The following is a 131090-nucleotide window of genomic DNA, read 5'->3' on the forward strand; positions in this document are numbered from 1 at the left end:
AAGAAAAGCCCAAAGCATCCATTCAACTCGGCGCATACACACACAGCTTGTGCCCAAACACAAACAAATCAACAAACAAACAGACAGATGTGACTCCTCACATTGGACACATTAGTAATCCAAAACCCTTGCACACATTCTCGGTTATTGTAACAATTATACCCAGTTTCAACATAAATGATCTGTCTTTGCTGGGTTACAGTTGCCTGCTTATTAAAAACAGTGAATGCTAAATAAGAAATTCCATTAAGAAGTAAAAATGTGTTCAATGCATAGTTTCCATTTTTTCCTTCCTTCCTTCCTCTTTTTATGCTTCAAACATGAAAGTTGCAGATTGGAGAGAATGCTCATTAGGATGATATCTCTGCCTCTCAACAAAGGAGTTCACCACATAAACCTTGACCTTTGCTCCCTCCAAGAATAAATCATCTGAGCCACTGACTTCAACAGAACAATACATTTTCAACACAAAAGCAGCTGAAAATGTAGTCCCAGCAGGTTAGAGAACATCATTGCAGCACACCGAAAAAACACCTTACTGTGAATTAGGATTTGCCACGATCATGTGACGCATTTCTTTCTTTCTTGAGCACATGCTGCCACGCCATCCCAAAGCGCTCCCCCTACTCTTTTTTCCCTCCTCTAACTGATGTGCTATCATTTTATTTCCCCCCCTCTCAATGAGCGCCTCTGCCGCTGGTGGATGTGGTCCTCGCCCTGGCCTGACGCATTTTTAAAATGCGTGACATTGCCTCTGTGGGAGCATGAGAACGGAGCTTCCTCAATAGTAGGGTCCCCATACCCGGCCCGTAACCATGGAAGCAGATGCCTGCCCTCCCGGCCCTCCTTACCTCCTGTCGATCGCGGGCTGTGAGCTGCTTCGGCAGTGAAAAGAGGCTATGCCTGCCTTTCTCCTCGCTCTGACCGAACTTGCCCCGCTCCTCAAAAGGAGCCATTGAACAGGTCACTGGTCTAGACTTGTTTGCACGGTCCAGGGAGCAGCCTTGATGTAACCCTTGCTCTCCACTCTCTCTCTTTCTCTCTCTGCCTGCCACACCAGCCGCCCAGCGACTGCAGACTGTGGAGGGGTGGCGGGGGGGACATTGGAGACGTGGATTTGAAAAGGGGCCCGTCCGATTTTGCCATTGTGCCTTTTCATTCATCGATCGAATGAATATCGAACCTTCTGTCCCTGCGTGTGTGAAACAGATAGCTTAGCAAGCATTTTTTTTCCTCTCTCTTCTCAGGTCTGTTGTGGGCCCAAAGCTGTGATTTCTTTTCTCACTACTTGTAAGAATGACAAGTTTATTTTTTATTATAAACACATTTTCCTCTTTAAGAATATAATAATTATATTTTTATAAGTGAAGAAACAAGATAAGGTATTTATAAATTTAGTTTAAAATGCATTTACTACACTGTTAAAATGAATCTAAAGTCTTTAAAAACCTAAAAAATTAAATGATTTAACAAAATTGATCTAATCTTCAAAGTGTCAAAGTGGAGCAGGATTTTTGACAGCTGCTGCTAAATGTGATAAAAAATTCTTATTTTCCTATGGAATATTTGATCATTTTTACACACACAAATTGAAAAAGAATGCATTACTTATTGTATTATCCGATCTAAAATAGTATTTTTCATACACACAAACTGCTTTAATTATGTCAAAAGGCATGGCAATTTCAGCTACTTAAATCTAATCATTATTTCAAAGCACCTGAAATGGCATCTGTGTGTGTGTATATATATATATATATATATATATATAAGTATAGAGAGAGAGAGAGAGTGAGAGAGAGAGATATTACTATATTAGAATACTATCTAATATTATGTGTGTGTGTGTGTGTGTGTGTGTGTGTGTGTTTGTTTAAATATTGACCTTGTTCAGTAAACAGTTATGGGTGAATATAGGTGCATTTGACAAGACGAGAGAGAAGGCAGGCGAGAGCTTTGATGGCAGCTTTAGTAAAAGGTGAGACGATCAATGTCAGTATATCAATCCTGTTCAAAGACGGACGAGGCCTCGGAAAAGACGAGTTCAATCTATTTCATAAAACAAAACCCAATTTATTGTTTAACTGACACTTGAATTTATTAGATGTTGCCAAAATGTCTCACTTAAACATCTTTTGAAAACTGGTAAAAAGAAAATAGAAAATTCATTATTTATTATACATATTAAAATGTTGAAAGTACAGATTTGACTTCTACATTATTTTCATATTTTTTATGACAAAACTATTAAATAAATCTAATGCAATATAAGAGCCAGAGATAAGTAAATATATTTTAAATGTGTAGTTGCGCTGCATAATTAAAGAAAAAATAAAGCAAACAATTGAGTGAGGTGAAAAACTAATTCTAAAGGTTGTAAATCAAATTTAAAAAGCAAAGCCAGCAGCTCTAACGTCCACGCTCTATATGACAAGTTTCAAGCAGAGGCCAATCAAAGGGGGCAGAGAGGGGAACAAAACAGGGCAGAAAAAGAGCAAATTCAAAAGCAGAGGAAGAGAAGCAAAGGAATCAGTCAAGTAAGAAGGCAAAGGCATTGTGTTCGCTCAACAATCAAGGCTGCTCCCACAGTGAGTACCAGGCCTGCCTCAAAAAATACTGCTATGACCACAACCCACATCCAAACAGCACAAACCCAAAGGCCTGCGGCAGGAGGTCTGCTCCTGGTTCAAGAGAATTCAGCAGAATGCATCATTTATTTATTTTAAAACAAATGCTGTAACTAAACAAACGGAAAAGCAAATTCGCCAACAAATGGAAAAAACTCTTTGGCAACAACTGTCTGAACATTAGCATTTATTAATTTAGCATTTTATGAGATTCAAATTTTATAAGATTCTAAAGTGAAAAATAATTTTAGATCTAATTAATACTAATAACTGCTGAGTACTTATGTGGTAGCACAATTATGCAACATACATTCTGAGTAATAAAATCAGCAAATTCATAAATGTTTCAAAAATTTATTTTATTTACCATTTTCCATGTTAGTGTGGAAAATTGTAGATAAGAATAAAAAATGTTTTCATTATGTAAGAGTATTTAACATTAATAAACTTTTATGGCAATATCTTCTCCTATAAAGAAAATATCTCAGAATGGCTGCAAAATACGTAAAACTAAACAGGCCTGTGATATAATAACAACACAAGTCTCATGGTAAAAGTCGAGCTGGCTGATTTAAACAGGAACAATGGCAGAGATAGACGGTCGTGGTAGGGGTGGGGGATCTTGACTGAACCAACATACAACTCACTGACAGGGACAGGCTGGCCAAATGTACCACTGTGACATGTTCGACATTCCTGTCTCATATTACACACTTCCACAGGCCTTTTTTAAAAAATACAAGATTCAATATAAAAGATAAGATAAAATGATGCTTTGTGTGCACACTATGAAATAAAACAAATAATCAATCATTCAGCTACAATCATTTTCATACTCTTTAAACCAACTCCAAATTGTGCTTTAATGTGTCTTGAAATTAGCATGGTAAAATAAATACAGAAATATAATTTTGTTTTTTCATTATCCCACAATATCCATGCAGAGGAGGGATTAGGTTAGACTCACACAGTTGTGTTCATAGTGGCAAAAATCACTTTTTTGTTTTTGTATTTTTTGTATCTAAATGACAAGCAGGGCATTATAAGACAACAAAGACCTCTGCACCACTTACTTGTCTGTACCGCATACACACAGACACACACAAACAAAGACTTGGCAGAATTTCTCTGGGATATAGGAGTAAAACCATGTCCCATCATCACCATCATTCTGCCTGGAAACAGTGGCAGCACCACTGTGTCTCTTCCAGCTGCCGCTAAGATACGACCCCGTGTGAGCAGCACAGACACACACACAAACACACACACATATCATTACAAGGCAGTGAAGCTAACCAAATGCAAGGGGAGAGTTTGCAAGGGATGAAAAGATCCAGCTCCCATTGTATGATTTCACATGTTTTTTCTCTCCCCTCATCTTTGAACTGATCCTGTCCCGCTTTCCTGAACGCAGACTGAGCAGCCAGCAATCCGTGTGACTACAGCTTACATACGACATGTCTGAACAGCTACTGTTCATTTGAATGTAAGCTGAGCATAGGGGAAGACAGCCACTGCTGTTAGACTTTTGCTGATATGAGAACAACAATTTACTTAATTTACACTAAAGTCAGCTATTTCATTTCTGTCAATATATAATGTCTTACATATAAAAACCAAATATATATATATATATATATATATATATATATATATATATATATATATATATATATATATATATATATATATATATATATATATACACATACATACATACATAGGTTTAGCATTAAATTATACTATAACATTTACATTTACATTTACATTTTAACAGCCCCTGAAATCCAAGCTGATGAAATTCTTTTGGGGTTGTCAGGGTGATGGACCTCAGAAATCCAAAATAAAAGTCCTTGGAGTTAATGTACCTTTAAATAAAGAATTACTTTGCATAATTAATAATTAAACAAAAGTTAAAAAAAAAACAAACAAAAAAGGTAAGAAAAAAGTCACATGTTATTTCACCCTTTACAATGTTTTTATGTAGCTACGGTCAAAAAGGAAAAGACAGGTTAAAAAAATGTTTTTAATAAAAAGACAATTATCATCCCAGTCTGTCACGACACCAACAGACTGGCCCAACACTGACACTAGCTTCTTTGACACAGACACACACAGAACTCTGACTTGAACTAACTTCGAAGCCATTACTCACAATCTGTTGTCCTATCTCAAGGCCACAAAGGCATGTGTGTCTCCCTCCCTCAGGTCAAACCCATAGGCTGCTGCACAAAGCACAGAGGGCATCATAATCTCCTAAACCCCCTGGAGTCAGCCCTGCTCAAAACCCACGATGCTAAGTAGATCCAAAACATCTTTACTATATTATCTACCTTCTATCCTTTCATTACAGGTGGATTCAGCATAAAAAGGTTCTAGCATTTTAATCATATCTCCTTATTAAAACAGACTTTTTGAGAAATGAAAACTAAAAATAATTAAATAGGTCAGTTCTGATAATGACTGAAGGATCATCCTAAGAAAACACTCTCCTGCACGCAGATGTAACACAACACTGAACGCCTCTCCATATCACAAACAGTGTGAAGAGCTATGATCATTGTGTCTGAAAGGCAGCTCCTGTATTATAACAGTGAGGCTGAGGTTTTCAGGCATGCACTATCACTGTCACCAAAGTCAAACATTAAGCTTTCGAAGGTGCTTTAGAAGGTGACCTGGAACAAAGGGCCTCTTCACCATAACCACTACTCAAAGCACTGTTTAATTAGGTGTAGAGCAACAAATCCTCCCTATTCAGTGGTTGGACACTTGTGGTGTTGGAGTGGAGTGTATCGTTGGTGAAAGACTCCCATCATAACACCAGAGGAGTGTCCCCTCCCTCACAAAGACACACACTGATTCACTAATGCCTGTGTGTTAACAAGCCCATCGTCTGCTTCTCTAACTCATTGTCTCTTGAATGGGCACTAATGGAGAGACAAAACAGCACACACACAGACTGAGGCCCTCCTACAATGCGCTGCTCTTTTTATAGACTGAGACTGGACACTTGTGTTTAGATGCTTCAGCTCGTCGTGTCATACAAAGTGAGTGATTTTCAGGTGGAGATATGAATATGTAACAAAGCGGAAAACAGAAAAATAGCAAAACTGTGAATAAAATGAAAGACAATTAAAATAATTCTAAAAAGGCAGTTTGTCAAAAAAAAGATTCTGTCAAATTCAATGCCTAATATCATAAAATAAAGCCAACAGTAACTAAATCTAAAACATACTAGTATAAAAATAATGTTATCTGTTCATGTAAAATTAAATACTGCAAAATATTATTTGTGTTGTAATTTATAAATAGCATTGTCATATTTATTTTCAACTTAGTAAGTGTGCTTTTTTAAACCTGCACAATTTATATTCATATTTTGTATTTTTGAATATACAAAATACAAAAAATATTCATCGCAGAAATCATTATAAAAACCTTGAAAACAACCAAAAAGAAAAAAAAAAACAAAATGACTTTTTTGTTATAAAAGTAACTGAAACTCTACAGGCACATTTTTTGAAAACTGTCTACGTGAATAAAAGAAAAAGTAACTCAGACTAGAGTTGAATATGGGTGGTGAGCTCTAATCCTGAAGGACAAAACCAGCATATCCACCGAGACAAATCTTGTTTGATGGTTCCCTGCTGCTAGATCCAACCACAGCAGTCCAGTCTGGGAGGCCCATTGTATCAGAGGTGCTCGAGAAGGAAACACACTCAACATTTATTAGAAACGGGGCTCCTCAAATACAATATTAATTCACAGACAGCATAGTAAAAGCAAATTATCTTAATCCTACCGAAGCCCTTGTATTCTCTCAGTGGGAATGCAAAATTTTAATATTCTTGTTACAGTATTTATCTGCTCACACTAAACCACAACAGGCTAAAATCTTAGTCAATATTATTTTGATATATTTTTGCGTTTCTCATAATGTTTATAATTTTTGTTTTATACTAAATTGTATAATTCTGCTTTTATTGCAGCTATTCTAGTAAAATATATAAATTCATGGCATAACACATGCAAACCAAAAACAGACAAATCCATTTAAATTAAATTGTTAAATGTAATTTAAAAGCAAATATTTGAACTCAATTCAAATAAAAGCCTGCCACTGAGTGTTCGTTATTTGAAGTTACATCATATTTTGGCCTGTTAAACAATAAAAATACTTAAAAAAGAATTCATTAAATCTAAAAAGGTCAAATTATCTTCTAGTTATGGTGACAGGCAAAATAGGATAGTGAGGGTTAATAAAACACGGAAAAGATTTGGAAAAAAAACAGAGCATATTGCAACACTGGCGTCGCCCTGGGAGTTATCATGGCTGTCTGTGTATTCGTACCACAGAGATGGTGACAGAGAATGAGCCGACACACAATGTTTCCAAGTGCTCAAGTGTATCTAATTGTGTGAGTGCAATTATGAGCATCTGCTTTTTATCTTTAGTGTAAGCACATGTATGTCAGGACATACACACAAGCGTCTTATAGCTTGAAAATGTGGCACGGCTCTGTTGTCTGAGGGCAGAGGCTGGGCAGTGCCTTTAAAGCCTGCTCTGGGTCAGTCCAAACACTGGCAGCTATTCATGACCAGATCAAGTTGATGTGAGATTCTGTCCCTCCTCTGCTTCTGGAAATGTCCCTCCTCTGCCCCCCATTTCCATATGAATGTGGAATATGCAAAAAAAAAAAAAAAAAAAAAAAGGCAAGATCCTTGTCCCAGTAAGCCATTGCAGGGTGAGAAAACACGCATTTGCAAACAGACTTCTACATCCTCCCTCACAGCAAATAACAGAAATATTGGTATCATAAGCACTTTTAGATAGAATAACAGAAAAAGAGAGAGACTCTTTCACTGTCTCCTTTCCACATGCATTCAAACTGAGCCAAAGTCAGTGCTACTATCAACCTAACTTATGAATCAAAACACAAGTGAATACACATATTCAGAGATAGATGCTTTATCATGAATGGATGCAAATGCACTGTAACAGCTCTATGTAGGCTCTGTCCCAGCCAGTCTATATAAAGGGTTTAGCCAGACAAAGTGTTTGTCTGGAAAGACAAACAGCAGGAAGCACAGAAATGGCAAAGAACGTGACATACAGACACACACATCAAGCACCCCCAGCCACATGCATAAAGCCAGCAGTGGATTGAAAAGACATGAGGTTAAAATTGAACAAACACTGCAGATCTGCATACCCTGGATGTCCTGTATCCTCTCTATGCTACCTGGTAGGCTGACCACACAGTCACGGGTTTATACATGTGTTTCGGATGGACATGGGCCTCCTAACACACATACGCAGACAATGTCACACGCTCCTATTGTTCCACTCCATCGTTTGGCCATAGACAAACCCCAGTTCTGTCTAGCTGAAACCCAGAGCGATGAGGCCATCTATTACTAGGAGGGGTGTAGGGAGGAGAGACATAAACCCCATAAATACGGGGGAAAGCTCAATCAGATAGGTTTATAGCGGGCGGTGAGACTAGGAGCCCAAAACCTGCCACCGTGTTCTTAAGAGAGCACAGCATCCACAGCAACACAATAACACAACCAACATTGAACCACCTTAAGATAGTTTTTACTGTGCTGAGGCCTGAAACAAAACACAGTAAAACATTAAGCATGTGTTTTCCCTTTCATTTGGCTGTAAAGAAAAGGATGTAGAGAAAAATTACCTTTTATATAATTAGAATAGAGTTCACCCACCATTTTAGGTTCATAAATGTTCCTTAAGTAAAGAGACACAATGAAGAGAATCAAGCTAGCAGCAGATATTAGGTTGATTATTTTACATTAAAAAAATGATGGTCGTGATATAAAAAAACAGATACATATATGAAAACTGAATTCCAAAAAAAAGGGAGATTTGTATCCAATGTGGATGCAATTATGCACACATGCACATTTTAAAGGAGTTAAAGTGATGTTAATAAAACTGCTGCAAAACAAACACCAAAGAATAAACCACCCTCACGTGAAAGGCAGTCTTCACTGAGGGATATATGTTTCAGGCTATGTGTCTGCCCCAGTACTATGTATGTATGTAAAGCTACTATTAGTCAAACAAATAGCCTATGTTTGTTTTTATGATGTCAGGAGAAGCATGCATTGATAGATGCAGAGCACTAATCAAAAAGAATAGAAGAGCAAACAGCTCGCTATTTTGCAACAAAATTACAGATTAATTAAATTACATGTGCAAAGTAACTGGATTAAATTCAAATTCAGTCAGTAAGAGTCAGCCCAAAGTCAGTACAGTTAATTACAATTTTAATTTAATAAAACATTTATTTGTATAGTGCCAAATCACAGCCGACGTCATTTCAGGGCAATTTACAGTGTAAAGTTTACGACCTTCTAAATATAACTCTATACAGAATTATGTAGAAAACCCAACAATCCCACTTAAGCAAGCACTAGGTGACAGTGGAGAAGAAAAACTTCCTTTAGAGGAAGAAACCTCTAGCAGAACAAGGCTCAGAGTCGGTGGCTATCTGCCTTGACTGGTTGGAGTGAGTGGAAAGAGGAGAGAGAAAAAAACAGCAGGAAACAAAATGGGCAGGTTGGTAGGACCAGTAACTGCAGTAACAGCTCCAAGGTTGAGCCTGTCTGCAGAAAAGCACAGAGAGAGAGAGACAGAGAAAAGAAAGCACAACTATGGACAAGAAACTATAGGAGAAAAGAGAAAGTTAATGACATGCAATGGTAGCATTTGAATGGATAGACAAGAGCATAGAAGGGGAGAGGAGAGAAGAGGAGCTCAGTGTATCAGTAAAGGACCCCCAGCAGACTAATCTATAGCAGCATAACTAAAACATGGTTCAGAGTCACCTTATCCATCTCTAACTATAAGCTTTATAAAAAAGGAAAGTTTTAAGTCTAGTCTTAAATGTAGAGAGGGCGTCTGCCTCCCGAACCTGAACTGGGAGCTGGTTCCACAGGAGAGGGGCTTGATAGCTAAAGGCTCTGCCTCCCATTCTACATTTGGAGACTCTAGGAATCAGAAGTAGACCTGCACTCTGAGAACAGAGAGTTGGGAAAATATGGAACTATGAGGTCTTTAAGATAAGATGGAGCTTAATTATTAAGCGTTTTATATGTGAGAAGAAGTGTTGTGTTGTAAACTCTATTCTGGATTTTATGGAGAGATTCTGAATGTAAGAGAAATATGATCTCTCTTGCTAATTCCAATCAGAACTCTGGCTGCAGCATTTTGGATTAACAGGAGGCTTTCTGAGGAGTTATTGGGAAATCCTATTAATAATGAATTACAATAGTAACAAATGCATGGACTAGTTTTCAGCATCACTTTGAGACAGGATGCTCCTAATTTTACCAATATATTTTAGTTTTTCAAGAATTTTAGAGATAAAGGGCAGACTGGATATCATGGTCCCTGGCAGAACCACGTTCCTCAATCCAGCTTTTCTTCATCAACCATTTCTTTTCCTTATTCTGGACTTCTCCAGTGCACACAGGGCATAGTGAATCATGATACTTATAAATATCTGTCACTGCTAATCACTGGGATACAGCCACATGTGCATATATATGTTTTTATTAAAACAAAAAACAAACAAAAAACAATCAGAGAGCAGAAATCTTGCCTTCACTTGTGTAAGCCACAGGTGATATTTGTTAGGACCAGTACATGTGAGTTCTTTAATTAATAGTGATATATATGTATGTAGCTGCCCACTGCTCCCCCCAAGGGGGATGGGTTAAATGCAGAGGACCAATTTCATCTGTAACATGTAAAATGTGGCAAATGACAAATAAAGGCGTTTCTTCTTTCTTCTATATTTACAGTGAAACCTGATTGTTTTTAACAGAGTTTGACCATTGGCTACACTAGACTTGGCACAATGTTTTGCACTGTTATCTATTGTTCACTGGCTGTGACGTAGTTTAAAAAATACACCCATACTTTATGTGATATTACAGCAGTGATTTATTTTCAGCGTGCAGACATCAGTCTGATCTGGTTACCATCAGCCTACCACCAGAGCCAGTCACTTGTGCACATGCTCTCCTGTATTTATGTTACAATAATTACAAACAGCGATCTCAACCAGATTGCACGTCTTACCTTTAAAGAGCCCTAACTCCTGTCTGGATCAAAAAGGTGACAAGAAACTCAAACAGATTAAAAAGATGGAATGTTGGTACAAGATTTTAAATCTTCGTGTCAAAACAGAGTCAAAAAATCTGAAAAAAGAGGACAGCTGATTTTAGTGACACATGTTTAAAAAAAGAGAGGGACTTGATTTTTAGCCCAGTTTATTGGACACAATCCCAGTGGGCTGTCCTGGTCCTGATCAAGTCATAGTGTGCAACCCTCTCCAGCAGCATGCTGGCCTCTGCCAGCTACACAAACATTGAGAGAGAACATGACATCATCTCTCTATCATCCACTAGATACACTTGAGGCACACAGTTCAGCAGGTTCAAATGCTCAATGCAGATGGAGGCTAATGTTAACCTACTAAAGCAAGCGATCCTTTGTGTCAGAGCCACCACCTTTTTTTTTTCCAACTTTCCTCAAATCCCCCTGCTTCAAAGACACTGGACGTCATAACAAGGGGATTGTGTTACAGTTCTTTTTGTCCTTATTCCTCCCTAAAAGACATTAAATTAGTGACAGAGGGGAACAGACAAAAGTTTGACCATGTTGAATGTTGATGTAAAGGGAATAAAGTCTCCACAGGCATGTGGAGGATGTTACCTCCCGACTGTACCAACTGTAATAAGTAAGACCAACCTCAGCAGGAGTAAACAGACAGAAATCTCTTTTCCCTCTGGGCGGTCCAGGCAGGAGACATCAATTCCTGCTTCAATCACCATGTCTACATGCAAACAGATTTCATTACACCCTCGCAACATCACACCCTTCGATAGCTAACATGCGGAAATGATTTTGCATTTTGTCTTCATTCAATAAACAAGACCCTAACAAAGATTTTGGAGTTGACAGTTTGCAAACAGAAAATAAGAGTACTGCTTTTTGTCTTTTATTATTGGGTCACTTTCAAAATGGGGTGTCATTATAACGTGAAACACAGACATTTCTGGCAAGAAAAATACAACCTTGGCTAACTGAAGAAGAGTGAAGGCCACTGCAAGAACGAGAAGCAAAAAAAAAAAAAAAAACAGTACTCCACCATGTGGCTCACAATCTATTCATTGCTCCCATTTAATTTCTTTTGGGTGCATAATCCTTTCAGTTTCAACAGCAAATTTAACAGTCCCCAAGGCCTAAGCACCAGACTGGTCAATACAAAACCAGACAACTAATTACTGAGTGCACCACACTCTCTTCAACCCCCTCCTCCCTTCTTCTTTCCTTTTTTCTCCCACCCTCGTCCCCCTCTCCCTCCCTCTCCCTCGCTCTCCAGCAGCTGTGGGGTTCATGTACACAAGAGCAGCAGTCAGGCAGTATTAGGTTTCCACTTCCCAGATCTCCCTTAAAAGCCTGTCCCATAATGGCCCTTCAGTCACACAAACATGCATAGGGTTTCATACGAAAAATGCACACACAGTTGGACCATATGTGAATATACAGACAGACATTCACTTAAGCCATTTTAAAGATTCCTAAAATAGGTGTTCTACTCGTCTCTCCTATATGCCTTTGTTTTCTAGTTTTTCTCTATTGGTTTCATGAGTGAGCTATCCTTTTTTGAAGCACAGTGGTTAATTGTTTTCATTACACTTTTTCCTAGTGACTAAACAACCCTAAAGTAAATTGCATGTTTACTAAGAGACAACAACACAAATGTTGGTAATGTCTAGCAGTTAAGTAGTAGCTTTAAGAGGGTGTAATTACCATGTAATTGACGCCTTGTTTTCAAGTAATAAATTTAAGCGCAACTTGACAGGCTGTTTGGCTAATATAAGTGCTATAAGCTGAACTACATCTAAGCTCTGAAGTAAATCACAGAGCTAAAATAAGTGGTCAGTTAATCAATTAGTCGATCAATAAAATGTTATTGCAAATGTTTTGATAATTGATTAATCATTTAAGCCATTTTAAAGCAAAAACACCAAATATTGTCTATTTCCTGCTTCTTCAATGTCAAAACTGCCTTTCTCTATTTTATATCACTTTAAACCAAAAATCTTCAAATTTTTGACTATTGTTCAAGTAAAACAAACAACCTGGAGACAAGACACTATATAAAATATTGGGATTGGTATTTTTCACTATTTTCTGACATTTTAAGGTCGATTAAATTGACAAGAGAAAGAGAGAAAATTACTTGCAGATTAGTTTATATTATAAATAGTGATGATCTATGTTATTTGAAGGCAAATAATTAAAGCCATAAGTAATATTGTTTTGTAATTATTGAAAACACAACTACAGCATTGTCTGAGGATTTTTTACAAAGGAACCACAACTTGGTCTTGCTTGGTAATTTTAGGTTATTGCATAGTATTGGAGTGCTTAAGAACAGTAATTCTAAATACAGAGATACAGAGAAGACAGTATTTTTGCTCATTTGAAAACAGACAGTGCATGCATATGGTGAGGGAAGCCTCAGTTGACCTTTGACCTATGGTGCTTATGGTGTTTTTAATAAAGATGAGAAAGAACTTATCTTCTGCTTCCCACGAGCAAATAGCGTGACTGTGAAAATGACAACATGGTCATGATAGCATGCTCTGTTCTAACCTGGCCCCATGCTGTGACCGCTGTCTTATGCTTTTCAGCCTTTCTCTACAAAGAGACACACTCTCAAGGCTTTGATCATGACCCAGTGCAGACCAGCAACTTAGCGCAGCCCTAATTTGCTGATGGGTTTAAAAAGTCCCTCAGTTAAGATCCCTTCCCCTAGATAATAGGTAGAGTTGCCCCACTTGTGACCTGAGTGGAGTGTCCTTTGTCTCACTCCTAATGTTTGTCTTAGCCCATTGTGTCTACATTATCCAGCTCCCCCACCCATCCTCACACCACAGCTTTGATGCGGCAACCCCGCTGCACCATGCTGGACTGCCCTTAAAGAGGAAATACTAAATAAATGGAAGCCATTGCAATGTCCCCCTGAGCTCTGCATAGACTCACCATCCCATGTACACCAACCATCTGTGTGACCACCGAGGGCGAGAGACAGTTAAAGAAGCTGAGTTGTTTTAAAATGGTTTAGGGAGTCATGTGGTTACAAACAGTGGGTCCAACACACACGCCTACCTATAGCTGATTCCACAAAGACATCCTGCACCCTCTTTACACGTTTCTGTCAGCTCAAAGACAAGCAGACAAATTGCTTTTGATCTCCTGACCCGAGACACAGGCAACTGTTCAAAATAAATTGCTCTGAAACTGATGAAACCCAAAATGAGATAACAGCTTATATGCAATAATATGTAAATTGCATTGGCTCAAAACAAAGATCAGCAGTTTTTGAATAAGCAATTTTGCACCTAATCACAGGGATTTACAGTAGAGTAGGGTGAACGTGGGTGGGGAAGGGAGAAAAAAAATTAGAAAGGCGTCCACTTGTAGTGTCATTCTTTTTGTCTTCTTGTTCTTTCTGCTTTGCGTCAGTATGGACAGCTGGATAAGAAATGAATCGCTGGTGGAGGGACACAGTCTCGATAACAGACATGACATCACCCCCTTTATAACCAACCCATTGGGGGCCATTTGTGCTAAAATTCAGTGGTGTGTTGTGTTTGTGTGCATGCATGCAAGCTGCAAATTAGCTGCCTTTGCAGTATATTTTGTGGTTTTAAGTTTAAAGACCCACATGTTCAAGTTTTCTTCTTCATATGGCAACAATAGGTTCAAGTAAAAATGTAGCCATGGGTATTAGTTCATCATAGCAAACAATGAACACTAAACATCTGTTATTTTCCACTAGCTAGGCCAGAGTCTTAGCTCAAGTCATTAATAATTCAAGATCTTATGATGCATATCATCTGTCATAATTATCTTAGTGTTGAATGACATCTTGCATCCATCTGCCTGTGATACTATTCATCAAAATAAGTCATCCCAATACCCCATTCTTTCATTATATGAAGAAAGTCTAAGCTGTTACCAACACTGTCAATGATCTGTTTTTAGTGGACCCAATTATAATACCATACAAGCTGAGATTGAATGAAAGGAATTTATTGTCACAGGTATAATAGGTTGGATGATAGAGGTGAATAAAGGAAGTTGACAGGGAAACTAGAGACTCTGGGAGTTTTGTAGTAACAAAAAAAAAAAAAACTTTAAAAAGTCAAAGAACTAAAGTCAAAGAAAAAAGTAACAATACAAATCACTGCTATTAGGGCAGATGCAAAACTCACAGGACAGAAGTTATAAATATCTGATCCAGAGGCAGGTCCCGATGTTCACAATGGTGAAGAAGCCTATTCTCATACTTACTATTTATTATACAGTTGCTCAGCATTTTAGGAAATTTAATAGGTTTAATGCAGTCACCACAGAAATCATATGTAACATATACTTTCCACAGCTTGTCAGGTGGCAAATACTGTCAAGACAATTGATGATGTATCTAAACTAGAGAAGACAATTCAAGTAGCATTTGAGCAGAATAAATACAGACTGAAATGGCACATTATACTGATAAACAATGATAATAATGGTTACATGCACAGCATTACAGCTTTTCCTCTGTCATGACCGACGAAGATAGCCATTTATTTCTGGGCTGGACAATTCAAATTTGACCTCCTGCTTCAGGTTACCTGCACTCTCTGCTTAGTGCAGGATATTGTAATGAGGGAGTCTCCATCAAGCTCAAGAAACTCAAAAGGTGTTTGAAAGGAAGCAATGATTGTCCCAGTCATATTTGGTTAAGGACTGACAAGTGTCAAGTGTGCTGCAGGGTTATGAACATCTCAGGCTACATGAGCAACTGCATTATTAGAGTCGTTATTCTCCAAACTGTTCACATCATATTTCTTCCTGGAATAGCACAGCTGATCACACACTTTATGCTCACATAATTCAGCAAAACTCAACAAGAGGCTAAGTTATCTTACTTGCATCAAGCATAACTCAGTTTAAAGAGATGGATTCCTCATCAATCTATCACATGACCTGACATGTATGAACAATATAACTAGTGTAATTTTGGACACTTGCCAAAAAATCTCAGAGAGAACCAGAAGCAAAGTATTGTGCTTAAAGAAAGAGAAACCAGGAGAGCAGGTGTGGAAAAAGAAAACATTATTTAAGGGGAAAAATCTATTCAAACTGCATGTAACACAAAACCACCACAATTTTACTTTCACACGTTTTGTTTTGCTGTAGGGCTTTGCAGACCCTTTTGGATTTCATGGTAAACTACTGTATTAAACAACTTGTGGTCGTACATATATATTTCTATTAAAGTCATGGTAAATGCAGCTTTGATTACATTAGGGCACTTTTAACTATTAGCTTTCTGAATTACAATACGTCTCCTTTGAAGGAATACTAAAATGAAAATAAAGAATGTTCTTCTCTAGTTGAGTGACAGAAAGAAAGAAAAACATCTCCTATTTCCTGAAGCAGTCAGATCCTGCCTGCTTTGTAAATTTCTGTTTTCATCCTGACTGGCACCTCTGTCATTCACATGGCAGCGACAGGCTAGCAACTAATAAATCACTGCTACTAAGTGAGCTTTTCCTTTCACTGCTTGGAAATAACAACTGGGCTAATTTATAACCAGAGGAGGCATGAGGGAGAGGCTAAAATTGGCTGTGGAGGTCAGGCAGGTTATCTGACAACATGTCTTCACCTGGTGGAAAGTAAAACCAACAACTAAGATCATCTGTAGACATACACCAAATGAGCAATTAAAAGGACCCAATAATGAGAGGATAAATTGTACCATATCAACTGACACTGCAAGCACAAGTACTACTATAAATTCTGAATTTTTAATCAAAATGAACTCACACTTTGTTTTTATTAAAGTACACAAATGGCTTCATGGTTTAACATTAGAGGTTAATGATATATGTAAATGTACCAGATGAATCTGGCTGCAACTAAACAACAGCAAATTCTGGTGTCTGAGATGACACAAAGATTGCACAAGCAATTGTTATCAACTTCTTTTAGCTGATCTAAGCACGGTTCAGGACAACAATACAAATATGTTGCAGTTCAAATTGTATCTTTAGGTTATTTTAAGATGAAGTGCTAAGACTGAGAGAAAACAAACAACGTGCAGAGCTCTTGATCAACAACATGCAAAAACAACTATATCCACAAATTCATCCTCTGGTTCCCAGTGCTGACCAAGCTTGGAAACTGCAATTTCTTTTTCAACATGCATTCATTTTACACTGTTAAAGCTAAACAGAAGCCTCGTTCCTCCTTCTAAATACAACTTTTTGACAGCAACTTCAAGAGTCCTCATTAAGAAGATGTGGAGCTCTGCTGCTTCATTAGATTGTGACCCACATTCCCAAAATAGAGAACTAGATTCTGCAGCAGACAGTTTGTGTGCATTTATAAAAGAGCAGTAGTAGTGACCGGAATCAAGCAAAGCTTCCCCCGCAAATAAGTTAAACAGACACTATTCTGCTCAGAGAGCCAACCAAACATAAATTCAGGCAAGCACAAGTCAACACTTTATTCATCCCTTTAAAGTTTGCTTTAAGGCCAATTTTCACTGGATGAATAAGTCCATTAATGCTGGCCGAGACACTTTATTCCCATGTTACTGAGATGTCTAATGAACGGAGGGAGCGAGGGATGTTCAGAAAGAGTCAGTCAGAAAGACGGGTTCTGAAGAGACGAGGGAGTGAGGTCAAAACCTCAGACTGCCAATGAACCATCAAGGTGAGACACATAAATCACAGCTTTGAAGTTCAATAGCTCCATAAAAGGAGTTCACTCACTCACTTAACTCAGCTTGTTTCCCTAACGCTCACACACACACACACACACACACACACAAAGATGTTAAAGACTATTCATGGTTCTTCTGAGTTCACACCCCTAACTTAATAAACTTAGTAATAAGTGCATTAAAATGAAAGAAAGTATTAGTATTTTAAATTAAACTTTAATTAGCTTTCATTTTCTATGTTTCAGCCTTTTCTCCAATACAGGCAAGTTCAGAGTATGCAACAACTTACTTTTGCAAATGAGTCTTTCTGACCTTACTTGCAATCATTCTGCATCACCAACATTACTGTATTGTATCTACCGTTAATGTAAAAGTGTAGCTTTAACATCTATATGCAAATGCAGTGCTTTAAGACCATCCCTCAAATGTATTACGTTGGGGAGTTGTTCAGCAAGCTTGCATTAATGCATTTGTTTTCACTAGAAGAAACATCTACCATAACCTGTTTGCAAATTCCACAGAGATGAGCCAATGGCTCATGATCTGCAACAAGCATCCCTTCAACGACACTACCTGCAAAATCTGGATTTACAAATCAGCGCTGGACTCTTTAAATCTAGGGTCGAGATTTAAGATACAGGGTGAACTTGGAGTCTTTAATTATTGTAATGTTACTTTATCAAAACTCAATTATTATTTTGTGCTTTTTTGGAGTCATTTCTGTAAGAACATGTTTAAAATATATAGCAAAGCAGTAATGAAACAGTTTTATCAGGTGGTGATGATAAGTAAAACTTTGATGCTCAGTGTTTCAGAAGTGCACTCCACCCACGCTTAGAAATTCCAAGCTCATGAAAAAGTAAAACCACTGAGTAACTGATCAATTTTATGAGCTGAACAAATGACCTCCACAGCAATTCAGCTGAATCATGCAGCACTTTCAGACAACTGCTTCTCAGTGATAATGCCATACTAAAAAGTTTTCAAAGCCATTGTGTTGCCTGTGCCAAGTACCATTCTCTTTGACCCCTTCAAACTCCCTTCCCCCAGTAATCCTCCATTCCACCTCCCTTCTCGCTCTACCTTGACCATCAGAACTTACAAATTCAGAAACACAAAGACTTATAGCTAGAACTAATTAGATGTAGCAATGAAATCTTAACTTAAAGAGTAGTCGAAAAGGGTGGCTAAATTGTTGTGCTCTAAAACAGAACTGTGTAGCTAACAATAAACACTCAAAATAGGTTGAAGAAGAAATGGTTCAAAAGTACAGTGGGACTAAAAAGACACTGCTAGAAATTCAGGCGTATGAGGATTCCTGGGGAGCACAGAACTTTCAGAAAGTGCAAAGAGAGAAAGAGAGAAGCACTTACCACACAGATCCCGACATCCGAGCCTAAAAATGAGAGATTCCTCTCTTGTCGCTCTCCGATCCACTTCCATTTTTCTGAGCTCCCATATGGCACCCCCACCCCTCCGAGAGGGAGAAGCAGAGAGTGCGACAGAGGGAGAGTCAAACACTCAGGGGTGAAGGAGAGAGAGAGAGAAAGAGAGAGAGAGAGAAAGAGAGAGAGGGAGCATTAGTCCTGGTGTGGGGATGGAGGGGACTGTTGCAGCTGTGCACCCCCGTCAGTATCTCCTTAAATCCAATCCTTTCCTCAGTGTGTGTATGCAGCACCGCGAAAAAAGGCAGCGGAAACAAAGTGATCCTCTTACATACAGCCCGGAGAAAGAGTGAGGAAGGGAGAAAGCGACAGACAATGAGAGAAGCATGCACAGGCGACCGGCAGGGAAAGAAAACAAGTGAGCTAGTTAGACAGGCCAAGGCAGCTGGAGAATAGCAGGTTCAAGTTTTCAGCGTTTCCTTTACTTTGTCGTACAACTCTGCTGGTTGAATGGGAGGGAACAAGCAAGAGCTTCTAGGAAGGCAAGGAAATAGTGCATAATACCTTCCAGCTTCTTTCTACCCCCACTCCTCCCTCCCTCCCTCCCTCCCTCCCTCCCTCTCTTTCTTTTCTCACTGTGTATCACTCTTTCTCTCTGTCTCTCTCTCTCGCTCTGTCTGATAATAAGCCTGACTGCAACAACCCCCTCCTTTTCGGCACTGGAATGCAAGGCAAGAGTTTCAAGAGGCCCAGTTAGACAACCCTGAGAGTCACTGCACCTTGACCCCCCGGTCAGACACTCTGTGAGCGTGTGTGCACGCCTGTGTGTGTGTACGCAACAGCTTTTCTTGTGTCTATGTATACCTAAATTTGTGGGGCAAGCTTACAAGATCACATAACCATCCCCGGACAGCCACTTGACAGAGATAATACTGTTGGACATTTACACCACTGTGTTACGTCACAAACAATGTAACACTCACAGCTGGCACATGCACACAATGGCTGCCTTCACATGATGGTAATTATATTAAACTGGCCTGGTTGGGGAAACAATATGAAATTAAAAGACCCTTATTATTTTTCTATATACTTTAAAATATCTTCATGGTTTTCGTGTTATTTTATTCATTTGTGATACCAGATGTTTGACTGACTCACATTAGAGGAGCATGTCAACAACCTCTACTAAAAGATTCTCTGTGCTGCCTTTTGTTGAGACACACAGTGCACTATTTTGTGATTTCTGTATTTAGAAACGAATATGCAACCAATAATAAAATGTTATCAAAGACATCGCCAACATCACCTAACATTATTTTGTATTATCATTTAGTTGATAATAAATTGAAATGCTCTATACAAGAGACAAAACCAGCCAAAGCTGAGAGCCAAAGCTGTTAAAGTTACCAAACTTTCAAAGGCTTACCCTAATAAAAAAACAAAACAAAACAAAAAAGCTGGATTACCAACACAACTAGGTTTTACACTCAGAAGAAAGCGTTCAAATCCCTCCAATCAGGCAGGTTTGCGTAATTTGAATCAGAGAAGCTGGTGTTGTCTGAGCGTTAGGGACCAGTGCTGTGGCTGTCCTGCATGTAAAAAACCTATTCATTCAAATTCATTCAAGTGTCTCGGCTAGTACAGGTCCCTCTTGCCCTCTCTCTGTCTGTCTCTCGCCCTCTCACACACACACACACACACACACACACACACACACACACACACACACACACACACACACACACACACACACACACCAGTATACCTTTTAGCAGAGTACAACATGTTTTGCTATAGCAGTGCTGCGCTTCTAGCATTTGGACAGTTTTTCTCTACATCTATGCCTGTAATATTGATTCAAATGACAAGACTGAAAAATATAAATGTTACTTTAATCTTCAAATCATGTCCATATGTAGAAAGCAATCCTAGGCACTGTAAAATAAAAGACACACCTACATCATTTGTAAATAATTACAAAAGCACATTCACATTTACTTTGCCTATTCAATAATATGATAAAAAGTAAACCAACAGACCAGTTGAAAATTAATAATTCCTCAGCCAGTGTCCAGCCAGCAGGGCAGCTATGACAGGAAGAAAGATAAATATACATTATGTATACATTCACTCCCAGTTGTATTTACAGTATATCATGAAGTGAGGCACAGTGAGATTGGAGAGCCCACATAAAAAGAGAAACCTTGTTCAACTTGGCACTGAAATGCTTACACAATACCCAGGTTCCATATTTGCATTTTTCATTAAGCGTCTACAACACAGTGACTAAGAGATAGTCTAAGACTGTTTTGGTGATGGAAGATCACTCTTTAAAATTACAGTTTTAAAGAGTGAATTTATTTTTGTGTATAAACACAAAATTCTTCTGCTTTTTGATTTGTACCAATATAATGTACAAATACTGTATACCCACATATGCAAATATATTGTCAAGTTTTCTTACCCCTACCATAGCAATAATGGTTACTGAAAAGATGGATTTATTAAATGTTAAGAGGGCAGGGAAGAAGAAAATTGATTGTTCTGTTTTTTAAAGAATACTTTATCCTTTTCTTCTTTATGTGCTTTTATTAGTTCAGGGTAATTTGACTGAGATGCAGAACACTCATGCCTGGAAGGTGCCCAGTACAACCACAGTGTGACCTGCTAGGTGCTGATGAGGGTGGGGCCAGCACCAGCTTCTTTAATTGTCCCACCCAGATTTAATCCTGATCGTTCAGGGATTGAACCACTCGCTCCTCTAACATTTAGGCCACCACCTCTCCCTTAATACTTTCTTGATACTTAGGATCACATGACCAATTTGGTTCTTCTCCCTGACTAGGTTTAAAAATTTCATTTAGAAAATCCCAACTGTCACAAGTGAAGAGAAGACTGCCTCAGGGTTCCATCTTGGGCCTCATTTTGTCCTGACTTCCTGCCTCGTCAAGGTTATTCTCTTCACAGAAAGAATGTGTTTTTCCAGTATTGTTCTGTTGATAGCCACTTCTATTTACCTATAAACCATACTGAAAGCCATGAACCACGGACACTGAATTAATGGTCAGAGTCTCATACCTATATTACATGAGAACAAAGCTCTTGTTTATTTTCCAGTAAAAGACTTCTGGAATGCCTCATGTTTGCTACAGATAGAAAATGTTCTAGTAAATATGTTTGCTTGTCACAATGCACATTTACTGTGAATCTAAGCAAAAAAATATATTACTGTTAACAAACCTGTAGTTTGCAAATAAATATTGCAAATGTGTGGAAATCATATTTCTCGTAGTACAGTTCATGCTATTTGTATTATCACTATATCCCTTATAGACAAAAATTTTAATATAAATATAAAATTGTTACATATCAGTTCCTTTAAAATTTCTTTCCTGCATTCTTACTGTTTCTTACTTGCAGCTGTTCCTCCAAACATAGCCAAATATTAAATAAATAACCAAAATGTGATTTTAAAAGGCCTTGTCAGTGAAGATGCCGTGTATGTGCAATGAGGATTTTAGCTTTTTCTATGCCCATAGTCTGCTGTGTTACCGGTCTCGATCCTATTCTTATTCTTCCTTTAACACTACAGGCAGTTAGATGCATCTCAAGCATGCTACTGCCCTCCACAGGTGATAAACAGTCATTCTTTTTCAGTTACTGTTCAGTTGGAGTCAAATTGTGACTGCTAGCCCTGTTGGCAAACTTCTAATATATCTGTGTTTCGAGAAGTTAGACACACTCTATGTGATGTTATGTTCATTATCTTATTATGTGGAAAATATTTCCTGTGATAGAATGGACTGAAAAGGTCTCATAGCATCTGTTTATTTGTTTCTTAATGTGTGACACCATTGTAAATATGTAATATCTAAACCTTTGATAACCACTCTCTTCCTAATGGAAAAATTACATGCTTTAAAATAAATGCAGGTCAAGGTCATGCTCAAAAATCAGAGGAGTGTGTAGAAACAAGGAGGATGAGTGCTACAAAGTGCTAAGTTATATAAATACAAATATTGATATTAGTAAGAGTACTTACCAATATTGCACTCCCTTTTTTTGCACTCTCTAGAGATACCGAAAGAAAACAACAGAAGTTAGAGGTTATTAGAAAGAAGGCACCTTTTGGAATTCCATGGTTTTCTGCATTAATTTGTTACAAAATGTGATCTGATCTTCATCTAAGTATTAACAAATATGATGTGCCTAAAATAATAACAGTGACAGCCAAAGATTTAAAGGCATCATTAGAACTGGCTAACATCTGTGTTCATAAGTCTTTAGTACATAAAACATTGAACGAGCAGGTTGTCTATGGCAGGACACCAAGAAGGAAGCAGCTGCTTATTAATAAGAACATTGCTGCATGCCTGAAGTTTGCCAAAGAGCACATTGACACTCTGCAGTAGTATTGGCAAAATGTTTTGTGGACTGATGAAACTATATTTAACTGTTTAGAAACAACACATAGCACTACATTTGGAGTAAAAAGGTCACTGCATATCATCATGATAACATCATCCTAATTGTATAGTATGGTTGAGGAAACATCATGATTTGGGCCTGCTTTGCTCAATCATGGCGTGGCCAGCTTGCAGTGACTGATCCTGGCTTTTGGAGTGGCCGAATCAGAGCCCAGACCTCAACCCAAAATAGATGCTATGGAATGACTTTAAGAGAGCCACACATAAGACATTCAAAGGATATGACTGCTAAAGCAGTTCTGTCTGGAAGAATAGGCTAAAATTTCTCCTGATTGATGTGCAGGTCTGATCCACAGCTACAGGAAGCACCTGGACGTTATTGCTCCTGGGGGGCTCAACCTGTAATTAATTCCAAGGATTTACATGTTTTTCCACAATCATTATGAGGTTTTTATGGTTGTTGTCAATAAATAACATGAAAGATCAGAATTTGTTGTTGTTATTATTTTAGACAAATTATATTTGTTATTACTCTTGAAAATCAGATCACATTTTATAACAAATTAACGCAGAAAACCAAGAAATTCCAAAAAGTTGACATACTTTTTCTTACCACTGTATCTTAATGTCTAGCTAGTTTAGTGTATTAAAGAAAGTAGCCATCTTGCTTTTTGGCATGTCAGTATTTGAATATTCATATCTTAAAGTATGCCACAGTATACAATATCAACAGTTTTAATACAGCACCTCTGAATATAGCAAATTTGACTGAAGGAAACAAAAATGGCCACCAGCAGTTTGAATAGAGTCTCCCTGCAAATTAGGATTAGTTTAATCACTCTAATTTAATAACTGGCCCACAAAGGGTAGTTGATATGACATCAAAATGACTGATGACACCTGAGGCCAACCACACACAGCTCACTGGAGAAATCTCTAGTGGTATACACTATTTTTAATGTGTTTAGTGTTCTGTTAATGGGTATAACCACAAAGGAATTATCTCAGAAACAATCTGCTCCGGCCTACAGTGAAAACAACCAGTCAGTGTTTAGATAACTCTAAATGTTAAAAACACTGAATAAAGATAGAAAAGCTAAAAAATTAAACAAACAAACGAATTAATAATGTTCCATGGTCTCTTGAAGCTAGTCCAGCATCAGGACAGATGGAGTTTATCATCAACAGACCATTTATATGACATTTTTCATAGGCAGGAGAGAAGATCTGTGCATCTGTGTTTGTTCAGTTTGATAATAGCTAAGAAAAGCACTTCTTCCAAAACGAAAAAAATAAATAAATAAAAAAAACATACAGGAAAGGTTTAAATAAGACAGAGAATCACAGAATAATCAAAAATGACTGAATCAAATATCTTTAATAAAAACGTATGTCCACCTGCTAACGCCTGCCCTCTGTTGTTTTAGGGGGATGTCAGCTCCTAATGCGGCAGAGGATGGATCCCAGACTGTGACTTGCTGCGATACGTATGTGCCTCATTGTTAAGCTGCACCTGCTAACGTTAGCGTGTCACAGGGCTTAAGGTAACTAAGGTGCTGTGCGGAGTAGACCTACGCCTTAAAGCCGACAGTGACACACACCGTTTTATACAGATCCTACATAACTGTAAGCAAATGACACAGAACATGTGTCCGTTTGTTAATTATCTATAAGCTAGCTTACTAGCTAAATGTGTTAATTAAGCTAGCTAGTTAATTACAACTAAATTAAGCCAATTAACGAACTTTGTATTTTGATATGCAGTAATTACAGCTAAATTAACTCTTAGCCTAAACCTAAAACACATTACCTGTTGACAGGCTTGTCAGAAAAGGAGACGTCTGCAATAAAAACAACAACAGTTGGACATCACTTTGCTGTCCTCACAGGTAGCTTTTAGCATCAGTCACACCTGGGCAGAACACACAGCCTGACGTCATGATAGCAACGCAAGGCCTTATTGATATTGATTGATATTGATGTTTCACCAAATGTTGTGAGCTACCTTTGCAGGGTTAAAGCCACATAAAGTTCTGCAGCCCAAAAGCTTTAGCAAGTGATATATTTCGTGGCTCCACCTCAGCAGCCTTCGAAAGGAAGAGGTCAGTATGGGAAAGTGAGGCAGACATCCATGCAGACAGGTCGGACTGCACATTTGCACTATGCCAGAGGGATGTTTTCAATTCTTCTTGGGTTTGCACGGATATGTGCCGTGCATGCCTTTAATTGAGCTGTGGGCACACGCTGAAGCTGCCAGGTTTCAAAGTGACTTTGACAGTTTGTGGAGACATGAATGCTGCAGCTATGTTAGATGGTTTTTTTTTTTACTAACATGAGCACTGACTATCAGCAGCAGAGTATAATGACAACTTACTGAAGTACTGCTATGTCTTTGTTTTGCCTGTTTTTTTATGTTTTTACTGTTTTTGCATGATGAAAAAAATAAAAACAAAAATGTATGAATTCAACAATACAGCTTAATTTTATTACACTCTATCTGGAAGATGGAACACAATGGAACAAATACCGCCTACAGGATTCAAACCAGGGACAATTTAGGGATGTGGTATGTGTCCCAGACCACTGGTCCTGGTCTCCTCCTCCAACCCCTGTTCTTGTTTCAGACTTGGTTTAACCATGCACTTGCTGCTGATAGACATCTTAAGAATATGCGTTTTGATTTAAGTAAAAGAATAATTGTAATAATTAGGAGCCCACTCTTGTAGGTAGACCCCAAACATTGTATCTTTCAGGGAAATCAGTCTGTTTAAAAGCTACTATAATTAATACATGTTGGCTTGGCAGCTATTGCAACCAACATCAGTCATAGAGACAACTTCTTCATAGCTGCTGCCAACATCAAGTTTACTGTCACAAGCATTAGTCAAACTGTTGATATAAAGAAAGGTTCTTTGAGGACAACCTCATAAATACCTTTAACACCGCTTATTCCCTCCTCCCGCCAAACAGCCAGAGGGTTCTAAATAAAACTAGATATGCCAAGTGAGCTGGCAGGAGGAACAATGCTCTTAGTGAGTTGCTCAGTGATCTGGGCCACGAAGTAGGGGAGTGAGGGCGAATTAAAGAATATAACAGTGGACTGAAAAGGCTTAAGGCGATGATTTATTGCCCTGGGTTTCACTGAATGTTTCTTCATATATTAAATGCATCTGTCCTCTTCTTCGTTGACTAGAAGCCAAGACACTCTTTTTGCTGATTGTGACTTTGCCTAAATGGGAAATTGAATGCTGAATGTCTGGAGTGCTTTTGGTGGGAGTGCTTGCTGCTCCTGCTTTACTCCCTTCACTCTGCATTTATGACTTCATTTCTTATTGGCTGCTTCTGAAAGAGACGTATTCAATAGCACTCGAGAGTTACCTCATCAGGACTGTAATTAGGAACTTGTTACCAAGGATTAACTAGAGGCAATAATGCATTTTATTGCAATTACAAAAGCACACTGAGAAGTTAAGTGAGGAATAATTATCATAACAAAAGTATGTAAAAGCTGCCTATACGCATATTTATACTCATGCCTTACTGTTGGTTTTAGCAGTAATAACAAGTGACTCTGCCGCTCTCATCAAACACCTCATTTGCAGATCTATTTTTACACAGACCTCTTGCGGCTGGTGGACAAAGTGTTCAGTGCTGTGTCAGTGTCAACGCTGTCGGGCTCGTTCTTGGGCTTGTTTGTATTGGTCCCGATCCCGACTGTGTTTAGATATGAAACCTGACGTTGATAATGTACATCTGCGCTGAATATTCTTTGAAAACATCATTATGCATCCAACTCCAGTCAATGGAGGAGTCACAGCAGGCCATGCTTAACCATTTTACTACAGTCCAACAATCCCCTGTGACCATCTTGTGATGTCAGTGCTTCATCCTGTTGCAGTCTTATCGGGGCAAGCACATGTTGGGTCCTCTCCACATGCACTGATTCATTACAGATCATGAACACAGTGCTACACTGTGTGTTTTGCAAGAGAAAGGGTGGCGCTTTATACTTTTTTCGGCCAACACTCTGTCACAGCCCAGTGTCTGTGATTAGAGAGGACTGACACAAAACAAGTGCTGAGAGGGATGGTCAAGTATGAGGTGACCTCACTGCCTTTTCACCCCCCCCCACCCCCACACTTGTGTTTTAACTTGCCAAAAAGTGCTGAAAACAAAGCTGTTGGCTGACAGAGCGCATGTCCAGTTTTGAAGTTAAATTAAATATAAAAGAAGATTTGCGTGAAAGCCTGTAGCCTGCTGTCTACAGTGAGATACTTATTTCCTAGGAAACTGAGCCAACAGCAACGACACTTTCAATCCCATGAGAAAAGATTTATGCTCAACATCGCTCATTACCGAAAGATGTTGATTAGCGTTGCCCTCGCTGACGTCCAAAAGAAGCAGAGCTCAGCAGTTTGGTGGCTGCTGCTGGGCTTCTACTAATGAGGCAGTCAGACAGCCACTTCACCTTTTGTTTGTCCACTGATGGAAGTCTTGTTTGACCCAGCTGCGTCTCCATGGAAGTGGCACCTTGAGAGGCTCCCCCTCCTCACCTCAATCACCCGTTCCCACCAAGTTTTTCATCACATCCCGGTGTGAGGCAGTAGCCGCTGTGAAACACCAGCTCCTGGCTCAGAGCCCAGATGGCATTTTTCTCCCTACACAACTTTTATCTGACCATAAAACACAGCCCAACAAGGGCAGGACCCTCAGAAACCACCATTAAGTGCTAAGTGAACGGGCAGCAATTTGAAATCCCTTTTTTTCCATCTGCTATTCTCAAACCTGACTATAAAGAGGTGCTTGTTAATTGATATTCAGTTCAAGAGGGATTAAAGACCAACATGAACAAAGCTGTTAAATATGTGTGCAGAATGGTTATGTTAAGAATGCCTTCTGCAGCACTCTATTCATGCACGGGGCTGCATATTGCCAGCAGCGTGATTTTGGAACAGCCTTTTGACTGAATCAACCACTGCAGCTGCAGAACCCTGAGCTGAATTTATTTTTTTGGACTCTTCTAAAGTACAGATTCCTTGACAAACACAAAATGCTGACTGGATTGAAAAGTGAGAGGGAAGAAAAGATCGTGTGACATTTACTAGCTGCAAAGTGGAAACCGTGCACTGTTTCTTCTGCAATCTATCAGCTTCAGTAGGAATTCCAGTAAATCCTTGGCTTTCAGAAAGCCAGGTCGTTATAAAAGACTGTGTTTGGAACATACTGCCGAATCCTCAAGGACTCTTTTGCTCATGTGGATCAAAGAAAGCAACCTGTAGCATGGTTTTACATACTTCCCAATTTGAAACTCTCTGTGTTCTCAAAACAAAGATGGTAGAAGGTGACCTATCTCAGTTTGTTACCGTGAATGAAGTGATTAGATTATTCATATTCATATAGATGCATTGATGGGCCTCAGAAATGTAAATGCAAACATAGGTTGTTATGCATGTGTAAGCCCACTGTACTGTTGCTGTGTCATGAAGCACGATGTCTATGATTTCAGGAGCTGTGCTTGTAGCTATGGCTTTGTCTACGAACTATGATTGTGACCATACTATACCTCCTCTGGTGCTGTGCTGGCCAAAAGCGAACAAGCAAATCACAGTTATGTTTTTTTGAGTTTGAGACACACCAGGTCTGCACTTGTACATTTGGGCCTCCATCAAATTGCTATGTGCTCGCACCCCTCAGTGTACCGAACTAACTGCCAGCCGAATAAATGGAAACATATACAACCGTAAAGCCACAGTGTTCCACTTGCACACTGCATGCATGCTGCAGAAGCATGAAACCCGGAATCCGCTGCACTCCACCACACTCTACACACCTCTTTAGGTCATCATTATCAAATTAGCAGTTGCAAAACTGATTTCACAGGAGGTGTCGACTATACCACTCCTTCATCACACACGTTCTGGAGCATATTTCTACTGAAGAAGCTGCATACTGTAGCTTTAAATAGTGCTTCAAACTGACTTGGGTACTGTGTGAAAAAGCTTTAATCAGTGCAGGTGATGACTGAGCGATTTCCCCTTGAGGTTACTGTAGCTGCACCAACCTGTGCAGTTGACTCAGCTTGAACTGCTGACACCAGCTCTTGTACAGACTCGCTGCCTTTTACATTTCCTGTACATGCCTACATGCTTGAAGTATGCCAAAGAGACAGCTGATCCACAGATAGAAAAGTGAAACATGCCACAGTTATCACCTAATGTAAACTACTGTCCATCTTAATCTTTTCATAGGAGAATAAGACATGCTGTGTTGATTTCCTTCCAGTCAGTACCCACATGTCATGTGAGTGTTCTCAGCACTATACTAAACAATGCATGAAAACTCAATAAAACAAAATACTTGATACATTTAGAGATGCTGAGAACCAGGCTGAGGTTGGACAGTTGGGGGCAGGACAGATATAAAGCAAACCTGGCAACTAGTGTCTGTAGAAGGCTGGGTTGATGAGAAGAGTGGGAACATGTGAGGAGGTGGGCACAAATGTATATGGATAAAACAGTAAATGAAAGGTGGACGTAACAATGACAGCGAAGAGAAATAGAAGATATATCGCCAAGGGTTTAGCAGATCCATGACTAACGACACTTCCATTTTGAAATACAGCTTTGAGGCATGTATCAAAGTGGCCAAGTTATGCTGTCTTGTCACATAGTTGTATAAATGTTTCCAATTTGGGGCGATTTGTGACTATAGGGCCGACGCCAAGGTGAATTCTTCACCACAGATGGAACATATACAACGACTGATCTTATTTTTGGATATGTTTGAAACCGACACTTGTGTGGTAGCATTTTGACTCGGTGCACCACAGTTTAGTTAAATGCACATTTGTAACTAACATCTGGCGTTTAGCAACAACACATATCCAAAGCTTAGACATCTCTATGCTAAGAAGCCCAATGATTGAAATCATGGGCCTACTACAGTATGATCAGGAACGTCAGATGTGCACATTGCTGATCTGTACTTCATTTATTCAGTCAGAGTAATACAACATATTTATGGTTTTAAAATACTCTGTTGGGCCATATTTATGGCTAAAGTACATGTAACAATAATCTTAATGCAATTAAATTACGGAAGCAATCAATCTTTTTATTCCACTGAGTAAACAAAAGGAGACGGGTGAGGCTCTGATGGACATCATCCTCATGGATTCACAATGATTCCCAGTTGTGGAAGTCAAGAGATTCATTCAGTGCTCCTTCGAAGGCACGTACTCTATTAAATGGTTGGGACAACCAGCCAACCAATCAAAGTGTGATAGCTAAAGTACTGTTTTAAAATCTGATCTATTGGCGTCTCTTGCCAGTACATAAATGATGACAATGACACCAAGCTGTCTGCAGAGTCTGATTACAGACTGTGATTGAAATCTGACACAGGGTGCCAGTCTTCTTCAAACGTGCCATATCCCATACTTTGCTCATACGTTGAATCTGGTAGTACAAAAAGCCTCTTTCTCAAAGCAACTATTTGGATGAGATTCAAGGCCAGAAGTGTACAGTTAATTAGTTTCATTTTCACAGTCGAGCACAAATGCCACGAGAAGCTGTCCACCATCCAGCAACAGATGGAGACGCCCATAGTGAAACGTGTTGAAGGAGTTAAAACCTGATGGAAGAGCATTTTGCTCACGACACGATCGTATGAACACAGCAAAGCTTTTGTAGCTGCTCTGGCTTCACTGAACACTGGCATAATCCTCCTGACTAGAGCCCAACCAGAAGCCATCATCCAGTGTCTCCATTTAGTTCACTTCCATTTAATCGCCCCACTGCTGCAAAGCAGAAAACGTTGTCACAGGCTCAAAAATCATAAACATCAGTCAAGGTGATGTTTTCCGTGCTGCGTATGAACAAAGTTCCAACACTCACATCACCAACAGTTACCATATTACACTGGAAGACTGGAATCACTGAGGGCTTCAGTTTGTTGGGCTTGGCAGCAACTCCAGTCAGTCAAGGAACTGATGGGTGACCAGTGAGGAAGTAGACAAAACACATGTGAGATAACAAACAGTGCTATGTGTCTGCACCGTGCCCTCTGGAATACTGGGTAACACAACAGGCCATTTACCCTGATCTGTTTCATCGTTAGGATTACTGTTTGTCAGTTCATCCTTCACTTATTTGTAGCCACAGGCTCACAAGCACCTTAGAAGTTCTAATTACATCTACCGATGGATGACAAGTTAAAGGACAACCTGAATAAATGAGAGGAGATGATGTACCCATACAGGACACACAACCAGAAAATGGAGAAATGGGAAATATTTATCATTCTCTGTCGCACGTCTGTCTTTCAGAATGCCGGGGAGATTCAGGAAGATTCAGGAATGAGGTGACATCGGCTCACTTCACCATCTTAACCATGCTTAATCCCGAACCTTAACAAAGAGTATTTCAATACAGCTTCAAATCAAATATGTCGCCTCACATCTTCCTTTCTCCTCCGGACTGGAGTGGTGCTCAGCAGCAGTGTTGGCACTGGGGCCAGAGGCAGACAGGGACTAATTTGCGAAGTGCTGTATATAGAAAAATCTTTGACAAATGTTCGACTATTTCCCCAATAATCACTGTGCTCATTGATTATATAATTCGATGGACTTGGCAGAGGTGTTAGTATTGTTTCAGCTGTTTTCCCCCTACCAACTACAGGTCACGAAGCGGGTCTGTGGGGTTTCAATTTGCATGCTGCTGGAAAACCAGTGCAGACCACTAATTAAGCCTGTCCATCAGTATCATGGACTGTACAGACTGTCAGTGTTTCTACTCTATAATCATCACAGAACTTGGCTTCATGCCCCACATCAAGTCAATAGAAATAATGAACAAAATTAGGGGATGCCGCTGCCAGTAACGATAATGAACGCCCCATAAACATTTGCAATCCAACAAGGTCTACTTAGATAGGCCTATCAAAAGGCCAACTGGAGGGTGATTGCACACAAACCACACACATAAACACACAAAGCAATACAGATGATACCTTGTGCCCCAGTATTTCTAAAATGAGGGTAAAACAAGAGCAGCTTCGCACACAGTAGATCTCCAGGTCATATTACCTGTAGGGCCCTAGTTAAATACTCATAAACAGAGAGGTGGCTTATTGATCTTCAGACAGATAGCGGTGCGACAGCGGATCAGGTGTCACGCTGAGTCTAGATGCTCAGACAATGAAGGACCTGTATGGAGACAAGAGGATTCTTGTCTGGTGAGCGGGTTAACACATTCTCTCTGGCATTTGAAAACCTCCTAGTTTCAGGGAAAGCCCTACAAAGGGATTAAAAGACAATAGTTCATTTGTCAGAGTGACTTGGATTTAAGAAAGAAGATTTTTTTGATAAGGCTTTACCACACCGAATGGACAAAACAGCAACCATCCGCAGTCTTAGATTTAAAAAAGAGGCTGGAGTGACAGTTTCCTTATTTGGTTGTATTTGCCACAGACTGATCCGCTGACAGGATACACCCGAGCTATAGGATTCTGAGGCCTTCAGTCAAACAGTGGGAGGATGGAAACACACAGTGGCAGCAATAACACCAACCAGGCGCTTCCTGTAGCTGTGGATCAGACCTGCACATTGTTCAGGAGGAATTTTAGCCCATTCTTCCTGCAGAACCGCTTCAGCTCTGTCATATTCTTTGGACGTCTCGTGTATGTCTCTCTTAAAGTCGTTCCATAGCATCTCTTTTGGGTTGAGATCTGGACTCTGACTTGTCCACTCTAAAAGGCAGATTTAGTTTTTCTGAAGCCATTCTGTTGTGTGTTTTGGGTCATTGTTTTTGGGTCCTGTTGCATCAGTTTCAGCTGACATACACACACACATTATTCTGAAGAATTCTTTGATACACTTGGGAATTAATCTCCCCCCCAGTCACTGCAAGCTGGCCAGGCCCAAATCATGATGTTTCCTCCACCATACTATACTTCAGGTATGCAGCAACGTTCTGTTCAGTGAGCAGCAGCTTCCTTGTTTCTCCTTCCTTCAAATCTTTGGCTGTCACTCGGCGTTGTTTCTTTACCTCATTAGTGAGTGTTTGTTGTGGTGCTCAGCAGATTTCGACTGGCCGCCCACTTCTTAGCAGAGTAGCCACAATCCCCAAGTGTCTCCATTTGTAGATTGTTACCTAACTGTAGACAGGTGAATTTCTCAGGTCTTTCCCTCTATATGTAAATCAACAATTCTTGATTGTAAATCCTCTCACAGCTCTTTTTGGTGATGCATGGTTCACATAAGCATATTCTTTTTGTGCAGAGCAAATTCGAAAAACAAACTAATTTTCTTAACTTATGCTAACACCTGACTCTAATTAGCTTTTTTGAGGTAATCATTAGTAGTACTGTTTACTAGTACTTACTATACGGGATAACTTGATAAACTTATAAAATACAATATAATAATGATTAAATCAACCGTTCTTCAAAAAAGAGCAATTTAAAGTCATGGCCCATTGTTACATTTAAGATTTAAACTAATCTAATAAGTGATATACAGATTTTGATCTTTACAGCAAAGCTTTAGTTGAGCTCATTCACCCCCTCCCCAAACCCCTGCCTACCCTTTCAAAAACCCTATGCCACCCAATGGACATTTTTCTAGCTCCACCAGTGACGTCCTCTCAACGCTTCTCACATGTTTTCGTTTAAACAACCGTTCCGTGTGCGAAGCGGTAAAATTATCCAACACAATTAAGTCTAATGTTCAAAAAAATGAAAACAGATTGCTCATTTGGTTTCTTCTTTCCTCTGCCATTAATCATCTCACGGCCCCTCAGATTTATCCTATGCCCTTTGAAGGGGCCCCTGAATACTTTCTCCTGTGCTGTTAGGATGGGAACGTGTTTACATGGAAAAAGGTTTTATGCAGGATCAAACACAATAGGAGTAGTGTTAAGTAGCAGTGACTACTGTTTCCTCCACTAGGTTTTTCATGCTTGTGTGCGGCGACGTCGCTCCAACGTGCAAAGAACATCCAGTTAATGACATGACAGAGCTCGTGTGACTCACTGATAAATGAGGCCAGAGAAGGCAGAGCAACTGACAGCTGAAAAACGTGAAGGAATGAGCTGGAGAAATTGTAAGTTGGCAATTGAAGTTCATCCCAGATCGATGGCAGATACAGCGTCAGTGCTACAAACCATCAGAGAGCAGGAGGCAGCTTGTGTGCAGAAGTTTGAAAGCTTTGACTTATTATTATTATTATGATCTTTTAACTGCCTTCACCGAGTACAGTCAATCCATATTTGGCATCATATGGTTGAGGTCTTGGAGCAGACATGATTAACCAAACAGTGACTGTTTTGTGCCGTTTCTTTAAAATGAAGCTGAACAAAAAGATCGTTTCTTAGCACTGGTTGTAAATAAGTAGATAGTGCTGATAGTAACGCAAAGTAGGTTTTTGATTTTGGCATAATTACCTGGTCATTTGGCCACAATTGTTATAGAAGTTTGAAATTGTTGTATAATTACTTGGAAGTTTGAGCACTAATAAAAGAATGTCACATCGCAATCAAGCATATGTACCAATAATAACATAACTCTAACTTCAATACCATGATTTATTGAAAACATGGTTTTATAAAGTTACTACTATAAAGTTAGAAGTCTACTTAATAATTAGAATCTAGCTATAATTAAAAATAATGTTTTTTTCCACATTAATGGGGTAAAATATTGCCTTAATCCAGATAATTATATTAACAAGTGGTTTCAATATATAATTTTATTTCAATTGCGTAATTATATAAAAATTACTTATTTCATATTAATTGCTCACAATTTATCTTCAAATGCGAAACAATATTTAGTCCTTCAGTCTATTGAAGTGCAGTTTGGTGTTATTGTGGGAGTCTTAATATAGACATAGAGTCAACGAGAGGAAAACCGAGCCCACATTGAACAGAAAGAAAGTTCCAATGGACCCAGCAAGAGTCACACACAAGGAAGATGACGATGCTGCTCTGACTCCGCTGACGTTAGTCCAAGTCAACTTGTAGATTAAAAAGAGAAAGTCACAGGGCAAACATGACGGAGGCCGAGCAGTCTGCTAGAGCTGGAACAAAGTCTCATTACAAGCTACAAAAGGCGCTGCGTTACAGTTAATTTAGAAAATACTAGATTAAGGGTCCCAGGATTTCTCATTGTCATTTATCAAATAGTTTAAATAGTAAATTCCACTGAAAATCCAAAGTGCCTGCTGTATTGGGGGGGTTGGGGGGTGGACGCCAATTAATTCTGACAGAGAGAGAACATTGTCTTTAATCTCCTCTTAGCCTCATCTGTACTTCAGTGTTATGCTGTCAACAGACATGTGTGCGTGTATTTTGAGATTCCTAATAAAGCCTCAACAGTCTAATAGTTCTAATCGTCTTCTTATGGTCTCTGTTAAACGGCAGCTTTTGTTTCGGGATCTAAAAGGTGTTAAATCTTCAGCGCGCCTGATTTTTTTTCCCCGTGCACTCTCTTTAATACCTGACAGATTTTAATAATGGCTTCAAGTTCTTTATAAGTCCATTAAGAGAAAGCAATGAATGTATCGATCGATGATAAACCTCAGCTCAGCACAAAAATAACAGGCAGCTACAGGGAAGGTGCGAGCAACTGAACCCCCTCCCCATCACTGTACACTGGACAAGATACAGGATTAGATCAAACTGCAGGAGGAAACCACGTTCTTCTGGTGTGTTTTTGTTTTATGGCTCCAAAAACAGCCCCACACCTTCATTCAATATTAAACACAACTGTGAGAGACGACTTTCATCTCATGACGTCCACAGGGCTGTCAGCAACATTTAACAAAGGCTTCTCAAAGCGTTTCCTGCCATCATCGCGTAAGTTGTTTGTAGTTATTCGAGTTCCCGGAAATTAGTATGACTCCTGGAAATTAGTCCAAAATCTCAATCATTAAAAAACATCAGTTTCAAAGCAGCTTGAAATGGAGTTTTATGTTATTAATATGCCCACGTGTTGCTCGGGACTGTGTGTGTGTGTGTGTGTGTGTGTGTGTGTGTCTCCATCTTAATGAAAGTCTGATTCTAATAAGCTGAATTATCACAATAGAACAATGTGCGCAGCTTTGAGCGGGACTCTGAACCTCTACTTACCTCACTTCCTGCTCGTCCCTCTGTCCATCAACAGAATGTCTCAAATCACATTTCACTGGAACTATTAATTATCGGTATGCAAAGTAAAAAATCAAGAGCAGGCAAAGCATTTGTTTATTTAGCCTAAAAGGGCCATAAATAAAATTTTATTCTCTCAAATTATTAACAAACCACAGGAAGTCCATGGCTGTCTACCACAGCACTTAAAACCTCTCATTCTGGCGCAGTCCACATAGACATGAGACCCATTTGAAATACTCTGAGCCGCTGATAAATCTGAAGGCTCTCTTCCTTTACTTCCTTAGAAAAATAAAACAAAACGTGGCAATACTGTACCAAACTGGAGGCGGAGCAGCAGAGAAGGGTGCTTGAGGAAGGGCTATGAGCGTGATTGGGGAAGCTTGAATCAAACAGCAACAACAACTATAGTAACTATGAAAACCCTTAAACTCTTTTTGTTGTTTGTTTTTTTTTTTGCATGAAGCTGAAGCAGAATGTGCTCGGCTTTGAACCATTGTACAACTGCCACTGATTTTCTTCCCCCACCAACTTCTCCTATCACATTCCTGCATTCCCTCCCAACAGTCTGTCCTGTTCTCCATCCTCCGGTGTTTTGTTTAAAATAAAAGTGAAATAATATTTGTAATGATAAAACCTATAGCAGCAAAAAGAGTAACAGAGGAATAACAGCTAGAAGCGAGTGACCCCTGGATTGATAAGGAAGGCATGGGTTAAGAGAGGTCCATGGATTTCTGCCCTGGGCAGGTGGAACAGCGAGCGGCGTCTGTCCGTCGCTCTGAGCTCATCTCCCATCTGCGTGCACCCTGCCGAGGGCGGACATGATGCGGCTGAACCGTTCACACAGCTCTAAGGTGGAGTAGGCGGGCAGCTTGGGAGGGTCGTGGAAGCTTTTGATCTCCGTCGAGCAGTCCAGTAACTTTGGGAGGAAGTCGGTCAGCTTTTCCTGGAGGTTGGCTGGAGGATCAAGAGGAAGACGGACGGACAGAGAGGGAGACAGATAGTAAATGATTAGAGATATGGGCCACGCATCACAACACAGTGAAAAATCTGATTCCTAAACACAGAAATCACAAGGTAAATGTTTTCTATGTGATACCACAAGTAGTAGGAAAACATGATTGTAAAGCAGTGATCTGGGGTCTGGGTGATAACGGCCTGTGTTCAGCTTTTCCCTGAACACAGGCCAGAAACTCAGACAAGTTCTGTTTGCACTGATAAAAGCTCAATCCTCTGCCACAGTATTCCTCTACCAAGAACTTCATGTGTTTTTGCAACCTGAGAGATAATCACATGCGCTGCAGCTAACTGTTGTTTCATCTACTATAACCTAGTGGCTGTTCTTCTGACAGAACCCTGAACACTGTGATGCTGCTGCTTTTTGCATTGTGTCCTGATGGTGTGGTCACTCTTGGTGCCTGACTGCGGTTTGGATATAAATTATGCAGTTTCCACAAAGAGTGCAACACACTTGTCCTTGAGAAACATTGAGTCCAGTCATGACTTGTTGAGAAAGTCCCTCTTCATTCTAAAGCCATGTCGAGACTGAATCCAATGTCATGTGAAGATGCTTCAACTGAAGGGGGAAAACTAAAGAAACTGATGTGTTCAATGCCACAAATGTAGAAATAGTGCAGAATTCTTCATCTTACATGTCAGAACTTGACACCTTAATCTTTCTGATCTATTTCTAGATTGCTCATGTACACTCAGACACCTCTGTAACATCTCTAAACTGAAGAAGCAGCTGTTGCTGGGAAGTCACTCTCTTAAACAAGTAGAACTCTTCAACTCTACAGAAATATCTAACAGAGACTCACATTCCATCTCCTGGCCTAGGTAGGAGCACCAGCGGTTCCTCATGTCCTCCACTGCCAGCAGATCCCCCTCAATGTCATGGGCCAACAACAGAGGGATGCAGGGCACCACCAGCTCATTCATGATGCCTAGGCCTGTGCTCACATCTGGTTCTTCTCCGGACTCAAACATGGCGGCTGCTTGCTCGTTTAATTTCTATGGGAAGGAAATGAATACATGTTAGATTTTTATTCTGTTTAAAGGATCCATCCATCCTCTCATTATCCTCACAGCTTTTCCTGTTAAGAGATATTGAAGTGTGTTACTCAGATCTGGGCTCCAACTTGAGTCCTGTTTTTTAGTCTATTTTTGTTTACATTCTGGCAAAGTGACACTTTGAAACTTTGCTAAATTAGCTCTTAGATAGAAGAAGTGTGAATTTGGATGAAAACTGCCTCAATAATATTCTCAGCATTTCAAAGTACCTTAATTGCCTCGATGGGCTGTGTGTCACAGCTACTGCTGCGGCACCGACTGCTGACCGTGTTAATAAGCAGGCGAAACTTCCTGTTGTGCTTGGAACATTGGCATCCACCTGTCCCTTTCACCTTGTGCATCAGCTCTGCTTAACATCTCTCCCTTAATGACCCCCTCCGACACGGCCTGCATCACATTTTGAAAACCTCAGCAGCAGACTCAAGCCAAGGTCAAGCTGTCCTCGAAGCTTCTAGACAGAAGAGTATTCTCAAAACTAAAGACACGGACACTGTTAATTCTTTCGGTTTATCAACTTTGGCCAGGAACGCACTTTGCTGACTTTTGTATATTTGTTTTATGTAATTATTTTTCTTTTTCCTTTAACATAATTTATTTCACTATTCTTGTTTTGTTCTTTCTAGTGTGGTTTGCCATTTGTTCAGATAAATACTAGACAGCCTAAGTACTAACAGTAATCCCACAGGCACCGTTAATATTACCGAGTGCCCTGACGTTCTTGTGCATGTGGATGCGAGTTTTTCTTCCTGTTCTTGGCCAAAAACCACCTTACTGTCACAGACAAACTCCCTGACCTCCTCTCTCAGAGGAAACAAGCTGTTCTTGGGAGCCAGCTTGGAATCGAGGGACTGCAGGGCTACATTTGCAAAACATCCAAGTACATTAAACTGTGTCAATGTTAGCAGTGTTTTCAATTAAAACAAGAGCCGAAGGTAAACAGCTGAGCGGACGGAGCCAGAGGTTCTGGCCAGAGATCTGAGATGACCGATCAGACTGTGAAGAGCTGAGGTTTGAGGTTAGCTGAGGACACGCTTGTGTCTCATGGTAATGTGTTTACACTCGCTGGCCCTCCTGCTTCCTATTCCCACTCCAGTGATTACATCAGGAGCACAATGCTGGTGTAGGGTTACTGAGTGCAGCAGCGAGAGGGCTGCTAAAGACCAGTATGAGGCTGATCTGACCAAAATACCCTCAGCCCTAACCAATAATGCCAGAGCCTGAAGCTTGGTGGGAGTGAAATGAAAAGGGGCTCACATCACAACGCTAAAAGGATTTTCATCTGTCAGTATCGAATGAAAAATCTTCAGTGGAATCTTTTGTGGGCTGCAAGCAAGCCAAAGCAATATCTCAGCAAAAGCAATTTGATTATAGTGCTGCAGCTCCGTATTGAAGGGGAAACGCCTGGCCATGTTAGTTTTGCTGAGTCACTTCAGCAGAGGAAGTTTGATACAGAGGAAAGGGAGTGACAAAGAAGAGACGGGGACCACAGGGAAGGACTGCGAGACACAAAAGGTTTCCGTTCCAAAACAGGTTCCATACAGAGGTAGTGCCCTCTTTGTAGTCACTTTGTTCAGCTCTTCAAATCTGATGTCTAGGAATAAACACATCCACTCCTTTCAACAGAGATTCGGCAGGTTATTTGAAATAAATCACAGTGTGACGCGTGAACAAACTCACCAGCAAACACTCTCGACGGTAATGGCCGAGAAGCTCCTCATCGTGCCCTCTGTACAGCCCTTTGGACAAAAGCTCCTTGTTGTACTGATACGAGTAAATCAGATACATCAGAGCCTCCACGTAACTGGAAAAGAAGCGATGTCGATGAACAGGTTTTACATTCTGATAAACGAGTCTATGCCAAATATCAAAGTTTCACTTAGATCTTTGCACAGAAGAAATAAACTCAATGAACCCACTGCACTACTACAAAGCTGAGTTACAAACAAAGTTTACTGCTGCCCCCTGCAGGAGAAAGGCGGCTGCAGATGGGAAATGAACTCAGCATATATGTGATGTGCAACAATTAACTTGTAGAAGTTAAGGCTAAGATGATAGCAGGAGAACGGGAAAGGTGTCACCGTACTTGGCCTTCTGAAAGAGCTCCAAGCCGGTCGTCATGAAAACAGTTGTCTCGCGAAAATTCCTGTAGTCCTGATGCCACATCTGATAAAGAGACACACTAGTTACCAAATATGATTTTATCAAGCTTCCAGTTGCCCATGTTTAATTGTTAACTATGTGACAGCAAAAGCTTTAAAGACAATGACAAACCCTGCCTTAGTCTACAAATCTAGATAAATAAACCCCAAAAGGTACAACTGCTGACCTCATATTCATCCATGTTGACCTCCTCGGGCTTAATTAGGTCCAGTTTGGCACGTGCCACATTCATAATGCTCTTACATCTGTGAGGGAAGCGGGGAGACAGGAAGAAGAGCTGGTGTTAGCGATGAGGTGGTGAGTCATTGTGAGGTACTCCAGAAGATGAAACGGTCCGCCCTGCCCCAAGGCCTTCACATGGCCTAATGAATCACTCTTTAGTGCTGAGAGGAGAAGTGAAACACTCCTCCGGAGGCTCCTATTGAGGCCACATGCACACATAAATCTAATTATCTTGCTCAAAATAGAGGAGAAGGGAGAAATCAATTTTTCACTCATGAATATGGATTGAGGCCAACAAGCGGAGTTGAAAAGTTTTAAGAGATTGTAAGGGTATTACACACCATAATGGAATGAGCATCACCATATTAATAGAGAGGGATCTTGATATTTGCCAGTCGTATTAAAAGAATGTCATTAATGGACATTTGTTTGAACAAAAGACAGAGGGAACAGTCATCAGAAAGGATTAGCAGATGAGACACAGTCTGTCTGCTAGGAGTAAACCAGGAGAGCTGTTAAAGACGTGGTACATCAGAATTAAGATCTCTGCTACCCTCTACTGGCCATTTGGAGAAGTTGATTTTATATTAATAAACTAAGTTCAGCTAAAGTTTAAGACCACAGAAAAAGAACACAACACACTGAAAGACACATGTAAAAATGTGACTTCTAAACTACCTCTCATCAAAGGCCAGGTTCCTGTCAGCAAACTGTGTGAGCAGAGTCCTTTCCAGGATCTTCCTGGGTGCCTGGTTTTGGATGAAGTAGACGATGATGTGCTGAAGTCGGTAGTCATTCTCAGGCGACGTGTCCTCTTGGGCAAATCTCAAAAGACGAGCGTACTCCAGCTTTATGGCCTGACCAGAGAGACAAAATAGAAACAAGTCCTGGTTAAAACTCTGACTTGGTTTGGACACAGACATTACTTACTCCGCCATGTCACATCTGCACTTTAGGAGCTTCAGGAGCAGTGTTGGTCTAACCCATCGCCAACAACAGCAAGTCAAAAACTAACTATTTCCTCCATTTGCTGTAAAATATTTTACTATTTCAAATGACACAATTTCAGCTGCTGTTCAGAATTTGATGAACACAACAAACCATTTACAGTAAGATAATTTGTGTAGGATTGGTATATGAATATCACAGATCACGTCATATATTTTAGGTGGGCTAACACATTCACTTATTACATAAGCAATTTATGAGACAATTCTTTCACAAAACATGATTATTAAAAGGTTATTTACTCCCACCGCCCTTTTTTTGATTTACTTAACAAACACTGATTTGAAAAACAAGATTTGAGAGGCACATGATTGTTGGATGGACGTGATCAAACTAGGCAACATCAGATGTATTTGACAGTATGGTGGATTTCAGTGACCTAATATGCCTCCCAGAAAGTTGAGCAGTTTAGAGTTGGGCTTCTGTGCAGCACAAGAATAAATAAACATCACGTTCCAAATGTTTTGACTCAACAGTTGAACAATACTCAACTAAGACTGATGCCCAATGTGCTTATGAAAGTTTAAGTATTCGTTGCTAAATACTCTAATACTACTCTGCTTGAAGTGTTTTTTCTACTGCACTATAAGAACACAGTGGACAGGCATGAAAGGGAAGGGGGTGGAGATGGAGATAAGATAAGATAACTTTGTTTTGCATTAGGGAAAAGGTATCCACATTGCACACAGATAATTGAAAAAAATAAAAATTTAAAAAACCACCAAGGAAATAATGATGGGATGAGGAACAGTGAAGGGAGAGTACCTTAAAAAAAGCTGCCTCAGGCCCATTCTTTTCATAAACGCAGCTGGATTTGCCAATGGCCATTATTATACCCTGCATGTTGGGGGTCATCATTGCCTGCCCAGGAAGCAGGAACCATGTTAAACAAAACAATAAGTCCTTGTGATAAACCAAGGTCAGCCACTATGTCATGTGCTCTGAGGCACTAAGATACAGCATACCGCAGTCAGGGCATGCCAGGCATCACTCCACAGTTCATGCATTGGTTAGTGTGCCACAACTGTAGGGGGGGGGGGGGGTACAGCCACTCAGTTCAATAGCACAATGCACAACCCTCACAGGGATAATTTGCGAAAACTATGGCAGCCATATAACAGCTGTATGCGACAGAACAGTGCAGGAAAGTGTGGTAAGAGGATAGAATACTGACTGACAACAGCGAGCCTGAACTCACACCACTACTGCTGATTTCAAGCCAACCCAAAGGAAAAAACTACCAATCCATGATAAATGCATGAAATATGTGCACGTCTCCCGCAGGTGTTTTCTGTTATCAAATGCAGGATAAACAGTTTTTTCCCATCACATCATGATACTATGACTGTGACTTTCTTTTCTCCAGTTAACAGCATCTTGTGAAGAAGCAGACTTGAACTTTCTGCAAAATGCCAACCTGTCTTTGTGCTGAGATACAAACTGGCTCAAGGAGAGACTTTTCACACAAGAATGGTGCAGAAAGGCCAACAAAGAGGTCAGTGTTTTATAGGTTGGCATTTAAGCCTCCAGCCAATCCTGAACTCAGTTTGCATCAAGTGTCACATTTTCTCAGGTGTGAAAAATCTAATTTCGAGCCATGTGAACGGGCAATGCTGTTCTCACTCCATATGTAAATAAGCACAAACTTCTCAGCACAAAAAGGGGAGAGAAGATTTGCCTGTGAAACAGCTACCTCATCATCGTACCCCCCCTCTTCTGACTCAATGACAAAGGTCCCCACATTGGGAATTGCCACCTCTACGGTGTGTTGGCCAGGGCACTCATCCTCTGTGACAAGGTCAGGGGGAGGGATGGAGGGGGTGCTCACCTGGACCTCAGGTTGAGGGGCAGTGGAAGGGGGAACAGACTGCAGAGAGAATGAGACAGATGAAGCAGAAAGGATACAATGCTGATGGAAGGGAAAGGAACTTTAAATGCAGTAAGATTTGATTTGATGTGGTCTCCCAGAATAATCTACTTCGTCTCTAATGATGTAGCTACTCTGCTTTTAAATTTGATTTTTTTTCCCCCTTTTTCTCTAAATGTAAGATATCAGAAATAATTTAATGAAATTGTCAAATGCATCCTAGATCCTTGTGGCTGTGTGTGTATTTGGAATAGCAACCACACTAAATATGAATGAACACTGTTCAGCACTGGAACACATGTGTATCCCCTGGAACAAAGCTTTGTATATTTGCTTACTATTAGAAATGAAGACTGTTGTTTGGTAAAGTCCTGCTACAATCCCATCATTAGTAGCCCTGTGATGCACTGTTACAACACTGACAAGAGGGATGTGTTAAAACCGGATTGTTATTTCTACTGGTGTTGTCTTTTTTCAAGGGGAAGGAGGTGGAATATGAAATAAAATAACACAATTACACTTATTGTTTGTTAATTATTAATAATCATTATTTATGTGTTGATGTGCCATGATGGATAACACTGACTATGTGTGAGTGTAGCATTTTACATACAGCACTTAACAAAGCTTCGGGGCTTCTTTCCTCCTGTTCAGCAGCCGCCCTGGAGATGGCTCTCTCTGTGTCCTCCTGCAGGTGCTTGGAGTCATTCGTGGGTGACGGCTGCTCCATGTACTCGGGGTCCTGCTGGGATACTGTGGGAGGGTGACACCACCATCAAATCACGACCACAAGTCAGTAATTTTCTTTTCCCACTTTCAAAATGATTTTCTACATTAGCACAAATGCTAAAACAATAGCATGCAAGGTGTAAATTGCATTAACATGAGTGTTACTATCGCATTTTCCACTTGCATACAGAAAACTTTTATTTTGGACCTTGATAGAATGTTGCTTAGGTTACGCGTGTACAAATGATAACAGTCACCTAAGCTACACACAAAATCTGTATGGATCTGTATTTTTCTTACAAATGAGTTTTGATTCTCTATCAGGCTTTCTCCTCACTATTGTAAATGCCATGACCCTGACCTGCATTGTCTGGGGGGCTGGATTCGATACTCATGGGCTGAGGGGACGAGGAAGAAGTGGAGGTGCTGGATGCTGCTGAGGCAGCAGCAGCTGCTGCTGTGGCCAGAGCCAGCTTCTCCTGCTGGGCCTTGCGGGCCTGCAGGATGTCCCACTCTTCAATCTCCTTGTCAAAGAGCTCATTGTCCTCCTTCACATACAGCTTCAGGTCTGCTGGCAGTTTGTCCATGCCACTGAGTATCTGTCCTGTTTCTTTATCAAATTCCTCTGCAAGGCCAACAAAGAGGGACAACAGTCATATTCAGAATGCCACGAACAATGCAGTAGAAAAGTACATAAAACACCAGAAATTAAAAATATACACTAAAAATACAGTAGGTGGTGCAAAGTAGTCATGAAAGACAGAAGGAAAGAACACCCAGGCTCCGTTAGAAATACTGTAAAGCACTGGCAAATGATTGCACTGCAGTGGCTGCTGAATTGTACAATAAAATGAGGGCAGGGCGTTACGTGTACATTTATTTTTTAGGCGCCACTTATGTCCCTAAATGAAAATGTGTAGGGTTACATATAAGAATGTGTAGGCACATTAAAGAAATAATATAAAAAATGATCTTTTTAAACGTTCAACAATCTGAGGTTTACTAAATGAACTTCAGTCCATGAATTGCATGAAACTGGTGATTTTAGCATTTTATCCAGTCCTTACAATCACACTGGACCTTTTTTGCTTCGTGTTCAAGTTATGAAATATACTAAAATTATGAATAATTTATTGAAACCTGTGGGTTAGGCAGCCAGACAGTTTTGCATGGCAGCTACAATGTGCAGCTACAATAAATGAGATCCGGCTGAACTGAAATGCCTGTGCTCTGTGTGTACATTGTCAAGATAAATGTACTGTATACACAGAAGCAGAATAAGTCAAATCTTCATTAAATGTATATTCATGCATTAACAGCCTACAGACTTTGGCACACCTTGTTTTCCGATTGTGACTTGCTGCAATTACTGAAGATCCTGGTTTTAGAACTAAAGGTTGATCTAGGATTTATTGAAAGGATATAAATTTAATTTTAACTGTGAGACATATAGCAATGCTGTGTTGATGCCCATTTCCACTACCAGAGCGCACACAAACTCAACACACTCAGGGAGTTTTTCCTTGCCACTGTCGCCCTCGGCTTGCTCATCAGGGACAATCACATTATTATGACTCATACACATACACTGTTCATGTACTGTTCTTTGGTTGTGTAAAGCTGCTTTGTGACAATGTCAATTGTAAAAAGCGCTCTACAAATAAAATTGAATTGAATTGAATTGAACACACAAACTCAACATCAAGTTTAGTTTTGGTCAAAGCAGATCAGAGCCGATCTCTCAACAATTGTAATACAGTGAATCACAGTACTGTGTCACATTTATGAGTAACAAACCTCTCCACTCAAAAACACATATAAATGCTACTGCCAACTGCGCTATAGCTAACTATGCTGAATACGATGTGTACCTTCTATGAGAAAGGGCTTCTTGTCATTGATATACATGAGACAATAGGCACTAGCGTTGCGGTAGCCTCCAAATGAGTCCCTGACCAGCTCCTCCCAGGACGACTTAGTGACAGAGATGTCATTGTACTTCATCCAGCAACGCTGATGTGGGTCGTAGATGTAAGCCCAGTAGTGGCCTGCGTTCGCCTGTCCTTCATGGACCAGCACTGCATGAAGCCGGTATGGAACCTGAAACGGCATAAAAAAGATTAAACATGCTTGTCACAGTTAATACAGCTTTGTTTTTCATCACAAATAAGATGGATTACATAAGTGTTCCTCACCTGCATCATAGATTTGTCAGAGTACATTAGCTCAATGGTTCTGTGGATTCTGGTTATGCTGCCCTGCAGATCTAGTGAGAAGACACATCAGATACAATCAGTCACTAAGTGCCATTCTAATTCAATATTATACAAGCCACAACAGAAACAAGCAGGTAAACCTACCGCGGGTGTCATTTTCCACTTCACTCCTCCAACGATGCAAGCAGCCTTCAAGCACCCTAAGCTCTTCTTCAGTGATGTGGCGTGGGGCAGGATGCATCGGAAGGTCGGGTGGAAGCCGGGACTGGGTAAAGGGCTTATGAATGGGTACTCTTTGCTGCTGGGCTGCAGTGGGAGCTGTGGTGGGACCTGAGGCAGGGCCTGAGCTCTCTAGGGGAGGCAAGGAGTCCTGCTCAGCTATGCTGCAAGATTAGAGACACCGCATACAGAATAAAAACAATAGCTTAATAGCTTTTAATAGCTTAAAATAATGTTACAACAATGATCATCTAAACGCTGATGATGGCTGAGGGACACACTGGAGAAGGCTTCTGGTTTGTCTGTTAGGAAACTTGCCTTGGTGGGGGAAGCTGTTGTCCTGTTGTGCCACCGGGAGGTGCTGATGAGTCAATGTCCTCAACTGGGGAGGTACACACTGGCTTACTGGAGGCAAACTCCATAGCATACTGGAGGACATCTGCCAGAGGAAACCTCTTGGGGCCTGAGCCATAACTTAGATACCTGAGAGAGAACAGAAACAGTGAGGCTCACAGAGATAGATGTAAACGAGAAGGAGCAAAAAATGGCAGAATAAGAGACAATAAGAAATTACTCTCCAAGGACATTGAGAGTAATTTAGCTAAATAAACATGTACTTGTAGACAAGTCGTACCTCTCCAGTCGCTGTTGGAGCAGCGTCAGATGTTCTTTCAACCTCCTGATCTCCTCCCTTTTGATTCTGGTTATTTCCCTGTTTCTGTCCATGTACCTACCAGCACAAGGATCATAGCACAGGCACATCTTTAATAGACCTGGGGTTAACTGTTTTTACTAGCAGAGACCAGAGATTCTGCATGTGATCATAGTGTTATTATTTCTATCACCTGTCCATGTAGAGCATGGAGGGGAACTCAAGCTTGTTGTGGATCTTCTCAGGTCGTCCTAGTGCTTGGTTGAACTCAAATCTTGACAGTTCAAACGTTAAAACTGGTGGGAGTTCTGTGAACCAGTGCTAAGAGAGAATTGGATATTGATGATTAATTCTCTTAAATCAGAATAAAGAGTTTAAAAAAGACATTTTAACTTCACAGTGGAGTTTGGCTTGCCAAGTTTTCTGAGTACACTTTTATTTGGACTCAAACAGATGGCTGATGCTTTTCCAGAGGCCTGGGTGCCATGACCATCTAAGGACTGTTCTGGTAATTAGTTGCTCCCAGCCGCTGTGGGAAGGTGTAAGCAGTGCTGCAGCTAACCAGAGGTCAAAAACCAAAATAGCACAGGTGTCACCCGAAGGCAAAGGGGCCAAATCTTTGGAGAGGATCACTCACTCCAGTGTTATTAACAAATCCAACTCACTATAGTAATCTGCATTTCTTAAATTTCACATTAAGGTGAGGAAAAAATCTTTTTGTTTTGCACAACTTGTCAAAATGCCCATCAAAGATTCCTGAATGGTTTAACTGAAGCACTCACCTCCTGTCCAGACCTCGCAGAGTTCTCTGCCGAGTGCAGGGACTCGATCTCGCCCTCAATCATTGCTGCCTCAAGACACTCGTGGAGATCCTTGAAGCCGTTCACCTGCAAGGGGTACTGCCCAAACATCTCTGTGTTTTCAAATTTTTTGCCTGTGGAATTACACACAAGCAACAGAGATGAACAAATGAGCACCAATAATCATAAATGATGATTCAAATAAAAAGCATTTCAAAGGAAAAAGAGTGTACACTGCACAAACAGCTGTGCAGGACTCCCTGCACCAACAACAAAGAGAAGCAGAGGAGTTGCTGGTGGACATGGAGATGAGGTATTAAGGTCATCTTATGAGCAGCAGAGTGCACTGGCCCAGCTTTTTGTGGCTCTGAGCCAGTATTGTCATGCATAATAAGCGCAATGTCAGTCAGCCGTCAAGGTCTTCCACAATCAATGCAACAGCTTCCCTCGTTTACATGGGCCGTATCTCATTAAGACAAGGTCACCTTTCATTACTAGGGGCAAGGACTTGCTTTCTGGCTGCTACATTCAAAACCATCCTAATGCTTAATCTTTCTGTAATTCTCTAGTTACCCTTCACTTTTTCTCTTTATTGGTTTTAATTTAACACCTTATCTCACCTTCCAGGACACCCACAGCAAGGAAGCGACCGTAAAAAAGCTCCACCATAGGGTTCTTTGGCTTCTCTCCCTCCCTAAAAACAAATAAAGGTGGTGTTTAAAAATGCAGGTCACTGTTGTTTACAGGAGACATTTCTGGTTCAGTTAATGTAAAAAAAATTACATCTGATTGTCAGCTTTAGAATGTGCTGCACAACAACAAAAAGCATGTGTATGTGTGCTGTTTGCATGGTGATAGCGATATCTCTTGATTTACACAGCAGTGGTTACCTGTCTTCTTCTGCCTTCATCTGGAAGGCATCCTCCAGCCAGTCCAGCAGCTTGTGGGTGAACTCACTGACATCCTGCTGTTGAGCAAGGCATGAACATACAAAATGACCAATTACAGGACTGCCTTTGGGACACTGAGGTCACAAGGTTAAACTACGGGACTGAACTACACCCATGAGCGAGAAAGTCCAATCTGTCAAATAAATGCCAAAGCCATTCCTTTGCTTTGGATATGATGTGACTGGTCTTTACAGACTGCAGAGGCTCAAAGTAAACCTGCAGACCACTCTCTCACAGACATCAATGGCACCTGGTAATTTAGGTCAAAGTCTGTCCAACCTGACTAAAACTCAGAGGAGCAGCATGACTGGTAAGTACAGAGGCTAGAGGGCCAACCTCAGTTATACCTGCAGAGATCCCAGCTGTGAATGTGTCTGCTTAGCCCTCTCTTTGTTGTTCTACTGTAGGTGAGAGAGGTTAAGTGTAGGGATTCAACAATCAGATATCAATATTGGATATCCATATAGGATGATCTACACGCTTTAATTTCATGTTTGTGATGCATGCATGCAGCATGTGCAGTGTTCCAGTAGACTTGACTCACATCAACATGGAGACGAAGACTCAGCTGTATGGACGTATGTTATTTTGAGCTTCCTACACTGACATGTTTGACAGCTACTTGTAATAACTGCAAAGGAAATGTTGTGAGGGTGGTGGAAGCATTGGCAAAAAATAAAAAAAAACACAAAACATTTTTGACATCAGGGAAGAAATAAATCCATTGATGGAATCACCTGGCCATTCAGTATATTCAGGGTCTTTCGTCTTTAGTCTTTGTTTGGACACATAACATTGCTGAACCTAGACCTAACCAACTGCAGCAGCCCCAGAACATAGCACTGCCCCCACAGGCTTGTATGGTAGGCACTAGACATGATGGGTGAATCACTTCACCTGCCTCTCTTCTTACCCTAATGCACTCATCACTCTGGAACAGGGTAAATCTGGTAAATCAGTCTTCCAACACAGTTGTTTAAGAAATAAGAACCTACTCACTGCATTAGTTAGAGTCTAACATAATTATCCATGCAGAACTACAGGCTTTTACCTATTTGCTTAGTTAAATCCAGATGGTGACGTTTTTTTGTAAAAATATTGTGTATTTTAACAATAAAAATACCAAGGTATTTATTTTAATAATAAAACCAAATAACTAGTGTGATATTTTGTTTTACAATGTCAGGAAAGCAATGTCTAAGATAAAGCTGTTGCCTTCAATGTCATCAACAAGTCAAGGTATACAGTTTATTAATTCATCAGGATTGGACAACATTGGATCAGATCGGTCCAAAGATACCCAATATTCATCGAACACAGCCTATACAAAGTAGGCGTTATTATGTTGAACAGGATATTGCAGAAAGAGGCTTACCTGCTGTGACTCGCTCGACTTGAAGGCGTCTTTGAGGATTTCCACAGCTCGTGATGGATCCACGTATTTCCTCTTGGATCCGACCATGAGGGAGAAGAGGTTTCTCAGTTCCTGCATGAAGGGCAGGTTCCTGTGCTCCTGGTAAAACAATCAACAATACAGTGTTCGGTTGTATACAGGACACACACACACACACACAAACTGCTAAACAACATTTCAACTATGACAGTTGGGGAATGCTCCATTAGCAAACACAATATTGTGATTAAGAGATTGTGAAAAGATGTGATTAAAGGTTTCTGTTGGCTAAGTCACTGAACCGTGCATAAATTCTATAAATTAAATAAATAAATAAATTTTATATAGCGCCAAATCACAACAGAAGTCATCTCAAGGCCCTTTACAGTGTGAGGTTTAACACCTTACAAAATATTACTGACTTCTTGGCACAACTGCACTCTTAAAGATGAACATTTAGCAACATGTAAAATAGATTCTCTTTTAATATGTAATATTTCTGATTCAGGAATGTTGATGTAAGAACTAGAATCTAAGCTCCAGCTCTCATTCTGTTAAAGTAAAACAGTCAGTGACTATGACAGTAGGAACATTGAAGAGATCACTCCTCCTAACCGCACATCCACAGCAGAGGCTTAGACCAGATTAGCAGCAGGCAAACCCTATGGTGAGAACTCTGCAGAGAAAATGTAAGCAAACAAAAACATGCTGAGCACCGTCCTCTCACTGTAGTGTTGACGGTGGGGACTAATTTGTCTAAATTTTAAAAACTCTAGGGTCAATCAAAACAGGCTCTCTGTGCATGTTTTTTCTCTGGAGAAAACACCAATGCTATAGAGAACATTTTGCACCAGCACCATTCCAGCTAGCAGTTCTTGTAGCCGACTAGCAGTGAGTTAAGTGAACTATCACAGATAAAACGCTAAGCTTCTGTGACCTCAGGACAAGATCACACAGCTGCTGAATGAAGGCTTGCAGCTCTTCAGGAGGAGAGCTAAAGCTGCAAATGGCTATTAAAAAAACACAACAACTCTGATTTAAACAGAGTTGATGCTTAATGATGTGAAGACGTCCTAGATTTCTTGCTGCTTCTTCATTTTCCTTGGTTGGGATGTCTCACCTTCTGATTTCGGGGCAGGTCATGGACCCTGGCTGGTGGAGAGTAGTTGAGCACTAGCCTCTGGAACTCCAACAGGTTGAACAGGGACTTGAAGTGAGAGATGGAAAAAACTGTTTAGTAACATTGAACAATAAGACAGCCTTAGCCCACATTTACTGTTTTATCCCTGAGAGAACAGTCATGATTAACTTAACTATAAAAATCAAGGAAGGGAAGCTGTAATAACTGCTGTAAGATTCAAACTTGTTTTAATTATTATTCACAATATTTTGTATACATTACATTAACAATATATGTGCATGGTACTGCTCAGGCACTGCGTATGTTTTATAACTTTTCCTAACTAAAAATTATTTTGAAATAAAAGGATTATGCTCTTAATGCATACATATTTTCTTTTAAATCACTACCTACTCAGGTCAATCTGTTACATGCTTCTGTTCATAAAACAAAAATAAATTGTTACTTATATTAATTAGACAGCACTTGCTGCAGGAAAAGTGATGAAAAACAGCCAGAGGCAATGTTGGAAAGTAAGGACACCTATTCACAAACATGCATTATGAAATGTTTCCATAACAAGAAAAAAAAAAAATCACTATCACTACCATCATTTAATTGCAAACTCAGCTTAGTGTGATGCAGCAAAAACTACACAAACTGGGGTCCCGAGTGCTCAACTTGTTCAACAGTGGCGGGAACAACCACTTAAACTCACTGCTTTCACTTAGGGTCATAATGTTAAATTGGTGTTTTCTAAGCGAATGTGGACACGGAAACCGTCATGATTTGGAAATATCATTTAGAAGAGGGAAAGTTGTTTACTCCAGTTCTTGTAAGAGCCACGGGGTCAGGTTCAAGCAATGCCTTCTTCTCAAGGTTGGGGGTTAAATTACACACAGGAGCCAGGCACCATGTGATGGTGTATCCAGTGTTCATCTGGCATATTTCAACAAGGTCACATTCTGCCACTGACTCTACCAGCATACAAGAAGTCTTTGTGACAGCTGCGCTAAAAGTCGCCAGCATATCCACTCTTTTCCAGCATATAAACATTTAAATGAATCTCTTATCCACTGCTACTTAAGACGACTGAAGATGAAAACCCTGATTTCTGCATCACCTGCATAAACTATGTGCAACCGAACAGGGATGCACCAAGGAAAGCAAATATCAAGCCGCCTGTAAGTTTCTCATTGCCAAAGAAAGTCAGTGAACGACTAAAGTACTACAAGAAACAAACAAAAGAGATTTTAATTAATGCCTTTCACCACTGAGTATGTGTACGTGCTTACCTGTATGACAGCACTGAACCAGCAGGTGTTGCCAACATTTTTCAGCCCCACAGGGCAGCTGTCTATCCTCTTTCTGTCGTGTGGGTTGGGTGAATCGCTCCATACTTCCGTGTGAGTACGCTTCAGACTTGCCTTGTTTTCTGCTATGCTGGCCTCCAAAACTCTAAAAATAAGAAGAAGGTCAAATACAAACAAATTCTATGGAAGAATACAATACCTTTTCCTTTTTGGAAAACATTAGACATGCTCTGGCAGACCCATCACTACAGGATCATGATATTCAACAGCACTTATTGTGTGCTATTTTCAAACATCTTTCATCTCATGCCAAAAACAAACCTCTGTCACAGTGCACCCCACCTGATTACCTTCAATTGAATACACGTGAATATACGAGTTTAAAAGCATTTCTTAAAAGTGCCATGTCTCTGTATAAATGACAAAGCAGTTAGCCATTAGAAAGGATTATTTCAACAGCCATGTCAGTTTAGTCAAACTGGGATTTAATTACACTGTCAGATGAAGCCGCTTAATATTGTGCTTCAGTCTGGTCACATTATACTTCATAGCAAAGGTTGTAATCTAAAATGCAATGTTCATGAAACTTCCTCCCTCCCTTATCAGGGTATAATAGATTAATAACAGTGATTACCAGGCAGGTGACGATTAGCATTGGAGGTGGATGTGAGGGAAAAAAAGGCCCTTAAAATGGGGTGAAAGTGACGACTTGTCTAAATATTAATTTCACCATTACATTTCTGAAACATGCAGTGTCTTCGGAAAACAATAAAGCTCAAACCATGCATGTTCTGTGCTACCTGTGTGTCTTGGTTTGACCTCCTTATATTGATTACAATAAGGCTTTTGTTTATCACTACAACTCAAAGCACACACCCCCAACAAAAATGGAGGCAGTGTAGCTGTTAAGTGCACCGAGGCTTGGTGCTGCTTGTTTAGGCATTTGAACAGATGCCGAGTTCAGAATGTTGTTGAAGGTTTTTTTTTTTCCTAAGTCAGAAATGCTGCTGAGCGCACCTGCTGATGGCCTGCTCCTCATCAGTGATGCCCGTCTCCCTGAATGCCCGGTTGGACTCCTCCAAGCTGAGTGCAATAGCCCTCTGCAGGTCATCTTTATCGTCTCCAGTCAGGTCAATAACATCTACATCAAGAGAGAAGCCTTCATTGTGAGACTGTAAACTGTGCTTACTTCTCTTCTTGTTTCTTTTTTCCTTTAATCATCCCTGTATGGTCTCTAGAACATCTGTGCTAGTAGTTTACAGAAATGCTCACTTGTGTCTGCCTGACTGCCCACACTGATGTATCTGTCACTGGCCACCTGGGACGTCTGGTAGTAGGTTGTCTCATCTTGCTGAGGAACCTTCGCGTTCTTCTCTGTCAGAAAGGCCACAGCTTCAGCCAGGTCTCCATTGCTCACCTGTGGTAACAGTGGGTTAGTTTAGTGTTATGTTAGTTAGATATGAACACAGAAAAACAATCAGTTGAGGATTCCATATTTGATTCCTGTTTAGATGATATATCAATAGTAGCCACAGAACACTTCTGCTCATCTAAAAACAGACAATGCTTTTGTGCACAGCAAGCCTGAAACTCAAACTTATTAGGTCTTGATAAGTGATTGTATAATTTAGTAGTAATGTGTGATAAACAACTCCCACAGAGAGTAACATGTGCCAGCAGTCTCATCTGAATGGGTCTGACATAAATGTGAGACATACAAACCTCCCACCTGTGTGATACATGAAACATGCTTCAGAAACAACATGCTCCTTTTCCTGTATGTGTGTGTTTTGATTAATTATCTAAGGACAGTTTGTAAACGGATAAAGGTAGAAACTGTTTCAACATTAAGCAATCTCTGAATGTGTGTGTACAAGAAACAGAACTAGCAATGAATACAGTCTTTAGCAGTGCTAGCTGGTATCCCAATTCATCTGGTATGCCGACTGTAATTTCCCTTTATACCTTTTTCATATAGAGCCTTACCGTCATATAACTGATTCAGCAGCTCTAATATTTCTGTAGTATAATAATATTGTATAATATTGTTCACTACAAAAAGTTGTTTAGTGTGGGTGCGGAGGGAAATCCCAGCGTGCTCACCCTTCTTTCTCATGGTTATTACTATAACAACAATTAATGATCCACACCTTACACTGTTTAAAAGGGTGGCAGCAACACTAACAATTTAAAATACTAACAATTTAAAATACTAACAATAGTACATAGTACAAAAACAAATAGCTACACTGTACAAATAGTACAAAATTACACCATCAAACAGCATGCCAGGTAAAAGTACACACAAGTTTTACTTCATGGATACTGAAAAGGTAACTAAATAAAAAAATATTTAGGAACTGCATCTTCTTCATTTTTCTGTTTGATGTAGTGTGGAAACCAGTGATAACGTCTCAACCTGTTACTAGCTCTGGATTAGCAATATCACTGTTAACATCAAAACCAGTATACTACAATACCCCTGCACACATTGTGCATTAATATTAAGCTCTACCATGTGCAATAGAACATTAGAATATTTTGTGCTAAAAAGTAAAAACTGAAACCTTTTATTTACAAAAGCATTAAAGCATTCATTCCATATATGCCTCTTTGGTAACAAGTACAGCTGTGACTAGTCTTCTTTAAGTCTGTGTTAGCCTCTCACACCTGGATCAACTGTACATGTGGACTCTGATATTAGAATTCGTAATGCAAGCATCTCATGATGTACCTGCAGGGCCTGCTGAAGCAGCTGAACGTCTGTGGTACCCGTCACCTCCCTCAACTGGTTTATTAGTGTCTGCTGGTGCTATTAAAAGAGAAAAAGAGAGGGGCATACAGGTACATGTTCTTTAAAAACAAACAACAACAACAACAATAACCAAAAAACACATATTTAAGGGTGAAAAAACAACATTCATTCATTCATTCATTCTCATCCGCTTATCCGGGGCCGGGTCGCGGGGGGAGCAGCTTAAGCAGAGATGCCCAGACTTCCCTCTCCCTGGACACCTCCTCCAGCTCTTCCGGGGGGACACCGGGGCGTTCCCAGGCCAGCCGAGAGACATAGTCCCTCCAACAGAAAACCTCCCCTGCAAGGCGTCCCGGGGGACATCCGAAACAGATGCCCAAGCCACCTAAACTGGCCCCTCTCAATGCAGAGGAGCAGCGGCTCTACTCCGAGCTCCTCCCGGGTGACTGAGCTCGTCACCCTATCACTAAGGGTGCGCCCAGCCACCCTACGGAGGAAACTCATTTCAGCCGCTTGTATCAGCGACCTTGTCCTTTTGGTCATGACCCAAAGCTCACGACCATAGGTGAGGGTAGGAACGTAGACTGACCGGTAAATCGAGAGCTTTGCCTTTCGGCTCAGCTCCTTTTTCACCACGACGGACCGGTACACCGACCGCATTACTGCTGCCGATGCACCAATCCGTCTGTCAATCTCACGCTCCCTTTTTCCCTCACTCGTGAACAAGACCCCAAGATACTTAAACTCCTCCACTTGAGGGAGGATCTCCCCCCCAACCTGCCATGCAGTCCAACTAGGTATGACATCACACTTTGGTGAACTCATTATGCTTTGACTAGTCGCATCCAGTCACATACTGTGTCAGTTCCTCAAATACAAAATAGATGTATTAATAATAGATGAAAAAACAACATTAAATCAATAATAAGTAAGGTCTGTGTGTACATTCTCTCTAGACAAGGCTACAAGCTAGGGGGCATTATTATTATTACATTTTAGTATCTTTTTATTGTTGTTGTAATTGTTTCAACTGGAGAAAATTTACATGGTGACATGCATCACAGTTACTCATGGAGCTCACAGTGCAATTAGTCTGGATGGATGGAAGTTCATCTGCTCTAATGCCATGTGTGCAACAATTAGTCTTTTTGTCACAACAAAAAGTGAATTTTGCAGTTTTTCTGGTAATCACACTGCTCATAGTTTCAGGACAAATAAAGTTGCACTAAGTTAAGATTATGATTCTCAACGGTCTTTAACTGAGCACTGATTAACGACTAACATAGTCATGTTGGCTAGAACCAACATTTAACCACATCTGCATCATGATTTCTGTCTCAGTCCTGTTTATTTTGGCCTTGATTCCTCCTTGCTACTACCACAAGATGCCTTCATACTTTTCCTCCATTTCCAGCCACCTGAGTCTTCCTCCTTCTACCTGCTCCCCTGTTCATCGTTGTGTTCCCGAACTGCTATATCACCAGTTTTTAATTCGAGTCACTTCAGTGCATCTGCCTGCTTGTGTGTCTGTGTGCTCTATCCTGTTGCTTAAAACACACACACATACACACATACACACACACACACACACACACACCTTGCTACTTTACCTCTACAAAAAAAGCAATCATTAATCACCAAAGTATCCTCATACCAAGTCACAATATTTGAAATGATCACACATCTATTTTGTATTTGAGGAACTGACACAGTATGTGACTGGATGCGACTAGTCAAAGCATAATGAGTTCACCAAAGTGTGATGTCATACCTAGTTGGACTACATGGCATTAGCATGCACACTTAACCCGTGACTAAATGCACTGTAAATAATGGAGGAGGGTACTTCGTGTCAGCATCCAAGGAAAAAATCCTTAATCTTGAGTCAGAGGAAGACAGGGAGCAGCTTTCATTTGTGCAACAGACAAAAGTGTAGTAATTTTAGGAGGCATGCACAATAGCATGGCATTCCTAAAACAGCGGCATCACTACTACACAAACAACACAGGCTTTCACCAAGCATGACTTTTGCGCTCTGTTCTTGTGCAGTATATCCAATTTGCAATAATGAATGTGAAAAAATCTAGATGGCACCTTCATGATGATCACTCAGGATGTCTGTTTACTGTTTTAGCAGACACTCCCAGAATATATTCTGCACCACTAAGGGTTAAATAAAGTGATGTTATACAAGTTCATTTCTCACACGCCCACAATGTTGTGTGCCCTGCAAGTATTTTCAGACTGTTCTTTGCCTTCGAAATAAATTGGAGCATCTAATGTCAGTGTGATTACAGCTTAATGTGCAGTGCCACAATATCAAATATATAGATTAGTACATTAAAATTTAATTAGTCACACATTGTGGATAGATTACAAATTATCATTATTATCTAAGATGCTTGCTAAGAAGGACTACAACTAGACTGACTCATGAATGTGAATTTTGAAAAGAAAAATCCTAATCATCATCATAACAAATAATAACCAGCAACTGCACACTGGCAACTCTGTGAAAGACATCGTTGTGTTCCCGAACTGCTTCAATCACGCCATCAGCTACATCATTTTCTATGAGCTTTTAAAAGCAGAAGCACTTTCTTTAACCCCAGGGGCAAATATTTTCAAAAAGTCGCTAGAGAGTGAAAACAATATTCACCGCTTAACAACATATAAACAATGCGCCAAACCTAATTTGACAACAATCATAGTTTACATAACTCAGCAGTGAGCGTAAAGCACGTGGTAAGTTAGGCCACAGCAATAGGCTGATAAATATGGCACTGTTCTTTACCAGTCCTTCGGCTTTAATTGCTACTCTGACTTATCTGACTTGTCCCTGCAATGAATGACAAATATTACTGAGGAAGCCCGACAATTGGAGTCCTTTTAAAAAAGGCAGACAGGAACAAAACTATCAGAACACCATATTATAGGGTAATCAGGTAATATGGCTTTTTTTTTATTTTTTAATAAAATTCATATTGGTACATCAAAATGTATTTGACCTTTTTCCAAAGGCTCCAACTACAGCAGCTATAGGTATAATTTCTGCACATGTTTGTAGTGCTGAGATATGCACAGACTCCATTACCAAGCAATCACAACATTATAACATATACAGTGGCAAGAAAAAGTAGGTTCACATACTTTTTTTGCCACTGTACTTGCCATGCTCCGAACACTGGAGACAAGTAAACAGAAAACTGAATGTGTGTTTTGGTCAGTGTCAGAAACTGATGGATGCAGGTTTGTTGGGACAGAGGATGTCAGTTAAGTTGGAAGGAAGTCACACCTGTGACAGATTTGGGCCAAGTCAACCCCAAGAACAGTTACTCAGACATGCATGCATGCACACTCATCTCCATGTGACATATCTTGCATGGCTGTTTGTCACACTGGTCATCAGCTATTAAGTGGCAGCTTGTGAATAACACCAGAGAATTCTCTGCATGGCACGGGGATCAACTTTGAAGTCCTATAACAGGATACACACAGGGGGCATTCCCTTGAATCTACTCTCTGGATCTTATGGTTGGTTTCTATGTTCATGTGAAGCAGTTGGAAACAAAAACAAATTGAACAAGCAGAATAAGAAGCCCTTCAACGTGAAATCACAAGTCTACAAGTCCCTGCGTGTAAAACGTGCACCACACCCTGCACTCAAGAAGATCTCTAATGATGGAGAACAACAGCAATGATTGCAACTATACTGTGTGTTGTCAAAACAAACCAGATCTGAAAAGCTCCGCATGCTAAATATTTTAGCCAATTTTTACTGTAGTTTAAATGAACCTTTTGAAAAGCCACCATCAGGCCATCAGATGTTCACCTGACTCTGCTAGTATCTGATCATGGCTAAGTGAGACCTTCGATGTGAAATCGATGCAGTGTAGTAAAACATGACTGTTCTGCAGAGGGATTCCTTTCATTGAGACCCACAGAGCCAGCATACTGCCTGTGTTGCATTAAGCGGTTTACGTTATATAACAGACCAGAGCTATGTAGAGTGCAAACAATTACTAGGACCCTAAGCATTTAGAAAACTGAGAGCTATAATAAAACGTAACCTAATAATCTGAATTCTCGCCTATGAGCCGCTGCACTGCTGGCTTGATGTTAGGCTACTCAATCCGCGCCAAGCGTCACTGCTCGGCTATGTGTCCGACTACCATCGCAGTTAGCTACACTTTGTAAACAAAGCTATCAGATATGTGATGAGTAACCTAGGAAACATTTCAACACAGAAACACAGATACCCATTCCTTCAAGCTAAATACAATTCCTGGCGGTAACCAACATCGCGAAATGCCTCCAGTGAAGCGCCCCATGACAATAAAAGGTTTACTTACTCCAATACGACAGTAACATTAACGTTACATCTCTGACTTGGCCTTGTTTACTTCGACTGATGAAACAGTCACTTACTGTGCTAACGGTACCAAGCGAAGTGCCGTCTGCTCTTATAAACACAAAGTGCTGACAGTGATTAACGTTACACATCGCAAACAAAGCTACGGCTAAACTTAACTTTACGTGGTACCGTTAGCTAATGTTAGCCAACAGCTAGCAAAATACTGGATAACGCCTTTACCTACGCTGGGATACGGTTAGGCCTAGCTTTAAGAAATGCACTTGCCATGTACAAAACGGTTAACTTCTAAGAACCGTTCCTCAACCCAAATAAAGCAAAAAATCATGCTTAAGCATACTAGGCACAGAATTGGATAGTCTAGTCTGTAAGTACTTAGAGCTGTAAAACTACGTAACTGCACAGCAGTTAGGCTAAAGTTAGCTAGCCACCAAGTTAGCTTCTGTAAGCTTACCTTCTGAGAATGCTGCTGGAGGACATTCTGCTCCACGGTCATGGCCGGTTCAGAGATGAATTTAATTAAACTCAGACCAAGGGTAGCAAAACGCAAGGGATAGTTCTCACTAAAGCGATTTAAAACACGATGTTATGATGTCCCCTCCTTCATCAGCGACATTACGGGCGCCATGGCAGAGTGACTACTAGCGCAGGTCGTCAGCAGGCATGAAAACATTGCTCCTGCTAGCTGGAGATCTGGGATCGATTACTCACGTCTGTGAAAAGTGCCTGAGCGTCAGGGCTGAGAGAGATTTGAGGAACTCACGGACAGACTCGGTACTAACCACTAACTCCTCCATCACTTCAATTAATCACGTTCGTCGGAAGAAGCCAGTTATCAACATAAAAAAGGAAAACATCCCAGACTACAAAGTATATGTTGGATTTTATGCATAGTGCTGGAGAAAAATGAATCAGTAAATCACTTCAGTGTGATCAATACGATTACAACCATACACCTTTATATATAAGAACCATGATGCATATTAATAACCATGTACTTAAGACAGTAGTATAACTGACCATTTAGGCCGTGCTTTGTTTTGTAAAATGATAGTGTGATGAGAAATGTGATCTCAGAATCCCTGTCAAGTGAAACTGAGCTCTAAATGTCCTTATGCAGTGTTGCTGTCATGTTTTTCCATAGAGCTTTGCTGGATTCTGATAAAATTATAGCCTTTTCTCCACACAATAACTGTCACTGTGCCTCCTGCTTCTTAACTTCAGCTACTTTAAGGCAAGTGCTATGCTTGGCCTCCAGGGGTCGCTCTGACAAGCGCCCACACTTGTGCATCCTCTGCACTACTGGTGTTGAACAGGGTGAACAGGGGTCAGCCTGGGGGTTAAATCAGGGGGGGTCAAACTCAATTGCACAGGGGGCCAAAATCCAAAACATATTTTAGGTCGCGGGCCGAACAGGATAAACATTTATTGAGCACACTAAAACTTTTAAAACTTAACAAAAACTTGTTTTGCTCTCTATAAAAACATATCCTGTCTAAATTATACAAGTTAGAAATGAAGTAAACATTAAAAGAACAAACATAAAAAAAAATGTCTTCAATCTTATGTCATTTTATATAAAAAATAAACTTAAATTTGAAATATCCCAAAAGATTTTGCTCTCCATAAAAATATGTCCTGTCAAAATTATACAAAGTCAAAATGTGAACATGCTGCATAACAAAACCTGGAAATATAAATAAAATTTGTGCTTTTCAGCAATAACAAATCAAATCATTCACTCTTTGCTCTTCAGTCATTTTATCAGAGCTGCATCTTTATTTGTCAACTTATGGGATCTGTAGTTGATTGTGTTACCAGCGCTTCATATCGCCGGGCCATTAATAACAATAATATAGAAATGATCTCGCGGGCCGGATATAATTACACGCCGGGCCGGATGTGGCCCGCGGGCCGTGAGTTTGACACATATGGGTTAAATGAACCCTGGCCATAAAGGACAGGTGTTAGAAGACACATGCATCACAAATTGCTGTGTATGGGGCTTTCATGGTAGATCATGCTCATTCCTAAAAGGTTATATGTTGAAAGGCTTATTTTCAAATCAAAACATTTCAAGAAAATAAAAAATATGATCACCATATAAGATGTCATATGTGAAAATCTGTATAAAATGTTCAAATCAACCAACAATCCATTACTGGGATCCTAAGTGACAGAATCATCCCTCATATCCCTGTAGGTGACCTCAGCTCCACTGTAGCAGGTGTAATGTAAATACACAACATATGTTTTGTCATTTGTGGAAAAATTCAATACACTCAGCTGTATAATTTGTGGCCTGATTTTCGGACAGATAAAATAACGCCAACATCCAAACACTGGGCATTCAAATCTGTCAGCTGTTATTAATTCAGTGCAAGATAGAAGACAACAGTCCTCTCACGCAGAACTGGGCCATCCTTCAGATGTTCAGGAATAGCATTGTTGTAATAGTTAATGAAGCAGTCAGCATGCTTTGTTAACTTGAACTGTGTCATCTAAGTAGTACACATAAATATTAATGGGAATTGGTGGTGTTTTCAGGAGAAAGGATTCAGCCACAGTAGGAATGTAAGACAGAAGATTATAAGACAGATAAGCTGATTAGTACACATATAGGTATCAGTAGAACTGGACATAAAATCTGTAATTCCATTTTATATACAAAAATGCAAGGAGTCCATAGCCTGAGAGCTTGATTCAGCTTCAACAGTAGCACTTTGTTGTAGCATTCAGGTTTTATACCAGCAGGTGGCGGCATCTTCCTTTGGACCTCCTGTCTCCTCTATGATAGATGTACACAATAGCAGCAGGAATGTGGAAAAGGAAATGAATCACGAAAATGATTCCACTTGGTAAACCAAGTAGCATTATAAATCACAAAGTCTGTTTCCAATTTTCTGCAGTGCACCTTAATCAATATCCTATAGGTCAGTGTGCAGCATGCTAACACATCAACCGACCACCGGTGCGTGAGCGTGCGTGCGTGAGGAGCCTAAACACCCCGAGTGTCTCTTAGCACAGGGCCCTTGGGTCTGAGCAGACCACGTCACACAGCTTGACCTCGAGGCAGGAGGTAGAGCTGTCAGGAAACTAATCAGAAAATAAGTTGATGAATCAATTGGCAAAGTCAAACAGTAGCTGCTGCAGTCAGAAGAGATCCTTGGCTGACAAGCTGATATTTAAAGAGCTCAGACTTGTTTGTCGAAGATCAAAAAGGATCCTGAAAGTGAGCCTGAGGGCTGTATAATAATAGCTCCATTCACACCAGGACAGTTAAAATCCCGGCTGCTCTCCGTCTGATTCAGTAATCCACAAAGAATGTAAGGTAGCGCACGTCATGACTGTACTTTCATATACATTTAGAAAATCAAACGTATCAAACATCAAGAAATAAACTAGAGTTTATTTGTCTTAAGAGTACAGTTGAATGCAGATTCTCGGACAGGGGAATAAAATGGCAGTCTAAGGGTGGATACAGATACCAACGTGGGGATGCTGTATGAACTGTGGGGCTCCTTTTGCAGGCTATACTGTACACTGTGGCTCACTTTTAATATTCAATTTAAACATGTGCACACAAAGGTGCACTTAAGTGCTTTAGCTAGAAGTTCTGGTTTGATTATTACATCATTTCAGCCAAACACACTGCTACAATAAGTAGGTAGTCCTCTCCCCTAGGATGCTCTTTTTTTTTTAAACCAAATGTCTCCCACCACCGCGCCTTCTGTGGTCTCCCAAAAAAGACCTTCTGCAAACAAACCACACTGAGTCGACTGCATGCAGACACTGCACGCGCATTATTTTATCTTTTTTTTTTTTTTATTTCTTGCATTGCATCCATGGTCATCTCCTCTGTGCTGCCCTCTGGAGCCTGTCAGTGCACTTGCCAGCTTTTACTCGGGGGGTTTTAGAGACAGGCCAGGCTCCAAAGCTGCAGATGGGCTCTGTAGAGTTATTGTGAATAAAGCATTTTTATCATTATTATTATTATCTAAGGACTTAGAGCAATTAAGTGACTGATAATCTGGCTGACAAAGCATCATCCACAGACCACTGTGCTGGTCACGTTACTGTATGAAATTGAATTGTGATTGTTATGGGCGTAGTCTATAACATAATGGCTTTAAATCCAAATGAGTTGGCAGAGTCACTGTGAAATTTGATATGTGCGAGTCCAGTTCCTCCATGTTTAAAGGCACAAAGAATGCAACCTTTTGGTTATGGTCAATTACACGTACCTTTAATGACAAAGTCTCTAATATAAGATTGGTTTACACAGAGATAAAAAGGAAATGCAAGTCAGACATGGATAGAAAGACAAAAGCTAACCTAACTGGAGATAGTAGGTTATGAATCAATATATCGATCAAATTCTCAAAGTCTCTTTTCAGATCAAACTCAAATAGTCTTCCAGCACTGCTGACTTATAATTTCCCAACAGGATATTTATCTGTCAAAACATGCAACCATAAAAACTGATGTGTCAACTGAAAGCAGCTTTCCACATGCTGAAGCTCGGGGCCACGAGAGGTCTTGGTCTTCATTAAACAAGATAAGCCACAGTGCATCCAGGGGAAATAACTGTGTCACAGAGATTTTAGTTGCTGATCCTCGTGTTTCATCTCGCGTACAGGCGCAAATGTCTATAACAGATGCTAATGTAAGAAACAGCAAACTGTACCCACGGCATCACAGCAGGGTAGATGGTCAGTGAATCTATAGCTTTGTCACACAGTTAGATGACAGTATTCTGATACATCAGCTCTCTCTGATAGGAACATCACAGCACCCACTCAGCAGGGTTACACTTGGCGTGCTTTGTCCTAAACGGCCCGCAGCCTCTGCAGCACACAAGTTGCAGACCGGTTGACACTGAGATGCACTTTCTCATTCGACTGGGGATTTTAAGGAATGTTTACTCTGAAAAGTTCACGACCCCGCAGATCAACCACAGTGTCATCGTTTCTGATGAAACATACAGGAAATCAGTGGTAAATACGTTTCCTCAAGATGTGACTTTTCACACAATTCGGTTAGAAAGCGCGCGTTAAGATGTTCACTGTTTACTCTTTCTTTCAGCCGAGGATCAGTTAAGGTCAGAGACGGGTCAAGAGTGAAATTAATCAGCTCTGAAAAACTTCACTGACCACAGAGGGGATTTGCCGCTATCCTCATCAATCAAATCCTCCAGATGTACAAGCAGGCGTGTGTGTGTGTAAAGACTTACGAGGAGAACGCTCCCACTCCTGAGAAGATCTGCAGAGGCAGGAGACGTTGGCAGACAGGAGGTTGACACTGCTGGTTCTCCCTAGCCGGTTTGTAAAACATTTACCCTCATGGTTATCTGACATGGCAAGTATCATCCATGTTCTTTCAGTGTCAGCAAAGCTCCCCCAAGCTGACAGGCTGCTCTGTGGACTACAGGGACTCTGATCATGAATATTGCATTGGGACTGTTTACATGTTTGCACATGGCCATCAGTGTGGATGCTTTACAAAGTAGCTGCCGCCGACTTTGGCAACTGTGAAACAGCTCTTGCCCTTTAATCTTGTACTTTACACCCAATAGGTTAACAGTTGATGTGAGTTTCCTTTTCCTTTGACTTATTGTTTCCACTCCCTGCACGAACTCTCTGCACACCAAGCTTATTAGTTGCTTATGACTAATTACAACAGACTGGGAGGCCGTAAGAAGCAGCAAGGGTCAAGAGGCTGTCAGGTGTGAAAGAAACGAAAAGCTGCACTGACACTCGTCATATTTACAAGAAAATAAGGACAGGGGGGAGGTGAGTGGGGAGAAAGGTGGGTGGTGCTTGTGTTGTGTGGTTTGTGTGTGGAGAACGTAGGCGAGTGGGGGTGGGGGGGGTGGGGGGGGGGGGTGTTTAATGCCACAGCTGCAGGCCAACAGTTGATCCTGTCCCCGGGAAACAGGATCAGCCAGGTCAGGGCAAGGAGGAGGACAAAAGGTCGTGACCCTGGGGGTTACGGAACAGACTTCACAAAGAGGTACATCTTCAAAAGAAAAGGCCCCGCTGCAGGAACCGGCATAAGGTTGGGAAAATAAACCAATTTGACCTCCTTTCTCAAAGCAGGAGTTTCCCCAGGTGTTCACTTCAACCTCTTTATTGTTGTCTGGCTTGAGACGCTGCTCTTGTGTATTTTATTCCTCATGCAGGCTGTGCAGTAGCACCTTAAGACAAAGTAGAGGAGAGCTCAGCTTTTTAACATACAGTATTATTCATATATTCTTCACTACTTTACTTACTGCAAATGGGCTCCCATAAAATGCTAATGGCATTGTGTGTGTGTGAGTGTGTGTGTGTGTGTGTGTGTGTGTTTACCTAACATATGAGGTCAAACCATGTGCTCAGAGTTCAAACACTTGTATGAGAAGAGGGTGACTGAACATCTGTGAGCATATTTATCACACCAATCACCATGACAACTAGTAACAAGTGTTAGCTCTGTATGGTCTCCATGTGAATAAACAAAGCTCCTAAAGAGGGAGTACCTCATTAACACTACTGAATCCTAAAATAAATGTAGTTGGTGTTTTAAACGGTTCCCATGTAGATAAATCCACAACAGAGCAGGTTAAGTGTGGCCATTTAAGTTGTTTGTCAGAGAAGAAGCATCTGTAATGTCAGGAAACACTTTGAAAAGGCCTCATATTTATGAAATGTCTGTGGTGGGACTTCCGAGTCCTTGGCCTGTAGTTGAGTCAGTGGTGGCCTGGTGTGCAGTCACATCCTTTTGGCCTTATGCTAAGATCAGGAAATCAAAGAGAAAAGCCACAGACAAACAGCCGATTGTCAAGTTTTACACCTTGACCTCAGCTTAAACTTGCGCCTCCCTCCTTTCTATTATCCACCACTTCAGCAATCAGGAGGAAATCAAGAGGTTACTGGCGGTTCAGCCTCGATAAGAATCTTGAAATGGAGAAGTTCACTGAGGGGAAAGGTTACAGGGAGTTTAAAGAGAGAGTGCAGCCAGTCATGGGGAGGATTAAATAAAAGGGAAGTCAGGGCTGGGGAACTTTTTTCAAAAGTGCACTGCAAGACAAAAAGCTGTCTGTCTGCTCACTGGACTTCATATTCAAACCCAGAGTGAGGGTTTGAACTTGTCTTCAACTTAAGGCAGTCTCACACTGCAGGCTGTTCTTCCTCAATTCATGAAAATAATCACAACACGGACATGTTTCTAGTGCCCACACAAGAATTAAGGTTTTGTATCGACTCTACAATGAGGTCTGTTTGTGGGCTTCAACTAGAAGATGTGCGCTCCACTTCGTGAGGCACATCCTTGGGCACTGAGCGTACATCTGGTGACCTGCATGTGTCCTCCCTCCTTTCAGTGTTTTCCTGTCTTTGTTAAGACTCAGCAGTGTAGGGAACAGCAGCCAACTCAGAAGCAGACATTTTGGGGCAAATACAGGACATCCTCTCACTTTACTTTAATACCCCAGAGTCTTTGATAACACAAAGTGGAGTCCTGCTTTGATGTCCCTTTTTAAATAATATTCTGTCTTGTGAGGCCCGGGTCTGATACTGTGATGTTTGAGATGTATGGTGCATTACTTCCTTGGATGTTTTAGCAGGTGTCAGTAATTTCTGTAAAGCTAACCACACGCGCCCTTTGTTTCAGATAACCAGCTAATAGTGTTATCATGTCTAATATTCTCCACCGGAAGCTAGAAAAAGAGGAACACATTCATACTAGGTCATGCATTTTAGTACTTTATTTTTGAGATATCAGTGCAAATGAACACCAAAAATGAAAACATAAAAAAATTAACTAATGTTTCAGGTCTTCACATGAAAAAATGAAACATTTTTTTTTTATATTTGCTGCTACAAATGTATTTCTTAGATGCACAATGCAGATCTATGATTGTACGTCAATCCCCCACTATAGCCCCAAGCTCTTTCACAGAGCCGTGTTAACCAGTAACAGAAAAGAAAAGGAAAAAAAAAGAAATCACAAAAAATATTCAATGCACGTTTATTTTTCACACATTTTTTTTTATCAACTTGCTCAACAGTCTGTGGTTATTTAGGGACTGTTCATATTCTAAACGAACCTCTCTGTGATAAAAAAAGACCTATTTTAAGACTTGACAATTTCCCTCATCACCAGTAGGGATACACAGGTAGTTCCCATGCGTCTGCATGCAACAGGCAGCAGTGAGGAGAGTCGGACATTATTACACAACACAGCGCAGGATAGATTATCATTTACCACATAGAGACACATGCAAAGAACAAACCAACCAAAAAAATAAAACAAAACAAAACAAAAAAAAACAATCAAAAAAACAAAAAGAAAAAACAAAAAAACAAAAAAGATGGGCATAACATCCTCTGCCTTTGTATGTACACTTGTACGCATATAATTCATATTTACATATCAGGGCATTAAAAACTAGGGTAATATCTTTTCTTAAACATTACAAAATAGTCATCTTCCATACTGAAAGTACTATTTACACAAATATATGTAACCATTGTGAAAATGTATTAATAATCGAAGAGACGTACTTCATAGGTATATGTATTAAAAAGATCACAAGACTAAATGGATAATGCAGTGTGTGAAAATAACTGAAAAGAATACAGTACAATCAAAGTAAGGAGCTAGATAGCAGATCTCCCTCAAGACACCAAAATGTCTTGGTGATTATTGGGGGGCAGGTACACATATCCAGCTGCTTTGAAAACAAAAATGTACCTGTGGTCTTCTCTTTATTTTCATGCAATTCTTTTGTCATTTTATGAGTTAAGAGACTGCCACAAAAATAAAAAAAAGAAACGTGTCCAAAAACCACAACAGTTAAGAAATTATGAAAACAAAATCACAAACTGTCAAAGTCTCAACAGATAGCAATACTGACATTTTTTTATTACATGCCATTAAATGAATCTGAAAGGGACACAGGGAGCACAGCTTCGATAGTGCAAACTCTGGGCGCCCTTTACATGAAATGAAAAGAAAAAGCCATGTGCTTTACACGCGGAAGTTTTTGTGTGCATGAAGAGTGGTGCGGGTTTACCTAGGATGATAAGAGAAGTTTCTTCGACAATGCAGCCTTTAAACTGTTGCTCTAGAAACCTGTTTACACACAGTTGCTCAACTGTAAACACCACATGCGCGCGCACACACACATACACACACACACACACACACACACACACACACACACACACACACACACACACGCACACGCGCTCTGTTGACCCATCTGTGCAAAACAGCACAGTCTGCAAACATTCAATGAATTTGCACTGTCGAATTTTGGCCTTTAAAGTTCAATTCAAACAAAAGCAAAATATAATGAGAAGTTGTTGACCATTCAAACTTCCGTTGATATATCTATTCGCACCATGAATTTGGAGGAAAAGCAAGACAACGCATTGGTCATAGACTCTCAGTGAATATACCGCAGTGTGGATGTTGTTTTCAAGGTCCTCTTTTGAATGAATATATCGCTGTACGCTGGTATAACAGACTGCTGTGACTACTCTAGGATGACTCTAGGATTTATTTAGAATCTTATCTAAAATGGATGGGACTCTGTCTGAAAATGCTCTGATGAAAAGAAAAAAAAAAAAAGTCCACTGAACTGAGCACTAACATTTTTAGCGTCATCAATAATAAATGTTGCTTGAAATGTTAATGGAATAGTGATATGTGTGCAATTCAGATACTAATAAGTGTAAAACAAGACCAAATTGACATTTTGCTCAGATAGACCTGTACCATTCCATGACCTCAGTATTTAAAAATTGAGAAAGCAATATAAGTATTCATTTGAATTTGAACTTGCTCTATTTCACAAAAAAAGTTAATAATTTTTGCATTTCTTTGTTTCATTAAACCAATTTGGCAAGTCATTAAAAAGGAAAAACAAAGAGTCAATTAATTTTCGTTTCGTATTGTTCTGTAGTTGATACAACTCCTACTCAGATGATTGGCTCAGCCCCTGGCTCTCATGGCTGTGCTTGTCATTGTGGGTCAGTGATTGCGGGGTGGAGCTCAGACTGTGTTCATAGGCATGCATGTCACTGATTGGCTCTTCTTTTACTCTGACCACAGACTGGCTTCCCTCTGCCTGATCCCTCACCTCCTTCCTCAGCTGAATGCTGCCCTTCTGCAACATGTAATACAGGATGGGGTTGGAGCGTGAGAGCCGGGGAGAGTCCGGGTTTGAGTCACAACCCTCCTCCTCCTCCTCCTCATTTTCCTGACTACTCCATCGCACTGGGCTCTCAGGCTCCTGTTTGACTAGAGTAGGAGGGTCCCGTTTTTGAGTGACAGGCCATGGAGCTTGGTGGTGACTCCAGGGGGTGCGGATAGGGCTGTCACCTGCAGGGGGGGTGGGCACTGGTCTGAAATTACTCTGAAGCCCTGAGTTGAGAGGACCATGGGGGTGCCAGCCCGGCAGGTGGAGGAAGCTGTGATTATGGGCAGACTGATTGAGAATGCTGCCGTTGGCCTTGCCGTTGGCCTGCAGGACTGAAGGACTGGGTGACCCCCGAGGCTGCTGGGACAGCTCCTTCAGGCAGTTGTCAGAGAGCAGCAGCTGTTTAAGCACATTGAAGCCTCGACTTTCTCTGGAGAGGGTTTCACTTGGAGGGCTCCTAGGTGGAGCCTCCTCCTCCTTCAGACTCCTCTGCTGGTCAGTCTCTTCCTGAACAACAGGTGAGGCAAAAATATGTGTGTTCCCACTGTCCAGTGCTCTTGGAGAGCTGGTGCTGTTCAAACTATCAGTCCGATCAGAGCAGAGGCGTCTCTTCTTAGGACTAGGGCTTGGATACTCCCTCTGTTCCTCTTTAACCTGCCTGGGCTGTGACTCAGCCTGCATAGCAGAACTGGTATAATAGGTAGCAGTCTGTTGTTTAAGCAGCTGGCTGAGTAGGCCATATTTTGCTATGACCTCTGCAGGCCGTGGTTCTGTTTTTAAGTCATGCTGAGACTCAGAGAGGAGGCTATTCTTCTCATAACCACAAGATCTCTTTCTGCCACTTAAGTCCTCAGACACAGCAGAGGATGGTCCCACCCCCTCCATGAGCTCTGTTTTGACCTTTACGTCTAAGGGGGGCCCATTGGAGCTGTCACAGATGATGGAGGTACCAGAGTTCTTCTCATAGCACCCCCCTGCCACATCCACACTTCTCCTGCCACTTCCACTGGACTTGTCTTTGCGACTGACTGTAGCAGTAGCTGAACCTGTTCCTAGAAGGAGCTGCAGCACAGTGCGCCTCTCTAGAAGGTTTTCAATCTGTGATGAAGGAGGGGAAGCTTCCTTCCGACTGAAAGGCGTGCCACTGCCTGAGGCTCCGTCAGAGAGCGGAGTGGTGGTGGTCCTGTGAATTGGAGCATTGAGCCTTTCCAACAGGGCAAGGGGCCTACTGGCATCAGGCTCTTGGCCCAGCCCTTTGTTGGAGGGGCTGGGTGAGGAAGAAGAAGCTGTGCCACACTGAGCCAGATTCTGCAACAGTTTACTGGCACTGAAGGCAGGCTCTGAAGCCTTCTCAGCAGGGAAGGTTTTAGACTTACACAAATCCAACGGGCTGGACTGAACATTAGGGGAGGGGTAGGAGTAAGGGGATAGAGCACCGCTAGGATCTCGACTAAGTGAATAGAGGGGTTGGGCAGGGGCTACAGGTCTCTCTGTGGGGCTTTTTGTCCTGGTCTCTTCCCAGGACACCTGTCCCTTCGGTTGGCTTCGAGACATGGTGGCCATGGTTATATCAAGTGGCAAATCCTGGTTACCTACACTTTTATTAACCATCTCGTTATTTCTTCGCTCAAGAAGAAGCTGCATAAGTGTGACCTTAGGGTGGGATTTTAGGTCTGGACTCATTTCAGGCTCCTTATTCTTAGACAGTTTTGATGCTGATGGCTCTGGTTTCCACTTGTTTATTAAAGATTCTGTTAGTTTATCGAGGGAGGAGGTAGAAATAGAAGAAGAGGAAGAAATAGCACTGGAAACAGAAGAGACAACAGTAGAGGATGGAGAAAAGGTTGTGGTGGAGGGTTGAAAAGAAGCTTGAGGAGAGAATGTCACTGGGGTGGAGGAAAACACAGTGGTGGAAGAAGAGAGAGTAGAGGTGGAAGAAGAGAGGGAGGAGGAGAGGGTAGTTGTTTTGGGCCCTGTGTCTTGTGTATTGGCCCGGTTTCTCATAGAGAGGTCAATGGGAGAGCAACTTGAGTAGGAACTTTCTGCATCACTGCTGTCCTTGGTCAGGCTCCTCTCCTGGGTGGAACACTCACTGTCTGATGTGACTGAAGAGGAGCCGCTTGGTGGCAGAATGCCACAACTGTCCTCCACGTGCCCATTCTTGGTCAGTTGCTTCTGGTTGTTGTGGTTGTTGAGTAACAGCAACAGTAAGCTGCTGCATGTCTGGGGTGGGCGGGTTGGTCGGGAGTCAAAGCCTCGCTTCTCCCTAGGTGGCTGGCTGTGAGTGTGGCTTGGAGCATGTGGGGGGGTGGCTGGGGAGCTTTGGCTGTGTCCGCGCAGCAAAGAGGGGCTCTGTGGACTTGACAGGGCTGTTCGAGAGAGTGCTGTTGACATTGTGGTTGTTGTTGTCATTCCATTTTGGGTTGTTAAGGAGCTTAGTGTGTCTGGGGCTCCAGGCAGAGTCCCTCCCACACTAGGTGGCCTTTTGTCCTGGCCATGCTGTTGGTTTGCCATAGCAGCTAGTCTCTCACTGGCAGATCTTCCTGAGAGCTGAGCTTTGAGTGCATGCTCTCTAGAGTACTGCTGCAAATGGGCTTCACTGGACAGCAGCAGGGCCAGTTGACTGCAGGCCACACTGGGTTTGGGGGAAGGTGCAGGACTTGAACGAATTTTTACCATGTTGGCCACCGCTTTCAGACGCTCTGCACATGACACTGAATCAGAAGCTGTAGGTGCAGAGGGAGGTGTAGCGCTGTGTGCTGACCGAGGCGATTCTGGGGGTCTGTCCTGATTATGTGCCCGGCGGCTGTAAGGTGTGTTGCTGTGATTTTGAAGTTTGCTCTTCCTCATCAGTCCCTTCAAGCGACTGGAGGCTGTTCCATACATAGGAAGTGGCTCTTTGTCTGCAGGTGGTGCCTTGGATGGAGAGGAACACTCACTGGGGGGCTTATTAGAGTGCTGAGACATTGCCACACTCTGAAGCCGCGAGCTGAATGACTGTAGCAAGGAAGCCAACAGCGTGCTTTCCCCAGCATGCGGAGATCCCTCTAGTGCTCCGTTTTGCAGACCTCCTGCTTGGCCATTCAGCTCCACGGGGGGTGAACTCAGCCGCTGGTTCCCCGGATCATTCCAGGCACCAGAGCGCAGTAAGCGGGCCTTCTTCAGGTGCTGTGAAGAACCTAGTGTGGGCCCGTTGGTTCCAGCTTTGGGAGCTGTGGGACCATGGTTAGGCAGTTGGTAGGGTCCGCCCACCTTGTCACCCTGTTCCTGGTTGCTGTGGGCTGCCTCAGACCTCCCGCTTGCCGTGGCCCCAGGCCCGGCCACCACTGGATGCATAAGTAAACCTTCCAGATAAGTTAGAACAGCTGAATCCTTGTGTGTCTCAGGGCCAGGCTCCTCCCCATGAGTCATGTTCAATACTAGGATTCCCTCGTATGGTTCAGTACTGCTACTGGAAAACAAATGTCCACTAGGTCATCTGGTTGTTAGTGACATGTACTTCCAAATACAAAAAAAAAAGAGGGCAGGCAATTGCACAGTGAAAGTGAAGTGGGCTGAAGGATGCACTGGCTAGATGTAATCCCTCTTCGTAGTGGGCACAGTCAGTACTGTGGTATAACTGCAACCATGTTTGGAGGCAATCTGGGCCAGGTGGGCCTCCCAGGCATTGTTGAATGCCTTTAAACACTGTAGGATCCCAGAAGGCCCAGCTCCAGGCTTATGTGAGTAACAAGCGAGGAGTCAGCGGGATTTCACCACAAAGATGTTGACACATTCCGTGGCTATGGATGTTTTGGATGTCTGTCCTAAAGGCCTGGCTGTAGTTCTGTCAGTGGTGGCTTTCAGCTTTGCAGATCTCACATGGGGGACCTATGGGAATGAAAGAGAAAAGAAGGGGGGGGGGGGGGGGGGGGGGGGGGGCAGAGATGGTTGGGTGGAGAAAAAGAGGAGAAAAAGGAGAGACTGTATGAGAAGCAGGGATTTGCACAGCACTATATCACATTCATTTCACCACCTTGTCTGCCATCTCTGTTACTTAGCAACATTTCAGATTGACTGCACACAGCTCCTTCTCCTCTCTGCACTCTCCCCTCACTGCCACGGAACAGACGACAAATGTAGATTAGGCCTGATTGGATCCAAATTGAAAATTCAAGCCCACTACCTTGAAAACATTAAGGTCTTGTGCTGTAAGCCCCTCACAGCGGTGTCTTTCAAAAGTGAAGGGCCTTCTGAGAGCTGTGAATAATTTCTTATGCAGCTTGTCATTTCAGTGGATTATCCCCCCTACCACCTCCTGCTCCTTATGCAATTCAGCAGCATCTCACACAACGCAACCCTCGGTCTACATAAAGCAAGAGCCACCCACCCACTCACCCACATGGATACAAGTAAGCATTTAAGCCTTCATGCCTAGACACAAGCAGAAATATGTGCATGAAGATGTGCATACTGTGCAGCCATACTATGTTTCACGACTCCATTACCTTTACTAATACCTGAAAAAGCAGTGCACTTTTTTTAGGCTGAATTGTTTTTACATCAGAAAACAAGAGTAAAACCTGAATGGACCTGATGTGATGTGAGATGTGTTTACAAGTACAGTACAAAAAACAGTGGAGAATATACACACAGCAAGGATATAGCTAACAGACAAGCTGTACTTGACTCTGAAGTGTGTGTGTGTATTGAGGGGTGGGGGTGGCTTAAGGATCAGGTGCACCTGTCACACCACACTATTGTCAGGAGGGCAGAGCCAGTGACACTAGGGTGAGCATTGTGCCAGTTGCCTTGACAGTGTCAGTGGCGCTGCCCTGGGAGACCTCTGGTCTGAACCCTGTCAGCGTGGTATCCGTGGATACAGGACACCTCCGACAGTCCTGGCCGCATCCCATAAAGGTTAATTAATACAGAGTTTCCACCTCGGCTCAGCTGCGGTCCGTGTCCTTTCCTGATGCTGTCCTCACCTTTGGTGTCCGCTGAGTGGACCAACATAGGAGGTCATGCAACAGGACAGCAGCCCTTGATTATGACGAAAGGCCATGGTAACACACACAGCCACCAGCCTAAATACTTCACAGAGAGCAGCAGCAGGGGCCAAAAACAACAAGGCAGCAGGCTTCTAATCAGGCTAAAATCCATCCTCGTGGCCAAGGTCCACAAGTTGTCATGACAGTAACAACAAGGCAAGGGCACTTTTAATGCCACCTTGAAAATGAACTAGGATTAGAAGCTGGATTTATGTTGATCAGTGTGAAATTATGTCTGAGTAGGAGTCAGGAGAAAACAATCAGATCAATTTAAATATCTGTTCTAACCAAAAGGTCCACAGGTTGATGGGACTCTCCAGAGTGTGAGCATTACATAGACTAGAATACTGTAACTGAGATAGGCCCATCAGCATCAATTATAGTTCAAGGCCATCTTTAAGCTGTTGACCTAAATCTGACAACAACAAAAGCCAACCTGGTCACACTGGGCCATCTGACGTCTGCTGTCATGCTAATCTTAGATGCTCCGGATTAGGGCTATTTTCCCGCCAGTGGGCTTAACGCAGTTATAATAAAATGCCCTGTAACAACATCCGCACAGTAAAAATGCACATGTTTACCTTCAACTTCGTTTGACATAGCATCTAATATGCCATGATACAGCCCCCCAAGTTAGGGAGAGGCAAAAATGGAAATGAAAGAGAAACACTGACACGGTTTCAACATGGGAAATTCTATTAATCTCTGTGCTGCTGGCAGCGAACCTTTAGAATTACAGTTGACCTTGTCTGTGTTTTTGCCCAAAGAATTTTCAATAAAGAGCAGGCAAGGCAGCATGGGGACACAATGACACTGCACAATGCTAGTTTATATACAAGAGCTACTGCATTCACTATCTCACATAAAGTATGAACTGCTCTTTAAACAAAGTGGGGACCTTCAGGCTCTTGAGAGACATGTAATGACAGAGCCAGTGTCAAAAAGCCCTGCTACAGCAAGGGCAAGAAAAAATATGTTCTCCTCGGTGACAGAGCTCTGTTAACAAATAAATGACCTTAATGCAGGGAGAGCTGTCCTCCATACCAAGCCCCTAAAGCATATAGCCCTCCTCCTTTCGCCTCCTGGAATGTGTGATGTGTGCATTACTATTACATTATCTCCCCTGGTGTATACATTGAATATGACCTTACACATCTGTTAACATGTCATCTCATTGGTGGTGGCACCCAAAAAGCCTGACCTCCACCCCCCCACTCCTCACCATGGAACATCGCAGCACCAATGAGCTGCTGTACGGTGTCTGTGGTGATTATCCATTATCCTTGACAATGTCAGCCAATGACAGAGCAGGCCCCATTCTAAAGTGATTTTTACCCCTACATTCGGCCACGTACATGTGAGAGGGAGGGCTGAAAGCTTCATCATCCTCTGGCTGCCTGAGTCTTCATCTATTTCTCTCTCGGTTTCTCTCCTCTTGTACTTAAAAGACACCAGGAACAGGAAAGGTCACTGCACTCCCGGCTGCTTCCTCAGATACATGGAATTAAGTTCGATATAAAAATGTGTCAATGCAGATGTCATGGATTAGATCTCAAAACGTGACCTTCATTTCCTTTGACAACCTCCAGATTACACCCCCGCCCGCCATCAGCTGACACACGCAGGCACGAACACACTCCCTGGTTACGCCGCCTATTTTATCTTTAAAAAAGTGAGTTCCTAAATGACCTTCATTGTCAGGAATGGTAATCCATTCAAGCCATTTAAAATGTATGAGACCAAACAAAAGAATTAAAAAGGGGAAGAGCCAAAGGAGAGGCAGTTAAAGTCAAGGTCATCCATGCCGCCAAGGCTTTTGCACTTGATGCAACAGCTGGTGTCCATGCAAAGCTCAGGGCGTTAATAAAAAGTGACAATGTTGCCCGAGTGGTGTGTATTACTAATGTCTGACACCAGCCTGGCAGATGTGTTCTCCTAGCATTTAAGGGGAGTCAAGGTTAAAGGAATTTAAAAGGAGAGGCGATGCCTAAACACTATTATATCATGTAATCTGCAGCCCAACCCTGCTGCACATACTCAACGGGGTAGCTCACTTACACATGCGGCGTGACCGCTATTTGTAAATTCAATATGCCCTGACATGATTAAATAAGACAAAACATAAGCTACCTGACCAAATGCAGTTGTTCCAAGGCTTTCACAAGTGAACGAGTGCACCGGGCGAAAGTTGAATTAAAAGCTCTCGTTCACCTTGAGAGAGGTAAACAAGAGAATAACATGCTATCGAACAGCGGGAGAGCTAGAGCAAGAAAATGTCAATCAGGACAAAATAACACTGAAATGCAATACACAGACACATGCACGCCCACACAATGAGAACTAGGGCACTCTGACCCACTTCTTAGGATGCATTGACCAAACAAGTCATGCATAGCACACACACCCCCATGTGCACACAGAAAACTGGTGGATGCATCCCACATAAAGGAAATGTGATACATGACTGCAAAAAAGTCAGACTTGTGTTAAATAGCACATGTGATACATAGAGGGGAAAAAAATCAGCCAGAGCATTTGAATGTGAGTGAATGCAACCATTTCAGACTTGCACAAAATGGGACCAGAGTGCTTAAGTTCTTGGACTGCATCTGGCCTTGGATGAGGGGTGTGTGGGCGGATTTTCACTTCATCTGTAGTCATCAGTACAAAGAGTTCTTGGGGTTGAGAGAGATCATAGAGGAATTCATGCACACTGATGAGTCATCTAAGCGGTTCAGAGCCCAGCTGACTGACAGAGGACCCGGCTAAACTAGCCCATGCAATGATGATACCACTGCACTGTATCACAGACAAGCACGGTCTCTCCTCTTACCTTCCATGCCCACGCTGGCATATGATGTGCTTACAAAAATGTTTGTGTCCATAGTAAATATTTGTGTGCCATTTGAAAGACCCACCCAAGGGCCATTTCCTGAGTGGCTGAGAATTAGTGCATCAATTAAATACAAACACACACATTCCTTCTTAATGAGCCGTGGCTGCAATCAATCTATACCTGATTCATTTCTATTGGGCTCCGAGGTAATCTTCTGCTTGCATCGTCTGTCCAAAATGGTGCTCATTTCCCTCTCGAAACAACAGGCATTTTCCATTTGTAAACACTGGTGCTGGAAATAGGAACAGCTGATTGCCCCATGGCCAGCACGCCAAAAGGCAGAGCTAGGCTCTTGAAACAGACTGCAGTGGGGATGTCTGAGGGAAATGGGCCACTTTGCAATTGAGATCAAATGTCCCACAGTCAGGCTGCCCTGAAAGCTGGATAAAACCAGCTAAAAACCTTGGCCTTTAATGAATTATTCCCATAATATCCTTGGCATCAGCCCTAAGAAGACTATTGCTGTGAGTCAGCAAGATGTCTGCCTTTATTGGGTTAAAAGAGTGCTGCTCTCTTTCCTTTCTTTTTACTCAGAGTAATTTGGAATGGGCTGGACTAATATCTAGTGTGATGGAGGCCTAAGTGACAGAAAAAGAAGAGGACATGTCTCCGTTATCATTTTGCATTTCATAATGCTCCCATTGACCTACTTTCTAGTTTTTAAATCATTCTAATGCCTGCTCTAAGGGAGGCTGGAGAATGATAACACAGACTACAACAAGCTGTGAAGGGATGTTCCATTAAAACCACCAAAAACACTAACTTTGGAGCACCCTGGTTGGAATAGTTGCTGTGCATGCTGCAAGACATGCACTGCCAAAAAAAACAAAACAAAAAAACATATGCTTGCCATCCCATTGCCTTAAAGGACCTTGTACCAACCTGCCCACTGTTGTTACACAACTTGGAGAGGACCAAAGTGTGACGCTCTAAAACAGGCAAACGCAGCTATTTAAGTTAGAAGGATCATGCTAATTCTTTTTTCCAGCAGGACGCTAAACAGAACCAAGCTGAACCAGTTATTGAGCTCAGACAACTTAATATCAATATACTGAAGGTACAGTATATATACTATGTTCAGAAAATACACTTAAATGTTTCTTTATCATCATTGTTACACAAAATAACACAACAACAACAACAGGTTGGGGTCTAAATTCCACATTCACTACCTCTGCTTACATGCATGGTCATGTGGACAGAGACGGAAACAGGGGTGAAGCGGGATGGCAGTAAAGTAGTGACCCATGATACACTAAAGCTGCGACACTACTTTGGACTTCTGTTCAAAATACAAATAATAAAAACATGAATGTTTATGACTAAAGATGTCAAAAGCCAAACATAAGCCAGTGTTATCTGTTGTGTGAGGGAGAACAGAGAGAAGAAGCTGACATGTTATTGCAAATAGACTCTGGACACAATTTTATGTGTCGTTAGAAAGACAACATAAAACTTTCACTGCCACTCATTTGACACATTTTACTGTGTATGAACCAGAGCACTGTTGAAAGGTAACCGCATATCACCAAAAAAAGTTATAACACACTGTAATATATGTAATTATTCTCCAATCAACAGTTGGATTAAACCTCTATTTTTGAGTCACTGTTCAGTCCAGAAAGCTATTTTCTTGTTTTGTTTTTGTTTGGGGCCTTTGGAAACACAGATGACCTTCAGAACCGTTACACCCCTACAATAGACACAAGTAAGACAATTACAAAGCCTCTTTTTGCTTTGTGATAATAAAATTCTATCCAGCATCACATGTCAAGTTCTCTGGTTAATTCCTTGTCCACAAGATAATGAGTTTTTTTCTCGATCACCATAATTTCCAGCTGAACCACAGATAAATCCAAAACCTACTAACACACTTTATTTAGCCCGACCTTCAACTTTCATAAAAGCCACTTAACTGCCAACATACACGTACAGTGGTCTGTACTTCCTACTAGCAGTGTCACACAACAGTAGACAAGTGAGGCCCTCACAATATGGTAAGTCAGACGTGTCAGCAGGTGTCACCCACACACTTGGATCACTGGTGAGAACCACCTAATTATGCTGAAATAATAAACCTACTTCTGCATTTAGACTAGATTCTTTTTGAAAAAGGTGGATTAGATAAGACTGCTCTTAATCAACTGTGAATGGTCACATTCACACAGTGAATAAAGGGTTCATGATTTGGGCCAAGCAGGTGACAGCCAATGAATTTAAAATTGCTCGCAGTGACCACTGACTATTGACAACACAGTGCACGTAACTGACTGATCAGTGTAATTGGCTTTGAATTTAAATGTCACTATGAAACAACAGTCCTGGGTTAAAACATAGTGTATTACAGGCCTCAGAAGACAAAAGTAGAGAAGCAGATATAGGGGGACAGATGTATTGTTTTATCTGTATTTACTGGCAGAACTCAAACTACTGCTGGTGTACTAACTAAGCAGAGGTTAATTGCAATTAATTGGTTTCACCAGGCAGCCTAGGTGTAATTAGTGCATGTCGGTGCAGCTCGAATGAAAACCAGCAGGACACTGACCAGAGCAGACTTGAACCCATCACTTTGAATAAATAGTGTTGATAGAAATTATGCACCAGCAAATTAAAAAAATGTGAACTTTCACATTTTCTTTTTTCATTTTTCGTGCTTTAAAATTGATCTGGTTGCATTGGCAGTAGCCATGAGAAGCGCACTAATTGTCAGCCTAGATGCAGACAAGCTTGGGGGCCGAGGCTTGCAGAAAATGAGTCTGTCTTCCCTCAGTCAGTCACTGACTATTAAACCAGACAGAGAGAGATGGACAAGGCCAGCACACAACTGCCACCCGCCTATTATTTCTCTGTAATGAAGGAGATCGCGAGGAAAGAGAAAACTATTCGGTGGTAAATGTAGAAAAAAGTGCTCGACAGAGTCAGAAAAAATCCACACTAAGCTATATGCTAACAAACCTATTCTGCTGTGGTTGGGAGGTGAATGCAGACACACATCATGCTCCCGTACCTTGTCATCCTTAGCTGTGGAGGCTGATACAGGTAAAGTGCAGTAATCAATTTGCTCTACTGGCAGGAGTGCTCCTTTAGAATACTAATCAGGCTTCCGCCCTCCCTTCTTCTCTCCTTCTTGCCATCCCTGCGCCGTTGCCCCCCTTTGCCTTTCTCCTTCCTCGTTCACCTTTCTCATGACTTGACACCACATCCCCCACACCTCCCCACCACCAGTGCCCCAGACCTGACCAAATGCTAAAGGAGGGCGGGCTGTCTTCTGCACAGATAACTGCTGCCACTAATCAAGCCTACGTGCACCGGGGCGTGGGATTAAAAGAGCTTGCACAGCTTGACTCGGGCACTGAATGGTGTTTGCGCGCGCGCACGCACGCACGCACGCATGCACACACACATGAGGTCAAAATAAAAACCTATAGGGAAGCCGGTAGCATCTCGTCCTAGAAACGCACACGTACACACGAGCCTCAGACAAGCAAACAGCACAACAAGGTCAACTTAAAAGCTGATGTTAGGTGAACATTCTTGGGCTATAAAAGAACACACAAAAGAAGATTAGATCTAAATTTACTCGGCCAGTCAAAACGCGACTCAGTGGTGAGCCACCCATCTCTATCTCTCAGAACACATGTCACGCAGGGAGCTGCAGTGTTGTGTGCATCTAAAGCGAAAAAGGGGAACAAACTCGACTGTGAATTGACAGGGCCTTAATTCCTGTTCGTTTTTCATTTGGAGAGACGGCTTACAAGGGGGGGTCTCTACACCATATCAAACACATAACGTAGTTGCCTGGAGGCTGTAACAAAGTGTCCTCAATGTTACACTGCGCACTCATACACACGTGTGTGTGTGTGTGTATGTGTGTGTGTGTGTGTGTGTGTGTGTGTATGTGTGTGTGTGAGAGAGAGAGAGAGAGAGAGAGAGAGAACGCCACCCTATGCATCAGCAGGGATATTTCATTATGTACATAACGAGTGCCATTAATCGCTCTTAACAAGAGGACACAACCTCACCTTGGCACTCTCACACTCACAGCAGGAAGGTGGTGGTGGTGGTGGGGACCAGGGCATGGAAATATCTATAGTGCACGCAAGAAATTAAAATTCACCACACTAAAGGATCTGCCGCCTCCTTTTGACCGACCACATCGGGGCCCGGGGGTGTGTCGAGGCAAGCCAGCAGCCATATAGAAGCTGCTCGTCTGATGGACACATAAAAACACATAAAAAGTAAAAGCTAAGAAAAAAAAGAGAGGAGCGTATGAAGAGGGGTGGAAGTGAGGAAATAAATATATAAAGAAAAGTCTATGTGTGTGTGTTGGGGGGGCGGGGGGGATGCCGCAGTGGCTGTTGCCGGTGGGGGCTCATGCCCTTGACATACTGACACAAGTGGAGGCAGGAGGTGGGTGTGTGTGTGTGTGTGTGTGTGTGGGGGGTGCTGTCATGTGACACTGCTGTCATTCACCTGATCACCTGCCTGCCCACCCAGCGACATTGCAACCCCCCCATTGCAATATCCTGCCCACCTTCATGCAACCTCATCCTCTGCTGACCTGTCGCCACTTGCCCCCCTATGCCAACCCCACCCCTCCCCTACCCTTCCACCTATACCCACCCACCCCTCTGCGGGCCTAGCACACCGCCCCTCCCCCTCCCCCGCGGCTGTGCAGCAAGGTCAGGCGGGTCACCGTGTCCTCATCTGTAATCCGCTGCCATTCGTCAGCAGCCCCGGCCCAGGCTGGAGGAGAGAGAGGAGAGGCAGGCACTCCGACGAGGGGAGAATGCCCAATTAGGCAGCTGTCACACACACACACACACACACACACACACACACACACACACAGCTCGGCACAGCAGAGCAGGAGAGAGAAAGAGAGGAAGAGAGAAGAGAGAGAGGGAGGGAGGCTGCAGAATCAGCCTACTGTCCATAGACAGGGGAGGATTGAGGGGTGTACATGAATCCTTGCAGCTGTGAGTGTCTGTGTATTGTTTTGGTGTGTGTGTGTGTGTGTGTGTGTGTGTGTGTGGAGCAGTTGTGGGGGTCAAATACAGTTTAGACATGTATGACTACTATCTGTGGCATGTCAACAGGAGTGGCAGCAGGGTGTGCAGACTTTTGAGGATACAGTAGTTAAATGAAATTTTATGACAGGGCAACTATTCTTATCTCACAAACGAAACGAGTGCCGAGTATTCCGCTAAGTACCTCTCTTATCTGCAAGCACAAGATTGATGAGATGATCAGGGAGAAGTGGCTGGGTGCTACTGGGGACAGAAACACACCACGGGGCAAGCTCTGTCTAATGGCCAGTTGGCCATTTAAACAAATCCAAAGGCCAGGTCAACATGTACCCAGACAGAGTGGACTGTGGACGGAAGGGGTAGCGTCACACTGAAATTATTTACAGCCTCAGACTAACAGCAGATATCAAATGGGTGACAAATATCCCATAATTGGATCATTCATCACCAGCGAACACATCTGTTTTGAGTAATGGGAAAACTAATCAGCAAAAATGATACAGGGACGACTCCACGCCAGGCACCAGGAAGATTTATGCTGGAGCAATTCAGGACTCAAGCCTGTACCTATTGATTGTTTAGTCTAAATGCTTTTACGTTTAATCAAGTGAAAGAGTCAAAATGGTTCTATGCCAGCTGGGTGATGAACAGGTGTAATCGAACCCCCCGGGGTCTGGGGCACAGCGGGGTTTTTTAGCCGCTCAGAGGAGACTCTTTGCTTTCCTCGGTTCCATCTTAAATGTCAAAGTTCATGTGGGTTCAGTGGAGCTTCAAATCCAGCTTTGAGTGGTTAGTGTTCAAAAGGATTGCGTCACAAGTGTGAGGAACACTTATCCGGTAAATCCTGTCTGAGTCGAAAGTATAGTTCATAGGGTCTTAGTCTAGATCTCGTACAGGCTGGATACACATACTCCTCTACTACAGGTGTCTTGGGTAAGCCCGCCCTTCCCCGCTAGACAGTCCACTTCCACACACACACAAAATGGAAGGGAGGACCCTGCAGGCAGAGGAGAGATGTCCTGTTACATTAATATAGTTAGAGCATGCGAAGAGGATAAACAGTGAAATCCCCTGAGCAACACTCTGCAGAAATGACTTTCTCTCCTGCAAATTGAATGTCAATTTATTATTCATTCAGAGTATAACAGATTACATTTTTACTTTTTGTACATTGCAGTTACCAATTCTAGTAACTACAGACAGACCGGCCTGTCCAGGACATGTTACCTTGGTGCAGGAGCTTGATGTTGGGAGGACGGAGCTACAGCCTGTACCAACAGACTCGCAGAGCGCTGTGTGAGGTCACAGAGCTACAGTGAACTGTTGTGGTCAGTACATTCCCACCAAATTATAGGTCTGCCATCTCGTTAAGCCACAACGTCTTGTTTTGTGTTTCTACATGTGTTAAATAGAAAATGATGGCGTGTGGGTGTGGAGGGTTTGGAGCTGTTTAAAAGGCCTCGTTGACAGACCTGGCCTGAGTAACAACAACACAGTAATGAGTAACACATTATTTTTGCTGCTGAGTAATGAATTCAGTTACATATTTACTTTATCAATTAGTTACATGTACTATATGTGCCTGTATATTAACAAATAGTATTTCTATTTGTCTTGAATTCTAGAAAAACCTTTTAATGAATAAAAAACAATACAAGCCTAAAATGTTAGTACACTACAGTACACACCCACTTGTGTTGTGCAACTCCCCTGGCACTCTGTAATACTCCTTTTTCACAACATAGCACTTTGAACTTTGACCTATGCACTCTGCAAATGATCGTAACTGTGATCCAATGCTAAACTCTGGAACAATGCAGCAGGGAAAGGAATATTGTGACTATGTAAGATACTACATACGTTCATTAAGAACCCCTCCCACCCCCTGACACACATACGCACTACAAGTCTTCATGGAAATACAATTTCTGTCAGGCTCTATCACTGCTAGGCTCCACCCATCCCTGTGATTGTTATTATAATGACTCAGTGTTTTGTCGGCCAGTTCTTGCTCCATTCTTCCAGCACTGAAAAGTACCTAAAGTGCTCCCAAACTCTAAAGATTGTAATCTGTGATGTCATATTGATGCATAGCCTGAAGCAGCTCCATTAGTGGCCTGGGAGACAGACTTAGTGGACTCATGCAATGTCTGCTTGTACTTTTACATCTACGAGGAAATTTAGATGATAGCAGGGCTATTAGTTCTGTTCCAGAAAACATGTCCTTATCTCCGTCCAAAAGTCATTCTCCATTATTTTCACCTTGTATGTCTTTTCCAATTTGTTGTGTATTGGTGTGAAAATCATAGCTGGTAGGAGGTGTTCCTTGCTTCTTGGATATATTAAAAAAAACCAAAGTACTGCAGGGGAATAACATATGGACAAAGCTAAATTCCACTGCATACACTACTCATTAGATATTAACACTCTTGCATATTTTCCATGCAACAGGTCAGAGGTCAAGGTCAGCTATAGCACAGACTCTGAAGAGGAGCTGGTAGTGATCCAGTTCAGCGTAGCATAAAGTAGTGTATGCTACACTGAACTCAGGTCGTCAGCGTAAAGGACAATCTCTTAACACATTTCATGACTCTTGCTGCACTAAGTGCAACCCTGGTTTGTACTGCACGGCTGTGTGCTGTTGTAGGACAAGGCAACGTTCACACCACTGCGCAGCCACGGTGTAACATGCCCTGCAAGCCGACACCTGATTGACCAGCAAACACATGACGACAGTGTAAACAAAAAGCAGACGAGCAAGTCAGCCCATGGATAGTATATACAGCACTACAATGTATTCTCTGTACTCACAGTATGCCTGGATGAACTCTGTTTACTTTGTATTATGACAGAGGAACATGAAAGGAAGTTGAGACCACTTTTGATAGTTTTAACATTTGCAAACATACAGTTTTACCTGTTTAATAACAATATTCTGGTTGCTAAAAATACAAATATAAAATGTTTATATTTTCAAATATAAACATTTTAGAAAATGTGCATAAAATAGCCTAGTGGCTAGCATGCACAGTGATTGGTTATTATCGTGCACTTTAAGTGATGAATACATAGAGAGCTTATTACTGTCTGAAAGTGAATTATGGTAGGTCCATGCTTTAAGAAAAGTCTGCTCATAATAATAAATGTAACTTTAAACAAGTATATCACAACTTCCTGTATTTAATTTATACTTGATTTTGTCATAATGTATCATATATTTAACATATATGACACAAAGCTACATATAGACATGTTGATCTGTCACCATAAGAAAAAGCCTGTGTTATTGATAACAACAAAGACATGAACAACGACAGAGTGACAGCCAGCCAGCATGCACGATACCAGCATCCAGGAACTAATGCATCTATGTGGAACTTAACCATCATTCATTTTATTGTGTACACCTCTGCTCTTCTCGCTGTGACATGTCAGGGCTGTCACTGGCTCCCAGTCTGCATCCCCACTGACCTCACCATGAGTATACCGTACATCTGATTAAATGCCACAGTGAACCAAGTAACAACACTTACAATGTTGGAACTCTGCTTTCCATCTGAAGCCACCCTCTGCCTGATGCACGGTGCTTTATTGGTTAAAAAAAAAAAGGTAGAATTCAACTCACTTTACTTCAGACTCTCAACTGAAGAACTTTTGCCACTGGTTCTCTGTCCCTTTAAATAACTTTAAGACCTTTTTTCTCTTCCCTACCTCCCTCCCCTGAGCTTTATCACTGTGACTCTTCCACTGCTCCCTCTCTCTTCCTCTCTTTCACACACACACAAATTTTTGTATGGCAGTCAGTGTGAGGACCCTACTGTCGCGTAGGCCAATGCTAATCTACTCTTTTTCAATTGTTTATCTATCACTTGTACTGCCTCACCCTAACCATCACAACTAACTACCGTACCCTAACCAGAACCTAATTCTAACCCTAACCATAAAACCTAGTCTTAACCCCAAAACTGCTATTTAAACATGTGGTTAGAAATTCAAGCTTGTCCTCACAATGATAGCCATACAAACACACACACACACCCACACCCAAGTACTGCCTGTATGTGTAGTTGGCAACTACAAAGCAGTTAGCCAAGCATCTCTTGGCTCAGCGCAGAGAGAATAAGACACTCTCATTACTGCCCTTAAAAAGCTCTTGCCCTCACAAAATCCACTGTCGACCCAGACACTGGTGCAGAAAGTCACAGCAAAGATAGCAGGAGTGAAAGGCTAGTTTTTCCTCCCCTTACAACTCAATTCTGTGTTTGTGTGCATGTCTGTGGTTGATGGGTTTCTGCCCCCACCTCCCTCCCCGTTCCCCTTTCCTGTTCCTCTTTAATGTCACAGGGCTGGCTCATATGACCTTGAGCAGCAACGTTGGCACGGCAAGAGCAAGAGCTGCCTCGCCTGCGGGCGCCCTTGAACTGGATCTGCAAGACAAAAAAAAAAAAAAAAAAAAAAACCTTCACGCGGCCTGATAGACATCTCAGCCCTCTTCCAACCCCCCCTCCCTCCCCCATCTATCCTCCTCCTTTCTCCTCAGCTCTTCTATTCAATCTACGCCACTCCTTATCTGTTCCCCCTGGTGGGAAGAGATTTATCAGGATGCTGTATCTTTAACCTCTCTATCAGACTCAGATAGAAACAGAATTTCAAAATGTCTGACCAGCCTGCGTGGATTTATTTTTAAACTACCTCCTCCTCCTCCTCCTGCTTCGTGCACAAGCCCCCGTGCCATTTCAGGAAAAGGGGACTGGGGGGGTGGGGTGAGGGTTGCTTTATGGAACACACCTGTGCGAAGTGATGGCCATCCACTCCAGAGGTGTTGTTTACGTACAAGGAAATTCCAGACTATTTTTCCTCCCTGCTCTGCTCCGAACCACTGGCACACTGTGACTTGTAGCTTCAAAACAAATATCCCAGACTCTGTTCCAAGGATGAGTGTCGGCTTACCGGCCAATCAATTCTCTGACTATGAGAGGGGGTGGCGCCTCGGAGCCAGTGTTTTGACAGGTTGATGATGACCTGCTGGGTCCCAATGAAGACCTCTGATTTTCCAAAGTAAACACCTCGGTCCATGATAGTTCAAAGTCTGACTCTGCACTGTCAAACTATGCTCTTGCATGAGTGCTACTCTACAGTAAAAACACAAAGAAGGGTTTTATCTCCATGCAAATATTGCGAGGCCCTCCCTGCGAATGCGACTAAGGCCACCAAGGTTCAAGTAATACAGTCAATATTTGCATTGCCCTGTTAGAAGCAATGTGTTTAATACTAGGCGTTTGGAAAATTTAGAAAAGCTCTCGTGTTCTGAACACATCGCACAGACATCGCACAGTAACGTGTGCTCACAGGACTGTACTGGGGATTTGGACACTTGGAGACTGGCATATCCCACCTACTGGTTCTCTTCATGCCTGACCTTTCAGAACTGTAATGTTATCACATGTCATACGCAGGCCTGCTGGAAACCATCTGCTAAAGGCACTGTGGTGGCTCCCTATCACAAAAAAAGAAAAAACACACACACACACACACACACACACACACACACACACACACACAAAAACAAAACAACACTGGCTAGAGTGGCCGAATACTGGTTCAGACTGGTTTACAGCTCAGCACGTCTCACCTTCACACAAACACACACGTGGAAAGACAGACGGAGACGCACATACGCCCCCTCAGGGGCTGTTGTTGAGCGACATGAGCCATGAGCAGTCTCCTCAATTAGCGTTAAGGGGCTTTCGTATTGAGACATGAAGTTCTGGGTCTAAGAATAACATTAGACAGGTCTGCTCTGCTCTGCCCAGCAGTGGCAGAGCTCGGGAGCTGTGGCACCGAAGAGAGCCGGGAGTGTGTACTAACCAGAGTCTCACTGCTAATCCGATCCCCCGCCATGTTTAGCCCCACCTCGGGATATTATGTTATGTTTGTTAGTGTGACACCTTGGCTAATAAGGCTGTTTTTACACAAAGCGAAACCAATATGATTAACATTAGCTGGAACTGATGCAGGAAAAGCGAAAAGAAACAAACTCTAATGAACGTTTCATAAAATCACTTCCCATCAAAACTGAAAGAAAAAAAAATCGAGTTTTCATATCTGAGACATGGGTGTGCTGAAATATTAAAAGACCCCACTATAGATCCCCCTCCCCCCCCCCCCCCACCCCCACCTCTGCAGAAGAGCCAAATAGCAGAGTTGGTTGTGGAGGCACCACAGTGTCCTGGGAGATTCATTACAGGCAGATTTGTTCCACGTAGTGAAATATGAGTGAGCTCTACTGCCTGAAAATTGCATTGCTCCATAAGCAGACCCCAAACGCACAAAGAAGCCCCCGATTTTCAGTTCTAAAAAGGTCCTCGCTCAGTACGACAGCCGTGGCAATTATTTGCGAGGAGAAGATCAAACCCAGTGTTCGTCCAGCTTTGTCTGCGTGAGACATGGTGGGAAGGCACAAAGAACATGAAACAATGAGCAATGACTCAAATCAATATGAAAAATATATAGTGACTCCCTGCAGCTTGAGGCAGTGGACACTGCTCTTATACTGGGAGTCATGTGAACAGTTTAGCATAATGATAAATAATAATAATAATATTACTCATAGGGGCTTTGAAAGCTATTATCTATTCAGATGTCTGGCTCTGGCACAGATGATATGCAAAGAGGTCATTGCAGCTGAATAAGCATGTGTATTGCTCCTTTCTAAACCACAGTTGAACTTGGTACAGTAAATAACCTGACCTGAATAAAGTCGTGCAAATCTAGGAGAAAGCGGGCTATATTTAGAAAACAGCCCCCGTGTGTCAGAGAAAGAGAAATGTGAAAAGATCCGTTACTTAAAAGCTGTGTGGGGCTCGGGCTTTGAGCTTGTCAGGTCTGACTGCAGTAATCAAACGCTATTACTGGAGAATAAGAAGGGAAAGAGAGGAACTTATAGGAGGTGGCAGTGCTTCAGAGACTCCTGCACTACTGTAAGGCTTATATGTGTGCGTGTGGTTTTTTTTTTTTTTTTTGAAGTGTGATGCTGGGGAGTGAGGAGAGACCTCAGTGCTCAGCTTGGGGCGTATAATCTATGGTTCATTTGCAGCTTTTCTCCCCAGTATGACAAGCCGTTTACGAGACGTAGCCTTTGCTGCTGACCCAGTTCTGAGTGGCTGCGTCTCGCGACAAGGCCCTGCCTCCCCATCAGGCCCTGCTCCTCGTCTAACTGACGATAACACCGCCACCCTCTGCCTCCGTGAACTGTGGGAAAAAAAAATAGGTCGCCCTGACCCACTTTTCTTCTTCTTCTTCTTCTTTTTTTTTTTTCTCCCCTCCCTAAGATCGTGCTAGGAGTTGCTCTGCAGAGCATGATCGAGGGAGACAGCAGGAGGGAGAGAGAAAGGGAGACAAAGGGAGAGAAGAAGTTAAAATAAAACCATCAGACTCGGAGACTTCTCTATGATGAGTCCCTGCGTTCTGGTGATGTGTTCCCGTGGCCTTTGGAATAGAAGCAGCCCTTATCAGCTGGCCTGCTGTATGTTTGGCAAAAATCCTCCTACGCCTTGATACAACAACTGCTCCAGAGGTTAAACACCATCTACAGGCTTCGCCGCTCCACCCCACCTCCCAATTTCCACATCCCCTCTTGTAGCTAGCCATTATCTCATGTCTTACTCAGAATGCTAAATGGGATCCTCTCCCTTATTTAAACACAGACGTACACACTGCTTTTTGCAGTCATTTAACACCCATGAAGGTATGACATGTCACCCAGCCAAAAAAACGATGAGCCTTTCTTGGCTTGGGGAGGTATTACAGGCCAGCTGAGCCGGGAGTTACCCCCTAATGCCTGGTGGCATGACAGCGGCCCCCCAATACCTCTGCGTAAGTCAGGACAGCTCATGATGTCTCTCAGATCACGCACAGTGCTGTGATGCAAACCCTCCCACACACACACACACACACACACACACACACACACACACACACACACACACGTATGCTCCTTTAACAACGGCAGACACTTTCATTCATTTCCAAAACAGATAGTTTGTCTCGCAACGCCCCTTTGTGTCAGCGCTGGATTCCTCTTTGAAGCCATTGTGGAACACCTAATCAACGCGCACCTTTGACTGGTTAATTTAAATATTAATGTGCCAGCCAAAAATCATCACTCATCACTCACTGGTGCCTTGGTGTCGCTTAGCAACCTTTGTTTAGCTTCTATTCAAGAGCTATATTTGCAGCAGTGAGAGTGACATTTAATTATTACTTTTTAAGAACCTTTTACCTTCACAGAGACTTAGTGGACTGAGCGTCCACCATAGTGCGCCACCTTTTTAAAGCAGTAGTAAGCCACTCACCGTGCACTACAGTGATTAGACATGTCGCAGCCTTTCTGAAACCACAGCATGACTCATTTTTTTATATTGGTTACAAAAACAACAAAGAAATAGACTTTTAAACAGCTCTCTGAACATTCTTGTGCCTTATGTTAGCACCTTAGTGTCACACACTTGCCTATGCAAGAACATTGGCCCCACTAGATGCAAGCGCCTACATGTGTTTGTGTGTGTACTCATTTGCATAAGCCACAGTTTAACACTCAACTTTAAAAACCAGAGGAGGGTTGACCTGCTGCTAAACTCTCACCAGCCTTGTGCTAAGCCCCTGCGTGCTAATGGTGACCTAGTGCACACAGACATGACGGTGCCTCAGAGACAAGTCATGAAGCCCGCTGCTCCACTTTTCTCTGCTGCCAGAAACGCTGCAAACATGGTGGAGTTGCACCGTGATCTTACTTTTATGTGTGAAATACTGCAAATATGACCTGCGACAGCAAGAAAATGGCTGTTGGAGAAAAAAAAAACATAGCAGAATAGGGGGTCAGGTTTTTTTATTCAGCGAGGGCTGGTGGAGGTTCTGGTTCCAGTTAAATAGGTGGATGTAGGTCAAGCCCTGCCTCCTCATAAGCACCAAGGTCAACGCTGAATGGAAGGGAAGGTGGCTTAGAGAGAGAGAGGCCCTGGATAAACCACATTTGTCTGGCTCTTGGGCCAGCACCAGGCCCCAGACGTGTAAACACAGTTACACAAGAGCACAGCTCCTCTTAGCACACCCTAGGTGTGTGTGTGTGTGTGTATACATGTGCGTGGGTGTGTGTACAAAAAAGATCATGCACGTTATACAAGCTTTACTGCAGCGTCCATTACCTTCATTAACCCAAACAAGGCTTAACTTAAATATGAGTTAGCGACACTTGAGTTGTACTGCTATCTATGGACATAATGCGGTTATACAAGAGAACCTCCACTGAGCTTTTGAGTGTGTGTGTGTGTGTGTGTGTGTGTGTGTGTGTGTGTGTGTGTGTGTGTGTGTGTGTGTGTCAGCTAAAGGTATCCAGGCAGGGAGCAACTGATGCCTGATTTTAAATGTCAAATCATAGCGGGTGATCACCTTTATTTAAGTTCTGTCTAACAAGTCTGCACATAATCAAGGATGTTAGTGGGAAAAGTCTCACATTGTACAAATAAACAAAAACTACATTAAAATTCAATAAAATTAATTTACACAAGACTAAAGAAGTGTGAAATCTACAAAGAGCTCATTTGGCTCTTTGTGTGTAATAGATACAAGCAACATATGCCCATCTGGATCATTAATCTCCCCTTTTAAAGCCTCAGTTATCCACACAGACTTGCCAGTAGCAACTGATGCAACAGTCTTGCATGACGCTTTACTCCCTCCAACACAATCAGTTAGTTTTATTAAAGCTGAAAAGGAATAATATACTGTATGTCAGGACCTGTGTTCTAATAACGCCACAGTGAGATGAGAAACACAGCATTTCAGAATCACTGGCACTTGGCTCCACGGAGACCAAAGGGAAGAGTACATTTCTTTGAAAACCAGACTGGAAATGAGTCTTTGTACTCCTGTCTGAGCTCATGTATGCAGCCTGGGTGCTTTTCATGTAGGATGCCGTGTTACCTTCATGTCAGGGGGGTGGAACATCTTAATAAATCATCAGATTAAGTTTCTTATTAACATCTTGGGCTTAGAATGTACAGTAGATGACGGGTGTGGATCATTTTCCACATTTAACAAAACAGCTTTTAGTGTTGCTGAATTGAATTGAATTCAATTCTGGTGTAATATTTAAGATTAAATTCCAAAAAAGAAGCTCGTCCCCCTGCTTTTCCCCCCTCTCGATGGCTCAATAGGCAACTTTTCTAATGTGTAAGCTGGCATGGTACGACAGGGTAAAATCTGATCTCTCACTTCTCAGAAATGACATGACGCCAGTGACGCTAAGAGACACACTACTCTCATTTTCACATATCATTTTGTGTCATGTTATTTGGAATCAATGAGTCATAAAAGGTTTCACCTAACCTGACGATACCTGAGGGAAGCAGTGCCTCCTGTTATTGACTGCCTAGCGTTTCCTGAAATCATGTATGTGCAAAGTCTGGTGTTTAGCTGTGATGTTTTAATGCTGCTTTAACAAAGTGGGCTGGGACTGGAACTGATTTACCAAGCCATACGGTATACATATCCAGGGGGCAGGAGCGTTAACGTAACAGCACAGAAATACCCTGCAAAGACAGAGAGCCTGCGTGGTTTAAACAGCAGGGCAGCTGTAGGGAGTGAGTGAGCGAAGGCAACTGCAATAACACAAATCCTAACAGCCAGCTCACTCTAGGCATGAATCACTCTGGACATGAAATGACCTTCCTCTGACATATGCTGGTATCAGTGATTGAGAAGTGAGGAGATGACTAAACCTGCTCAGTTCGTCACCACAGCCAAACAGGGTGGAAAACTTGTGGCCAGCCGTTCCCAAATTCAGATGAGGGCAGGGATCACTGGGGCCGCGCCGCTCTGCTCTGACATGACCTCAACCTTGTTTGACCTTGGGAGCGATTACCCAACTGAATGACAGCCCCTGCAGCTGCACGCAGGCCCGCGGCGCGCGAGTGTCTCCACCCACTCATCCTCGTAGACATAGAAGGTCAGGAGAGCGGATAGGGGGTGAGGCTGGGTGAAGGGTGTCACATGATTGGATCTCCTTCTGGAGAGTTACTTAATAAGCCTCCTCAGCAATCAGGTCAAGGTCGTACTGTAGTTTAATGCCAAAGGAAAAGAGAGTCTGTGAATGTGTGTGTGTGTGTGTGTGGGAGGGCGTTGGAGGGTGAGGGGGGGCGGGGGCTGGGCAGCACAACGATCAGATTAGAAGAGGGAGGGTGACCACTTACTGCTCTACAGGTTCAGCAGTCCTGGGTCCTTGATAACTTGAAAACACAAGCTATGATTCTATTAGCTGTATTAATCTTCCTGCTTAGTGGACACTTTTATTCAAAGTCACTTACACGATTATCACTCTCGCACATCTCGTTCTATTTCTACAGCTGGATATTTACTGGAGGAATCCAGGTTAATTGCCTTTTGCTCAAGGGCAGAGGGTGAGCAGTGTATGAGCCAGCGATCTTCTGGTCACCGGTCCATTTTCCCTAAGTAATAGGTCATCTGGCTGCCTCAAGTCATCAGCTCCGTGTTCACCATCTCTCCTCAAATGGACACTCCACTACTGGGAGCTTTCTAATACAGAGATATGAAAAAGCTGCGGTTCTGAGCCGCAGTCTTTCGGTCTGTTTACTCTGCTCTAGTGAGGACACTCTGAATAACGCCACCTCACTAATGGATTTACAAGTGGGCTGCAGGTTCACAAAAGGACAGCATGTTTCAGAAATTCAAGAGACCACTTTCAGTGAAAGAGGGGCGACTGGGGGTTATGCCAAATGTCCTCGGTCTATCCTTTTCCTGTGTGGGAGTGCATTCAGTTTTTTTTTTTTAATTTAGAGATGTGCCACTTCTTTAGCCACGTTCTGTTAAAGGATATGTATCAAAAGTGCAATGAGTCATTTATGTATTCAGTGAGAAATTTAAAATGGACTAAAGAGAATCTGAAATGTCACAGCCATTACAAGGTTGGTCTTTATGCATCTTGGAAGACTCACTTATGAAATACTCTATTAGGTAGACACTGAGTTGTCTACCTTGGAATAACACGCTAAAAATGAGGTATTTCAGGGAGGATTCGGAGACATTCCTCCTTTGGAAACCCGGGTAATGCTGCAGATCTATTTGAACTCGCATTGCTCAGACTCTCCACGGCCACCCGCACAGGTCCCTTGTTGCCCAGCAACAATTCTACTCATCACTAGAAGCCAAAAGTTACACAATTACAGTTCAAGCCAAAGGAGGATTTGGGGTGTGCAGCACGTAACAACGTTCAGCAAGTTATATTCAGCATCTATAAGATGTGTGTCGGAATGAATGAGGAAGTGGGGAATCCCCAGTTTTTGCATTTTCCACACATCCAGCAGAGCCAAGCAATGTGAAAGTATGCGAGTGTTCGCAGGGTTACACTGAAAAATAACCAAAATATTGACAGTGGAATTGTTGGACTATGAACTCTGAAGTGTTGTTGAGCTGGTGGCATAAACGAGCACGTTGCAGGTACAAAGTTTAATGATGCCTGAATTTACACAAACTTCACCCGTTGTGCAATGAAAATAAATCTCAGGGACACAACCTCGAAGCATATACTGCATATGCATTCCCAGCTCTCACCCCCACCCCTACCCCACTCCAAGCCCTCCTCCCTCCCCTGCTGTCCTGTGCAATATATCCATCATTCATTCATAAATTCTGAAAACTCCTCTTTAGTTAATTGCCTGGGAAAATTTAATTTCAAATGAAAGCTTTTAAAAGAGAAAGATATAATTAAGTTGCAGGGATCTCTCTGCCCCCTCATTGCCCAGGGGGGGCCGAGGGGACATGTGCTGTGAGCTGTGCAGCTCTGCACTGCACTGCTCCGTGTCAGGGAAGTCATACACCCATGTTTAAAGCAGAGCATTACGTAAAGCCTCCCCTCTGCACAGGCTTACTGCACCAGACGCTGTGTCCTTGCCTGGGCTGCTCAAGGTTCCCAAAAGGACAGGCTGCTAAGAAGTTGGGAAGGACGGGGCCCTGTGATAGCCTGAAAAGAGAGGGAGAGAGAGAGGGAGCGAGGAAGGGAGGAGGGGGGGGGAGCCGCTGCCTGTGACAGCCTTGGACTTTGAATTCAGCGCCAGACAGGCTCATGCATCAATCCCTCAACTTACAAAGACAAGCCACTAACCTTGACGAGGCCAGGGACTCTTCAGGAATGAGTGGCATTTTCACTTAGCCCCAGCTCCTCCTCTGCACTCCTGCCACATAACCTGGTTAAAATAAGACACGGCTGAATAACAACCGACCTCAGCCTCAGGACTTTGTGACCCGCTGTTCTAGCCTTCAACCCTTAGGCTTCTTAGACCAGGCTAGGGACATATGCAATAGTACATTTGGACGCAACGCAAATAGCATTTAGCCCACAAGGTGCAGGAGCCTTGTCTGATGCCTGTCAGGATCCAGCTTGTTTGACTGAGGTGTGGAGCACTCTCACATGAATCCATGTTTGCTGCGATACTTGGAATCAACAGCTTATTATACACTTAACAATGAACTTCTGCAGATCAACACTTGCAACAAAAAGCAACAGACGTGCACATAAGTATCCTACTTGTTATTCCACTGTATGAAAATAAGGAAGATGCTTTCCATCATATGCACACACAAGCTGTATATACCTTCTACCCATGAGCGTCTGTCCTCATGCAGTACGCCCACTCTGTCACGCGTGTGACACTGGCCTGCTAGTGGCAAGGCAGAGACCTTCCCTTCACCTGACTGCAGCATCCTGGAAGCACACTCACCACAACGGCAGAGATACCTTCCTACTGCACCTCCACAGCCTGGGGGCCTGTAGCTCTGCTACAAAGAGGCAGAGAGCGAGTGAGGGAGGGAGTTAGTGCCACTTTGCTCCTCTGCTGAGAGCACACCAGCCAGGAAAAGGAGTCAGCTCCTCTCACATCACCCAGGAGGTCTGCTGCTCCACACTACATCTCCTTAGTCTTTACTTAACATACAGTATCAAAGGGGAGGGACAGTGGAGATACAGCTTTGGGCTCTGTTACCACAGGACAAGGTAGCCTGGTGCAGTTTACTTGCTCTGCTTCATTGATTGGCACGGTTAGACTTTTAAAAAAATATATATTTCAAACCAAGATGGTGTTTCATGTGGGTAACGAGTAATTTATTTGACCTGCAATATCTTTGTCTTTTGGGCTCCTTCCCATTCAGTGAGCAATTTCAGCAGAGTCTAAATAATTCACAGCAATTGCAATCAGCAGCAGATCAATTGGTGGAGATAATTGAGGGGCCTGTCATTGCGCCAAGGCCAAGGTGAAGCGCGAAAGCGGAGGGGTGGAGAGTCGTGAGGTGAGGGTGAAGGGGGTGGGGGTGGCGGAGTCATTCAACAGATGAATTCTGCCTGGTGTCGCTCTCAGGGAGCTGCAGCAGCAGCAGCAGCAGCAGCGGCGTCCATCTTTCTCCCTCGTGTTTTCATCATTCCAGCCCACATCCAGGAGCGACTGCTGTAAAGACGCATTTAGCAGTTCCTGCCTTGTCATCAAAATGAGTCCCATTGACTTTGGTTGCCTTGTGCTCATGACAGAAGCACCAACAAGAGCAGGAGTGATTGCCTCTGTGCCGCCATGATTGAGAGCCTGCACTAAAACCATATCGTCTAAGCAGCACACAGTGGAAATACTCTTGAACTGGCCGCACAATGATCAGATTTTTATATATATTATATTCTAATGTCACTACTGCATATTCACTTTTGTATTTCTCTTTTGTTGGCTTCCGTGGTTTCCAGTCACTACATCAGTCTGTGCATGTTTGCACTTCAATTGCTCAAGCCTTGACATTTTAGCTTCATCTTCATCGTATCCATATCTAAGACATTTTCCAGTCCCATTTTATGCAAGCTGGCCCGTGTGCAGGATCAAGAGGCGACTGATATAGTAGTAAGATGCTCAAAAGTGTCCATTACAAGTGCAACATCAACTTGTCATGTATTCTTTTGTTCCCGTCTTGCCAATTTGTGAGCCGACAGTGAAATGTCCTGCGTAAATCTCTGCTGTTAGTTGTACTGGGTATTGTTATTAGTAGAAAGTGTCCACAGAACCACCCAACAATAAAAATAACAATAAAAGGATCTGGCTTAATGCGTGCTCCACACGACTATTATAGAGTCCAAACAATTAGAGGAATGAGCTTGTGGCCAACAGGTCTGTGGTTTGATTCTTCAGCGGGCCTCTAAGTGAATGAGAAATGCACTTCTCTTCTTCAACATCTACTGTCAAAGTGCCCTTGAACAATGTTCAGTGGCCAACAACACAAGTGCTGGGCAGCTCCAGGTCTGTAATAAATCAAAAACTCTGCAGTAAATGCATGACACTTGTTCTTGTAGATGGCACATTAGTTTTTTTTCGCAAGCATCTCAGCAATCAAAAAGCCGGATGCCACCCTCAATTACGTCTGCCCTGCGTCTCTTGATACTGTGACTGACAGATTTACACACAGTGAGCTTAGAGTGGGCACAGTGGTGGTAGCCAGAAAGGCTGTGCCTGGGCATGTGCTCCTGAGTGTGTGTGTGTGTGTGTGTGTGGGTGTGGGTGTGGGTAGGGTCCTGCACATAATCAAGGTGTTAGTGGAAAAGTCTCACATTGTACAAATAAACAAAAACTACATTAAAATTCAATAAAATTAATTTACACAAGACTAAAGAAGTGTGAAATCTACAAAGAGCTCATTTGGCTCTTTGTGTGTAATAGATACAAGCAACATATGCCCATCGGATCATTAATCTCCCCTTTTAAAGCCTCAGTTATCCACACAGACTTGCCAGGACAACGATGCAACAGTCTTGCATGACGCTTTACTCCCTCCAAACAATCAGTTAGTTTTATTAAAGCTGAAAAGGAATAATATACTGTATGTCAGGACCGTGTTCTAATAACGCCACAGTGAGATGAGAAAACACAGCATTTCAGAATTACTGGCACTGGCTCCACGGAGACCAAAGGGAAGAGTACATTTCTTTGAAAACCAGACGGAAATGATCTTTGACTCCTGTCTGAGCTCATGTATGCAGCCTGGGTGCCTTTTCATGAGGATGCCGCGTTACCTTCATGTCAGGGGTGGAACATCTAATAAATCATCAGATTAAGTTTCTTATTAACATCTCGGGCTTAGAATGTACAGTAGATGACGGGTGTGGATCATTTTCCACATTTAACAAAACAGCTTTTAGTGTTGCTGAATTGAATTGAATTCAATTCTGGTGTAATATTTAAGATTAAATTCCAAAAAAGAAGCTCGTCCCCCTGCTTTTCCCCCTCTCGATGGCTCAATAGGCAACTTTTCTAATGTGTAAGCTGGCATGGTACGACAGGGTAAAATCTGATCTCTCACTTCTCAGAAATGACATGACGCCAGTGACGCTAAGAGACCACTACTCTCATTTTCACATATCATTTTGTGTCAGTTATTTGGAATCAATGAGTCATAAAAGGTTTCACCAACCTGACGATACCTGAGGGAAGCAGTGCCTCCTGATTGACTGCCTAGCGTTTCCTGAAATCATGTATGTGCAAAGTCTGGTGTTTAGCTGTGATGTTTTAATGCTGCTTTAAACAAGTGGGCGGGGACTGGAACTGATTTACCAAGCCATACGGTATACATATCCAGGGGGCAGGAGCGTTAACGTAACAGCACAGAAATACCCTGCAAAGACAGAGAGCCTGCGTGGTTTAAACAGCAGGGCAGCTGTAGGGAGTGAGTGAGCGAAGGCAACTGCAATAACACAAATCCTAACAGCCAGCTCACTCTAGGCATGAATCACCTGGACATGAAATGACCTTCCTCTGACATATGCTGGTATCAGTGATTGAGAAGTGAGGAGATGACTAAACCTGCTCAGTTCGTCACCACAGCCAAACAGGGTGGAAAACTTGTGGCCAGCCGTTCCCAAATTCAGATGAGGGCAGGGATCACTGGGGCCGCGCCGCTCTGCTCTACATGACCTCAACCTTGTTTGACCTTGGGAGCGATTACCCAACTGAATGACAGCCCCTGCAGCTGCACGCAGGCCCGCGGCGCGCGAGTGCTCCACCCACTCATCCCGTAGACATAGAAGGCAGGAGACGGATAGGGGGTGAGGCTGGGTGAAGGGTGTCACATGATTGGATCTCCTTCTGGAGAGTTACTTAATAAGCCCCTCAGCAATCAGGTCAAGGTCGTACTGTAGTTTAATGCCAAAGGAAAAGAGAGTCTGTGAATGTGTGTGTGTGTGGGAGGCGTTGGAGGTGAGGGGGGGCGGGGGCTGGGCAGCACAACGATCAGATTAGAAGAGGGAGGGTGACCACTTACTGCTCTACAGGTTCAGCAGTCCTGGGTCCTTGATAACTTGAAAACACAAGCTATGATTCTATTGAGTATTAATCTTCCTGCTTAGTTGGACACTTTTATTCAAATCACTTACACGATTATCACTCCGCACATCTCGTTCTATTTCTACAGCTGGATATTTACGGGAGGAATCCAGGTTAATTGCCTTTTGCTCAAGGGCAGAGGGTGAGCAGTGTATGAGCCAGCGATCTTCTGGTCACCGGTCCATTTTCCCTAAGTAATAGGTCATCTGGCTGCCTCAAGTCATCCCTCCGTGTTCACCATCTCTCCTCAAATGGACACTCCACTACGGGAGCTTTCTAATACAGAGATATGAAAAAGCTGCGGTTCTGAGCCGCAGTCTTTCGGTCTGTTTACTCTGCTCTAGTGAGGACACTCTGAATAACGCCCACCTCACTAATGGATTTACAAGTGGGCTGCAGGTTCAACAAAGGACAGCATGTTTCAGAAATTCAGAGACCACTTTCAGTGAAAGAGGGGCGACTGGGGGTTATGCCAAATGTCCTCGGTCTATCCTTTTCCTGTGTGGGAGTGCATTCAGTTTTTTTTTTTAATTTAGAGATGTGCCACTTCTTTAGCCACGTTCTGTTAAAGGATATGTAAAAAAGTGCAATGAGTCATTATTATATTCAGTGAGAATTTAAAATGGACTAAGAGAATCTGAAATGTCACAGCCATTACAAGGTTGTCTTTATGCATCTTGGAAGACTCACTTATGAAATACTCTATAGGTAGCACTGGTTGTCTACCTTGGAATAACACGCTAAAAATGAGGTATTTCAGGGAGGATTCGGAGACATCCTCCTTTGGAAACCCGGGTAATGCTGCAGATCTATTTGAATCGCATTGCTCAGACTCTCCACGGCCACCCGCACAGGTCCCTTGTTGCCCAGCAACAATTCTACTCACACAGAAGCCAAAAGTTACACAATCTACAGTTCAAGCCAAAGGAGGATTTGGGTGTGCAGCACGTAACAACGTTCAGCAAGTTATATTCAGCATCTATAAGATGTGTGCGGAATGAATGAGGAAGTGGGGAATCCCCAGCTTTGCATTTTCCACACATCCAGCAGAGCCAAGCAATGTGAAAGTATGCGAGTGTTCGCAGGGTTACACTGAAAAATAACCAAAATATTGACAGCGGAATTGTTGGACTATGAACTCGAAGTGTTGTTGAGCTGGTGGCATAAACGAGCACGTTGCAGGACAAGTTAATGATGCCTGAATTTCACAAACTTCACCCGTTGTGCAATGAAAATAAATCTCAGGGACACAACCTCGAAGCATATACTGCATATGCATTCCCAGCTCTCACCCCACCCCTACCCCACTCCAAGCCCTCCTCCCTCCCCTGCTGTCCTGTGCAATATATCCATCATTCATCAATAATTCTGAAAACTCCTCTTTAGTTAATTGCCTGGGAAAATTTAATTTCAAATGAAAGCTTTAAAAGAGAAGATATAATTAAGTTGCAGGGATCTCTCTGCCCCCTCATTGCCCAGGGGGGGCCGAGGGGACATGTGCTGTGAGCTGTGCAGCTCTGCACTGCACTGCTCCGTGTCAGGGAAGTCATACACCCATGTTTAAGCAGAGCATTACGTAAAGCCTCCCCCTCTGCACAGGCTTACTGCACCAGACGCTGTGTCCTTGCCTGGGCTGCTCAAGGTTCCAAAAGGACAGGCTGCTAAGAAGTTGGGAAGGACGGGGCCCTGTGATAGCCTGAAAAGAGAGGAGAGAGAGAGGGAGCGAGGAAGGGAGGAGGGGGGGGGGACGCTGCCTGTGACAGCCTTGGTTCAGAGACTCCTGCACTACTGTAAGGCTTATATGTGTGCGTTGTGGTGTTTTTTTTTTTCTTTTGAAGCTGTGGATGCTGGGGAGTGAGGAGAGCCTCAGTGCTCAGCTTGGGGCGTATAATCTATGGTTCATTTGCAGCTTTTCTCCCCAGTATGACAAGCCGTTTACGAGACGTAGCCTATTTGCTGCTTGACCCAGTTCTGAGTGGCTGCGTCTCGCGACAAGGCCCTGCCTCCCCATCAGGCCCTGCTCCTCGTCTAACTGACGATAACACCGCAACCTCTGCCTCCGTGAACTGTGGGAAAAAAAAATAAGGTCGCCCTGACCCACTTTTCTTCTTCTTCTTCTTCTTTTTTTTTTTTCTCCCCTCCCTAAGATCGTGCTAGGAGTTGCTCTGCAGAGCATGATCGAGGGAGACAGCAGGAGGAGAGAGAAAGGGAGACAAAGGGAGAGAAGAAGTTAAAATAAAACCATCAGACTCGGAGACTTCTCTATGATGAGTCCCTGCGTTCTGGTGATGTGTTCCCGTGGCCTTTGGAATAGAAGCAGCCCTTATCAGCTGGCCTGCTGTATGTTTGGCAAAAATCCTCCTACGCCTTGATACAACAACTGCTCCAGAGGTTAAACACCATCTACAGGCTTCGCCGCTCCACCCCACCTCCCAATTTCCACATCCCCTCTTGTAGCTAGCCATTATCTCATGTCTTACTCAGAATGCTAAATGGGATCCTCTCCCTTATTTAAACACAGACGTACACACTGCTTTTTGCAGTCATTTAACACCCATGAAGGTATGACATGTCACCCAGCCAAAAAAACGATGAGCCTTTCTTGGCTTGGGAGGTATTACAGGCCAGCTGAGCCGGGAGTTACCCCCTAATGCCTGGTGGCATGACAGCGGCCCCCCAATACCTCTGCGTAAGTCAGGACAGCTCATGATGTCTCTCAGATCACGCACAGTGCTGTGATGCAAACCCTCCCACACACACACACACACACACACACACACACACACACACACACACACACAGGTATGCTCCTTTAACAACGGCAGACACTTTCATTCATTTCCAAAACAGATAGTTTGTCTCGCAACGCCCCTTTGTGTCAGCGCTGGATTCCTCTTTGAAGCCATTGTGGAACACCTAATCAACGCGCACCTTTGACTGGTTAATTTAAATATTAATGTGCCAGCCAAAAATCATCACTCATCACTCACTGGTGCCTTGGTGTCGCTTAGCAACCTTTGTTTAGCTTCTATTCAAGAGCTATATTTGCAGCAGTGAGAGTGACATTTAATTATTACTTTTTAAGAACCTTTTACCTTCACAGAGACTTAGTGGACTGAGCGTCCACCATAGTGCGCCACCTTTTAAAGCAGTAGTAAGCCACTCACCGTGCACTACAGTGATTAGACATGTCGCAGCCTTTCTGAAACCACAGCATGACTCATTTTTTTATATTGGTTACAAAAACAACAAAGAAATAGACTTTTAAACAGCTCTCTGAACATTCTTGTGCCTTATGTTAGCACCTTAGTGTCACACACTTGCCTATGCAAGAACATTGGCCCCACTAGATGCAAGCGCCTACATGTGTTTGTGTGTGTACTCATTTGCATAAGCCACAGTTTAACACTCAACTTTAAAAACCAGAGGAGGGTTGACCTGCTGCTAAACTCTCACCAGCCTTGTGCTAAGCCCCTGCGTGCTAATGGTGACCTAGTGCACACAGACATGACGGTGCCTCAGAGACAAGTCATGAAGCCCGCTGCTCCACTTTTCTCTGCTGCCAGAAACGCTGCAAACATGGTGGAGTTGCACCGTGATCTTACTTTTATGTGTGAAATACTGCAAATATGACCTGCGACAGCAAGAAAATGTCTGTTGGAGAAAAAAAAAAAACATAGCAGAATAGGGGGTCAGGTTTTTTTTATTCAGCGAGGGCTGGTGGAGGTTCTGGTTCCAGTTAAATAGGTGGATGTAGGTCAAGCCCTGCCTCCTCATAAGCACCAAGGTCAACGCTGAATGGAAGGGAAGGTGGCTTAGAGAGAGAGAGGCCCTGGATAAACCACATTTGTCTGGCTCTTGGGCCAGCACCAGGCCCCAGACGTGTAAACACAGTTACACAAGAGCACAGCTCCTCTTAGCACACCCTAGGTGTGTGTGTGTGTGTGTGTATACATGTGCGTGGGTGTGTGTACAAAAAAGATCATGCACGTTATACAAGCTTTACTGCAGCGTCCATTACCTTCATTAACCCAAACAAGGCTTAACTTAAATATGAGTTAGCGACACTTGAGTTGTACTGCTATCTATGGACATAATGCGGTTATACAAGAGAACCTCCACTGAGCTTTTGAGTGTGTGTGTGTGTGTGTGTGTGTGTGTGTGTGTGTGTGTGTGTGTGTGTGTGTGTGTGTGTGTCAGCTAAAGGTATCCAGGCAGGGAGCAACTGATGCCTGATTTTAAATGTCAAATCATAGCGGGTGATCACCTTTATTTAAGTTCTGTCTAACAAGTCTGCACATAATCAAGGATGTTAGTGGGAAAAGTCTCACATTGTACAAATAAACAAAAACTACATTAAAATTCAATAAAATTAATTTACACAAGACTAAAGAAGTGTGAAATCTACAAAGAGCTCATTTGGCTCTTTGTGTGTAATAGATACAAGCAACATATGCCCATCTGGATCATTAATCTCCCCTTTTAAAGCCTCAGTTATCCACACAGACTTGCCAGTAGCAACTGATGCAACAGTCTTGCATGACGCTTTACTCCCTCCAACACAATCAGTTAGTTTTATTAAAGCTGAAAAGGAATAATATACTGTATGTCAGGACCTGTGTTCTAATAACGCCACAGTGAGATGAGAAACACAGCATTTCAGAATTACTGGCACTTGGCTCCACGGAGACCAAAGGGAAGAGTACATTTCTTTGAAAACCAGACTGGAAATGAGTCTTTGTACTCCTGTCTGAGCTCATGTATGCAGCCTGGGTGCCTTTCATGTAGGATGCCGCGTTACCTTCATGTCAGGGGGGTGGAACATCTTAATAAATCATCAGATTAAGTTTCTTATTAACATCTCGGGCTTAGAATGTACAGTAGATGACGGGTGTGGATCATTTTCCACATTTAACAAAACAGCTTTTAGTGTTGCTGAATTGAATTGAATTCAATTCTGGTGTAATATTTAAGATTAAATTCCAAAAAGAAGCTCGTCCCCCTGCTTTTCCCCCCTCTCGATGGCTCAATAGGCAACTTTTCTAATGTGTAAGCTGGCATGGTACGACAGGGTAAAATCTGATCTCTCACTTCTCAGAAATGACATGACGCCAGTGACGCTAAGAGACACACTACTCTCATTTTCACATATCATTTTGTGTCATGTTATTTGGAATCAATGAGTCATAAAAGGTTTCACCTAACCTGACGATACCTGAGGGAAGCAGTGCCTCCTGTTATTGACTGCCTAGCGTTTCCTGAAATCATGTATGTGCAAAGTCTGGTGTTTAGCTGTGATGTTTTAATGCTGCTTTAACAAAGTGGGCTGGGACTGGAACTGATTTACCAAGCCATACGGTATACATATCCAGGGGGCAGGAGCGTTAACGTAACAGCACAGAAATACCCTGCAAAGACAGAGAGCCTGCGTGGTTTAAACAGCAGGGCAGCTGTAGGGAGTGAGTGAGCGAAGGCAACTGCAATAACACAAATCCTAACAGCCAGCTCACTCTAGGCATGAATCACTCTGGACATGAAATGACCTTCCTCTGACATATGCTGGTATCAGTGATTGAGAAGTGAGGAGATGACTAAACCTGCTCAGTTCGTCACCACAGCCAAACAGGGTGGAAAACTTGTGGCCAGCCGTTCCCAAATTCAGATGAGGGCAGGGATCACTGGGGCCGCGCCGCTCTGCTCTGACATGACCTCAACCTTGTTTGACCTTGGGAGCGATTACCCAACTGAATGACAGCCCCTGCAGCTGCACGCAGGCCCGCGGCGCGCGAGTGTCTCCACCCACTCATCCTCGTAGACATAGAAGGTCAGGAGAGCGGATAGGGGGTGAGGCTGGGTGAAGGGTGTCACATGATTGGATCTCCTTCTGGAGAGTTACTTAATAAGCCTCCTCAGCAATCAGGTCAAGGTCGTACTGTAGTTTAATGCCAAAGGAAAAGAGAGTCTGTGAATGTGTGTGTGTGTGGGAGGGCGTTGGAGGGTGAGGGGGGGCGGGGGCTGGGCAGCACAACGATCAGATTAGAAGAGGGAGGGTGACCACTTACTGCTCTACAGGTTCAGCAGTCCTGGGTCCTTGATAACTTGAAAACACAAGCTATGATTCTATTAGCTGTATTAATCTTCCTGCTTAGTGGACACTTTTATTCAAAGTCACTTACACGATTATCACTCTCGCACATCTCGTTCTATTTCTACAGCTGGATATTTACTGGAGGAATCCAGGTTAATTGCCTTTTGCTCAAGGGCAGAGGGTGAGCAGTGTATGAGCCAGCGATCTTCTGGTCACCGGTCCATTTTCCCTAAGTAATAGGTCATCTGGCTGCCTCAAGTCATCAGCTCCGTGTTCACCATCTCTCCTCAAATGGACACTCCACTACTGGGAGCTTTCTAATACAGAGATATGAAAAAGCTGTGGTTCTGAGCCGCAGTCTTTCGGTCTGTTTACTCTGCTCTAGTGAGGACACTCTGAATAACGCCACCTCACTAATGGATTTACAAGTGGGCTGCAGGTTCACAAAAGGACAGCATGTTTCAGAAATTCAAGAGACCACTTTCAGTGAAAGAGGGGCGACTGGGGGTTATGCCAAATGTCCTCGGTCTATCCTTTTCCTGTGTGGGAGTGCATTCAGTTTTTTTTTTTAATTTAGAGATGTGCCACTTCTTCAGCCACGTTCTGTTAAAGGATATGTATCAAAAGTGCAATGAGTCATTTATGTATTCAGTGAGAAATTTAAAATGGACTAAAGAGAATCTGAAATGTCACAGCCATTACAAGGTTGGTCTTTATGCATCTTGGAAGACTCACTTATGAAATACTCTATTAGGTAGACACTGAGTTGTCTACCTTGGAATAACACGCTAAAAATGAGGTATTTCAGGGAGGATTCGGAGACATTCCTCCTTTGGAAACCCGGGTAATGCTGCAGATCTATTTGAACTCGCATTGCTCAGACTCTCCACGGCCACCCGCACAGGTCCCTTGTTGCCCAGCAACAATTCTACTCATCACTAGAAGCCAAAAGTTACACAATTACAGTTCAAGCCAAAGGAGGATTTGGGTGTGCAGCACGTAACAACGTTCAGCAAGTTATATTCAGCATCTATAAGATGTGTGTCGGAATGAATGAGGAAGTGGGGAATCCCCAGCTTTTGCATTTTCCACACATCCAGCAGAGCCAAGCAATGTGAAAGTATGCGAGTGTTCGCAGGGTTACACTGAAAAATAACCAAAATATTGACAGCGGAATTGTTGGACTATGAACTCTGAAGTGTTGTTGAGCTGGTGGCATAAACGAGCACGTTGCAGGTACAAAGTTTAATGATGCCTGAATTTACACAAACTTCACCCGTTGTGCAATGAAAATAAATCTCAGGGACACAACCTCGAAGCATATACTGCATATGCATTCCCAGCTCTCACCCCCACCCCTACCCCACTCCAAGCCCTCCTCCCTCCCCTGCTGTCCTGTGCAATATATCCATCATTCATTCATAAATTCTGAAAACTCCTCTTTAGTTAATTGCCTGGGAAAATTTAATTTCAAATGAAAGCTTTTAAAAGAGAAAGATATAATTAAGTTGCAGGGATCTCTCTGCCCCCTCATTGCCCAGGGGGGGCCGAGGGGACATGTGCTGTGAGCTGTGCAGCTCTGCACTGCACTGCTCCGTGTCAGGGAAGTCATACACCCATGTTTAAAGCAGAGCATTACGTAAAGCCTCCCCCTCTGCACAGGCTTACTGCACCAGACGCTGTGTCCTTGCCTGGGCTGCTCAAGGTTCCCAAAAGGACAGGCTGCTAAGAAGTTGGGAAGGACGGGGCCCTGTGATAGCCTGAAAAGAGAGGGAGAGAGAGAGGGAGCGAGGAAGGGAGGAGGGGGGGGGAGCCGCTGCCTGTGACAGCCTTGGACTTTGAATTCAGCGCCAGACAGGCTCATGCATCAATCCCTCAACTTACAAAGACAAGCCACTAACCTTGACGAGGCCAGGGACTCTTCAGGAATGAGTGGCATTTTCACTTAGCCCCAGCTCCTCCTCTGCACTCCTGCCACATAACCTGGTTAAAATAAGACACGGCTGAATAACAACCGACCTCAGCCTCAGGACTTTGTGACCCGCTGTTCTAGCCTTCAACCCTTAGGCTTCTTAGACCAGGCTAGGGACATATGCAATAGTACATTTGGACGCAACGCAAATAGCATTTAGCCCACAAGGTGCAGGAGCCTTGTCTGATGCCTGTCAGGATCCAGCTTGTTTGACTGAGGTGTGGAGCACTCTCACATGAATCCATGTTTGCTGCGATACTTGGAATCAACAGCTTATTATACACTTAACAATGAACTTCTGCAGATCAACACTTGCAACAAAAAGCAACAGACGTGCACATAAGTATCCTACTTGTTATTCCACTGTATGAAAATAAGGAAGATGCTTTCCATCATATGCACACACAAGCTGTATATACCTTCTACCCATGAGCGTCTGTCCTCATGCAGTACGCCCACTCTGTCACGCGTGTGACACTGGCCTGCTAGTGGCAAGGCAGAGACCTTCCCTTCCTGACTGCAGCATCCTGGAAGCACACTCACCACAACGGCAGAGATACCTTCCTACTGCACCTCCACAGCCTGGGGGCCTGTAGCTCTGCTACAAAGAGGCAGAGAGCGAGTGAGGGAGGGAGTTAGTGCCACTTTGCTCCTCTGCTGAGAGCACACCAGCCAGGAAAAGGAGTCAGCTCCTCTCACATCACCCAGGAGGTCTGCTGCTCCACACTACATCTCCTTAGGCTTTACTTAACATACAGTATCAAAGGGGAGGGACAGTGGAGATACAGCTTTGGGCTCTGTTACCACAGGACAAGGTAGCCTGGTGCAGTTTACTTGCTCTGCTTCATTTATTGGCACGGTTAGACTTTTAAAAAATATATATATTTCAAACCAAGATGGTGTTTCATGTGGGTAACGAGTAATTTATTTGACCTGCAATATCTTTGTCTTTTGGGCTCCTTCCCATTCAGTGAGCAATTTCAGCAGAGTCTAAATAATTCACAGCAATTGCAATCAGCAGCAGATCAATTGGTGGAGATAATTGAGGGGCCTGTCATTGCGCCAAGGCCAAGGTGAAGCGCGAAAGGGGAGGGGTGGAGAGTCGTGAGGTGAGGGTGAGGGGGGTGGGGGTGGCGGAGTCATTCAACAGATGAATTCTGCCTGGTGTCGCTCTCAGGGAGCTGCAGCAGCAGCAGCAGCAGCAGCGGCGTCCATCTTTCTCCCTCGTGTTTTCATCATTCCAGCCCACATCCAGGAGCGACTGCTGTAAAGACGCATTTAGCAGTTCCTGCCTTGTCATCAAAATGAGTCCCATTGACTTTGGTTGCCTTGTGCTCATGACAGAAGCACCAACAAGAGCAGGAGTGATTGCCTCTGTGCCGCCATGATTGAGAGCCTGCACTAAAACCATATCGTCTAAGCAGCACACAGTGGAAATACTCTTGAACTGGCCGCACAATGATCAGATTTTTATATATATTATATTCTAATGTCACTACTGCATATTCACTTTTGTATTTCTCTTTTGTTGGCTTCCGTGGTTTCCAGTCACTACATCAGTCTGTGCATGTTTGCACTTCAATTGCTCAAGCCTTGACATTTTAGCTTCATCTTCATCGTATCCATATCTAAGACATTTTCCAGTCCCATTTTATGCAAGCTGGCCCCGTGTGCAGGATCAAGAGGCGACTGATATAGTAGTAAGATGCTCAAAAGTGTCCATTACAAGTGCAACATCAACTTGTCATGTATTCTTTTGTTCCCGTCTTGCCAATTTGTGAGCCGACAGTGAAATGTCCTGCGTAAATCTCTGCTGTTAGTTGTACTGGGTATTGTTATTAGTAGAAAGTGTCCACAGAACCACCCAACAATAAAAATAACAATAAAAGGATCTGGCTTAATGCGTGCTCCACACGACTATTATAGAGTCCAAACAATTAGAGGAATGAGCTTGTGGCCAACAGGTCTGTGGTTTGATTCTTCAGCGGGCCTCTAAGTGAATGAGAAATGCACTTCTCTTCTTCAACATCTACTGTCAAAGTGCCCTTGAACAATGTTCAGTGGCCAACAACACAAGTGCTGGGCAGCTCCCAGGTCTGTAATAAATCAAAAACTCTGCAGTAAATGCATGACACTTGTTCTTGTAGATGGCACATTAGTTTGTTTTTCCGCCAAGCATCTCAGCAATCAAAAAGCCGGATGCCACCCTCAATTACGTCTGCCCTGCGTCTCTTGATACTGTGACTGACAGATTTACACACAGTGAGCTTAGAGTGGGCACAGTGGTGGTAGCCAGAAAGGCTGTGCCTGGGCATGTGCTCCTGAGTGTGTGTGTGTGTGTGTGTGTGGGTGTGGGTGTGGGTAGGAGGTGGGGGCACCATCTTGCATGAAAATACACTAATACATCTAATTATATGAAGAAAAATAAGAGCTGCCATGTAGCAACAACATTCAGATTCTGAAAACACATCAGCACATAATAGATGCAGATCATACCTGCATGAACGTACACACACACACACACACACACACACACACACACACACACACACAGAGACACACAGCTCAAAACGTGCCACTTCTACGCGACAGCAGCAGTGGCGTTCTGATGGCAGATAAGATTCGCTGTCATGAAAGGCAGCCAGTGGATAAGAGAGAACAGTGCAGAGTCCAGCCTTGTGGCTGTTCAGCAATCTCAACATCATTTGCATTTGGCCATTTGAATGTCTTCTGTTTCTGGTGCAGGCTACTGCACATCACTCAACAGCAGCACTCCCTGCACGATAGCACACGGCTCAGTCAAAATCGAGCTACATCCAGTCCAGAGGAGGCTTTTTTGCAGCTACAGCATGGTCGCCAGACCGCGCCAACAAATAGACACTTCTTGAGTGCAACTTCGCTGTAAAGTTGGGCTTTAAACGCGGAGGTTTTTACTTATCTATGGCAACAGAGGACACGCTGAACTACCTTGAACATCTTGTGTAAGTTCAGGTCAAATAATTAAGCTGCTTAAATGCTCAACAAAAGAAAGGCTAAAAGGCAGACCCCCAGACACAGACGGCTTAAAAAAGTTTTACTTTTCTCCACCTTGCTTCTAGATTGTTACTCCGTGTTGCAGCACTTTTATGAAAGGTAGCAAACTGAGCAAAGCCTTTTTTTTTGTTTCAACCTCAATCCTCATATTACGACATCCAAACAGGTTGCTGCTGGGAAGGCTTTGTAAACTGCCCTTTTAGAAGCTGAACTGAGCATGTACTCTGCCCTCGTTCCTGTAACTCGCAGCAAACTCCGGCTCCTGACCTTTTGCCTCCACGCTGATCCAAAGTCCGGTGAAGCAATAGGACCTGCGCGAAGGCCGCTCAGAAAGCCTCCGCAGCGGTTACCGAAAAAACATTCAAGTCTTTGAACCATGAAGACACATGTGACATGATGACACAGTGATGTGACAGGTCGCAACAGATCAACTGCACCTCTGCTGCATTTGGTCTGAACTCATGTCCTTTCAGTGCTTGAAGAGAGCTGCCAGCGACCTGACACAGGGGGGACCTTTCCTTTAGGGACGTGGTGCAGGTAACAAGGCAAAAACAAAACAACCATTAATGGGGATCATTAACGAAGCCATGAATCCAGAGCAGCGCTGTTTATAGTTCATTAAAAGAGCAAATATTACGTTGATACTGATTATGTTGCTGCAACAATGATTTGCAACATTTCTTTGACTACCTTCGCCTACACTGTATTTACTGTACATGCTCCGGGGCTAAAGCCGTGCTTACTACCGTCTCCTGAGTGGTACTGCAATGTAAACTACAAGAAACTCCAGTCACACTACATGAAACTCCTTTAGACGTGCATCCAACTGACATCCTAAAAAATTAAAAATAAGAATAATAATAAAGCTGAGAGTGAAGCATGTGTGTTTTCCTTCTCATGAACAGGACAAAGCTGCATTTAACACCCCTGAAACCCTGTTTATGAGTCAGCTCAACATATAAGTGCACTTATGTCCTTTTCAAGGTGTCCAGGTTCACTTAAAACCCCTTCAAGACCTTTTTAAAGGAGCACCACTTGCCAATAGTAATTTAGAGAGCAGTGCAACTGTTTAGTGTTTCCCATTGGTGGTGCTAACACTACTTCAGGAGGAGGCTGTGTAGCTGTGTATGGGTCTGACCCAGTGTGATGGACTAGATTACATGTCTTCATGTTACATTGTGGGCTAACTCGCACGGCTTGGCTTGGCTTGGCTTGGCTTGTCCAGCCCTTGCTGCCGTGTGTTGTCGCTAAATAAGCCTATAGGGGTGAGCACATCCATCCAGAGCTCATGTGATTCCTCGGCTAGTGGCTATGACAGCAGCATCAAACATGACATATGACAGAAACGGAGCAGAGCGCGTTGGATCGTCACATTAACTACACCTCCACCGACTGCTATGTCTATTTCCAGGCCTAATATACAGCTCATCTGGTAGCAGGAGGAACACAGACAGACAGCTGCTGCTGTTATTTAACCGCTGTGCGAGCTGGATCGGGACGCAGCCAGGTTCACGCTCCACTCAGTCTGCATGCAGCGTTTTCGGCGCTAGATCCGTCCAGTATGCGCCTGTGCTCGCCCTACGACACCAGCAGCCTCCCCCCCTACCCTCGACCAAACCCGATTTGTGTTTTTGTTTTTTGTTTTTTATGTCTGATCCTCGACACCCGGTGCCGTATGCGCACCCGTGCGCCTTTTCCCCCCGATCGTCCAGCTATGACAGCGCGTTAGCGCGCGGCGCACAGATCCCCTACCTGCGGTGTCCACCCCTCAGTCAGCCGGAGAGCCTCATCGCTGTTGTTCGACAGGAGGACGCAAATCCAATGAAAACCGACGCATCTGTCTTGACACTTTTGGGAAGAAACAGAAGCGGCGAGGCAGGCGGTCGAAAATCAAAACGTTAGTCCAAACACCCCTATCTGTATATATGTTTATATAAAAATAAAAAATAAAAAACAGGGAGCTGCCTCGTCTTCTTTTGTGGCAGCACTGAGAGCAGCCGAGCTGTGCAGCGTGGAGTCTGTGGGAATTGTTTATTCTCGGAGTCCCCTCGCTGAACAGAAGTGAGCGCAGACTGGCTCACTGCTCCTCCTCCGCCTGCCGCTGACACCACCCTTAAAGGAACAAGCTCTCCCTGCTGCTGAGAGCAGGAGAAATAATAAAACCCAACAATAATAATGTAGGATACTGGATCCAGTTTCCATTTATGACTTTTTGATTAAAGTAGATTCATTAAAGCAGGTTTGAGTCTACAGTGATGGGAAGTAACTAAGTACATTTCCTCAATACTTGAGTACATTTTAAGGAAACTTGCTTGAGTATTTCAGTTTTCATGTAACTACATTATTTAAATATCATCAGCTACCTGCTGCAACATTAGTCGTGTTTGCACATTTGTGTAATCCTATTCTATAATGTGCTTCCTGTCACATGGAGAAACCTGTATCTTAGTGGAGCAGTTGTGTTTTTGTGGTGTACTTCAACAGGGGTACGCTGCACTTGTACTGCAGCATACAGTTTGTGTGTACTACTTCTGTCACAGCAGATATTAAAACGCTTCACATCTCTTTCTTTTAATCAATGTGGAAATGTAAGAAAGTACGATTACTTAAGTACTGAACTAAATGACTAATACTTCAACTTGAGTATTTTATATTTATTATCTACATTTACTACTACATAATACTTTATGTATTTCATAACTTTACCAGTTAATTTTCAGATTCAGATCAATGTGACAAAATATCAGACTACAATTCCCAAAGTACCCAGAGGTATGATATTTAAATTTAAATTAGAATTTAAAACCTGTGATCAGCAAAACAGTATATATATAAAAAAAGTTCCACTAATATTATAGTGATGACCACATTAATAATAACATCATCAATAATTATAATCCAGTAATATTATACTCCCTGATGGGGAATCAGCTGTTCTGCATAAAGCATATTTTTGCTTTTACGTGATAGTTCAAGTACTTTTTAAGTTAATACTTTAACTCAAGAAGTGCAACATAACGAATGCAGGAAGTTTCACATAGTATTTTTACTCTGGGATATTGTAACTGTTACTCAAGTTGTGCCAAACATACCCCGAACAAGTAACAACAGTAATGTTGGAGCTATGACACAGAGTCAAGGAAGTTAATTTTTAGATGTGGTACACATACGTTTTAATGTCTGGTCCTTAAACCCTAAAAAGATAAACAAAAAAAAAACACCCTGATGACATCACGAAAGTCATCTCAGTTTACAGAAACTATAAACAGATGCTGTAAACACACAGCCTGTAGCGTAGAGTTTGAAATACATGGCCTTTACCAGGCACGCAAAATATAATGAAAACGTTATTAAGTTCCTTTGTGAGAAATGTGGGATCCAGTGTTTCTGGACCATCGTATGTAACGAGGAGTAAAAACCTGTAAATTAAAAAACACTGCAGTGCTCCTTTAAGTTTATATATCTTTACATAACTGTTAGAGAATAATCCTGAAACTCTCTTTTTAAATTTTTAAATCAGTTAGAACATCTGCACAAGTTTTGTTTGGTAATGAACAGTCAAATACCAATTTAATGCAGAGACTGAAATCAAAAACCTTAATGGAGACTATACAATCATTCTTTAACCTGTCTCCCTTGTAACAAAAGCAGGTTAATAAAATGGCCTTTCAGTGAAATGAAAAAATAAGTAAAAAGTGCCCCCAACCAACCTTTTAGTCAGCATTTCTAAACAAATCATTAGGCCTCCCCTTGGATGGAGTCCAGAATATGACAGTTAAAAGAATATATCTGCCACACTAGTGGAGATTTACTACCTTCCTCCGCACACAGAAGACAAAGTGGAGAAAATGAGCATCCTAAATGCCGTGGAGGTGCCCTTGAACTGAGGTGGCCCCCAGGTGTGAACATGTGTCACTAAAGTGTGAAGCAGGGTGTCGTTCGCGAGCAGCGGAAAATGCTCACGGAAAGTTTTCGAAACGACACTTTGTGTGTTTTCAGTCGTCAGAATCATATCAGAACCTGTGATTGTGCTCTTTTTTTTTTTCTATTCTTCCCTCTCTGACATCTCTGCTAATCTCTGCTATCAGGTCCACTGGCCTGCAGTCTGTCATCGCAGCGTGGCCTTGAACAAAATGTCTCCACGGCTCTGGAGAACATCAGTGTTCTCATGAATAAGAACACAACAACATAACCTACTTCTACCCATCCCTGTCTCTGTTTCCCTTTTCAAATCCAGAATAGCGGTGGGGGGGGGGGGCAGTGTGTGTATCTGTGTGTGTCTGTGCGTGGGAGGGCCGCTCCACTTCCTCCTCCTCCCTCTTCTCTGCCATGGCGTCGTGCTGCGTTATTGGCCACTTGCATTCAGCCAGTTGGATGCTGTGTGCCTCCTAACCTGTGGTAACCTCCGCGTGGTGTTTAAACAGTAATTCACTTCATTGCCAGTAGTATAAACAGAGACGGCACTCAACGTGTCAGTCAGGTAAATGGGATAGTTTTCTTTTACAAGGCTGTTGTTCACAATAGGTGTTACTTGCCATTTGCATTTTGAGTAGGGCGGCAGTTAAAAGTCTGATCAAAGTCCTCTCCAAAGTGCTATTCATAAAAAGTCCATGTAGCCCGCATTTATTGTTGTTGTGTGACGGCACCTCCAGCTCTGTGTTCACCCATTACTATCAGGCTCAAGCTGGACGAGCAGACCGACCCCGTAATTTGGATGGTATCTCAACCTTGTAACCTGTGAACTGGTGTGACCTTTCATCTTTGAACCTTGATCCCGAATGCCACATAAATGGAGATACAATATCCTCCCTTTCATTCCACCCCCTCCTCCCTCCCAGACCAGAACACGCTGAACTTTGCCCTCGAAGCTTTTTCACAGAAATGTGGTTCAGGAAACTCTGTTCTTTGACCTGATGTATAGGACTGTGACAAAAACCAGTCTGAGGTCTCTCTGCGAACGTTTTGTCACATTTTACTCACGCAGGTGATTTAGCGCGTTCTGTTAGGAGCTGGGGAGAAGCAGATCAGTTACGGATGATGACGGCGTTTGGCCTCATACAGCTGTGGCCAGTGACAAAAGAAGTGAGGAAAAAGTGTGGCGCGTAATAAAAGAGGTTAATGAGCGTTAAAACATCATTAGGAAATGGACTCGGATGTTTTATGACACTGACTTTTTACTGTCTTGTTAACACACTGTTGTATTGTGTTCTGTTGCGTTGTGTGTAAAAACTTAACTTTTAACTGAATGTGATCAAAATAATCAAATCCTGTGAAATGACAGGGCAGGTGACCACAGGGATAAGTGAAAGGCTTAAAGGGTTCTAGATGATCAGGTCAACATGTAGCGTGAACTCCAAGCTGACATCTGGACATCTGGAGTGGAAGAACTCCTCCAGACAACATCATCGGGAGTGACTGTTCCGTTTCAGAGGTTTCTACTAGAAGCAGGGAGGTGTTTTAAAACAGTGAAGACTGAGACAAGTGTAATTTTATTGGTGCAGTAATCCGTGACGCCTGTTGAAAGTCAGCAAAGTCACCCTTTAAAGGCCAGTTCATGCTCTCTGTGTGTTCACACGTCTGGTATGGTCAGCTCCCAAATACAAGAGGTATAAGGGTCTTGACGGAAACCCCAGAAGCGTGTGTTCATCCATGTGAAGATTAAAGGAGAACAAAAACTGGCCTTAACTCAATAGAAGATCATTCTTTGTATGTAATGTGTGTGTCTCTTTAATTACCTGCTGTCATATAAACTATAAGTAGCTATTTTTAAAAAGCCATGTTGAAAAAGTACGAGCAGGTGATGAACACACATGGTGAAGAGTGTCAGTTGTATAACGCCGCAATATCACCCATTAATCTGTGACTCACCTTTTGTGTCTACAGGAGTTCACCGAGCGGTTACTGGGGCAGGTTCATCGTTCCAAACTTTAAAAGGGGGATATGCAGATTTGATTTGTTCCACCATTCAGGAATGAAGAAATCTGATCCCAGCCCTCTTTAAAATTAGCCCTCTCTACACTCTCACTGTACTTTATTGAATATTTCAAGGTACTGAAAAAAAAAAAAAAAAGATGGAAAACAGATGAATGTCTGGGCAAAGGTCAACTGTGCAGCGGTGTTCTCTTGGCCCAGCAGTGCAAACAGAGAAGAGTTTAGATTCAGACGCCTCATTGTCTCAGAGGGAGGGAGTTGGAGTGTCGGGAGACATTAACCCTCCACCTTTGACCTCTGCTCCCCAATTTCAACCACGGTGTCTCCCAAGCTTTGGAGTGAAGGAAGGCCCTCTTGGGGAGGAGGCAGGTGCGAGCAGCAGTGGGAGGGCCCACTGGAAGTCACACCATACTGTAACCTTTGAACTGGAATGAGTAAGGCACGGTTGTGACATTCCCCACGTATACAGCTGCAGGGAAGGTTCCACTAAAAAAAACGGATGACGCAGCAAAACCTGCCCGCAGAGAGACGGATGGGGCATATTTGGATTCTTCAACTGTTGTGCTTGAATAAAAAGCCTTCGGAGGCCACATGTTTAATTCAACAAAGCAAATGAAGGAATAAGCAGAAAACAAGGCTATGGGAAACAAGAGAGGAACAATTAGGGATTTTAGAGGAAAGGAGAACTAAACGAAACTCTGAGTAGAGCAGTAAATACTGGCAACGTTCAAGGTTGAGTAACAAAACAGAAGTTTCTGACAATCATGTTAAGCTTTGTTTTCATTTTGTGCAATTAAAGCGAAAAAGGGGAAGAAGAAACATGTGTAATTGTTAAGTATAATGTGTGTGTGTGTGTGTGTGTGTTTGTGTGTGTGTGTGTGTGTGTGTGTTCGTCCATTTCCCTCTTTAATTACACATTAAGAACAAGGCTGTTAACGTAGGTAGTCGATATGTGCAAATCTTTTTCTTTCACCTACATTTGAAGCTGCAATATGTAAACGAAGCAAAATCAATCCACTTTGCTCCACCCAGCCCTTCCTTCTCCCTCTGCTGTGCTCTTCTACCTTCTGCTACGCTCTGCCATTCTCTGATCCAGCCATTCACCTGCAAAACTACTACTACTACTAACTAACTTACTACTGAAGCAGGAATTGTTTAAATTGAGTTATTCACATAACTCTTCCATCTATTATCATAACTGCTTTTCAGGTCACAGTGGTGCTGGAGCCCAGGTTCTCCAGGTAGCTGGGAGGTGACAGTGTTAACCACTACATGACTGTGCTGCCTGCAGAAGGAAACAACTCAAAACACTTCTATACTGTACCAGCTGCAGTTGGAGCTGGTCAGTAGCCAGGAGCTGAGTCATACAGTAAATTTACTTTGTGAATCACAGGTATTATTAAGTGTGCTACACTCACATTCACAGTCACTTGCTGAAGTCATTTTGACAGGGTCTGACCATGCTGGACATGACAGTGTCATCTTTTCCACAACCGTAACAGTGGCCCTGTGATGAGTGGATTATTCATTAACGAGTAAAACTGTCTTTATTGGTGCAACAAACTACGGATGGAGAAGAAAATCCATGACCTCTGCTCAAAATAAACAGACAAGAGTGATTACGACTGGATTATGGCAGACATGTTAAACAGCCATCCCGGTCGCCTCAGTAAATATTTCACTTTTGCCCTTGAAGTGTGTCAGAGAGATGAAACCGTGTCTGATAGACAACGTAGATAATTCCAGTGCAATGCAGCGCTGCGCTATTAGAGAGGAGATACATGAAAGTCAGAGCTGTCACTGTTGGAAAAGGGTGTGCTAGGCAACTGATTCACCATGATGACCCCTCCTCTCCCTTACTCACACTAAGTACTGTACATTCTATGACTTGTTGTTGTTGTTTTTTTAAAATTGCTCTGCCAGGAAAAGTGCTCCAGGTAGGCAACCTTATATCTCACTGAGGTCATCACGGGACGTTGAGAAATGTCTTCTGGGGTATTGACGCTCAGACAGTTGATACCATGGTCACTGTCCAGGTATGTCAGTGTTATTTAGTGCAGCAGATCAGTGTTGAGTTTCTCCCGAATGCCAACGATCTGTCTGAAAGGATCCACACTCAGCGCAGCTCTCTGTGAAGGGATCTCATGATGTTAGCCTCACAATAGGATGGTGTCTGCTTTCCCATTCAACTGTTTCTTCAGTGTGCTACTGATGCTTGAAGAATAGGCTTCATAAACACCCATGGTCTCAAAAAAAAGAGGAAGAAATCTCCAAGGCCATCCTGCCTGGAGCTGTTTTGTTAAGGTGTGACAGTGAAACTGCAGAGATGTTATTCAATAGTCTCCATGACCTGAACTCGAACACCACGAGAAGTTTAGAGGTGAAACAACTAGTCGGCACCAGAAAAGGACATCCTCGCTTATTAAACTTACTGTTCATTTCATCATTTCGCTTCCACCAAGCAAAGCAAATGTTCTGCCAGAGAATCAATTGTGAGGCTGCTGACAGCAGTGGGAATGTTTACATCTCCCTACGCCTGTCCTCATATCTAATGCTTAACCCATACTCACTCGCTCTGAAATAGAAAAATCAAGAGGAATTTCGGAGTTGTTTTTGGATAACTGTCAAAGTATGGGAAAACAGGTCACTGCGTTAGCGTGGCTGCCTCAGTGTGAGAGCACGGTGTTTGTGTGTGTGTGTGTGTGTGTGTGTGTGTGAGAGCGAGAGAGAGACAGTTCACGCGTGTGAATTGCAACGCAGGCGAGACTAGGCCGGCTCCTGTGTGGGTGAGTTGCCTCACATCCCCCTGTACACGCTCTGGCCCTGCATCTTGTTGACCTAGTTGGTGCTCTTTGACTAATCCCTGACGATTCTGCGGGTGGTCTGGGAGGAGCTCTTCTCCACTTTCCTACTGCATTTGAATATCAGATGGCAAAGGCGGGGCCTTGCGGAGGAAAAAAAAAGAAAAAAAAAAACATCTCTGAACTGCCAAGGGATTTGACTGGAGAGCCAGCCAACACAACACGCAATGTTTTTCTAGTGCTCCCTGCACCTCCTCTCCCTCGCCCTGTCTCTGTCATCTCCTTTCAACCACTTGTCTGACATAAAAGGCAGCCATATTTCTTTTGCTCGTATTGACCCACTGATTAAAGTGACACTGATACTTTCCTTCTGTGTGTGTGTGCGTGTGTGTTTTCTCAGCAATTAGAGGCCCTGCTGTAGTCTCGCTTATTTAGCCATCCGCACATTTCAGTGCCAGTCTCTCCGTTTACACAGGTAACAGGAGTTTTGTCTCTGACACACAGCTGACATGCTGGATTCTTGTATGAGGTTTTATTACTGATGTTTGGGTGATCCAATTACTCTTTCACCTTGTGGTTTATGGCTCTTCTAACACACTCATTCACTCAGTATGGTCCATTTGCAAGCATAATGAGTCTGTTAATGCATACACCACCAGATTTCTGTAAAACACCTTCAGAGTGACGCTAAGCTGGGAGTCGAATTCTCACTTTGAAGCCAGTGCCAAGTTTCTTCCATTGCATTTTGGGATTCTAGTGGACATTCGGTCTTATGTGCGTACTTTTTTTACAAAGTACTGTGACAAATGTGCAGTAGCAGTAAAGCGGCGACAACTCTCTGCTGTGTTGATATTGGTTTTATACTGGTTGAGCCGCTTTGTTTGATTGAGGCTTTACTGGGAGGACACAGTAGGGGCTGAGCTAAAGAGTCAAATATCAGTGACAGAGGCACCTCACTGTCCCTGCTGCACTCACACACACACACACACACACACACACACACACACATACACACACAGATGGTGGTAGGCGAGGACAGTGAAAACACAGCTCCATGTCCCTGGGCCCTTGTCCTTCCTCCACCCATACACCACCAGCCATTCCCACGGGGCCGTTAACATCCTATTGACCCTGCTCACTCATTATCAGATCAGCATGGAACACTCTGGGGCACTTAAACCCACCCTGTATACATACACACACACACACACACTGACTGGCTGCAGATTACTCCGCTCTCACAACACAGTATTTTGGCCCGCTGCTTCGTAGCAACCCTACCCTCAAACCCACAGTAGGGCACTAAGCTTGTTGTGGCAATCACTCCTCAGTGTTGTTGTGTTTCGAAAGAGTGCTCCACAAGGAGCTCAGTGCCCACTGGTACATCTCCTCCACAGATGCCGGCGGGTCCCATGGGATGGCCACGGCTTCCCAGCATCCCCCTGCTGATTGTCACTAAACGCGCTGACATATATGTAGTGTGGCTACTAATGAGCTGCCAGCCACCAACCACACAGTCCTGTCAATATAAGACAGTAGCTGACTTTACCTCATTACACTCAGATGTCTAACAATAGATTAAAGCACATTCATTTCAAGACCAAATCATCAGCCAGGAAACAGTCTGCCAGACATTAGAATGCAGCGTGGACATGTGCAGTCTGTGACGGCCGCCTTCCACCAATTGAAATTCATGACAGGTGCGAGGTGCTGTGATACTCATGTAGGCACAAAGCCTGCACATCTAATGTTTATTGATAGCAAAGCCTACATAGGCTGTTATTATTTCAAGGCAGTATGGGAAGGCTTAGTTTCAGTGTCTGCATACGTGTGCTGCCCGTGTGTATGTGTACATGGCCTCAGTGTTTGTTTGTGTCACACAAAAAACAGATTAGTGAAAACACTGAGGTAAAATAAGCAGCCTGACCTTGCTCTGAAACTGAAAGGCAATCCTCTGAATGATCCGCGGGTCAGTAGCTTTGTCCTTCAGACAGTTAAAGTCTATCCTTCTCATCCCCTCCCTCCCCCCATGCCTGTCTCTCTGTTTCCTCCTCTATGCCTCTCCCTCTCTCTCTCCTCCTTTCTTTTACAGTAGTTGTATTCACATTAAATCCCCTCTTTTTCCTGCACCTTATGTAAAACCTTCTCCCTCCTCTATTCTCTATTGCTGCAAAACTGTCTGTCATAATGTGACACACACACACACATTTACGTGCTTACACATTAATCGCATTCAGAACTCTTGATGCATGTCATCTTTTCATGTCTGGTCTTTGAACACGGCTGTTTGTATTATTTCAAGACGTGATTGTTCCTCATGACAAGCCGTGATGGCACTGATGTGTCTGATCTGCCGCTACGCCTGAAAGGCAGACGAGCAAAACGCAAAGGAGGCAGCAGATACTACCAGCCATATTAAAGACTTCCCCTGCAAACAGTTTGAGCTGTGAAATGTTTGACGCTTTAGGAGTGCAGCCAACGCGGGGTTGCCAGGTGAGCGATGGCAACACCACCCCTCCACTGCTCTCCCCTCATGTATAGGATGCCTCAATAGTTGCTGCATTCAGTGGTGTGTCAGCAAGTTCCAGATGTAAGTTATGCAATGTCTAATTACAGAAGAAGAATGGCTTCTTGTGCTACTTGGACTTGCACCTTTTTCGAAACCAAGCTATAGCTTAGTAGCATCTTCTCCAATCAACCTACCCCTTTAAAAAACCTTTAGGAGGCAACATATCCACTCTGACTCTGACTCTGACTAGTGTGGATCACAAAAGACAGCACCTCTCCACATTAAGACAAGCGTTGGAGCATGCTTCTACTAAATATGGTTTATTTTTACATACTGTAGCTTTACGTGTTGTGAGCATGTAATTAAGTGTATTTTTGTATAGATATTTTTTGTAACTTGCCCTTTAAACCATCCTATTAAGTTTGTTCTGTAATTTAAACCATTTGTCAAGAACTTCAATCTTCTTTAATGTACTTTTGTAGGTGGTGGCCCACAAACAACCACTGCATGAGTGTGTTTTTTTCTCCCCCACCAAGCTGACTGTTGGAGCCAAACCCACAGCATATGCAGTTCAAGAAGATTTACCACAGTGTGTGAGGTTAAATGGGGTAAATGAGTCACTCAGAGATTAATCTGTGCCTTGTGAAGGAACATTAGCACACCTTACTTTAGTTTATCTGCGTCATGCGATACAATCTGCTAGAGATGGCGAGATAGCAAAATATCAATGCCACCCAGCACTGTGTATTGATAATCTGTGGTTACACCATATGCTGATGACAACCTATTGTACATGTGTGAACAGTTGTTAGTAATTGCCCCTATTTTCTTTATTATTTGCATTAACGTGGTGTAAATATAGTGGATGATTACACCCAAGAGCTGCCACTGATAATTCAGACAAAATGCTTCACAATGGCAGAGAGGCATTTGCTGTTTAAATCATTTGCTCTGTCATTTCTTTTACAGTCAGTTACATCATTTACGAATCTGCAGCTAGTGTCACATTGTGTCACATCCCCTCCATTTACAATGTGACAAGTTTTTATCTATGTCATCACAAACTGGGTTTTAGCAACTTTTTAGCTTTTAGCAATTCTAGCGGCATGACTGTACCGAGCACAGTTAGTCCACCACTGCAACACACTGAAATGGCTCACCAGCTATCAGACAGAGTGCAACGAAGTTTTGAACTGACATTTATGGTCCCAAGACGGTGAATTTTCTTAACGCTGATGATTTTCTGAGCTTTCCTTCTGCACCTCTTGCAGTTCGCTTCATGGATGGAGACTAAACAGACATCCTACTCGGTTTATTCTAACAACATTTGCGATCCTCTGACTTTTCCCCTAGTGCCAATATGAGGTTGACATTTGCGATATGGAGTGAAATGTCTGGACTTTTGGATGGATTGCCATAAAGTTTACTACACACATTTACTGTACTCCCCCTTCGAGCTAAATTGAGATGACTTTGGTGATCACATCACAAATTTGTAATTTGATTAATTATATATTGACTAAATATCCACATTAATCATTATGTTTGCATAAGTACATTTGCACTTAAAATGAATGCAGACTTAATGATTTGTACAGTTTTAATCCTGTGCATCCTGTTAAAATATGGTTCCAGTAATTGGGAAGTGACATCACAGTAACAGATTAAATTAGTGACCCTCCCAACCCCTTCCCTCATGTCCCAGTATGGCAAAGATCCAGAGACACATTTCTTTTTTTTAACTGTGACCTTTAGCTGTGTTGGGTCTGCTTCCTGCCCACAAGAATAACCCTGTAAGTAGACTTACACAAATAGAAGGCCTCTGTGATTTTTAAAAACAATAACAGTATGGAGTTAAATAATTCTCACTACAGGAACATCCCCTCTGGATTTCTTTAAACATTGTTAAAGTGATGGATAGATAAACTACAGGTTGTCAGTAGGGTTATAAATAGAGCTCTGTGTGCTGCTATGTTAAAAAAGTCCAAACTGTCATTAGAGAATACTGACCATACCTCCACCCTTGCCACCCCAACCACCTCTACCACTGCCAGAGAATGACGGATTGATTAAAGAGTGAGCGCAGTGAGGAAATAGAGAGAGATTCAGGATTTACATCGTCCTCTGACACGCTCATATAAATGCCCCCCAATGATAAAGAGACTACACTTTGACAAGGACACCGGTCCTCGTTTAGCTGCTCACAAGTTAAAAGATTTGCCATGTCTCCTCCCTCTTTCACTCTCTTTCTCTCTATCTCTCTCTTTTAGCAGATTTCAGTGCAAAGCGGATAACCTTTGTGAATTATTTAGTTTATTGACCTCTGCAGGGATTTAATATGAAGGTCGTTTCCTGCTGGCAGAGCGAGCGCCGGCGGGGTCCTCAGGTGACACGGCCAAGGTCGCCCGTCTCCCTCCAGTTAATAATATATTTGTCACACGCAGTGTGTTAGCCCCCGACACAGCGCTGCTGCCTTCCACTTGATTAGTGCAACCAATAAGCACTGCCAAAGATAATAAAGTAGACATTGGCTTAAGGAGATGTGTCAAATGTCCACAGCATCTCTCTCTATCTCCCCCCACACAGATACTCTAAGCATGAACACACACACACACACACACACACACACACACACACACACACACACACACACACACACACACACACACACACACACACACACACACACACACACATTCACACCCTCTCTTTCCCTCCTCCTCCTCCTCTCTGTTCTTGTTTTATTGTTTCCTAGATGAAGGTTAAAGGGAGATGCTGAACAGACAGAACTGCCTCAGGGCTGTGGAAGGCCTGGCTGCGGCAGGCCGTGCTGTGGGTACCAGCAGCAGCCAACCTCTGCACCCCCGTTCCCCCCCTTTTGTCCCTCCACAAGTTCATGCACCGCGCTGGTGTGTCAGAGGGGCAAGAAGGGTGAGTTGGCCAGAGCTGCAGGGGCATGTTGGTTGCAGCATCAGATGTAGATGGAGGGCAGTAAAGAGCTGCTGGTCCCTGACCGTGTCTGTCACTGATAATAATCACAGAGACCTATGGAGGCTTATTAGCACTGCTGTTTGGCTGAGACAAAATGGCGCCCCATAGGTGAAACCTAGGTGAATAATGGTTAGGGGAAGTAAAGCAGTACAGCAGGGGTATCAAATTTAATCTGGCACGGTGCTGTAAAGAAGTTGGTGGAGTCTGTGATATAGATAGAAGGGGGCGTTAAATCTATAAGGAGTAAAAAAGCAACATTATTGATTTGACTGTACGAGTGCTGGTGATGGTGGACAATGCAGGAAACCGTGCAATGACAGGCAGATGATAGTTGGGGGGAAAAGGTGCTGCAGTCGAGGCTGAGGTGCAGTCTGTCTCCTGTTTGTCCTTTTCCCAGAGTAATTTGCATTGATATGTTACTGCAAGGTGAGTCTGACAAGATATAAAGTGGGGCCGACACCTGTGGGATACTGGAGATAACACCTGACAGTGTTATCAGTCACATTACAGATGCTGCATGTTTGTATGGAAACATACAGATACATTAACATACAGGGCGACGAAAGAACAAAATCTGTGCACAATGTAATGCAACCCCTAAAACTACAAGTTTAAAGATATCTATAAACAATAATACATGTTACATGTTATATGCATAGTTCATGCTTTATTGAAGGTAATTGATAATAAGAAATTACCTCATTAGATCATATGCAGGTTGCTGTGTCTTCACATTTTTTGGGTAAAGAACTATAATTTAAAGCACTAAAAGTGGAGGTTTCCCACACTCAAGTCAATAAGACGCTACCTTGAAGTTACTTGAAACTGTCACACATCAGCATGGAGGGGGGGGGGGTCTCTACCATTACCTCAGCCTGAGGAAGTATAATATACAGTAAACGAGTTCTGCAGCTATTGTGCGTAATTTTCCATTCTTCAAAAGAGGATAAAAGCATTTTTGAACAGTGTAAGCTTTGGGCCTCAGGGTGGGCATTTACCTTAACCGTGTTTGATTTACATTGGAGTGCTGGTGTTGCTAGGAGACACACTGTCAATTTCCATGTTGCACTACAGACTAGAGCACGTCATAGCTCTGTGTAGCCTATGAGCAGTGATACACAATGGTTCTCCTCTTGTGTCGCCATCCCATGTAGCAGCCTACTAGTCATGTTGTATTATTATTGTTGAGTTATTTAGAATGTTTTGGGGATATTGTTGTGATATTAAGATTGAATTTCCTTCAGAAAGAGGAAGTGTGTTCAGCGTGATGCTTTGTATCGATTGCATGTTGCATGTTACCTATTGGTTGTCAACAACATGCTCTAAATACGCTGGTATAAATGAAACAGTGCTAATTTCAGTTCCATTTTATGTGCGAGCTACTAAACAATGTGTCAGAATTCAACAGAAACAAGCAGTAAGCAGTTCTGCTTTATACAAAAACAAAGCCCCCTTTTGAAAGCATTATATGTAACCGTGTGTCGGTCGAAGCTGATGAATCTGATATCACCCCAAATTAAACTGCGGAGAGCAAAGTGAAGATGGGAGGTGAAACCTGCCAGCGCACTATCATGATCTATGATTCAGCTGGTGGAAGGACGCAGGACGTGTTCTCTGAATGAATAGATTTGTTGAGTCTATTAATGACCTTCTATTCTAGACCTTTTCCTCTATTATCTGAACTGCCCAGTGCCATCCATAACCTGGCTGATTCCTATCTTATAAATCATTGTTCCTATCCCCATCTATGCACCATCATCACAATTAGGCTCAATGCTGGGATTCGTGTTTGCTAAATCCAGATTAACTCATCCCACCTGTATCTCCATTATAGAACACATGAGGAGGATTAATGGACACAATGCACTCCATTATATTTGAGACTGTCTTATGTCAAAAGGAATTAACATTAGAGAGACCATTATTGCTGTAGTTAGTCCTAATTTCTGGAAGGTGACACTTTTTTCCAACGTGACATACAGGATAAAGATATGTAACTAGCCTGTGCTCTAGAGTTCCTAAACACTCCAGTAATAGTTCGATATTCTGGAGAAAGTAGCCAATTTGAGGATGTTGCATACAGATTTAACTCCAACTGTATGCAAAGCTAACAACACCCTCCTATGGGGATTTCTCCTGCAGGGCTCCCTGAGGCATGTGACTGGTCAGGTCACCAGTGCAGACACTTATTGGCCTATTCATTAACGCAGACTGGGGCAGAAGTCTAGGCTAAGGTCTCCACTTCCAAAGTAACTCTGCCGCTCAGACCTCATTTGCAACCAGACAAGCCCATTGTAACAGCAAATAAAACAATATTGATTTTGCAAGTGGCAACGGGGCTGTGCATCTTATTGATCAGGATCAAGCACTTATCACTCTCCAGACCCAGATTGTGCCAATGTTAAGCGCAGGTCTCAGGTCTTAATTACGACTGTGGCCTTTACATGGTTGCTCGCCTAATGATGTTCCAATAACACCACTGTGTGTGACCTTCTCCATCAGCCGGCTGGGACAAAGGTGCTGCTCCTCTTGCACAGGACAAAATGTTACTGTTCGATACGATACGCAGACCTGACTGTTGTTTGACTTGTATGTTGCATACTGTTGTTATTTAATCTTTTGTGCGTCTCCTATCACTGTCAGTAGAGATCCATAGATACGAGCAGGCGAGAGGTGTACACAAAGTGACTGCTCTGTTAATGGAAGGTTAAAGCTCTTATGTCACATTTTTGACCCTAGCTGCAGCTACATGTTCACCTGACGTGGGTAAGGCACTCAGCCCTCATTGGTGGAGCGTACCTAAGTACACTTTGAAGTACAATTTTGAGGGACTGGAGTATCTCTATATCATGCTTTTACAGTCAAACATTCTACACTTCCACATTTATCTAACAGCTTTTTTGGAGATCATCTTATAAAATCTGATAATCAACATACACTTACCTTTTACTTTTACCTTGCTACTGTAGCACTGGGTTGGACCCCTTCTGCCTTCAGAACTGCCTTAATTATTCATGGCAGAAATTCAAGGAATGAAACATTTGAGCACCTTGGCATGAGTTTGGCTTTGTGACGTGGTGTGTTATCCTGCTGGAAGTAGCCATCAGAATGGGTACACTGTGGTTATAAAGAGATGGACATAGTCAGGTAGGCTGCGGCATTAAAGCTCTTTTGGACTAATTAGACCAGTCTGATTATTGTCTGATTTTGGTGAGCCCAAAGCCTCAGTTTCCTCCTCTTAGCTGACAGGAGTGGCAACTAAGAGCAGTGGTCAGCTGTAGCAAATCTCTTGAAGGTTCAACATGTGTGTGCTCAGATATGCTTCACATTTTCCATTTAAACTAACATTATAATGAAGTTAGGACGTACAACATATAAACAGCAGGTGTTTTGTATATTGCAGTTGCATGCAGCAATATACAAATCTGCTGTAGCTTATGGTAATGACATGGCCCCTTTTCGTGCTACTTTTTTTTTTTATATCTGCCTTTCGGGTTAAAAAACATAGTTTTGACTGTTGCCGATGTCATGCTGTCTGAAAGCTACACTGCAGTATGAAAATGAAATAAACCATTCAAAAACTCATGAATACATTTATTCAGCCCTGCCAGGTCAATAAACCTTGGTAAAGACCATGAAAGAAACAAACACATTTGAGGCAAGACCAAACATCATGTGCGGCGAGTAGAATGTATATTTAATAAAGCAATTATTAGACGTAGTTGAAATGTTTCTAATGTGCATTCAGTGTGACAGTGTGCAGTTTTTTTTCCAACTGTCTCAACATGTTTGGATAAGAAAAGATCTGGCCTCTGTCTGTAAGGATTTATAAACCAGTACACCCTGAACATACTGGGGATCTCAGCCATAGATTAGTGGCCATTGCCACTCAAGGCTCTGCTGTCAATTGTTGAATCTCAGTACCAGGCCAATCAATGGCTCCTTTCTCCCTCTATCCCACTCTCTTTTCCTCTCTCTCTCTCCCTCTCTCACTCTCTCTCTCTCTCTTTCCAGTGATCTTCTCAGATCAGTGGAGGAGGGAGAAAAATCAATGGAGTAAAGTAATCACTTGGCGGAAGATACAGTGAAGGCCCGAGGCCCGCCCAGCTACCTGAGTTCCATTTCACGCATCAGCAGCTGCAACACAAACACACAGCTCCAGCCTGTGCTTCCATCTTAAACAACATGAGCAGCCCAGCGCTCTGCACCTCTTGTGACCTATTCCTCTCCAGAGGAAACTCCCAGATTGCACTGCAGCACGCTGCCACTGTCTAACCAATAGCTGGCTATTGATCTGCAGTCCTACATGCTCCGTCTCTGACAGCACTGGCTACACCACATTTCCAAAATACCAAGTGGCAAAAATGTGCCTCCCTGCCTCTGACGTCACTGGTAAACGTGCACAGGGACGATGTTATGCCGAGCTCATACGGGTGCTGTTTAAATGTTTTAAAGCTTCACGTCTGAAAGACAGTGCAGCAAGACACTTAATAAAGAAAACAAAATGGCTCCATTTCAATTGAGCCATTCTGCATCACGTTAAGCAGTCTCTGGCATTTTGATGATGCTGCACAGCTAGTTAAACTTTTATCCATGTTGCTGACTATTTCCTCCTCTCGCCCATACGACTTACTCCACCTCTGACCCCGCTCTCTCTGGCTAACATTTGGAGTATCCCTCCCTCTTCTTACAGCACCGTATGACTGCTGTTACCTTTGGCTGGCTTGAGAGAAGAGTGGGTGGAGGGTCACAGTGGGTGGCAGGGAGAAGGAGCCATGGGTGGGTATTTGTTTAACAATTCTAAAATGCAAATGACAGCATACGCTGAAGAGCTGCTGCACTAACAAAGGACCTAAGGGAGAGGTCAGCTGTGTTTCAGAAGGGTCATGCTAAGGAGGGATGGACGCTGCATTAAATCCTAACTAGACAGATTTCAGCATGTCCC

At 42.6% G+C, this 131090-nt stretch overlaps 2 protein-coding genes across 5 annotated transcripts; both read right to left on the reverse strand.

Annotated features, from left to right (window-relative positions):
- Positions 1-36510: 36510 nt before the first annotated feature.
- On the reverse strand, positions 36511-60953 carry usp25 (ubiquitin specific peptidase 25). 4 transcript variants are annotated; one of them, XM_026371105.1, is made up of 26 exons: positions 60716-60953; positions 55869-55946; positions 54407-54551; positions 54152-54275; positions 53117-53279; positions 51822-51908; positions 50684-50821; positions 49249-49325; positions 48979-49052; positions 48341-48492; positions 47752-47879; positions 47541-47636; positions 47225-47389; positions 46832-47070; positions 46667-46737; positions 46343-46571; positions 44833-45096; positions 44356-44495; positions 43569-43742; positions 42641-42736; positions 41546-41724; positions 40812-40890; positions 40569-40648; positions 40163-40286; positions 38233-38425; positions 36511-37369 (listed from the first exon to the last, which is right to left on the reverse strand). In XM_026371105.1, exons 1-26 carry the CDS (start codon positions 60755-60757, stop codon positions 37197-37199), a joined length of 3510 nt encoding a protein of 1169 aa, XP_026226890.1. In that variant the 5' UTR covers positions 60758-60953; the 3' UTR covers positions 36511-37196. The 4 variants fall into 4 exon arrangements, with proteins under 4 accessions (XP_026226890.1, XP_026226894.1, XP_026226895.1 ...); XM_026371109.1 differs by having other exon boundaries at positions 36512-37369; positions 43704-43742; XM_026371106.1 differs by having other exon boundaries at positions 37197-37369; positions 49249-49322.
- A 7462-nt stretch (positions 60954-68415) lies between these two features.
- On the reverse strand, positions 68416-113978 carry nrip1b (nuclear receptor interacting protein 1b). Its single transcript, XM_026371960.1, has 2 exons — positions 113666-113978; positions 68416-74317 (listed from the first exon to the last, which is right to left on the reverse strand). The coding sequence occupies exon 2, from the start codon at positions 73856-73858 to the stop codon at positions 70223-70225; it is 3636 nt and encodes a 1211-aa protein (XP_026227745.1). The 5' UTR covers positions 73859-74317; positions 113666-113978; the 3' UTR covers positions 68416-70222.
- Positions 113979-131090: the final 17112 nt, after the last annotated feature.

The sequence above is a fragment of the Anabas testudineus genome, chromosome 14 (assembly GCF_900324465.2).
Source record: "Anabas testudineus chromosome 14, fAnaTes1.2, whole genome shotgun sequence".
In the NCBI taxonomy this organism is placed as follows: domain Eukaryota; kingdom Metazoa; phylum Chordata; class Actinopteri; order Anabantiformes; family Anabantidae; genus Anabas; species Anabas testudineus.

Coding starts and splice junctions, on each gene's coding strand:
- usp25 (XM_026371105.1), bottom strand. CDS start 60,757: ATGACCGTGGAGCAGAATGTCCTCCAGCAGCATTCTCAGAAG. Junction 55,947..60,715: donor TCCAGCAGCATTCTCAGAAG/GTAAGCTTACAG, acceptor CTCTTTTAATAG/CACCAGCAGACACTAATAAA. Junction 40,891..41,545: donor AACCTGGCCTTTGATGAGAG/GTAGTTTAGAAG, acceptor CTTCCCTCACAG/ATGTAAGAGCATTATGAATG.
- nrip1b (XM_026371960.1), bottom strand. CDS start 73,858: ATGACTCATGGGGAGGAGCCTGGCCCTGAGACACACAAGGATTCAGCT.